The sequence below is a fragment of the Eleutherodactylus coqui genome, chromosome 1, assembly GCF_035609145.1.
Source record: "Eleutherodactylus coqui strain aEleCoq1 chromosome 1, aEleCoq1.hap1, whole genome shotgun sequence".
Taxonomy (NCBI): Eukaryota; Metazoa; Chordata; class Amphibia; order Anura; family Eleutherodactylidae; genus Eleutherodactylus; species Eleutherodactylus coqui.
Window position 1 is genome coordinate 311,293,434 of NC_089837.1, and position 144,179 is coordinate 311,437,612.

The 144,179-nt window shown below is 45.1% G+C and overlaps 1 protein-coding gene across 1 annotated transcript; it reads right to left on the bottom strand.

Moving 5' to 3' along the window:
* Positions 1-28,952: 28,952 nt before the first annotated feature.
* Positions 28,953-84,661, bottom strand: STK40 (serine/threonine kinase 40). The gene is made up of 11 exons (XM_066574948.1): positions 84,512-84,661; positions 62,897-63,015; positions 61,153-61,238; positions 59,769-59,912; positions 57,991-58,218; positions 57,740-57,792; positions 47,258-47,373; positions 45,448-45,592; positions 40,764-40,883; positions 34,850-34,931; positions 28,953-31,341 (listed from the first exon to the last, which is right to left on the bottom strand). Exons 2-11 carry the CDS (start codon positions 63,006-63,008, stop codon positions 31,096-31,098), a joined length of 1,332 nt encoding a protein of 443 aa, XP_066431045.1. The 5' UTR covers positions 63,009-63,015; positions 84,512-84,661; the 3' UTR covers positions 28,953-31,095.
* Positions 84,662-144,179: the final 59,518 nt, after the last annotated feature.

Below are 144,179 nucleotides of genomic sequence, written 5' to 3' on the forward strand. Positions count from 1 at the left end.
TATTTATCGCCTTTGAGCTAGGAGTGCCCCAAATAAGTCTGTGTGCAAAGACAGAGACTGAAATAGCGGAGGTAGAGGATTTGCTTTTTTACCGTCATCCAGTAATTTCTCCTTTATGTGGAAGAAGTGAACATGGGCCAGAACATTACTTGGTACACAATCTTCCAAGCGTTTAGGGCGAGGGAGTCTGTGTGGCCTATCAATTATAAACACATGTACTGGACACTCTGGTAACAATGCTTGCACAAGGCTCTGTGGCTATTAGATAAGCTAGGGGGCAGACGCAGTTCCTGAAATCCCTTGGAATTTCATGTTGTTGCGGTGTGACCTGTCCTCTAAGTCATCCACCTTGGCTCTAATACAGTCAAGCTCTGACTTAAGTTTATAATGTGCATCAATGAGGGAGTTATGTGATATTGCAAAGTCTGCCATCTTTGTCTCCACATGGTCGATTCTAAGTTCTGCCACTGTAATAGTGGAATTGATTGGTTGGATAAGCTGAACAAAATTAGATTATATAGAGATTTGTAGAGAATTTTATAAAACTTTCAAGGTGTTATCCATGATTCATGTGTCAGTCACTGGGATATCTTCAAAGATGCCTGCTAAGGAGGAGGATGTAGTAGTGGTGTGTGATGAATCACTCACCTTTGCGTCAGATGTTCTCCCAGAGTGTCCAGTCTCTGCCTCTGTTTTTCTTGGTCAGCTGGAGAAGAAAAGGCTGCAGCCGCCATGTGGTCAATTGATTTATGATGATGTAGCTGATATAGAACTTTCACTTGGTGTCCACGGGACCGCTCTCTGGCTTGTTGTGTGCAGGAGTGTTCGGAACAGCGTGGTTGGAGAGGAAAGCCTTGCTGTTCAAGGGTTTGAAGTTATTTTCTCACTGCTGCTCTACAGAATCCACACACACTCAGACAAGAGCTCACAGGCTCTGAAGTAGAAGAGCTGACTAGTGAACTTCCTGCCGCGCCATCTTGGGCTCACTCAAGGGACTGGGAAAATAAATCAATGGGCTTGCCTGGATTAATGGCCAACCACTTCCCCCTCCACTGTTCACTGCATTTCCTATCTCTGTTTCATGGACGAGACATAGGACATGTTTATGCATGTGAATGAGCTGTGTCCATTTCTTAACACAGACCATGTGCCATCCGATGTAAGTTATGCTCAAGTCCAGGGTTGAACTGGGACTAAAACTTAGCCCCGGCACACAAACACTACCAGCTTACATATAAAATCTCTCCATCACCGAAAAATAACAGCACTCTATGCTTGCTTCAGTAAATTCTGCTTTACTTGCTCATGCTCCTTCTAACATTCTGAAAGGGGTTTCTCCCCTTTATCATTTTCACATATGTGTTGGAATTAACAACGTCTTATAGTGCTATTTCCAGCACATTTTTGTGAAAATAATGAAGTAGACAACCTAGTTAAACATACTATCAATACTATCAATACCAGAAGGGAAATATTAGTGGAACATATCATATCTTATCACAATGTCAGGGACAGCTGCGCATGCTTTTTTGAGTCAGAGACAAGTGTACGTTGCCATTATACAAGTACCAATATAAGCCAAATACCAACATACAGTGAACATAAAGTAGTCAGATATCTACATGTAGTTAATAAACAAAGGACAATATTACAAGTATACAATGCTCAAATAATACTACCACACCATGACCACTCCATAGCTGAATATACTGCTACTAAAATAAAAACACTACACCAAGACCACTATTACCCCACACAATTACTATATAGTGGTAGATATCAACTCTTTACAGATGCTCTGTATACCATATATGTGATTGCAGTATAGTTCTATTTAGGGACTCTCAGATGATTTCCTTGAACTGGAATAATTCGCTTTTCAATTTTTTTTCTATCTGGTACAGACTAGAGATGACCAAGCACCCAAATGTTTGGGTCCACGTTATTCGAGTCAAGCTTTCTGTAAAATTCGAAAAGAGCTCTACTCGAGTAACGAACCCTATTGACTACAATGGGAGACTCAAGCATTTTTGCATGTGGGACGCCGGGTCTCTCTCTCTCTGCCTGCCCAAAAATTTGCCATTGATGCGCGCGCTGCGTCACGGCGGGGAGGGGCCAAAACAGGCACGTCACAGCAGGGAGGAGCCAAAAACTGGGGCGGGGTCGAACGTGGCGTGATGCTCCCCCCCCCCCCCACACACACACACACATTAAAACTTGCCAGCTTTCTTCACCCACCTCGTCTCCTATTACGCTTGGACGAGAGCTGATCAGAAACAAAGGGTCACAATGCTAGTATTTCTGTTTGTTAATTTTTGTGACTGGTCTCAGTATCCAGACACTACCGATCAAAACTTTTAACATATCAAACATTTTTCTGATATGCAGTCTTTAAGGTTCTGACCAGTTTTGCACATCAAAATCTAGAAGTCTTATCTGTGACTACAGAATATTTATGATAGTTTATTATAAGGCCCCCTGCACACGGGCGGAAATTCCGCGGTTAGAAAACACAATCCAATGCAGACAGCCACGATTTGTCCGCGCGAAAAAACAGATCGTGGCATGCTCTATTTCTATGCGGGGCTCACAGAGCCCCGCACAGAAATGTCACTCCCCAGCTGCCGGCTCCGCTCTGCGCATGCGCCAGGTGGGCGACAGCCAGCACATCACAGAGCCGGAGCCGCGGGAGCAGGTGAGTGTCGCGCTGGTCCCTGCAGGGGCTCGGGTCGGGTCCCGCTGTGAGAATTCTCGCAGCGGGATCCAACCTGGCCGTTTGCAGGTGGCCTAAATGTTGCTAGTGGATCTTGTATAGGGCTTAAAAGTTAAAGAGTTAAAAAGTGCTTTCACATCTGCGTTGCAACCTCCAGTTGCAGGTTCCACCGCAGATCCAGCCCAAAACAGCAGAAGAAAAACAGTTTTTTCTTCCAGCTAAAAGCCAGGTGGCTGAGCGGAAAGCGGACAGACTCCATTATAGTCAATGGAGTCTGGCGCTGTTCGGTTCCATCCTAAGATGCAGCAGTTCAGCTGCGGGGATTCCCCTTTCCTACTACCCGAGTGGAGCTGGAAAGAGGAACCCCGATGCACATGTGAAACCGCCCTTAGAGGAATAATAAAAACATCCATATAAGATTCAGAGGAATCTCATGCAGCTTTAATACAGTTTTTTGAGCCAAAACCAGAATTATATGTGCTTCCTTTATACATTTTCAATTCCTTTGGAATTCACTTCTGGCATTGGCTCCAAAAACTGCACATGTGATTCTAGCCCTATGTCAGTGTTCTGTTCTGTTAGAGAACCACTCTGGGCAAAACTGATACATCATATTATGCAATGTGCATGACATGAGGAGCAGGGCATTATACAGAACACAAAGAAAGTCATGCACTATGCCCTCATGCCCATAACTGTACAGAACCATTACATACAGTGCCCATGCGCTTACATGGGCCAAAACTATACTGCCTTATGGAGATTTAACAGGAAATAGAAACGTTGCAATAATCTCCATAGCACACTGTAGTACAAAGGTATTTAGTGGTAAAAGAGAATTGTGCAGATTTACTAATACAGTCTAATTAGACATTGCAAGCTTACATTAGACAGTCTTAAAATGCTCCAGATCTGCCAGTGACTTACGGTGGATGTCAAATATGGCGTATTTTTAGACTGTCTATTCTAAGTTCAAACCACCTATTAGTTGACTTAGTTTATGCCAGATTTTAACTCAAAACTGATTCAATTTTTGGTGCATTTAGGCTTTTAGAGACATGTCAAAAATGTGCCTGAAATTGTCTAAAACACGTCAATGTGATGGAAGACATGCGAGACAGTTTCCAGGTAAAATTTGGTGTTGAAAAACCTATAAAACCTGTCCCAATATGTTTGTTATATGGCAGCACACAAAGTGCCTGGCTATTTGACATGTGCATGAGTCCTAATAGTGTACACATTTTGCGGGAATCACTCCTTTGACAGAGACCCCAATTACAGTAGCGGGTCACTTTGCTAGGTGCCGTACTTTTCAGAAAATCAGTCTTTCTGTGCTGCAGGGTCCAGCATGTAGGCTATCTTATGCCATGATCACACGGTGTATTTCACGATGCTCATGAGCTGTGGCTGCCACCCTTCCCAGATTAGCAGTTTTCTTCCTATGCACAGAATTTTATGATAATAACTGCATCTATCACAGAAAATGACTTGGTGCTGCTATCAGGGTCTCTGTGACTCGTTTACGGGAACAGATTTAATATTAGTTTCAAGTAGTTACATTTCTAAATGAGTATTGTCCTCCAGGCAACCAGCAACTTAAATGTTAGCACGTAAAGTACTGAAAATCTACAGACAAAATCCAGGCTTTGCATTCCTTCTGCATGGCATAAGTACGTCACATACCAATAATGTTCCAAGAATCGCAGCAGATGAAATGTATGCATACATGTCTGAAAAGTGCAAGAACTTAAAGGGATATTCCCTACTCGGGAAACCCATTCCAATGTGCTGCAAATCTGAAAATAAAGCACTCACTAAATACATGTGTCTCACAAATGCCCCCATTATCTTTAAAAGCCTCATTCTTTATTGAAAATGTTTACTGCTTGCTGCTAAGTGAATCGACCACCACTATGGAGCAGAGATGGCTGGCACTTGCGCACTTCTAACTTCTAAGTGTGTGACGATCTGCTGGGTGGCCATGATCTCTGAAGTGCAATAGATCCTGACCTCGCCAGTAGCTACCAATGCTCTCTGCTATTTCTTTGCAAAGAAAGATTTTTGAGCAGCATGAAGAAGTCTTCATTGTTCGCAGGTCACACCATTCAAAGGAACTCTCCAGAATGCTCCTCGAACCAATCTATTTGGCCTCGATGGCACAGTGCAGTATCCTGATGAAGTATCCCATGGCTTTATGGGGTCTGAGCCACACACAAACTCTACTATTAGCCTGAAACAATTGGTACTGTGACTCATTGGACCATGCCAGATGTTACTAGTCCTCTATGGTCCAGTTAGCAACCTCATGACCCCAAGTGAGGAGCCGTGTCTGGTGTCATTATACTCTGGTGGGTCTTCTGCTCCCATATCCCATGGAAGCTATATAATACTGCATTGACCTGGATGATATGTATGTAGGGCATCCTTGATTGAATTTTAACCAGACGTTCCTGATCATGATCATTTAGCACCAAGTGAGTGGCCACTGCGTGACACTGGAGTCAAGGCATGTTAAATGCCTTCATGGCTTCGGAAATGGAATATCTTATCCTTCTGGCACCCATTTTCATGCCTCATTTGAACTCACATTGCCTTGCCATGAGCATGCTGGCTAGTATTCAACCTCACAATTTATACTGGCATGAGCGTTCCCAGGCCGTCACCCAATGATGACCCATCTACTTAGCTAGACGGGTCAACAGGCCCTCCACACCACATTACCTGCGAAAGAAAAACCAAGCTCAACTTTTGCAGGGGCTCAGATGGGCCAGACAGAACTTCCTTTTGACAGGAAAACCTTTTACAGAAATCTGTGAAAGAGCTCTAAAGTGCAGAGTTTTGAGAGGAGAGGCAGTGTAGAGGAATGGATGCAGGTCTCAGCAACATCTTTACCATATAACTTACTTTACCAGCAACAAAACTATTTGGTTTTATTGTCTGGAACAACTTTTCATCCAGTGGAAAATTGGGTACAGGAGATGGAGCATACTCTTTCTGGTACCGCTTTTCATGAAATATCAGTACAGACTTCTTGACCTACAGTTTTTCTTATTCATGGCCCATTTTCTGGGCTGACAAGAGACTATCTCTGTGGGTGCAGCTCAAAATGTGCTACATCACACCTTAGCGGTATCTAATATAGAATCTGCTTCCACGCCCCTTCACTACTCTTACTACCACCTCCAGAAAGGGTGTACTTCCACTCAGACAAAACATGTTCACAACTTTTAAAGCGAAATTGCATGAAAGTTTTAAATGACCATAAAAACATAATAAACTGACGTCACCCCTCTTGCAAAATCTTGGAGACATTGTGCAGCCAAGAGAATAAACGCCTGAAAGGGCTCGAGTTGGAGGTGTGGAGAATAGGCTAGAGATGGATGGAGGAGACAGCTTGTGGATGGCCATATATATTGTATAAAAAATTGTAAGTACTTTAGATTGTGTTAATGGGTATCCTGTGAAGGAACTGGCAGAGAGTGGTCACAGTCCACAGCTGGAAAACACTGATAAAACTGCTTAAAAATCAGTATGGAAACAAATTTGGACAACACCATCCTGACTTTGTTTGTACAGTATAAGCGGCAGCTATGAGGCACTTAAAACACTGATATTGCAGAGCAAAGCACCTCTTCTGCTATAGCTGCCAGCTACTTTCGATACTTGATGCATTATGAATAGAGATGAGCGAGCACCAAAATGCTCGGGTGTTCGTTACTCGGGACGAAATTTTCGCGATGCTCGAGGGTTCGTTTCGAGTAACGAACCCCATTGAAGTCAATGGGCGACCCGAGCATTTTTGTATATCGCCGATGCTCGCTAAGGTTTCCATTTGTGAAAATCGGGGCAATTCAAGAAAGTGATGGGAACGACACAGCAACGGATAGGGCAGGCGAGGGGCTACATCTTGGGCTGCATCTCAAGTTCCCAGGTCCCACTATTAAGCGACAATAGCGGCAAGAGTGCCCCTGCCCCCCCTCCCAACAATTTTTACTTCTGAAAAGCCCTTATTAGCAATGCATACCTTAGCTAAGCACCACACTACCTCCAACAAAGCACAATCACTGCCTGCATGACACTCTGCTGCCACTTCTCCTGGGTTACATGCTGCCCAACCCCCCCCCCCCTCCCCCGCACGACCCAGTGTCCACAGCGCACACCAAAATGTCCCTGCGCAGCCTTCAGCTGCCCTCATGCCACACCACCCTCATGACTATTTATAAGTGCGTCTGCCATGAGGAGGAACCGCAGGCACACACTGCAGAGGGTTGGCATGGCTAGGCAGCGACCCTCTTTAAAAGGGGCGGGGCGATAGCCCACAATGCTGTACAGAAGCAATGAGAAATATAATCCTGTGCCACTGCCATCAGGAGCTGCACACGTGGGCATAGCAATGGGGAACCTATATGCCACGCACTATTCATTCTGTCAAGGTGTCTGCATGCCCCAGTCAGACCGTGGTTTTTTATAAATAGTCACAGGCAGGTACAACTCCGCCATGGGAATTCCGTGTGCACCCACAGCATGGGTGGCTCCCTGGAACCAACCGGCTGTACATAAATGTATCCCATTGCAGTGCCTGGACAGCAGAGCTAACGTCAGACTAAATGCAGGTGGGCTTCGCCCCACACTGCATGCCCCAACCTGACCGGGTTTTTAATTCATAGTCACAGGCAGGTACAACTCCGCAATGGGAATTCCGTGTGCACCCACAGCATGGGTGGCTCCCTGGAACCCACCGGCGGTACATAAATATATCCCATTGCAGTGCCCATCACAGCTGAGGTAATGTCATGTTTAATGCAGGTGGGCTTCGGCCCACACTGCATGCCCCAGTCAGACTGGGGTTCTTTAGAAGTGGACACATGCAGTTACAACTCCGTGTGGACCGACAGCATGCGTGGCTCCCTGGAACCCACCGACGGTACATAAATATATCCCATTGCAGTGCCGAGCACAGCTGAGGTAATGTCATGTTTAATGCAGGTGGGCTTCGGCCCAAACTGCATGCCCCAGTCAGACTGGGGTTCTTTAAAAGTGGACACATGCAGTTACAACTCCGTGTGGACCCACAGCATGGGTGGGTGCCAGGAAGCCACCGGCGGTACATAAATATATCCCATTGCATTGCCCATCACAGCTGAGGTAATGTCATGTTTAATGCAGGTGAGCTTCGGCCCACACTGCATGCCCCAGTCAGACTGGGGTTCTTTAGAAGTGGACACATGCAGTTACAACTCCGTGTGGACTGACAGCATGGGGGGGTGCCAGGAAGCCACCGGCGGTACATAAATATATCCCATTGCATTGCCCATCACAGCTGAGGTAATGTCATGTTTAATGCAGGTGGGCTTCGCCCACACTGCATGCCCCAGTCAGACTGGGGTTCTTTAGAAGTGGACACATGCAGTTACAACTCCGTGTGGACCGACAGCATGGGTGGGTGCCAGGAAGCCACCGTCGGTACATAAATATATCCCATTACATTGCCCATCACAGCTGAGGTAATGTCATGTTTAATGCAGGTGGGCTTCGCCCACACTGCATGCCCCAGTCAGACTGGGGTTCTTTAGAAGTGGACACATGCAGTTACAACTCCGTGTGGACCGACAGCATGGCTGGGTGCCAGGAAGCCACCGGCGGTACATAAATATATCCCATTGCATTGCCCATCACAGCTGAGGTAATGTCATGTTTAATGCAGGTGGGCTTTGGCCCACACTGCATGCCCCAGTCAGACTGGGGTTCTTTAGAAGTGGACACATGCAGTTACAACTCCGTGTGGACCGACAGCATGGGTGGGTGCCAGGAAGCCACCGGCGGTACATAAATATATCCCATTACATTGCCCATCACAGCTGAGGTAATGTCATGTTTAATGCAGGTGGGCTTCGCCCACACTGCATGCCCCAGTCAGACTGGGGTTCTTTAGAAGTGGACACATGCAGTTACAACTCCGTGTGGACCGACAGCATGGGAGGGTGCCAGGAAGCCACCGGCGGTACATAAATATATCCCATTGCATTGCCCATCACAGCTGAGGTAATGTCATGTTTAATGCAGGTGGGCTTCGGCCCACACTGCATGCCCCAGTCTGACTGGGGTTCTTTAGAAGTGGACACATGCAGTTACAACACCGTGTGGACCGACAGCATGGGTGGCTCCCTGGAACCCACCGGCGGTACATAAATATATCCCATTGCAGTGCCCAGCACAGCTGATGTGACATCAGCTTTAATGCAGGTGGGCAAAAAATTAATTGGATTACACTGTAGGCGAGGGCCCCAAAAAATTGGTGTACCAAAAGTACTAATGTACGTCAGAAAAATTGCCCATGCCCAACCAAGAGGGCAGGTGAAACCCATTAATCGCTTTGGTTAATGTGGCTTAATTTGTAACTAGGCCTGGAGGCAGCCCAGTTAAAATAAAAATTGGTTCAGGTGCAAGTTTCAACACTTTAATGAGCATTGAAATGTATAAAAATTGTTTACAAAAATTATATGACTGAGCCTTGTGGGCCTAAGAAAAATTGCCCGTTCGGCGTGATTACGTCAGGTTTCAGGAGGAGGAGCAGGAGGAGGAGGATGAATATTATACACAGATTGATGAAGCTAAAAGGTCCACGTTTTTGATGGTGATAGAGAACAATGCTTCCATCCGCGGGTGCAGCCTACGTATTGTTTAGGTATCGCTGCTGTCCGCTGGTGGAGAAGAGAAGTCTGGGGAAATCCAGGCTTTGTTCATCTTGATGAGTGTAAGCCTGTCGGCACTGTCGGTTGACAGGCAGGTACGCTTATCTGTGATGATTCCCCCAGCCGCACTAAACACCCTCTCTGACAAGACGCTAGCCGCAGGATAAGCAAGCACCTCCAGGGCATACAGCGCGAGTTCAGGCCACGTGTCCAGCTTCGACACCCAGTAGTTGTAGGGGGCAGAGGCATCACGGAGGACGGTCGTGCGATCAGCTACGTACTCCCTCACCATCCTTTTACAGTGCTCCCGCCGACTCAGCCTTGACTGGGGAGCTGTGACACAGTCTTGCTGGGGAGCCAGAAAGCTGTCAAAGGCCTTAGACAGTGTTCCCCTGCCTGTGCTTTACATGCTGCCTGATCTCCGCGCCTCCCCTGCTACCTGGCCCTCGGAACTGCGCCTTCGGCCACTAGCGCTGTCGGATGGGAATTTTACCATCAGTTTGTCCGCCAGGGTCCTGTGGTATAGCATCACTCTCGAACCCCTTTCCTCTTCGGGTATGAGAGTGGAAAGGTTCTCCTTATACCGTGGGTCGAGCAGTGTGTACACCCAGTAATCCGTAGTGGCCAGAATGCGTGTAACGCGAGGGTCACGAGAAAGGCATCCTAACATGAAGTCAGCCATGTGTGCCAGGGTACCTGTACGCAACACATGGCTGTCCTCACTAGGAAGATCACTTTCAGGATCCTCCTCCTCCTCCTCCTCAGGCCATACACGCTGAAAGGATGACAGGCAAGCAGCATGGGTACCCTCAGCAGTGGGCCAAGCTGTCTCTTCCCCCTCCTCCTCATCCTCCTCCCCCTCCTCCTCCTCCTCAACGCGCTGAGATATAGACAGGAGGGTGCTCTGACTATCCAGCGACATACTGTCTTCCCCCGGCTCTGTTTCCGAGCGCAAAGCGTCTGCCTTTATGCTTTGCAGGGAACTTCTCAAGAGGCATAGCAGAGGAATGGTGACGCTAATGATTGCAGCATCGCCGCTCACCATCTGGGTAGACTCCTCAAAGTTTCCAAGGACCTGGCAGATGTCTGCCAACCAGGCCCACTCTTCTGTAAAGAATTGAGGAGGTTGACTCCCACTGCGCCGCCCATGTTGGAGTTGGTATTCCACTATAGCTCTACGCTGCTCATAGAGCCTGGCCAACATGTGGAGCGCAGAGTTCCACCGTGTGGGCACGTCGCACAGCAGCCGGTGCACTGGCAGATGAAACCGATGTTGCAGGGTGCGCAGGGTGGCAGCGTCCGTGTGGGACTTGCGGAAATGTGCGCAGAGCCGGCGCACCTTTCCGAGCAGGTCTGACAAGCGTGGGTAGCTTTTCAGAAAGCGCTGAACCACCAAATTAAAGACGTGGGCCAGGCATGGCACGTGCGTGAGGCTGCCGAGCTGCAGAGCCGCCACCAGGTTACGGCCATTGTCACACACGACCATGCCCGGTTGGAGGCTCAGCGGCGCAAGCCAGCGGTCGGTCTGCTCTGTCAGACCCTGCAGCAGTTTGTGGGCCGTGTGCCTCTTCTCTCCTAAGCTGAGTCGTTTCAGCACGGCCTGCTGACGCTTGCCCACCGCTGTGCTGCCACGTCGAGCGACACCGACTGCTGGCGACGTGCTGCTGCTGACACATCTTGATTGCGAGACAGAGGTTGCGTAGGAGGAGGAGGGTGGTTTAGTGGAGGAAGCATACACCGCCGCAGATACCACCACTGAGCTGGGGCCCGCAATTCTGGGGGTGGGTAGGACGTGAGCGGTCCCAGGCTCTGACTCTGTCCCAGCCTCCACTAAATTCACCCAATGTGCCGTCAGGGAGATATAGTGGCCCTGCCCGCCTGTGCTTGTCCACGTGTCCGTTGTTAAGTGGACCTTGGCAGTAACCGCGTTGGTGAGGGCGCGTACAATGTTGCGGGAGACGTGGTCGTGCAGGGCTGGGGCGGCACATCGGGAAAAGTAGTGGCAACTGAGTAGCGCGGGGCCGCCGCCGCCATCATACCTTTGAAAGACTCCGTTTCCACAACCCTATACGGCAGCATCTCCAGGCTGATAAATTTGGCTATGTGCACGTTTAACGCTTGAGCGTGCGGGTGCGTGGCGGCGTACTTGCGCTTGCGCTCCAACACCTGCACTAGCGACGGCTGGACGGTGCGCTGAGAGACATTGGTGGATGGCGCCGAGGTCAGCGGAGTTGAGGGTGTGGGTGCAGGCCAGGAGACGGTAGTGCCTGTGTCCTGACGGGGGGTTGGATCTCAGTGGCATGTTGAGGCACAGGGGGAGAGGCAGCGGTGCAAACCGTAGGGTGGGGTGCTTGGCCATCATATGTCTGCGCATGCTGGTGGTGGTGAGGCTGGTGGTGGTGGCTCCCCGGCTGATCTTGGCGCGACAAAGGTTGCACACCACTGTTCGTCGGTCATCTGCACTCTCAGTGAAAAACTGCCAGACCTTTGAGCACCTCGGCCTCTTCAGGGTGGCATGGCGCGAGGGGGCGCTTTGGGAAACAGTTGGTGGATTATTCGGTCTGGCCCTGCCTCTACCCCTGGCCACTGCACTTCCTCTTCCAACCTGCCCTGCTGCTGCACTTGCCTCCCCCTCTGAAGACCTGTCCTCAGTAGGCGTAGCAAACCAGGTGGGGTCAGTCACCTCATCGTCCTGCTGCTCTTCCTCCGAATCCTCTGTGCGCTCCTCCCTCGGACTTACTCCAATTACTACTACCTGAGTGATAGACAACTGTGTCTCATCGTCATCGTCCTCCTCACCCACTGAAAGCTCTTGAGACAGTTGCCGGAAGTCCCCAGCCTCATCCCCCGGACCCCAGGAACTTTCCAAAGGTTGGGCATCGGTCACGACAAACTCCTCCAGTGGGAGAGGATTCGGAACCATTGCTGCCCATTCTGGGCAGGGGCCTGAGAACAGTTCCTGGGAGTCTGCCTGCTCCTCAGAATGTGTCATTGTAATGGAGTGAGGAGGCTGGGAGGAAGGAGGAGCAGCAGCCAGAGGATTCAGAGTTGCAGCAGTGGACGGCGCAGAATTCTGGGTGGTCGATAGATTGCTGGATGCACTTTCTGCCATCCATGACAGGACCTGCTCACACTGCTCATTTTCTAATAAAGGTCTACCGCGTGGACCCATTAATTGTGAGATGAATGTGGGTACGCCAGAAACGTGCCTCTCTCCTAATCCCGCAGCAGTCGGCTGCGATACACCTGGATCAGGAGCTCGGCCTGTGCCCACACCCTGACTTGGGCCTCCGCATCCTCGCCTGCGTCCACGTCCTCTAGGCCTACCCCTACCCCTCAGCATGCTGTATTACTAGTAGTGCAGAAACAGAACGCTGTAATTAAATATGACGCTTATTGGCCTGTGGTTGGAGGCTGACTTCGCTTACGGAACGCACAGCAGAGGCAGGAAAGAATTTTGCGCAAGCCTGCTGTAACACTTAGCTGGCTGCGTATGAATTAGGACAACTACCCCTAGCAGAGACGCAGTACAGTCAGGACGGTCACAGGTAGCCCAAATAGATTTTTTTCCCCAAATTTTTTTGGAAAAGCCCACTGCATATATAGACTGGATATGTCTTTCACTGTCCCTGCCTCACCAGCACTACTGGCCGTGGACTATGTAAAATTACTGCAGACTGTTTCACTCTGGCCAGGATGACAGTGGTGATGTAAGAGGCAACGCAGAGACAGGAAAGAATTTTGCGCAAACCTGCTGTAACACGTAGCTGGCTGTGTATGAATTAGGACAACTACCCCCAGCAGAGACGCAGTACAGTCAGGACGGTCACAGGCAGCCCAAATAGATTTTTTTTCCCAAATTTTTTTGGAAAACCCCACTGCATATATAGACTGTATACGTCTTTCGCTGTCCCTGCCTCACCAGCACTACTGGCCGTGGACTATGTAAAATTACTGCAGACTGTTTCACTCTGGACAGGATGACAGCGGTGATGTAAGAGGCAACGCAGAGGCAGGAAAGAATTTTGCGCAAGCCTGCTGTAACACTTAGCTGGCTGCGTATGAATTAGGACAACTACCCCCAGCAGAGACGCAGTACAGTCAGGACGGTCACAGGCAGCCCAAATAGATTTTGTTTCCCAAATTTTTTTGGAAAAGCCCACTGCATATATAGACTGTATACGTCTTTCACTGTCCCTGCCTCACCAGCACTACTGGCCGTGGACTATGTAAAATTACTGCAGACTGTTTCACTCTGGACAGGATGACAGCGGTGATGTAAGAGGCAACGCAGAGGCAGGAAAGAATTTTGCACAAGCCTGCTGTAACACTTAGCTGGCTGCGTATGAATAAGGACAACTACCCCCAGCAGAGACGCAGTACAGTCAGGACGGTCACAGGCAGCCCAAATAGATTTTGTTTCCCAAATTTTTTTGGAAAAGCCCACTGCGTATGTAGACTGAATATGTCTTTCACTGTCCCTGCCTCACCACCACTACTGGCCGTGGACTATGTAAAATTACTGCAGGACGCAATGCTCTGCACGGCCGATATACAAAAAAAAAAAGTGCAACACTGCAAAAAGCAGCCTTAACAGTACTGCACACGGTCAGATGTGGCCCTAAGAAGGACCGTTGGGGTTCTTGAAGTCTAAAATCACTCCTAACGCTCTCCCTATAGCAGCTCCGGCATCAGCAGCACTTTCCCTCATCTCTGTCAGAAAGCATCTGTGGCGAGTCGCGGGAGGGGCCGATTTATATACTCGGGTGACACCTGATCTCGCCAGCCACTCACTGCAGGGGGGTGGTATAGGGCTTGAACGTCGCAGGGGGAAGTTGTAATGCCTTCCCTGTCTTTCTATTGGCCAGAAAAGCGCGCTAACGTCTCAGAGATGAAAGTGAAAGTAACTCGAACATCGCGTGGTGCTCGTTACGAGTAACGAGCATCTCGAACACGCTAATACTCGAACGAGTATCAAGCTCGGACGAGTACGTTCGCTCATCTCTAATTAGAAATCATAGATATACCATCATATTGAAAAGTAAATTTCTACGTTTCAAAAATACAAAAACAGTAAACAAAACCCTGTAGGAACCTTTCATATAGTTACATACATATAACCATGTTACTCTTTGTAAAAATGCTGCAAAAGCTGTGAGCCACAACATAGAAGCTGGGCAGGTATACTTTCTCATCATAAAATAATCACAGTTCTACCAATGTGTGGCGCAACAATCAATAAGCAGAAGTTATGAACAGTAACTGATGCCATCTAGTGGCATAATTTAAAGCTTCAACACTATAACTACTCTGCTCCAATTTTTTGGTAATTGGATAAAGGGTTTGTATCTAGAATATATTGGAATATCCTTGTGCATTATGACCTACAAAGGATAGACAAGCTGCATGAGTAAACAGTATTAGAAAATACAATGTCCATAGAATCATAGAATGGTAGAGTTGGAAGGGATCTCCAGAGTCTTCGGGTCCAACCCCCTGCTTAATGCAGGATTCACTAAATCATCCCAGACAGATATTTGTCCAGTCTTTGTTTGAAAACTTACATTGAAGGAGAACTCACCACCTCCCGTGGTAACCTCTTCCACTCATTGTTCACCCTCACTGTCAGAAAGTTTTTTCTAATATCTAATCTGTCTCCTCCCTTTCAGTTTCATCCCATTGCTTCTAGTTTTTCCTTGTGCAAATGAGAATAGGGCTGATCCCTCTGCACTGTGACAGCCCTTCAGATATTTGTAGACCGCTATTAAGTCTCCTCTCAGCCTTCTTTTTTGCAAGCTAAACATTCCTAGATCCCTTAATCGTTCCTCATAGGACATAATTTGCAGACCGCTTACCATCTTGGTAACTCTTCTCTGAACTTGCTCCAGTTTGTCTATGTCTTTTTAAAGTGGGGTGCCCAGAACTGGATACAGTATTCCAGATGAGGTCTCACTAAGGAAGAGTAGAGGGCGATAATGACCTTACGTGATCTAGACTCTATGCTTCTCTTAATACATCCCAGAATTGTGTTTGCCTTTTTGGCTGCTGCATCACATTGTTGACTCATGTTTAGTCTATGATCTATTAGTATACCCAAGTCTTTTTCACATGTGCTGCTTAGCCCAATTCCTCCCATTCTGTATGTGCTTTCTTCATTTTTCTTGCCCAGATGTAGAACTTTGCATTTCTCCTTGTTAAATACCATTCTGTTAGTCGCTGCCCACTGTGCAAGCTTTTCTAGATCTTTATAAATACTCTCACTTCCCTAATGTTAGCTATCCCTCCTAGCTTTGTGTCGTCAGCAAATTTGATCAGTTTCCCATCAATTCCCTCCTCCAGATCATTTATAAAAATGTTGAACAACACTGGGCCTAGGACAGAGCCTTGTGGTACCCCCACTTGATATATTCTTCCACTTGGATGTGCAGCCATTTATGACCACTCTTTGAGTACGATCACTCGGCCAGTTGTGAATCCACCTAACACTTGCCTTGTCGATCCCATATTTGGTCATTTTTTCACTAAGTATGGTATGAGATACTTTTTCAAATGCTTTACTACAGTCAAGATATACTATTTATCAATAGCAATATGCCCCGAAAATGTAAGCTATATAAAAGGCTTTACCATCTCTTTGAGCTGAGCCAAATCCTCTAGCAAGAGTATCTCTGGAGCACTATCTCCTTTTTTATTAAAGGGGTTGTCCCGCGCCGAAACGTTTTTTTTTTTTTTTCAATAGCCCCCCCATTCGGCGCGAGACAAACCCGATGCAGGGGTTTAAAAAAAAAAAACGGATAGTACTTACCCGAATCCCCGCGCTCCGGTGACTTCTTACTTACCTTGCGAAGATGGCCGCCGGGATCTTCACCCACGGTGGACCGCAGGTCTTCTCCCATGGTGCACCGTGGGCTCTGTGCGTTCCATTGCCGATTCCAGCCTCCTGATTGGCTGGAATCAGCACACGTGACGGGGCGGAGCTACGAGTAGCAGCTCTCCGGCACGAGCGCCCCATTCAGAAGGGAGAAGACCGGACTGCGCAAGCGCGTCTAATCGGGAGATTAGACGCTGAAATTAGACGGCACCATGGAGACGAGGACGCTAGCAACGGAGCAGGTAAGTGAATAACTTCTGTTTGGCTCATATTTAATGCACGATGTATATTACAAAGTGCATTAATATGGCCATACAGAAGTGTATACCCCCACTTGCTTTCACGGGACAACCCCTTTAATTCCTGTAACAAAGGACCAAATGGCAGTAAAATCAAAACAATGATGAACTCACCCATAGTGTTGAGGATGAACAAAAGGATTTGAGACCAAAAGAACATTTACTTCACTGAAAGGGGAGGCAACGACCAATATTAATGCAGGTACACTTTTAATACCACCTAAATGAAAGCTCAATCCAATGGAGATGGCATTAATCCAAAAGGTTGGTACACCGGCAAGGACATCAGATGCAACGTGTTTCGGAAGTAATTGGCACAAAAAGTGCCTTAACGAGACAACAAAACATGTAAAATAGAGGTAGGTAAAGGTAGAGTCCACTGGTGTGGATGTTTTCTTGGCAGACTGTTTTTGTGGGTGGTTTGCAATAGCTGTTAGGGACATGTGAATAAAAAGAATAAGCCTTTCCAAAGCTATGCATAGCTCACCAATCATCAAAAAGTTCTTCTTTCCCCCATATATCAGTCAGGGATTGGGCATGCCTATACAGTTTAGAGGTCATATGTATGCTAATGTCTGCAAATCCATTGAAGTCTCTACAAATAAGTCTGGCTTGTTTTAGTTTGGAAAGGATCTGTAGAATTTGGTGAGTAAACCTCCTCTGGCGTCATGGCGTACCTTCCTTGTGAGTCTAGTTCCACTTTAAGAAGCTGAAATGCTACGTCATTTTTGTAATTAACACTCGTTTAGATTTAGAGTTGTAATGGGATTGAAATATGTTAGGGTAGATTCTTTATATGAGAGGAATCCTTTGATATGATGGGCATCTCCTGTGCACAAAAAAATATTTGGAGACAGTGACTTCACATTTTCCCACATGTATGCCTCTTTTGAGGGCCATTTAGCTCTTTAACATTTAGTGATACAAGCATAATCACCATGTTGAAAAAGCATAGTTTCATAGCAATTCATATGGTCAAAGTTGTGGAAGGTTAGTTGCTTAGGAGAGTCCTCCATATGCTGGATGAGCCAACATGTGTACCTGTAATATAATGCGGGGGGAAAAAATGTATATATAACGACCAAAGACTCACTGTACTGTTAGTGAGGAAATATAACGGCACCTTCAAGCTGTAAAGCTTGCTTGGAGGTATAAGTTCTCAAATGTTTCCTGGTTTGTTCATCTACAGCTCACCAACAGGGCATAGAAAACAGTTAACAGTAATTGCTTATGGGATTTAACGATGCACAAATCACCCAATAGATATTGAGGATTTGATTAGGGTGTTTGGCAGGTAAGAAAATGTTCCAAGTTTTATCGATCTTCCAAGGATTTGCCGACAAAAGTGTTTTTCTTAATGAGCAAATGCCGTTCAGGAAAACCCCATCTGTACAGGATCTTAGGATGCCTGAGTGTTGCTGTAACAGGGAGAAATTTTGAGCTTTGAGCCAGGGTTGCCGCAGATAAGTCTGTGTACAAAGACAAGATTGAAATGGTGCAGGTAGATATCAACCAGTAATTTTAAACTGCTAACAACCACTTGTCTGTTTTTGTGTGAGTGCTTCTAATGCTCCACCCCTGTTAACGTCATCGAAGGTCCTACAACATATATAAAACACAGAGTGTGACCGACAGAAGAACAACATAGTTAGTAAAATTCGCACATAGAGTGCGGCCCCATTGAAAGCAATGGGAGAGGATCACTATCCACTGCTGTGGCTGTGACAGCTGCAGCAGGAGATTCCTTGGATGTGAAACCCATGGATGCTGTCACATTCAGGGGTTTCACCTTGTTATCAATGTTCAGGTTTGACACTGTGTGACGTCCTGCAGTCAAACCAGTTTTGACTGCAGTCCTCATTTGTGAATAGATCACTTCCTGGTCACAGGATTCATAAGTCCCACCTCCAGGAAGCGATGGCTCTGATTGGCTGAGTAGCGCTGGATGAGCCAGTCAATGCAGCGGTTGATGAACCAATGCGTGGGCTGTACTTGAAGAACCAAATCAATGCTAAGCTGGATGAACGAGCCTGCCGCTGGCCCCATTGAAAACATAGGGAGAAGATCGCGTTCCTCTGCCACAGCTGTGACAGGGGTAGCTTTATCCCCATGGGGACTCCCCTCATCATTGAGTACTGTCAGTGTTCAGTAATGAAGGAGTTCCCTGCCAGAGCTGTGGCAGAGGAGTGCAATGCTATTTCAATGCGTACGGTGCTTGAAATATAAGCCCTGCCCTGAAAAGGAGCCCTAGCTGCAAGAAACAAATAATACATCACCTATAAGCACTGTCCAGTTCCCAGCTTCTCCTCCTCTTAATGTTTTGCTGGCCAGGGATTGCAAAATCCCCACCTCCTGGAAGCACTGTCTCTGATTGGCTGAAAGCATTCAGCCAATCACAGCCAAACAGCCCTTTATTATTCTCTCACCTAAACTGATGCATTGTAACAAACCTTTGGAAACATTAACCCCTTAGTGACAGAGCTTTTTTGCTTTTTTTCCATTTTTGTTTTTTCCTACTCCCTTTTAAAAAATTGTAGCTCCTTTATTTATCCATCGACTTAGCTGGATGTGGGCTTGTTTTTTGTGGGATGAGCTGTATTTTTCAATGGCACTATTTATTGTACCATATAATTTACTGAAAAACATTTGAAAAATTCTAAGCGGAGAGAAATGGGGAAAAAAAACGACATTCCACCATCTTTCAGTGCGTCCTGTTTCTACGGCGCACAAACTGCAACAAAAACGACCTGATATTTTTATTCTATGGGTCACAATGATACCAAACTTATATAGTATTTTTTTTTTAAGAGATTTAATTTTTTTCAATTATTTTCTGCAGTCATTTTGTACGCGCGATAACTTTTATTTTTCTGTCGACGTAGTTGAGCAGGGGCTCATTTTTTGCGGGATGTCCTGAAGTTTCCGATAGTACCAATTTGGAATACATACGACTTTTTGATCGCTTTTTATTGCGTTTTTCTGGGAGACAGGGTAACTAAAAAAGTGTATTTCTGGCGTTCTTTATTTTTTTTTTTCGGACGACATTCACCGTGCAGGAAAAATAATGTGCTACTTTGATAGTTCGGACTTTTACGGACGCGGTGATACCAAATACATATTTTTAGTTTACGATTTAGATTTTTTAATAATAGATATAGCAAAAGGGGGGTGATTTAAACTTTTATAACTTTTTTTTTAACAATTAAAAAAAATTTAATTTTTCTTTTTTACTTTGAAGTCCCCCTAGGGGACTTTAACATGCAATCCTTTGATCGCTCCTGCAGTATGACATAATGCTATAGTATTACTTCATACTGCTTTTTGACAGGCAGTCTATCAAGCCACCCTGTGTGGATGGCTTGATAGGCAGTCTGTTAAGGCAGCCCTGGGGCCGTGCGGGGCCCCCGAACAGCATTCGGGGGATTTAAATGCCATTGTCAGAATTGACAGCGGCACTTAAAGGGATAATAGCCGCGCTCGGCCGAACGGCCGAGTGTGGCTACTGCCCGCGGGTGTCAGCTGTAATAAACAGCTGACGCCCGCGCTGTATGGAGATAGCGCAGTTACCTCCCTCCATACACGTCCTGCAACAGCAGGACGTAGTTTTACTATAGCTTCGTCACTAAGGGGTTAATTTTGTGTTCAGTACCGAACAGATTTGTGCAACTGTATTTCTAGGATTGCCTAGACCAGCCATGACCTCATGGGTTTCTGGCCAGCTAATGAGTGGCTGGTTACCGGACTAATTAGCGCACTCTATTTGAGTTTCCCATCTGTCTTTTCCTTAGAACTTGGTGCCTTTAGGCCACCTGCACACGGGCGGATTTGCATTACAGAATCCAGAGCAGGTGTCCGCCTCCGGATTTCACAGCAAATTAAACCCATAGCATGCTATAGCAATCATGATTTAATCTCCACAAGCAGAAATAGATTGCAATTTTTGCCTTGCTGAGAAATCGCAGCATGCTGCGATTCTGTGCGGACCCCACACAGACAGCTTCCATTGAAGTCAGGGGAAGTTGTCCGATCTGCGGCCCTTCCCCAATGACATTGCGGAAAGATTGCAGATTCCACGTCATCGCCTAGCAGGGATTTAAAAAAATAAATAAAAATTTTTAAATCTGTACTGCGCCTGTCTGACGGCTTGCGGTGCAGACCATCCGCAGTGAAGCAAAATTACTTCCGCGTAGACGTCGGCCGAGCACAGGGTTGGATTCTGCATGCAGAATCAGACTGGCTCTTATACAGGTGGCCTACTGTTATGGCCCTTTGTCTACCAGTGTAAGTCATTTAAATGACTGCACTAGCGCTGACTCAACAAAAATCATACAAGGGCAGCGTGGATGGTGTGAACGACGTCAAGTGCAATGCATTTTATTTCTCCTTGACATACAGACAGCAACATTTCGACTTTACAATTAGGTCTGTCTCTTTATTGTAAAGTCTATAGCAATTTTCTAATGCTATGTTGCAAGAACAAAAAAAAATAAAACCAAAATAATATGCATCTCACGAACTAGTGATTTTTGTGAGAGGCGATTCATTTCCCTACCTGTAAAATAAGCCCTAGCTACATTCCCTGGGGGTCAGGGGAGAATACTTACCTAGCAGGCTCAGTCCGGGTCCTCCTGCTGCTGTCTGGAGCTCTGCCGTGCGTCCTGCAGGCCTCATTTTCCCACAGATGATCACTTCCTGGTCGCGGGATTCATAAATCCCACCTCCAGGAAGGATTGGCTCTGATTGGTTCATCCAGTGTTACTCAGCCAATCGATGCAGCGCTTGATGAACCAATGCAAGGGCTGTGGTTGGTTCTTCAAACTCTGCTCAGCCAAATCACGTTGTGGAAGTGGGATTTATGAATTAGCCAATCAATGCCACCGCCAATTCACAAATCCCACCTCCACAACGTGATTAGTTCTTCAAACTCTGCTCAGCCAGTCAATGCTACCCAGAGTCCCCCCCAACAAGATACAGCTTACAGGAAAAGATCAGAACTTCGTAGAAAAGGTGGAGCATTGCTTCAACGGATAACCCGTGCAGTTTTGAGAATAACTATTAGCAAGTTATTTAAAAAGTCATTTAAAAAAAACTTTGCATCTACACAGGTCTTAAAAAGGCTTTAAAGTCTGATCAAGTGCAGTGCTTTAATATACAGTGTGGCTCAACCCCATTTGTTGTGTTTCAAAGAGGTCTGTACCCACCAAGAGGTTGGAGACCCAAGTCCTAGAATGTTGCATTCTAAACACTCAGTCAAAAACAAAAATGGACAAGACAGGCGTTTCCAGCCTCGTGCTTGTGAAGAACATTTTACATTCAAAAAGTTAATACTCCTAAGCAAAAAACACAAAACACCACACTATGAAAAAGACGACCACAACTGATTTGTTGATCTGTGCCAGTTTATTTTAGGAGCAGTAAAGAAGGTGGTAACAAACAAACATTCTGAAAGTCATTTCAAAACTTGGCACATTTTAGGCACGGGCCAGCTCGATAATTACAATGGAAGTCAAGTAACTAAAACTATAGCTAAAACATTAGACATACAGAACATCTTGTGTATTTCGGCAAATGTGAAATAATGTAATAGTGCAACTAATTGAGCGAATTAGAAAATACTAGGTTATTTTGCAGTATGGTTAATTAGCCATGATTCAATCTATGGTAATATATTGCAGTTGTACCATGAAGGTCACCCCACTGCATGCTTTGCATAAAATATCTATTGAATTTAAGAAGAGCCGTAAAGAGGCTTCAATAACCAAATAAGGGAGCCTTGGAAACCGTGCGCAACTCCAAAATATCCCCCGATTTATGCAGCGTGCAGCAGTATATATGCTTTCCAGTCGAGAAAGAATGGCTTATTAACCAAACTGGTAAAGAAAAAAAAAATAATAATGAACGTGGCAAGTCCCAAGGTTAAGTTTTTTTCTATTGAGGCAGGTGGTACACCAAGTATATTTGTGTGGACCTTAATTAGACACTAACAGACATTTTTATTGCCTGTATTACATACGATCTTTTACTTCTCAGACCTTCCATTGTAGTCAGATTTCATCAGATAATATTGTAATGCCCACTCCACAGTTGTTACTGCGCAACAGCTTATGCATTGTAACTGGTTCAGGACAGATACTAGCATGTATTTAGCATTATCAAATCTGCAATTTCAAGTTCTCTTAAAGGCAGGGAAGACTACACAGTTAAATATCTTGAGAATTTTCTGGGCTTCTGATTGTTTTGTATATATTTTTTTTCTTTTTAACACAAATCAAGAAATGGGGCGGCTCATTAAAAGTAATTTTCTTGTTCCCACCACTGTGCTGACTAGGCCACAGCGATGAAGTATATGAATACTGATCGATAGCATTAATGGGTACAATGTAACTGTGGCACACAGGAACAAGCAAGGTGATGGGGTGACGATGGTATGATAAATATATTGTAAATTAGCTTTAAACTTTTAGGTTTCAAAGGGGATTTGTCAAAAACTGCTAATTCTGGAATACTTTATTTATTGGCGGCTATTGAAGAAACTGCTTCTCCTCCAGTCTAGTCAGTGGTCATCCATCAGGGTTACCTTCACTAGCACATACTTGGGAACTTATTCTACATGCATAAATGCATTCCATGAGCTGTAATGAGAGTATGCATAAACCTACGCTGGGCACAACACACAAGTGCAAGACCTCAGTTCCATAATGTCTTCTGTTGGCTGCCAATTAAGAACTAGGAGGAGCTTAAGCATATTTAAAGCCAAATAAAATATATAAAATATCCATGCAAACCCCTCTTAACGAGAAATTGCAAATTAAAAATAAGGGTTAATATGGAGAAATTGAACTTGCATGGAAGCCAGAAGCAGGGGGAGGAAGGCCACATCCTGTTTATTGTGCACATCACTGCTTAGCCACTCAGAGGTTTTAGCGGCCATAGAAGAATCACCAAAGCCTGCGAGTGGCTGAGCAGTGACATGCACAATGAATGACCACCTGCCCCTTTTTCATAGTTCCATAAAGATGGGGAGCCGCTAGAATAGTGGAGATTTCCATTTTAACCCTTTATAATGTTTTTTTTAATTAACCCTGAAAAAACCTTTTAAGGCTCTGATCAGACTACTATTAACTCCCATACACCCCAGAGTTCCATTTGAATCCCTGAAAACAGGATTCAGATGAAACCATGAGCTTTTATATTAGTCAAAACAGGGGCCAATAAAAGGTTTTCATTTCTTTCCAGCATTAATGCCAGACTGAATGGCCTACTCAACTAGGTTGTCTGACTGACAGAAGTCATTTGGAACCTTGAGGAGGAAACCATAGACTTTCGTTTTCAGACAGAATCCCCTGAGGTAAGGGTTTACATGGTCTGAATACCGCCTGAAATCGGTCTAGAACTTTTTATAGCTAGGAAAGAGGCAACTATAAGTTTTATTTTTAGTATACACCATTGAATGTAGCCAACAATCTATGTACTTGAGAGAACTAGATGACCAAGCACAATGGAAATAAGATGTATATAAACATGGTAGGTACCATTTTCATTAATTAACTAAATGACTTTATTCATTGAGCAAAGAGAAACTCTACCCCAGAAACACTTTGATGCATTTGCTCAGCATGACAGTTATTAGATTACAAGTGATTCCTAAAGCAGAATGTATCAAACACTCATCTCATGATCCTGGCATCCAGGTCTATGATGCGTTTCAGCAAACGCCAATATCTAGCTGATCCAAGATAAAGGATTCCCGATTGACATTCCAATTCTTCATGGTAGAAGGGAACTAACAACGAAGACATTTTCTGTGATGGCAATGCTAGTTGTTACGTCTCCTCTACCATGAAGAACGTAGCATTGGGCAGCAGTGCAGATAGTATAAATATGACCAAGTATCCTTGTTGTCTTAATACTGGCATTAGATACGACCTAAGCTTCAAACATTCTACCTACAGTTGTCTTATGTGTAATGTACACGTCAGAAGCCGTTGCCTGGGAGGTACATTTTCAGACAAATTGCTTTTAGCCTAATTCCACAGACATTAAAAAGAAACACAAATCAGAACATTTCAAGGGATATTGTATTGCAAATCTTCCCACATAAAACTCAACACCATCATAGGACTATGTTAAGGTCATTACATTGTACATAGGTTGAAGTAGGCATGCAAGCCATAAAAATACATGATTTGTTTTTACATTGGTGGTGTGCGTTTTTCTTTTGAATAAACTATACTCTGAACACTGTACATATGCTTATATATTAAAAGTTAGATGCAATCCCTTGCCACTATTGCTCAATACATAACAAAAAAATCCTGAAAGGAAAATACAAAAAAATTACTGTACAGAGTCGTAGATCATGATATGGCATATACTCCACGCTCACGTTTCCAGTATCATTTTCAGACCTGCATGCCACAACGGTAGTTTTTAAACCCATTTTCTAGTGACTAAGTTCGATTAATAGACAAGGATTTAAGCGAGAGATTAAAGAACATGAACACTGTACCTAACAAAATGGCTCATCCAATGCTAGTCAGGCCTTTACAGCAAAAAAATGATGCAGTATTCTCAATATACAATAAAACTTTAGTCACTGGAAAGTTCCATGCAACAAAGCAGCAACTTTCAGAAGGTGCCTGCCATGGGGATATTGCTTTGGACTCAGAACAAATGTAGTGACTGAACCAGATTTCTTTTTCTGCAGTAAAGTAAATCATTAATGCTCACACAAAAGAAAAAAAAAAAAAAGAAAAAACACACAACACGCGGCTCAGCGATGAACCTTCTAGCTTCCAGAGGGACATATTTGCATGACCTCAATATTCTACTTAACAAAAAATACAAAATGAAATGTTAGACATGACTGAAAACAAGTGGTAAATGTAATATACAGAATTATTAGAGACAGTAGCACTCATGTGGCGGTGCCAGGTCACGTATGCAAAGTGGTAGGAATACAAAACACATCTGGGATAGAGAATATGTCGTGGCAAGAAAATGGCATTGGTGATGGCTCAGTTATGGACAAGGTTTCTTTCAGTTTCCTAAACTTTGACTAGCTATATCAACTGCAGACTGCAAACTATTCATATATAAGGGGAAAAAAATGAGAAAGTTTAAGAAAAAAAAAAAGAAGACTAAGGCAAAAGTTCTCACCTTAATACATATTGGTCAGAAAACCATGAGCTCCATACAGGTATTTCCATGCTACCATAAGGAGGAACTAAAGCAGTGCTAAAGTAGAAACCCTACAAGCGCTCCACTTCATTACGCAGAATAGACATACCTTTATCAGAGTAAGCAATCAGCTGCAGATACTCTACAGGGGATACTCCACACTTCCAGACCAGTTTCTGCACATTCACACATGTATCTGAAGAAATCACCCCAACCAGTCTTAACAGGTTTGCTGCACATTTTCTATCCAAATTTGTGGAAGGAAAATGTGGTCAATTCTAGTTCAATACACGCAGTGGAGAATTCCCTAATTGAGATTTGCTGTGCATTTAAAAATTTGTGCAGCAGAGCAATCAATTTCTGCTGTGGATTTTCACCCCTTTCAATGTAGGGGGCTGAAATCCACAGCATAATCTGGATCTGCCATGGATTTGTAGCAGAAAAATCCACTGTGTGTTCAGCTACCGGACGTCTAATTCATATAAAAGGGCTTTGGATCCGCTACCTCAGGGTTAGGCTAGATATTAGGCTTGTGCAGCGTACCCATGGATGCCAGGGATTTGTGTCATACACACCTCCTATCACTTGAGTACAATTGCAAACCTCAGAAAGATTTGGCAAGTGTTTCCCACTGTTTTCAATGGGAAACCCTGTATAGCACACTGGCAATGTATTTTTCAACCCTATTGAGGACAATGGGCGAGGCGTTTCGAGGGAACGCCCATGTATATGATCCCATTCAAAATGGGATTGATAGTCGTGCATCTCAATGCACAATTCTCATGGCTGTGTGAAACCGGCTTTTCTCTCTCACTAAACCCTACCAACCCTCGTCAGTAGGAACTTGAAGCCTGCAAGTGGAAAAACGGGCAAGAAGAAGAAGAAAAAAAAAGCTTAAACAAAATACACACAACTGCCATTCCTGTATGGGCAAAACTTATCAAAAAGGGACTGGAATTTCTAGTTTTTAAAATTGGCGCTTACATTTTTGGAGACAGACTTAAAAAAAGGTTAACCCTCAGGTCAAACAGAAAAACTGATTGGATTTGTCTGGTAGTCTGATTGGTGGAAGCATATTTAATTCTCCAGATCAGAGGGTTGTTTTAAAGAATGTAAATGGTGCCTAATGAAGTGTCCTTCAACCACGTAAAGCCAATTGAAAACTTATGCTTGCCATCACAAAATGAAAACATTGAGGCTGGTCTCAAACGAACAGATTTGAATTTTTGGGTTCTGCGATCACGGCCCACACGTATGATTCACGGGCATTGAAATGCATTGACTTTTGCTGGTTCGCTCACATTTGCGGGTACGAATTTCCGAAGAAAAATCGATACTTTCTCTATTTTACCGTGGATTCTGCGTGCATGAGCTCCATTGATCTCTAGGAATGCGGTCAATCCACAGTGCATACACAATTAACATTACATATGGATGTGGATTCATAGGCATGTTGCTAGGAGACCAGATAACAAGTGTTATAAAAAAAACAGGAATTTGTGGGCCAATCACGCAGGATGGAGTCTGGGAAGCAACACCCCCATCCAGACTGCTGTCTGCAGCCTAAGCTTGTTCTTCTGGGGTCTTCCTCCACAAGAAGTAGTCTTTTTGTTTAAAGTGGTTTATATTACTTCCAAAATAAGTAGTATAAACCAGCCAGGCCTGGAGAGCAGTATCCCGTTCTGAAGGCTCTCATAATTGCTCTCACCACGACAGCACAAGAAAATGTCGCCTGGGCGGTCGGCTGAGCGGTAGAAGGGCATTGGGCAACCATTTGATGTCATTCCCTGCTGGCATTCATTCTTTTGTGCGGATGATATACGGTCTTTAAATATACATCCACACAAAAACCCGCACACATATACAAGCATACATAATTTGCTTCCGTGATCATATGCAGGGTCCTCGCTGTGGATATCTGCTTGTGGAATTCGACCCATTCGTGTGAGCTCGGCCTTAAGGTACATCCACATGGCACAGGAAAATCCACTACAAAATGTGCATACATGCAACATATGGATCTTCCTACTGATGTTACCCCTCTGCATTGGAAGGGGTGATCGCTCATGAAAATCAACAGGAAGAAATGGACTGGGAGATTTTTAAAGTCAGCAATGCACTCCTGTGTTGAAAACAATTCTACACCTTGTGGATGATATTTGCAGCTTTTCTAGCACAAGTATCCCACAGCACAAGCTAAACACCCCCTGACTATGTTCTGCTCACACAGGTGCTCAGAGGCTGAAAAAAAAAAAAGCTTCCATTCACTCAACACAAGCTAAGATCCTTTTATATGGGGAGGAGGTTTAATCACAATGTACATTAGCAAGGGGCATGTTCATTAATGAACAGAATTTACATATGAACATCCATTTAGGCTATTTTCACACGGGTTTTTTGAGCTAAACCCAGCAGTGGATCCAGCAGGGAGGAGAAGAAATCCTCCTGTTATATTTTCTAAAATTTTTGATTCCACTCCTGGCTCAAAAAAAAAAAAAAAAAAAAAAAAAAAACTGAGAAACTACCCTCAATGATGTTCAGTATACACGTAAAATAAAATTTTAATTTTGTTATTAAAGTGAAACTAAATCCGAGGGGAGGAAGATAGCAAACTTTTGACTTGTCATTAGTTTTGTTTCATCTATAACAGGGTGGATGCAGAGACCCCCACCAACTACTAAACTAAAGGCCCAATTACATGCAACGATTATTGCTCAAAATTTGTTCAGACGACTACAAATGAGTGATAATTGTTACATGTAAGTGCGGCCATCATGCACTTTTTGTCCGAACGATGATTTTAAGGTGAGCTTAAAATCAATTGTTCAGCTTAAGAGAGATAAAGAATCTCACAAGCTGTGTTCTCTGCGGGAGTCAAGAGATTGCATTGTATTCTGCTGGCAGCCCGACGAGAACAATGCAGCTGTTTGCACATCAGATTAGTCACATGCTGGACTCTGCAAATGGCTACTGGAGGCCCATTTACATGCAAATGATGATAAAGTGTTAATGGACATTAGTGTCCATTAACACTTTGTGCAAAATGATCGCTAAAACTTGCAATCATTTGCAAGATCCTTGCTTATAAATGGGCCTATAGAGGCTAAAGCACGTATCCGAGAAGAGACCATCAGCAGTAAAGACTACGCTCACAGTAAGTGCTTTTGCTCTTAGATACAGAGATCCGTGGGGGGGGGGGGGGGGGGGTCTCCGAACACACACCAAAATTTGTGACATCACTAATCAGGTTTTAGTTATGCTCAAATGCTCTAGCCAGCCTCATGTCACACTAATATGATCCAGGATGTGGAAATATGACATATGCCCATTTGTGGCATGAAGAGGAGGTAAAAAGAAAAAAAATTGTCATCTGCAAAAATGCCAGATTACATGAAAGTTTTTGGGTTTTTTCCCCCCTCTTTAAACCCTGGAGCGCCATCAACGACCAAATTATCACTTTAACAGGCAAGAATATGCACTGCAGGCAACTCTAATGCGAGATCATCAATACACAGCTCCTCATACAACCCACTTCCTGGACTTGTGTGATCAGACATTGAGGGTAGAAAACTACACGCCTTGGGTTTAAAATATAGTCTGCAATAACCGATTGACGGCTTTTAAAGGGGTATAGCCAGAATGACAACTTATGTATGCACAGTACCGAGTTATGTCTAGCAGACTTTAAGTTTGGCTACCACTCCATTGTTATCATCGGCGGTGGTCTCACTGGTCCAAACCCTACTTACCAGGCACTTTTCATCTATTCTGTGGATAGGTGATCAGTTGGCATTCTAAAAATATCTTTGACTGAACTCTTAAAAGTTTTTTTTTTAGTCAAATACTATTGATGATCTATCGGGATAGGGCATCAATAGTTGAGCAGCCGGGGTCCACCGCTCGGGACCCCGACCAATCAGCTGAGCATGCTGTCAGCGTCGCAACAACAGAGGTTGGAGCGGAAGCCTAAGAATAGGTCATCATCAGTATTTGACTGGAAAACTCCTTTAAGCTAGCTCAGCAAGTTAAATTGTGTGTTCTATGCCCCCGGACAAATAAACTGCTCCTCACATGGTTTCCTGAAGCCAGTCATCAAGGGCCAAATTTCAAGTCTGTATCCAATAAGGTGATGCAGAACTAACTGTCAGCGATTTAAGCCATACATATGTAGAATCAGAGACCATTAGGTTTAGTATAGCTAAAGAAAACTGGAGCCATTTTAGTCATATAGAGCACTTCCGAGCCTACTGAATACATATTTGTATAGGATCCTCAGCATTATCTTAGTTACCCAAATACTTACTGGGTCATAGGAAAGATCTTTTCAGCACTCCTTCAGAGGACTATAGAATGGAGAGACATTGCGATATTGTCATACATAAACGTGACAAGAGCAGAAACTATCGTTTCTTTGAAATCATCTTGATAATCACTCCAGACTGTACTGAACCCATAGATGTATTCTTATGCCCACAGGACAGATAGTATGTTCTTCTCCATCCATCTAGTCGGTCAAGTAGGACAAGCACGCAGAAGAAATCATACTGTGCTTTCAAATGGAACCACGGCACAAAAACTAATAAATATGGAAATCCAAATGAAAGGGGAAAAAGAAAAAAAAAAAACATGTCTGCTTACGGGGAAGGAGGATATGGGATGTTATAAGCCTGACGGTTATAACACAGCTTATTCTTTCTACATAGATATTGCAATCCAGCAGATATTCAATATCAAATATATATCTCTATATAAGGATATATATATTTATGTACACAATATTTAGATTACAGCACCCCATTATTTAGAAGGGTGGGCTGACTTTATGAATAGCAAATAAAAGACAAATCTGTTCCACAGCAGACTCCTTCTAATGCTGCATTTATCACTTTTGCAGAACCCTACTAAATTAAAAAAAAAAAAAAGGAGGTAGATTTAATGTCTATGTATAGATCTATATGTATATAAAAAGCTGATTGCAAAAGAATCTCTTTCTAGAAGCTGCTAGGATTCAAAATGGGGATTAAAACACACCGGGAAAAAACTGACAGTTATTGACGCTTAATGCTGCGGCACAGTGCCTGCTCGTATGCAGCCAAGAACATCCAAAAAATAAACCCTGTCAAACAGAAGATTGCTACATTAGTTGAGATTTCTTGTGCTGGAAAGTATTGCTATAGGATTATGGGGAGGGAATAATAGGACTTATGTGCAGTGTTATTTTTCAAACTGAATAAGAAGGAGCAAAAGGGAAGGAAGGGCATGGGGTTAGCACCATGTGGCCTTTCACAACTGAAAGCGTTTATCCACTTGTAAGTTTGTTCTCTCTTCCCAAAAAAAGTGTTAGTGAGCATTGGGAAGGGATAGATGCGCTGGAGGAAGGTATCGCTGGGCCAAAATTGCAGCGTCCAAAGGGCTCATTGGCTGGGCATCATACCCCAGTCTTCTAATTGGGGGGAAATTGCCAAAATGCCGTTTTTGAGGAAAGTTTTTGGCCTCATGGATTGTGTTCTTCTCTTCTGCCAAAAGAAGCTGCTGTCGCATGTAGTTTTCAAACTCGTACTGCGAGGACTCCTCCATCACTTTTGCCTAAGGGCGAAAGAAGTGCAAGTTATTGTCAAGCCAAGATAGAAGGACCAGACTAACTGAAACAATCTATATGGAGATCAGAAAAGTTTTTTTTTTTTTTTTTTAATTCCATCTAGTGAGCTCCCGCAAGTGGGTGTACTGCTTATTGGTCACTTAATTGGATGCAAATTCTTGTAACTATCCTGCTTTTCTGACATATACTTGCCCTATTTGTATTGGGTAAAGCCTCCAGTGCTCATATTTTCAGATGTGTGTTAGGTTTATAAAACCTTGCATATGACATCTAAGGGCTCTTCCACACTGGCAATAGATTTTCCTGTGATGCAAGAGTGAACGAAAACACATAATTTTGGAACCAATGGTTTAATTCTCATTTGTGATGTTTTCACTCACTCCAAGTTGCGATAAAAAAAGAAAAATCTGCAATATCGCCCATCGTCATCTATGGGGCTGGCGGCAGCAGTGCTGGCTCCATTGAAATCAATGAGAGATCGCAAAAGAGCTTTGGAATCCCCCATAATGAGAAAAAAGGGGTGAAGCTAAAGGGGATCTCTTACATATCTCCACATATTTGGATAGGGGGCGTGGTTAGAGGGCTTACCCGAGAGCGAGGCTACAGAGAGGCATGGCTAGAGAACGGATCCCTCTAGCCCTGTCCCCTCTCGTGGTTAGAGAAGAATCACTATGATAACCCCTCTAGCCTTGCCCCCTGGCAAAGGCCTCTTATTCCCGCCCCCCTTTTCCAAATATGGGAAGATATGCCAGAGATCCCCTGAAACTCCACCCCCCGCTCCCCTCACTATGGAGGATTCCAAAGCTCTTGTGATCTTCTCCAGTTGATTTTAATAGGGCCAGCACTGCTGCTGCCAGTCCCATTGAAAACAATGAGTGATATCAGATTATTTTTGTTTACAACTTGGGAGTCAGTAAAACATCGCAAATGAGAATGAAACCATTAAAAATCATTGGTTTCAAAATCATGCATTTTCACTCACTTTTGCATCGCAGGAAAGTTTATGGCCAGTGTGGAAGAGCCCTTAATGGGTTGTCCAGTTGTAAACTATTAACGGCCGATCTGCAGAATAGGTCATCAAGAGTAAATCAAAAGGGAGTCTGCCACCTGGGACCAATGCTAATCAGCTGTTTATAGAGCCAGTGTGCTTGTGTACTGAGCAGATTTCTACAGGAAGACAGCTCCATTCCCATTGCAGTGGCCAGGCTTGGTATTACAGGCACAATTCCCAGTAAAGTAAATGTGAACTTTGCCTACAATATCAAGTCTGGGCACTGCAGTAGGAATGGAGTTATCTCCTTCCAACAGAAATCAGCTCAATGCACAAGCACAATGGCCTGATGAACAACTGATTGGTGAAGCTCCTGAGTCGAAGACCCCCTTCGATCTACTATTGGTGGCATATCCTGCAGATAATGGTTTAAAACTAGACAACCCCTTTAACTAGCAATTTTTTTGCTATCACTTTACCCCGTACTTCTTAGAGCAAGGACTATGCAGCAAAACATGTTGGGGAGGAAGGGCTGAATGTTATTGTTCCAATTGAACACCCATTAGTGCATGGATAATGCAGTATATATATACTCTGACTGTGGGATTAATTTAACATTGAATATTAAGCAATAACCTTGTTTTTAATTCTTCACTGCTTCAGTTAGGCAGTATAATATACCGTATATACCGGCGTATAAGGCGACGGGGCGTATAAGACGACCCCCCAACTGTCACCTTATACGCCGGTATTCAGTGGAGAAAAAAAAAAAAATTCATTACTCACCTGCCCCGGCGTTCTGTCGCGCTCCGGCAGGATGTCGCTCGCTCCGGCAGGCTGTCGCTCGCTCCTCGTCCCCGGCGCAGCATAGCTTTCTGAATGCGGGGCTTGAAATCCCCGCTTCCAGAAAGCTAATACACACGCCGGCAGCCATGACAGCATTGAATGGCTGTGATTGGCTGAAGGCGCACGTGTTAGCAATCACACTATTCAATGATGTCATTGAATAGTGTGATTGGCTGAAGCCACGTGTGCTTTAGCCAATCACAGCCATTCAATGATGTCATGGCTGCCGGCGTGTGTATTAGCTTTCTGGAAGCGGGGATTTCAAGCCCCGCATTCAGAAAGCTATGCTGCGCCGGGGACGAGGAGCGAGCGACAGCCTGCCGGAGCGAGCGACATCCTGCCGGAGCGCGACAGAACGCCGGGGCAGGTGAGTAATGAATTTTTTTTTTTTACACTTTTTTTTTTTTTGAATTACCGGCGTATAAGACGACCCCCGACTGCAGAGCAGATTTTTCGGGGTTCAAAAGTCGTCTTATACGCCGGTATATACGGTAGATTATGCAGATATTGGGCTTTGTCGTCAACTGCTAATCTATCTATGCATCTATCAGGTGAAAGGACTGACTGACTCGATACTAATTCTTTAACTTCCCGATGTCGTACAAACATGCAATTTGGGATGATCATTATTTAGGTCCTAAATAGGAAAAATAAAGGGGGGGGGGGGGGGGTCACAACTCAAAAATGCAATGCTTGATTATTCAATGCTAAAGATGTGTCAGCAGCACTCAAAAACCTTGATTATTCAATGCTAATTGCAGAAGTATTGGCACCCCTATGTAATGTAATTTCCAGATGCCCTGCAAACTTGAAATTCGGCACCAGCATTCTTTAGGTCCTATATAGGTAATGTAGGGGTCACAACTCTATTATTCAATGCTAAGTGCAAAAGTATTGGCAACCCTATGTAATGTACCAAATCTAGTTTTCCAACTTCCCGCTGTCGTAAAAACATGAAATTTGCCATGCCCATTCTTTAGGTTCTAAATAGGAAAAACAAAAGGGGATCACAACTCGATTATTCAATTCTAATTCCAAAAGTAAATGCACCCTTATGTAATGTAACTTCTCAGTGTCGTACATGCGTGAAATGTGGCGCAAGTTTTCTTCAGGTCCTAAATGAGGAGAGTGGGAGGGGTGGCACATTCTGCAGAGGGACATTGGTACATGCAGCCTGAGGAGAATCTAATGCTCCTCTATGTGTATACATATTTTATTCGTCACTTACTCTAAAGTAACCTTCACTTGATAAAATTGCCTGTGCAAACAACGTGTAAATACCTGTAACAAATCAACTCAGGTGAGACCGGGTATACTGGCTAGTTTGTTAAAATATTTTAACTAGTATTTCTTAGCACTTCAACAGTGTGGCTGCAAATTTAAATAGAAAGCAATCATCTTTGTATTTCTCAGTCTGCAAGTAACAAATCTACATTCTTAAGTTGCATTCATGGGATATAGCTTAAATGTAGATTTGTTACTATGGCTCAGTATGAGAAAGGGTACTTTGTCTGCAGTAAACAGGTAGGTAGCCATTGAAAAGATCAGTCAATAATATAGAAGATTAAGCAGGATCCTTAATCCCAGACTGCACGGTATAGATGCAATTTGACAACCAAGCCAAGGATAAAAGATTAAAATTCTCCACAAGCTCTTACCTCTTGTGAGTTCTCAGGACTGGTAACATGATCAATGTCAGGTACAACTTGCAGTGGGCCACTCAGAGAGGACATAGATTGCCTATAGGTAAACATATACTTTGTTAGGAAACATTAAATTCACAACTAAAATTTTCTATTTATTTCTGGACATGCCCAGGTGGAAGTTCTGCTAAAGTGGGCTGTGGTTGGGTTTACACAGATTACAGCCTGCAACAGAACAATACATAGACGTCAAACAATTTATATATTATGTTCCCTTAAAGTGGTGCAAATAAAAATAATTCTTATAACCTGTTCTGCAAAAAGCAAAAAGCCCCCATACAGCTGTCAGAAATATAAAACATAAGGGTCAATGAATGTGGGGACAGAAAAATAATTATACATTTCCCATAAAATGACTTTACTCAGCAGAACTGCTAAAGCCAGATAAAGCTTAACATAAAAATATTCCTGTATTTTTGGACTATAGCCCCTGCAGTTCCTTAGACCACAAGGAAAGTTGTTTTAATTGGTCCATAAGGTCTTTCCTATGTTCTGCTGTCTAAACCTGCAGTGCATCCTAAGTTCACTAATTTTGGCAATTTCACTGCACTAATAGCAGCTAGTGTGCACTACACTGAGGACAGCAGTCCGTACTCTCCTCAGTACGGACACTCCACAGCCGCATCTTCTAGTGCATCCTCTCCAGTTGTCTGCTCAATGTACCTGGGGGCATCAGCCTCCTCCCCTCACTCAAGGCTGCAGAATCCAGACCTGCGGAGTCATCCCATTGTGTACAGTTTGAGACATACTGGCTTTAAGGGAGGCGAGAATCACCAGAAAGCTCCAAGCTTTCATGAGGATCAAGTAGGCTGAAGCCTGGAGAGCAGGCTGGAGAAGCCCAAGTATGAAGGTGGCTCAGTGAAGCCTTACCTTAGTGCAGCAAGATCACCAGCAAACCAATCAAGCAGGCTGGAAATGCTTTTTCTTGCTAAAAAAAAAAAAGTGCATACTATAGTCTGAAAAAATATGCTAAAATCAATGAAATAAAAACGTAATATTATGCACTTTGATGGACAGAATCCTCAATTAGAATATTGTATTGGCTGTTGTGTTATCCAGGTCTTCAGAAGAGAAGGATTTAGGGGTTTTGATTTCTGATAGCATCAAAATGAGCCCAGTGTGGCCAGGCAGCAGGGAAAGCAAGTAGGATGCTGGGCTGTATAGCCACAGGTATAACCAGTAGAAAGGGGGAGATTGTGGTTTGACCAGAGATCTATACAGTGAATCACAAAGAAAGACATTGATAAAATACAGTAGAACGAGTCCAAAGATTAGTTACAAGGATGGTGGAAAGTCATAACCATAGGACTTACCAGGACAGACTTTGCTTGGCCACCTTATGATAGACAGTAGATAATAGGTATGTAATCAGCAACTTACTAATAAAGATGTTAGGTAGTTCCACACAGTTTTCTCATTCTCTCAAGCCACACACGTTATCATCCAAGTCGTTTTGACCAACAGCATGATGTGACCCCATCCATCAGTGCTTCCCATTGATGCTCCACGCCAGTTTCCCATTAGCTCATATTGCAAGTTTCCCTCTGGGACACAGGTGTGAAGAAACAGGAAACTGGTGCAGAGTGTGAATGGGAAGTGCTGGTGCAAGGGGTCACTTCACATGCTCCTTCATTTGCAGCTTTTTGTAGGATGGAGCAATGGCACTAAAGAGCAAGACGACTTGGACTAGTGAAGGGCTGTGGCTTGAGAAAACAGGGTAGAACTACTGAGAACATAATATTAGTAAGGAGCCAATACACACCTCATCCACCGTCCTATATTCAGAAGATGGCCAACCTCTAAAGAGCTTTTGGGACAGATTTACTATTGAGAATTTGACAGCTTTCTGGCGCAAAGTGTGTAATCCCATTCTACATCCAGAAAAAAAGCAAACAAAAAGCTAAAAAAACAAAACTAACATACCTTACACCACATTATGCGTTTTAGTCACTTTCAGACAAAGGGGTGTGGCTTTGCAGGAGGGGCATGGCCTAACTGGCAAATTCTGACAAAAATTGCACAAACATTTTTTGGCGCAAACTATGACAACTAATTGCTGTATCTGTAGGCTGTCTAGTCTAACTCTATACCAGCTAATTTATCATTTAGCAGAGCCACTGTGATGAATTAATAAATCTGGCATAATTAGAGACTGTCTAGTCTAGTTTGCGCTGTCTAATAGTAAACCATTACTACTTCTCAGTACCTCTGCTCACTCTGGCTTTGGAGTCTTGTGGGCAGGCCTATTAGTGATTGACAGTTATCAGAGTATGCACACTGATATATTGGCAACCTTTCCAGCATCAGTATTAACCCCTTAAGGACCGGACACTTTTGGGATTTTACCCATGTGGTGGTTTTACCGCCCTATTTTTTTCCTTTAGCTATCAAAATTATTTTTGGTATGTTTTTTTTTCCCGTGACATATAGGGCTATTTTTAAAAAAAATAAATTTTCACTGACTTTTTTCCCCCGTCTCTTAGTTTTATTGGGGGGTAAAAGGCTAAAAAAAAAATTTACATTTCTAGTTATATTTTTTTAATTAGTATATTTACACTAAAATTAAGTATGGGAACAGGTTACTCATTTTGTTTTGGACGTTTTGATAATATGTATGGTTTTGGATTACAGGGCGCTTATAGCGACGGTTTTGGATTATTTTCTCTCTTATGTTTAGATTGCCGTTTTATTCTGCAATTTTGTTTTACTGATGTATGTAATTATGTTTTGTTTTTTTACTATCCATGTCCCCCATGACGTCATAACACCTCTGGGGGACATTCATGTTTTTTTTTGTTTCTTTTTATTTGACACTTTCCCACTGTAGCTGGGGCATCTATAGGAGCCCCAGTAACAGGGAAAACATACCCCTCTAGTGACATTATTTACTGGCAGAGGTGATCAGGGTCTTCTGGGACCCTGCAGCTCTGCTGTAGCAGGGAGTCCAGGCGGTCACGTGACCCCCGGGCTCCCACAGTGGAAGTTACACTTCCACTTTTCAGTACACAGTGCTCATTGAGCAGTGTGTACTCCGGAAAGGAAAAAGCAGAAAGGGTTAAAACCCATCCTGCCTTTTCCTCCGGGTTATCAGCTGTAATTATACTATCGGCTGGGCTTTAAGCCCGTGACCAGGTGCTGTATATTTACTGTGCCTGGTCCTATCGGACAAAATCGCATCCTTCCTGACATCCCTGGCCTCAATCCCAATGTTTCTGAGATGGGAGGATGTCTTGCCGTGTTCCAGGAGACCAGGCTTGCGGTCTCCTGGTTTGGGAGTTCATCTCCTCGGGCTACACCATAGAATTTTCTGCTCTTCAGATCCAAAATTCCAGGGTTTCCTTCAAAAGGCAATAATTTGGCACAGACTATACAGGCACTATCCTCTGTGGGTATAATAGTCCCTGCTCCTCTCTAGGCTAGTATGACCCTGCATCTCTGCTGTAGTAGGGAAACCCAGTGGTCACATGACCCCCCCCCCCCCCCCGCTCCGCTCCCGTAGTTGAAGTTACACTTCTGCTTTCACTTTCTAGTACACAGCGCTCATTGAGCACTGTGTACTCGGGAAGGGAAAAGGCAGAAAGGGTTAAAAACCACTCCTGCCTTCTACTCCGGGTTATCATCTATCACTAACAGCTGATAACCCGACCTGCCTATAATAGATTGCAGAGAGGCAGGAGGCTTAAAGCCCCACTGTAATTTCACTATCGGCTAGGCTTTAACCCTTTCCAATCCACCGTCTGGAGTCTAAGGACATTCTGATTGAAGGCTGTACAGCTCCGATGTCGGAAGACGTCCGGCAGGGTATTCTTACTGTAGATTACTGGCCGCTCTGTTGTTGGGTGGGGGGTGGGGGGGCCTCTCCAGCATGTCCCATACCGCAGTACTTGCTCTAGCCAGCAGACAGCGCCATTGTATAATGGGAGAAAGAGAAAGCCCCCTAGGAAACCCTGAATCCAAAATTGGATTGCAGAGGGTTAAGCCCAGGACGAGGCATCGTAAATTTACAGTGCTTGGTCCTTAACGGATTAATCACTCGTTAGGACCTCCCAGTGAACTATTAAGCATAGAATCAATTAAAGAAATAAATAAATTTAAACAATGCTGAATCTTTTTCCTAACAAATATATCAATCTGCTCAGCTACTACTGCTTTATAAAACTTTGTGCAGATCGCATGGCGTTTCTAGTGCGACAATTTCCTTTTCGGAATCGAGGATTATACACACACAATACTCTGTCTATTCTCTGTTATTGTTCCTGTAATAAGGGCCATTTGTCCTATTGCTGGCAAATTTTTGCATGCTATTACATTCACAGCATGTTTAACCCCTTCATGACATGGCCTATTTTGGGCTTAAGGACGCAACAATTTTTGGCGGATTTTTTTCTCCGTTTATCAAAAGCCATAACTTTTTTACTTTTCCGTCGACGCGGCCGTATGAGGGCTTGTTTTTTGCGTGGCGAACTGTAGTTTTTATCGGCATCATTTTTGGGTACATTGACTATATTGTAAAACTTTTTTTTTTATGATAGCAGGGAGAGAAAACGCATCAATTTTGCCAGATTTTTTTTTTTTTTTTTAAGGCGTTAATCATGCAGCATAAATGAGACATTTCATTTTTTCTGCGGGTCGGTACGATTACAATGATACCAAAATTCTTACATTTTTGTTTAGGTTTTCCCACTTTTCTGCAATAAAAACACTTTTTTTTGGAAATCTTTTTTCTTTTCTAAATTGCTGCATTCAAAGTCCTGTAACTTATTTTCTGATGTACGGCGCTCTGAGGGCTTATTTTTTGCGAGACGAGCTGTAGTTTTTACTGGTACCATTTTGGGGTACATATGGCTTTTTTGATCACTTTTATTGCGTTTTTAGTGAGGCAAAATGCTAAAAATTAGCATTTTGCTTCAGTTTTTTTAGCATTTTTTCCGTGCACAGTCAAAATCATGTGCATCTTATTGTACGCGTCGTTACGGACACGACAATACCAAATATGTGGGGTTTTAATTTTTTTTTACCTTTTTTTGGCTAATCTGAGAAAAAGCATAAAAAGTTTTTTTTTTACTCTTATTTTTTTTAAATTCATTTTTTAAATCTTTGTTTTTTTTTTTACAATATTTGTGTCCCCCTGGGGGACTTTGACCACTGCCCTGATGATCGCTGTCATAAGGCATGGCAGAGCTACTGCCCTGCCATGTCTTATCGCTTATACAGTGTCTGGCGTCCTGTTACCATGGCGAAAGGCCGGGCTCTCGCGATGTTATTGCGAGGGCCGGCCGGAGCGCACTCCCTCAGTGAACTCTTTCCCTGCCGCGATCTGCTTAGATCGCGGCAGGGGAGTGGTTAACAGCGGGGGTCGCATCGCCGATGCCCACCCGCTGTTGCAGCGGGACGCCGGCTGTGACTGACAGCCGGATCCCGCTGCGGGATAGCGCGGGATCATATGTGAAGTACCCCGCTCCCAGGACGTAAACTTACGCCCTGCAGCGGGAATGGGTTAACAAACACAACTAAAATACTTTGCCCTTTCTTTAAAGGGAACCTGTCACTTAAGCTTAGCTTATTAAAGCTAAAAGTATGGGCTGAAAAGTAGGTGATCCGAGTCCGTAAGACTCATACTTACCTGATCCTCTGTGAGCAATGAAAGCCATCGCAAAGTAGTCTTACAATTCAGATCTTATAACGGGAGGACTACTTTGTCGTTCCCTTAGTGTGAGCGTTAGAGGAAAGCAAATATAACACTTACATCCCCAGACTCAGCGGGTCACCTCCTCTCAGCACATAAGCTTAGCTCATGGGGCTGAAAGTAGGAGACAGTGAGATAAAACGGTGTAAACTCATCTGTAGTATTAGAAGATGAGTAACTAACCATGAGGAAATGATGCCACCAAGAGACTCTAAAACTTCTGATGCAGTCAAACGCTGTTGTGGGTCCAAAACCAACAACTTTCTAATAAGGCACACTGTGCTCTCCGACACTCTGCCATCTCTGGGAACAAAAATACAGAATTTTTATTAAAAATCAATAAGCCATCAGTAAAAAGAAAACAGATCATACACATGAGAGATCATACTGTTTTAATGCAGTCATTTATTTATTTATTTAAAAACACACAATTAAAATCTCTCTTCAATGCCCCGCTGATCGAGCACAGATGCTCTGGCAGTCCATACTCATGCCAATCTTTGGCTGCAGTGATCACGTGTTGGCAGCTGGTCTCAACAGTTACATGTCAGACACCCTCAGGCATGATTTCAGCAAGTATGGCACGTTATCACTGAGGCCCCCCGACTGGCTGCAGCGTCAGCACTGCAAGGAGAGATTGAACAGGCGAGTAGGTTAATTTTAATTTAATATAAAAGTACTTTCTCCAGAAACCAAATAACCGCTTAAATATTGCAGTATAGAAGGGCTTCATTTGATTATAAGTAGCTATAATTTCATCAATAGAAGAGAATCATACACCAAAACAAAACGTTTACATGGATATTGATGCGAACCGCTTCAGGCCAATGTCCTGATATAGACCTTTGATCTGGTATCAGAAAATTCTGGGAATAGTTAAACAGAATCTAGAGCTTATATTAAGTGAAAAAAATTATATGCTATACTGTATGTCTCTCACACAGATTTTCTGTGCTTTAAGATCCAAGAAAATTACTTTTGTTTTTTTGTTTTTTTTTAAATACTGGGTTAAAAAAAAAAAAAAAAAAAAAAAAGGAGATTGATTGTATCAACAGGTACAAATTTTGTTGCATTATAAAGTTTAGAACCGTTCTCTATAAAGTCTCAGGACTCCAGACTAAAGCTATCTGCTAAATTCACACACATAACCCCTAACTAAGGCTGCCTTCACATGGCCGAGAAAAACAGAGCTAGATTGGGCCATACATGAGGCATGTCCCATCTGTGTGCTTTCCTTTGCATCGCAAATTGCTTTCAATGGGGCTGAAAAAAGCATGGCACGGCGTGCTAGGTACACACGAGCCCGCTGCAAGGTTTCCCATCAAGAACAATGGGAAACACTAAAAGCTGTGGCGGAGGGTCAATACTCCCCAAAGTGATGCGAGGTGTTTTTGACACAAACACCTCGCATTCGCGGGGACACTGTAATTGGAGAGCACGATATTGGGTTTCACGACCAGATATCGCACTTGCCCATGTGCAATTAGCCTTAAGTACCTTTTTTTTCATTTTCAATTTTTCCATCCTACTTTCAAAAATCATAACTCTTATTTATCCAGTGACGTAGATGTCTGAGAGCTTGTTTTTGGCAGGACAAATTGTATTTCTCAATGGTACCTTATAATGTACTGACAAGCTTTAGAAATTGTTAAGTGGAGTGAGATGGTGGAAAATAAACAAAAACCCACTCAAAAACACAATTCCAGCATCCTTGGGGGTGTTTTGTTTTCATGGTGTACATACAGCGGCAAAACCTAAAAACGTTATACTGTGGGTCAGTATGATTAAGACAATACCAAACTTTATATTTTTTTGCTGTACTACTTTTTAAAAACAAACAAAAAAATTTTTTAAATCTTCTGCCGCCATAACTTTTCCCATCAACAAAGTTGTGCAAGGGGTCATTTTTTGTGGGATGTCCTGTAGTTTCTATTGGTACCATTTTGGAGTACACCTACAACTTTTTGATAGTTTATTATATTTTTTTCTTGGAGAGGGGGGTTGCGTTTAAAAAAAAATTTTTGACAGTGTTCACTATCCGCAACAAATAATGCGTTACTTGGTAGATGTTTTGCAGATGAAGCAATACCAAAATGTTTTTTTTTTTTGTTTGCATTATAAAAAAAAAAAAAATATAGGAAAAGGGTTCAAAACTTTTTCATCCGTGTTTTTTTTTTTTTGGTTTGTTATTTTAGTCCTTACAGGGCACTTGAGCTTGCAATTGTTTGATCACTCATGCAGTACAATGTAATTCCATATTACATTATACGATGATCCAACAGGCAACCTATCAAGCAAAACTACAGACATAGCTTCAATGACAATTAGCCATAGAAGCGCTGCCATCACAAATCGAAGGACACCTTGCAACCTCGCCCCCAAATTCCGATCCGGGCATTTAAATACCGCAGTCAGACCGGTCTGCGACCGGTCATGCTGTTGCCAACAGGTGTCAGCTGTAAGAAGCAGCTGACACCCACATTGTATGGAAAGGGATCGGCTGCCGATTCCCCTCCAAGCAAACCCCAATTTACAATATGCAGCTGTACATCCTGTGTTATCAAGAATTTAAAGAGGTTGTGAGGAAAAGAAAGCTGTTTAATGGCCGGGAAGGGAATAAAATAAAAAACAAAGAAAACACTAACCTGACTTTGGCTCTCTGGTACCCAGCTGACCGACTCCCATTGCCCAGTGCGAGTCCTCTGCCGCAAGTCAAGAGACCGCTGGGGCCAATCAGAAGCCACAGCGACCCTGTCCTGAACTCATGGCATCATGGTGGTCTAGATATAAGCTGATGCCAGAAGTTCAAAAGGTGACACCGTGGCCTACGATTGGTTACCACCAGTCACCTGTCTTCCAGCAGTGGAGGACAGACGAGGCAGCGAGAAGCAGTCAAGCTGGGTCCCAGGCGGCAGGAGACAGAAGTTTTTTTTTTTATCATGATCATCTGCCTGGGTGTTAAAGTTTTTGTTTTTCTCACACAACCCTTTTAAAACAGTTTGTCACTGTGCAAATATTTTCTTTGGACCAAAGTGTATATCCAATTTTCATAATTTAGCCTTTGCAGGCCCCTATAATGGAACAAACAAAGCCATCAACACTAGTAAAAAGAGGACACATTTGGCTTAACTTCCGAGAGCTTTAAAAAATAATTAAATTTATTAGCCTTTTTAGAATTTCAGTCTTTTTCTGACTAAAATGCACCACTCATTTGATTTGCCTGTCACACTTTGGAGGTCTCCTATTTATTTACACTTCCATGTAGTGCGTTCTCCTGTCTGATACTTATCAGGCACCATCTTCTGTCTGAGACTTCTCCCTGAACTCTCATTATTCTGTGTTATCAATCCAGTTATACACTAGTACAGCATCACATGACCATCTAAGGCCCATCCGTACGCAACAATTAAATCGCTCAAAATTCGGTCAAAGAACAGCAGATTAGCGATTTTCGTTGCGTGTAAACGCTGCCATCGTTTACTTTCTGGCTGAACGATATTTTAAAGTGAGCTTAAAAATCAATCGTTCAGCCGAAGATGATAACAGGGACTGCACATGGTTCTCCATGGGAGTTGGAAATTACATTGTATTCTGCCCACATGCTGAGCTCTGCAAACAGCTCTCGGAGGCTCATTTACACCCAAATGAAGCTGATCAAGTGTTAATGGACATGAGTGTCCATTAACACTTTATGAAAAATGATCGCTAAAACTGTTAGGCCCGCTCCGGATTCTCCATGGAGAATCCGTAGCAGGTCCCTCCTGCCCCGCGGACATGAGCGCTGAAAATGAGAATAAATAAGAATAAACTTACCTCCAGCCCGCTCCGGATCTTTTTTTCGCCGCGGCGTCATCTTCTCTCCGTCGCGCCCGGATCTTCTTTCTTCGGCTCGGCGGATGCGCAGGATGACGTCGGTGACGTGCCCTGCGCATGCGCCAGCCCGAAGAAAAAAAGATCCGGCCGCGACGTAGAGAAGATGGCGCCGCGGCGAAGAGAAGAACCGGAGCGGGTGAGTAAATCCCGATTTTTGTCTCCCGCGGATCCGGACGGCTTCCATAGAAGCCCGCGGGAGACCTGCACGAAAATGGAGCATGGTCCAGATTTTTTCATGCTCCATTTTTTTTTTAAATCACTTTTATTGACCATCCGCGGGTATTTATCTACCCGCGGGTGGTCAATGCATCCCTATGGGATGTGGATCCGCGTGCAGGAGAAGAGTTAAAATCCGATGCGGATTTTAATTCTTCTTTTGCCCGTGGACATGAGGCCTAAATCTTTCAATCATTTGAAAGATTGTCTTTGCGTGTAAATGGGCTTTAAGAACCAGTACCACCTCTATCTGCAACTGGGACACTACCATTACCCTTTGTATTTCTATATTCACCAAATAAGTTAGGAGGATGAGCTGTGATCTCTTCTATTATGACAGGACCTGTGTGAACATATTCAGTGAACTGTGATAGGAGTATCTACGTCTTCATCTAAGGAGCCTGTGCAGTAGGGTCCATCATAGTGAAATTACGCTGAATTAAAAACTGACCAATTTTAGACAACCCAAGTAAATCTTAGCTAGTCAGAATGGAGATTAAATGACCCACCTGAGGAGAAGGCCAGGAGTTGCAGATCGAAAGGAACAACTACAAGTAATTCTAGACGACTTATGCATACTGGGGGACTAGTTATATAATGTAGGAAAAGAAGAATTTCACTTGAGTGGCTCTAAACTGAACCATGCCTAGCATGCTTTAAAAACATAATGAGAAGAAAAAAAAAAGAAAACAAGTTATCAAATATGTAAACCTAAGTGGGGTTTTCCCCCTTCTAAGGTTCATTTTATACAAATTGTAGGAATATTGTAACCACTCACTCTGGGATAGAATATTCGGCCGCCTTAATTTTGCGAAAGAGCTCCTGAGGTATGCTGTCATAGAAGGGGAACTGGCCATACAACATGGTAAAAAGAACCACTCCAAGGGCCCACATGTCGCTTGGCTTTCCACGATAAGGACGACCTTGATACAATGAAAACAGCAATTAAAGCAAGCACATGACAACAAGTCTAACCCTGAATCGAGCTCTTCATGTCTAGTTCACTCATAAAGAGGGATGTTAAGGTTAGTTGATTTAGACCAGAGGACCCCCAGTCCTCAGGGACCACCAACAGGTCTTGTTTTCAGGATATCCTATGGTAAGAACACCTGTGCAATGTCTGAGGCACTGACAATAATTACATCACCTGTGCAATACTGAGGAAATCCTGAAAACATGACCTGTTGGCAGTCCCTGAGGACTGGAGTTGGGGGAATACTGATTTAGACCACTTACACATTTTTGGGAAGTTATTTTCCACTGATGGAAACTAATAGCATAAACAATAGGGTGGATAGATTTCACATCATCTCTGTTTTTGTCTTACAAAACACTAATGCAAGTTACTGACCAAACTAAAGGCCCATTTACACGCAAAGATAATCATTCAAAGGTTTGAGAGATTTTGCATAAACTGTTTATGGACACTAATGGCCATTAGCAGCTTATCACCTTCATTTGCATGTAAATAAGCCTGTAGGAGCTGTATACAGAGAACAGCAGGTGGTCTGTTCTCTGCATTGAGCCCCTTTGTTCTGCCATGGGCTTTCTGCTGAATTTAATGTAATCAAAGCTCCCGTGGAGAATACAGCATCATGGACAGCAAACAGCATATGATCTGTGTTATATTCTCTCCGGCTGAACGATTGATTTTATGCTCACCTAAAAATCATCGTTCAGCCGAAGAGTGAAAGATGGGAGAATTCACACATAAAGATCATCACTCCAACGATGGCTGTTGAGCGATAATCGTTGTGTGTGAATGGGCCTTTAGCAAGTGTGAAAATTGAGTTATCTTAAGTGTGAACAGACTTGAGATTACAGAGAACACTTACAATCTGCAGCATAAAATTCTGTTTCCATTTCATTCAGATAACAGGTCTGACGTACATTTTTATTGTTACATTTGAGACACATGCAACTATGGTAGCAGGCACATAATTGTCATAGCACTAATTCACTTGCTTTCTCCTAGCTATGGATCCGTACAGAAATCTGTGTGCATTTAGAGGTTTATAATGAAAAACTATGTTCATTACAAACTAGGCCCAACAGTTCAAAAATCCCTAATGTACCACCAGCTTACAATCAAAACTATTACGATACATGAATGCCTGAGGAATCCCAATTTATTGCCTGCAGATTAACCCTTTCCAATCCACTGTCTGACGTCTAAAGACATTATGCTTTAAGGCTGTACAGCTCCGATGTTGGAAGACATCCGTTGGGGTTCTCTTACTGTATATTGCCAGCCTCTCTGCTGTCGGAGACTATCCAACGTGTCACCTCATGCAGTACTGGCTTTAGCCAGCATATAGTGCCGTTGTATAACGGCAGAAAAAGAATAAGCCCCCTAGGAAAACCAGGATACAAATTGGATTGGAATGGGTTAAAAGGAATCAGCAAAAACTACATTTTCACTGCAAGAATGAACTGCAAAGTGAAGGTCATAGTATTTCAAAGTTAGTAAAAAGATAAGCAAGAAGAATGTGTTTAGATCATCCTAGTAAAAGTTAAGCTTATACTAGGATACTCCTTTAATTCTGAATGAATGGTGCAGCCATCAGCCAAGCAAGATCAGCTCTTACCACTAAGTACATCAGGACTGATATACGCTGGACTTCCTCTCTGATCCTTCAGCAGATCGTCTTCACTCACTAAGTGCTTACCCAGGCAAAAGTTAGTGATGGTTATTCGGTGTGTCCTGAAAAAAACAAAAGCAGAGAAAATATATTTACATACACCCCTACCTCCATCTGTTAGGGTCCGTTTAAAACAGGGGAACGACGTCAGCATTCACTTTGGAAGCTAGATATATCACTGGCTTGTTCAAACAAGAAGCCGTTCAGTCGTTCACATCCATTGCATAAGTGACCGTGAACAACTGAACGATCGGGATTTAAGTTCAATGATTTTAGGTCCTGCATAAAACGGAAGAACGAAAAGTGAACAAATAGTGGTTGTTAGAATGAACGATTATTGTTCATTTTTGCGCAATAACACTGTGCAACACTTTTTTGTAACAGATGAGCAGATAGGCGGCTTATAGTAATCTTAGAGCGCTGAATTCAAATGGGATATCTTTTTTCTGCCACGTAAGAGTTTTCCAGTTATGGGGAACAATGTAATCCAATTGTTGTTGTGCTGTATTTTTGGGGAATCTGCCCATACAATTAATCCAGTGGGCTCGCCATTAACCTTGCTTAATAAAAACAAAAGTGATTGTGCAACTATCTCGCAATCACTGTTGTACACCGCGCGCTGACTGAACACTATAAGGGTAGGTTTATGTAACATATAGGGTATGTTGCCACGTGGCGTAAACACTGCGGATCATCCACCAGTAAGTTATAATTAAAGAACTGTGTTTTTACAGGTCATTGGTTGGACTAGGACTATTTTTCAAACTCTGATAACAATATGGCTGAGCAGCGTGGATGTCTGAACAACTCAGGCAATTTCTGCCATGTCTGTGGACAGTTCACAACAAAGACACAGCAGAGGAAAATAACATCCTTGGTAAAGAGTGCCTATCACAAGTATTTGGGAATAAAGCTTGGTGATCAAGATAAAAAGTGGCACCGCACATCACTTGTGTGTCATGTAACCCTCATCGCACACAGGGGCTGAACGGAAAGAGTAGACTGCCATTCACCATTACGAATGTATGGCGAGTACTAAGAGACCACAATACTGACTGGTATTTCTTCATGACAAATACCAAAGGTTTCTCCAGTAAACAAAAAGATAAACTTCTGTTTCCAGATATACCTTCTGCAATTATACCTGTGCTTCATGATGCCTGATTACCTATTCCTAATCCAATGGGAGGGTTGCTATTGGCCTCTGGCTGGGCAGCATCCCGGGACTACTATAGTGGCCACTATTACTACTCTGGCTAATATAGGAATACTTCTTACTGAGGCCATTGTGGGGGACACTGTTAGTACTGGGGCCAATGTTACTACTGAGGCCACTGTGGAGGACACTTACTACTGGCGCCACTGTGGGGTAAGTATTACTACTGGGGCTACTGTAGGAGTCACTATTGGGGGCTCATTCCCATGGACATAAGTATATTTGCACGACCCAAGGGGAAAAAAAAAAAAAAAAAATCACGCCTGCGTTTTTCCCCTGCTCTGGCGTGTTTTAGGTGCACAAATACACATGTAAAAAAAGAACATAGACAGGCTCATTGAAATGGCTTAATGCAGTGTGTAATACGCCCCAACACGGTCATGCTGTGTATTTTGTCATGCAATTGTACATTGTGTGAAAAAAAAAAATACGCTCATGTGAACAAACCCATTGAAATCAATGGGTTCTATCTTCATATTATGCCCACAGGACATCTCAGTCATTGAAGACAGTTACAAAGGGAAGTACAATCCAAATATGATGGGCGACTTTTGCTGATTCTTACAGAAGGAAAGTAATGTTTCTTACAGGAGGAAGTCAAGATCCTGGCATCATTTTCCACTAAAAACAGTTAAATACTAATATTACGGCACGTCCAAAGTGTTATCATTGTAAACAAAGGGAGGAAATGGTTCATAACTTGTAAGTGAGACGCGCTGCTAGCATTCAATGTTACCGGTGGGATCAGCAGGCTTTAATTTTATAGAAACATGTCAATTACTCTGTTATGAACATTTTAAAAAAATTGTTGCAGTGTAATTGTTCCGTGTAAAAGGGCCTTTATAGTGGACTAAGTTGACTTTGCTCACTTATCCAGTGGAAACAGAATAACCAAAAGGAACTCATTGCAAGCAACAACTTTTAGTCCCTTTGAAGGAAGAAAAATAAATTAAAAAGGCGACCACTAGACCTTATGGAACTTTTCCATTATAGGCGACATTAAGCTGCTGCCATACTTCCATCACCATGAATTAAGTCTAACAATTCCACATTACCTGGACAAAGCAATGAGTAATCCCAAAACACAACTCACTAGCAGAAGGTGTAATATATAAAGCCGACCACACATCAGTTAAATGGAATCTTCTCAAAAATATTAGTTTTTAGCTCCCATAAGACAATTCTGATTCAGCTTTCTATTAATTTCTAGGAGGATGGGCACAACGCAGAGTTCTATGAACTGACAACTGGCTGTTACTGGTTGGTCCCTACAAAATCTGACTCAGCCCTGATTGGATAATGACTGGGTAGGGACTCACCCCAACTGCTAACAGCTATACCTGCCATGGTCAAGGGGAATGGCAACACCCAGCTGTCCGGTAATTCAAGCATTTCTAAGAGGAATAATAATTCTAAGAGTTGAACAAAAATGATCTCATGAGAAATACAAGTATTTACTAAAATAGTCACGTCACTAGGGGGCGACATTCCTTTAAATCACACTGTAAACGATCTGCATGTACATTACAAAAAAAAAAGGGAAACAAAAAATAAAGTCTTAGTGATATCGCAAGAACCACCCAGCAAAAAAAAAAAAATCAATCAAACAAAAAAAAAATTTTTTTATCCTTGCCCCCCTCAAATCGATTGACTGTCACACTCCTGAGATCTCCGGGTATCACAGTAAATTCCCTGCAGTGCAGCCCTGTCTAATGCATACCAGAAACCACATTGAAGTTATATTTCCAGCAAACCCAAGAGCATTAGCATACCATCACATGACCAACTACAGCTTGTATCAATCTTTGCAACACTGCCATTACATCTGTATGCTATATTCACCTAAATAAGCTACGCATTATAAGTATTACAGTCAGGATGAGCTGTGGTCTCCTCTATTATAACTGTATGACAGGAGCTGTGCAATCATCACCAATAACTGTGATAGGAGGCAGTTTCCGTGCTATGGGCGCCAGATATTCTATCAATCCCCTCATGTAACAGCATGACACAGACTGCGTAACAGATTAGAGACTTTATACACAGATCTGTGCTGGTCAGAACCGAGAAAACATGACCATCTGAGGAGAAAGTTTTGGAAAGAAAGGAATTGACTACCCCAGGTAACACTAGCCCACTTACTATATACTGGGAGATAGCTACTTAATGCATGGGAAAAAATAGCCCCTTTAAAAGGAAACAAAACAATATTGTATGGAGCATTTTACAATGTACTGTCAGTATATGTATTATATGACATTTTATCTTGTAAGCTTCAATAAACAGAACTCCGTGCCCAAATAGGTACAAATGGTTCTTGCCTAGTAGAACCTAACCAAAACATCCATAGAATAATATTTAGTCCAATAAGAACCCTTTCACACAGACATATATAGATGCTGTCACACATCAGAATAATCTGCAAGATGCTGCAGAACCTCTTGATGTCTGCAAGAATGAAATAAAGCAGGCGCCACTTAATATTTAATGGGAGGTGCAGCTCCTGTGTCAAAACAATGCCAACTGCAAGAGTGAGTGACACAGCATGTTACATGCACACGCCATAGGATGCCCAAATGCGGAGTGTGATGCACAACTGCCAGCAGATTTAAGCCACTGCAAACCCCCCAGCATATTGCTGAATATTCCGGTGGTGTACTCATTGCCTGCACAACACATACTTTTACTTGAATTACTCTTGCTTCTCCAGCCAGCACTACACACACAAAAAAGTGAAAAAAAATACAATATATAATAATGCCCCCCATATTTATATTATCTCCCCATCTACAAAGAATGTCAATTAATATACTCGACACTACATTCCAGAGACTGCAAATCATTTAAAATTAAGTTTCAGGATCCATAAAAAAATAAATAAATAAAAAATATTATAATTTATTGTTTTCCATTGTAGCAAAAAGGCAGAACTCTTAACCCCTTCATGACCAGCCTATCGCGTTTTTACATCCTGTAGCGTAAGGATGTGCATGAAGGGTGATCTCCCTCCATACAATGCAGGGGCTGGCTGTTTCTTACAGCCGACACCTGCCATCAACAGCTCCGATTAGCCGCGTGGCTGATCGGAGCCATTAACCCTTTAAATGCGGTTGTCAATTATGACGTGCCCTCCCCCCCTCCGATGAGAGCGCAGGAAGCCGTGTGGGTCTCATGGCAGCCGGGGGCCTTCTGAAAGGCCCCAGGGCTATCATGGCAGAATGCCTATCAAGTCATTCCCATGGGGTTGCTTAACCCCTTAATGACATGGCCTATTTTGGCGTTGAGGACCAAGCGATTTTTTGGTATTTTTCCATCTCCATTTTTCAAAAGCCATAACTTTTTTATTTTTCCGTGGACGCGGCCGTATAAGGGCTTGTTTTTTGCGTGGCGATCTGTAGTTTTTATCGGTGCCACTTTTGGGTATATAGACAATATCGTAAATTTTTTTTAATGATAACAGGGAGAGAAAACGCATCAATTCTGCCATAGGTTTTTTTTTTGTTTTTTTTTTACAGCGTTAATCATGCAGCATAAATGACACACTAAATGTTTTCTGCGGATCGGTACGGTAACAACGATACCAAAATTGTTATATTTTTTTTAGGTTTTTACACTTTTTTGCAATAAAACCCCCTTTTTTTGGAAATCTTTTTTTTTCTCTATAGCTGCATTCAAAGTCATGTAACTTTTTTATTTTTCTATGTACGGAGCTCTTTAAGGGCTTATTTTTGCGAGACGAGCTGTAGTTTTTATTGCTACCATTTTGGGAAATGTACAGCTTTTTTAATCACTTTTATTGCATTTTTGGTGAGGCAAAATGCTAAAAATTAGCATTTTGCCTCTGTTTTTTAGCGTTTTTTTTTACGCTTTTTGTCGTACAAAATAAAAAGCATGTTCAACTTTTTGTACACGTCGTTACGGACGCGTCAATACCCAATATGTGGGGTTTTAGTTTTTTTTCCCTTTTTTTATGCTAATATTAGAAAAAGCATAAAAAAGGGGTTTTTTACATTTTTTTTTTACACTTTTTTCTTTTCTTTTTTTTATACTATTTGAGTCCCTCTGAGGGACTTACATCACTGTGCCTATGATCGCTGTCATAAGGCATGGCAAAGCTACTGCTCTGCCATGCCTTATCGCTTGTACAGCGATTATAGGCACAGGCAATACAGGACGCCAGTGTCTGGCGTCCTGTTGCCATGGTGACAGGCCGGGCTCTCGCGATAACATCGCGAGTTCCGGCCGGAGACACACAGGGATCGCGATCCCTCTGTGAACTCTTTCCCTGCCGCGATCTACTTAGATCGCGGCAGGGAAGGGGTTAACAGCGGCAGGTGCATCTCCGATGTCCCCCCGCTGTTGGAGCGGGACGCCGGCTGTGACTGACAGCCGGCTCCCGCTGCGGGATAGCGCGGGATCTTATGTGATCCCGTGCTATCTCCAGGACGTACCAGGTACGTCATGTTGCGGGAAGTACCAGGCTGCCATGACGTACCAGGTACGTCCAGGAGCGGGAAGGGGTTAAAGGGGTTGTCTCGCAGCAAACCTCAAAATTTTACCTTACCCCATTCCCCCTGTCACCCCCCTGGCATAAAATAGCAAAGTAAAGCGGTTTTTAAGCCGCTTGCTACTTACCGATCCGACGAAATAAAGACTTTAAAAAAATCTTCTCCCAAGGTGGCCGCCGGTCCTTTCCCAGGGATGCACTGCGGTTTTCTCCCATAGTGCACCGCGGGCCTTCTCCCATGGTGCACCATGGGCTCTGTGCGTTCCATTGCCGATTCCAGCCTCCTGATTGGCTGGAATCGGCCCACGTGACGGGGCGGAGCTACGCGATGACGCGTAGAAGGGGGCGAGCCAGAACGCCGCTCGTGCCTGGACCGAGCAGATGGGGAGAAGACCGCACAGCGCAAGCTCGTCTAAAAAAGCAAGAAGACATCAGAATTAGACGGATCCATGGCGACGGGGACGCCAGCAACGGAGCAGGTAAGTGAATAACTTCTGTATGGCTCATATTTAATGCACGATGTATATTACAAAGTGCATTAATATGGCCATACAGAAGTGTATAGACCCACTTGCTGCCGTGAGACAACCCCTTTAGGCCTCATGTCCACGGGGAAAATAAGAATTAAAATCCGCAGCGGATTTTAACTCTTCTCCCGCGCGCGGATTCGCACCCCATAGGGATGCACTGACCACCCGCGGGGTAGATAAATACCTGCGGATCGTCAATAAAAGTGATTTAAAAAAAAAAAAATGGAGCATGAAAAAATCTGGACCATGCTCCATTTTCATGCAGGTCTCCCGCGGGGACGGCTCCCGCGGGCTTCTATTGAAGCCTATGGAAGCCGTCCGGATCCGCGGGACACAAAAATCATATTTTACTTACACGCTCCGGTTCTTCTCTTCGGCGCCGCGCCATCCTCTCTGTCGCGGCCGGATCATTTTGCTTCGGCCCGGCGCATGCGCGGGGCACGTCACCGACGTCATCATGCACATCCGCCGAGCCGAAGAATGAAGTTCCGGCCGCGACGAGAGATGACGCCGCCGCGAAGAGAAGAAACGGAGCGGATGGGAGGTGAGTTTATTCTCATTTATTTGTATTTTCAGCGCTCATGTCCGCGGGGCAGGAGGGACCCGCTGCAGATTCTACATGTAGAATCCGTAGCGGGCCCGATTTTCCCCGTGGACATGAGGCCTTAATAGAATGCCTGCCCGATCACAGTATGATGTAATGCTTTTGCTTTACATTATACTGCAGGAGCGATCAAAGCATTGCAAGTTGTTGTCCCCTTTGGGGGCTTAAAAAAATAAATAAATAAAAATTAGATCAATAAAAGCTTTACTATTTAAAAAAAAACAAAAAACAAACAAAAAAACACCTTTTGCCACATTGTGAAAAGAACTTAAATAAAACAAAATTACATATTTGATATCGCTGCGTCCGTAAAAGTCCGATCTATCAAAGTAACGCATTATTTACCGCCGCATGATTATCAGCAAAAAAACCACAACTGAATTTTGTCACCTTGTCTCCAAGAAAAGAATGCAATACACAGCGTTCAAAAAGTCGTATGTATTCCAAAATGGTACCAACGCAAACTATAGGATTTCCCACAAAAAATGAGCCCTCGCACAACTAGGTCAACGGAAAAATAAAAAGCTATTGTGCGCAGAAGATAGCAGCAAATAAATAAATTAAATATCTTTGAAAAAATACAAGTAGTGCAGCAAAAAAGCAAGCCAAAGAAAAGTTATGAGTTTGGTATTGTAGTAATCGTACTGACCCATAGAATAAAGTGATGTCATTTTTGTTGCAGTTTGTGCGCCGTAGCAACAAGACAACTAAAGAAAGCAGAATTTAATTTTTCTCCCCATTTTTCTCCACTTGAAGTTTTTCAGTACATTATATGGTACATAAAATAGTACCATTAAAAACTACAACTCGTCCCGCTAAAAACAAGCCCTGATACAGCTAGACTGATGGATAAATAAAAGTTGCAATTTTTTTAAAGGAGGGGGGGGGGGGGGGGGGGGAAACAAAAGCTTGGTCACTAAGCGGTTAATGAACAAGATTCTGCTAAATGTACTTTTAATAAAGCCTTCTGTGTACATGTATGTGGGTGATGTACTAGACTGAGTATTATAGTCACACAGGAATCTCCATTACCTGAGACGGAACACGTTGTACTCTGGGAGATGAATCATCCTCATTAAGCCAATAGTTTTATACACAAGCCCACGCTAATCTACAGGGGAACACTGCTAAGTGCCACAAACACGTTCTTTTTCAATGCTTTTCAGCTGTCCACTACACGTGTTGTGAAGGATATAATACACCCGGGTATTTAAGAAAGCAAGGAAAATATATGCAATATAAAAGGGCAAATACACAAAGTAGTAATGTCTACACAGCAGAGGAATACTAAGTCTGTGGGTGCAAAGTAAGGTTTGTCCTATAGAAAGCCAAATGGTGAAGCAATCCATGCAAACAGAAAACCACAGCACGTGTTAGATGTCTTTCAGAAGCCAGGAAGGAGGCGAAAAGGAAAAAAATGTGGCATGCTCCATAATATAGTAAGTTACAAAAGCCCAATAAAACGTCCATGGAATGCTGTAGTAGCGCTGTATTACCCATATGATGAGCTCCTTGTACCTTACAAAGACAAGCAAGCATATATTTGACAGCTGCCTTGCTACAGCCATCAGGAGAGCTTTAAACTAGAACCATTTTAAGCATTCCAAGGGAGGAGCAGGGACTATTACACCCACAGAGGATAGTACCTGTATAGTCGGTGTCAAAACATTGGCTTTTGAAGGAAACCCTGGAATTTTGGATCTGAAGAGCAGGAAATTCTATGGTGTAGCCCGTTGAGATGAACTCCCAAATCAGGGGGAAAATCGCAAGATAGGTCTCCTGGAACACGGCAAGACGCCCTCCCATCCCGGAAAGATTGGGTGGAGGGGGGCGCTCTTCATGCTGAGGATTTGGTGGATTCAGACTTGGAAGAGTGAGGCCAGGGATGTCAGGAAGGGTGTGATTTAAGAGAGGGCTTTCAGTTTAGGTCCAGTAAAGATTTCTTGTTAGCCAAGGTCCTGGGGCTAGAGCAGTGAAAGGAATGAAACGCAGGCCTTTTCTTTTGCGTAGATTTAGCACGACTGGATTTGTTTCGTGGTAAATGAGAACGCTCCCCCGTGGCTTCAGAAATAATCTTATCCAGTCTGATGCCAAAGAGGCCAACACAAGAAAGGAGTGTTAATGACTACTTAGAAGATGCGTCTGCAGCCCAGAACCAAAGATGCTGTCGTGTGAGCCAATCTGGCTGTATCTAGGGAAGCATCAAGGATAAAAAAAAAGGGTTCTGCCTAGTCTATCTGCTGCACAATGTCTGCCAAGTCTTCTAGAGGAGACAGAAAGAATGCCGCAAGATAGCTGCTTACCCCATTAAGTAGTGGCCCTACTGGCCAAGGTAGAGGCAAACACAGGTCCAAGTGCTGAACTCACTGCCTCAAAGGGAAACTTTGGCTAGGGATTCAAATTTTTTGTCCCGTGTGTCCATATCGGATGAGGCATAAGCCATAGGCAGGGTGTGTGGTTTGACAAACAGGATACTGGGGGTTCCCAAACTGGTAAAAGGGGACCATTTTTTAACCAAGTCTTTTGAGAAAGGGTACATGATATCTAAACTCCTGGCATCAGCAATCACATCCTAGGCACCATGATTAGAGATGAGCTAATATACTCGCTAAGGCACATTACTCGAGCGAGTAGTGCCTTAGCAGAGTATCTCCCCGCTCGTCTCTAAAGATTCGGAGGCCGGCGGGGGAGAGCGGGGAGGAACGGAGGGGAGATCTCCCTCTCTCCCGCCCGCAACTCACCTGTCACCCGCGCCGGCCCCCGAATCTTTAGAGACGAGCGGGGAGATACTCGGCTAAGGCACTACTCGATTGAGTAATGTGCCTTAGTGAGTATACTCGCTCATCTCTAACCATGATGCCAGGAGTTCAGATGTCATGTACCCTATGTGGATGTTTTGAAGCAACCCATTAACACCCCACAATTGTGTCACTGAGAGGGTTGCAATTGGATCTCTTTAACCCCTTAACGCTTCATGACATAATTATGTCACACATATTCAGGGTTTGTATGGAGCGGGATCAGGGGTCGGTACTGCTCCATACAATGCAGATGTCGCCAGTCTTTCACAGCTCTTAACCCTTCAAATACGCTCGACAATTGTGACCATGGCATACCAATGCCCCAATCAGAATTTGGGGGTTCTAAAAATTCATATCCAGCAGATGTCACCTACAAAAGCATTCTAAAATCCAGATTTGAGTTAATCCCACTGTATCAAATTAGCCTTATAGGAAATCTTCAATATAAAAAAGGTCGTCAATATGTGCAAGTACTATCTTTTTGCTTTAAAAACAGTTACTATCTTTAATGCACTTTCTATAATGGAAATCTATGAATAGTCCAAAGGGCAATATATTGAACTCAGATAAGCAAAAAGTACCTATGGGGTTTTGAGCCCAATATAGCGGATATCATACAATAGGGTTGCTCTATAAAAACCCAACAACAGTCCACTTGCACATATCACTCACACTGCTAAAATACAGAATAAATCCAAGCCAAAAAAAAAAAAAGAACAATAAAGGGGACCCTGTTGCCCATGCAACATACTGGGCACACGGAACCTTACCTTTTGTTCAGCACCATGTTACCCAGCTTTAAGTCTCTGTGCACGATGTTCTTCTGCAGAAATTAAAAAAAGCATTTTTTTACTGCAGTCCATAAAATATCAAGTTGCTAGCTGTACACAACACAGCTGCTCAAGTAACAGCTGATAAAGATGTGGATATTATACTATATACAGGAACTTTAATGTCAGAACAGGATCAAATGGAGACATTTCTTTACATGTTTTAACTGAGACCAGCATTTATTTAGTACCTTGTGTAAAGCTTCCACTACTCGGACAACATCGTAGAATATGACCACCGTTTCTCTCTCCCCTAGCCTCTTCTCCTTTATAACGTAATGCTGTAGATTAATTAAGTCTGCAGTCTTGTCACTAAAGTCATGGGCGCAGAGGCAATCCAGGACAAGGCATATGCGCTTCCGCATTTTCCTTACTAACTTATTGGCATCCATGTCTTCAGCAATTTCACATGTTCGATCCTAAGGAGATAAGAGGTCAGAAAAAGGGAAACATTGTAACAACTTGTGAGGATTCAAATCCAAGACAGAACAGTTCCAGCACTACTAAGGCCTCATGTTCACGGGCGGATCGGATTCTGCATGTGGAAGGCCGCAGCAGAATCTGATGCTGCCCGCGGGACAAGGACACTGCTTACTCGTCCGGGGTTTTTTTTGTTTTTTTTAAACACTCCTGCCTTTGCGTGGAATCCTTGGCCCGTCTGCAATTCAATTGCAGACAGGCTGCGGGTTGAACGGATGGAAGCCTTCCGTGTGGGAACCGCCCTGAAATGGAGCATGCTGCGATTTGTTTTGCAAATAAAAAAGGTCCGCAAAACAAATCTGCATGCTTTAATTCAGCTGCAAATGCCCATGTTTCTCTATGGGCGGCTTGAACTGCGTGATTGTGCCCCGTGAGGATTATACAATTGAATTCTGCCCGCAGACATTGGGCCTAAGGAGTGTAAGAGGATGGAATCAGTCCATACAGATTGTGCTCCCTGAAAAGACAGACAATTCAACCAGAGCTCACATGAACACCAACACATTTAGGGCATCAGTAAGATACACACAACCACCAGATATAACTGGAAGATTATAAATGTCAACCCAGAGGAAAGGCAATTCCAACTTGTATCTGACTGGTCATTAAACCTCCTAAAAAGTGATACCGCTCAACATGCTTACAATTTTAGCGTCCTTTGTTTTAAGAATTTTTTTTGTTTTTGCTTTTCTTTTTATTTAAAAAAAAAAACAATCCTCTCCATAAAAAATTATTAACAAGTGGACAAGTTTCATCGGCAGTAGTAGGTTTATCCTGCAGTGTCACCCCCTTCTGCTAATCATGAAGCACAGAGCTCTTCAGACATGTACTGTCATTCCATTCTGATGTTTGCAGTGGAAGCTCAGCTCCAAGCAGCAAGGGTTTTGCAAGAGGCAAAATAAAAAAATCCAGAAATCTACCTTAGCCTTGATATTTAGCGGTGTCTGTATTTTAAAAGGGCAAATTTAAATTTTTTTCTTTTCTTTTTGACAAAACCCCTTTAACTGCAGCTTCTCTAATGCATAAAAAATCCCATCTTCTTTACACTCGTATGAAAGCTCATGTCTAAATGAATTTTAAAAAGCATCCATCTAATGTTACAATATGACACCAGGAATGGAGAGGTGCCACTACATTCTGGCTGGTATAGTTGCAGAGGCAGCCATACGATGCCCAATGAGTATTATGCATGGGTCCTATTAATTACAACAGAACCTGAGCACAAAGCTTGCTGGGCGAGGTACTGTTGACTCTGCAACTGAACAATTTACGAAGCAGTGGAGTCTCTCCGCACCCAATATCAGATCAGGTGGAGGAGTATAATCGAAGAGACATATTAAAAACCAGTTGTCTTGTCAAGACCAATGCAGCTGTGGAGTCTCAGGATTTCTGATGGTGGACACACAAGTCAATTGATCATCAGGCCACTTCAATTTAAAAAAGAGAACAGTCATAAAGGGCACATAAGATACTGTGAGATTCACAATACCTGAAAAAGACCATGATGATGGACCACTCCATCCTGATTGTGTAGTAGAGATAAGAGGGAATATTCCGTATGTAGCAACATTTTGCCTTGTCTCTCCTCCTGAGTCTCTCCCGATTTGTCTGGCCGGTCTTCCAAACTTAGTATCTAAAAGGATCAAGGAAGAGGAGGAAATGAAGTCAGGTGACAATTTACAGAAGGGATAAGCTAACTGTGCTGAGATCTGCACAATTCAAGGGTTATTCTTGAAAACCTGGTAGGCTTATGAAGGTCCTCACTATTCTTTGCTTTGGGGAAGAGTTTCATGTTTTAGTAATGAAAAAGAAAAAGTTAGTTAGCAGCTTTTTCACCATTCAGGGATGGTGAAGTCAGATAATCACAAGGTTACTCCAAACAGCTAAGCTACACTTCAGACTTTAGCTGCGAAGACACTGACAAATTACACAAACTCAATAGTCTCAAGAAATAGGCACTATACCATGTCAATTAGTATACAGCATGTAACATATATGTAAGGCCAAATGAAGACAATGTCCATCTAGCCTGTGGCAGAGCCAGAAACACTGTACTTGTTGGATGTAATACATTGACATTTCAAACAACTTGGGCTTATATGATAGTAGTGATCGTTTAGCCTCTCAGATAACACAGTCAAGGCTGTCTAGGTGACAGATTTCCTTTCAGTGTCATACTTTTAGCACTATAGGCTAAGCTAATTGACTGAAGTAGGTGACCTGTGGAGTCCGGGAACGCAAGTGCTAGGCCTACCTCCTAACTTTCAGCCCCGACATCAGTGTAGGGTGTGGGGGAGACAATGACAGGAAAGGCAAGTATAACACTTACATCCCTGGACTCCGAGGGTCACCTACTTCCAGCCCGTAAGCTTAGCTCATAGGAATAAAAGTGAGCGACATATTTTCCTGTAAAAACAGTTAAAAAGGGGATCTAACACAAAAAAGGGACTTCGGTTTTCCCGACTTTAATGCATCTATTGGAGGGGAGGGTTAAAACATAATTTGCATGGAATTCACATGCTCTATGAGCGTGTCCCACCAATACTACAGTATCCTCCTACTACTCTTCAATATACTATTAAAAGGGAATATGTTATTAGAAAAAGACACATAAAAAAAAACAAAAAAAAAAACACATTTTTGTGGTAAACATATTTAAGAATTTTTGGTGATTTTTCTTAAAATTTCGGTCTCAATCTGTATTTAAGAACTAATAATCCTCAAATGCTGCATTTGTCGCACTGACCACACAGCCCAACAATAGTCTGTCACTTCCTGATCTTTAGAGAAAACTTGGCAGCAGTCATCTCACCAACATCACAGGCAGGATTACACTGATAGGTAACACCAACAGAAGAGGAATATGCACTTACCTTAAGCTGATAGAAGTCATCTGTGCCATCCTTCCGTGCCAAGCACTGCACAATGCTGGGCACAGGAGAGTTGCCTAATCGTGGACCTTAAAAAGAAAAAGTAAACACATGAACTACACTGAACTCTCCCACAAGAGCAGCCTTGATCTCGAGAGGATTTCTATGATGGATGTTCAGTTTTTCTACACTTTTTGTAGGTTATCCTCTGAGGGGGCTAGCTCTGTAGAGGACGTCAACCTCTAGTAGAGTGCACAGAACCCCAGAAGACAGACCTTTTTGTAGTCTTAGCCCAGTGCAAAGTATTAAAACACAAAGCTTCTCAAGCAAGTTGACGACCTGCTTGGGGCTTGTTCACATCAGCACTAGGGGTCTAGGGAAAAACAGCAACTTATGGCTCCAGTGAGCTGGAGGGAGAGCGGAGACGTCTCTGCCTGTGACTGGATGCATCTTAAGTGGGGGAAGCCTTTGTCTCCAAATTATTATACATAACATGGCTGTATTATAAATTATATTCTTGTAAACCGGGTTGGGAATATATGAGTTATATTCTTGCATGAAGCAGGGCGGTATTACAACGCAGCTATTATAACTAATATTAGCAGTAAGGGTACATTCAGATGAAGCAGATTTTGGAGTGGATTTGGACTTGAATTTTGGTGCAGGTTTTCCGCTGTGGAAAATGTACAAAATTCCACAACTTGTGAATGTACCCTTAGGGCTCACACCCACTGGCGATATGACTTCCCTGCGAAGCAAGAGGGAGTGAAAATGCATGATTTTCAATGGTTTCATTCTCATTAGCAATGTTTTCACTGTAACCTTGCATCGCAAAGAATGTGCAATATCGCCCATTATTTTCAATGGGGCCGGCAGCAGCAGCACTGGCCCCATTGAAATCAATAGGAGAAGATCGCAAAGTAGCCTAGGAATCCCCCCGAGAGAGGAGAGGTGGAAGGGGGTGGGGGGCGCGGAGCTACAGGGGGATCACATAAGGACACATCTCCCCATATTTGGAGAAATCAGGGACGGGGCTAGTGGTTTTCCCCAAGAGTGGAGTGGGGAGAGGGACGGGGAGGGGGCTAGAGAGGTTATCATAGTGATCCCTCTCTAGCCAAGGGGGCGAGGCTAGCGGGTTCCACCCACTAACCACGCCTTCACAATTATTACTATAATAACCCCTCTAGCCCTGCCCCCTCTCCAAATATAGGGAGATATGTCAAATATATCTTGGGGAGATTTTTAGCCTGCAGTGCAATTTTCTCCTATTGATTTCAATAGGGCTGGTGCTGCTGCTGCCCCATTGAAAATAATGGGCGATATCGCACATTCTTCTTTGCAATGCGAGGTTAGAGAGAAAACATCGCTAATGAGAAGGAAACCATTGAAAATCATTGGTTTCATTATCATGCTTTTTCACTTGCATCGCAAGGATAACGAATCGCCAGTGGGTAAGAGCCCTTAGAAACATAAAAGTGGGAATCAGATGGAGGGGGAGGGTACGTCTCTCTATATAATTAAATCCTATTTACTGTAACATTTATTGTGCATGTATTAAAATCTGGTGACTAAATATTTTTGGGTTTTTCAGTTTAGCATCCAGGTAAATTTCTTTAGCCTAGAGCCCCGCTATTGATCCAAATCCAGTCGTAGTCATTGGAGTACCCGAGCGCCCATCACTATGGCTAGTCCTGCTGTACAGGTCTGAATAAACCTTGGCTTTTACAACAACGTTCCTCGCACTCACCCAGGATGAACGGGCCAGCCCTCTTGGCATTACTTCCAGAGATACTGCTGCAGAGCGCCTTGGACCTGGCAGATGTCTCCCCAGAATCCCTTTCAGATGCTCTTCTCTTCATCCTCTATCTAGACAGGAAAGCATGAAGAACGGTTACAGGAGGTGATCAGCTGCTGCTCTTACTCATCTGCATGCCTTTTCCTGCCGCTTCTCCTCTCTCCTCCTACTGATTTTACAGTCCTGAGCAGACATTGCTCCATCTGCCTTCACAGGGAAATGAGCAGGTCATCCACATCCAACAGATGACCAGGCTTAATTACTGTTATGGGGTAACTAACGAGGTCTACAAACTGCAGCCCACCTGCTACCATGAAACCCCAAACCACGTGTCTATACTAGTTCCATTACTCCATCACCAGGAGGAATGCCGTATGTCACCACAGACCATGCAAGAACGCTGGTCCCTATAGTTACTATGATGACATTATTACATAACGTCCCACAGAGGACATCCAGATGCCAGCAGCCACATGTTGCATCAGTAGGAGCGCAGCAGTCACATCCTCACACGTCCCCAAGGGCACCATCCTGTAATTCTAGTCACAATTACACCACTAGTGACAATGCCCTGCCAGCGTGTGCCATGTGTCCAGAACACCGTTACTGTCCATTAGCCTGCGTTGTATAATGTCATTCTCTAACATAACACCCTGACTAGGCCGCCTGCACACGGGCAAGACGGATTCCGCATGAAGGACCAGCAGCACAATGCGGCTCTGATTACGGCTGGGGACCTGCGTACCTTTTCCGTATTGCGGATGACTGCGGACGCAATATATGTTTTTCACTGCAGGTACCCGCAGTATCAACTGCGGATGGATTGCGGGTTGGATGACTTCCAATTGACTTCAATAACAGAACAAAAATAGAACATGCTGCTATTTTAAATCTACTTGCAGAAATCGCAATCGTTATCTGCTCGTCTGAGCGGACATGTGAATGTTTCATTTTTTTTTTTTTTTTTTTTATATATAAAAGGTGTGGAATACCGTGGATCGTCTGCACGGGTGACTATCACAGCTTCCGCAATTGAAAGCACCGGCCTTACAGATTTTAGACAGCAGTAAAGTTTAAAAAAAAATAGAAGTGAAACAGCTCCACAGACAGTTGTGGTTCTGCTTCAGGGGCAGAATTTATAGGCTAAGGTTCCAATTTAAAGGGTTTGTACCAAGATATCACCTATCCATAAAGGTCTATTTACACGCAAAAATTATGGCTCAAACGATGTTGTTTTGAACAATAATTGTTGCAAGTACATGCTACCATAGTTTACTTTTCGACCGAGCGATGGTTTTTAGGAGAGCATAAAATCCATTGTTTGGCCAGAGAGCTGATAGCAGGGACCGCACGCCGTGCTCTCCACAGGAGCGCCAATTACTTTGTAATCAGCTTGCAGCCCCGTGGCAAAACAAAGGAAATGTATGCAGAGAACAGACCACCTGCTGTTCTCTGCATACAGCTCCAGAGGCTTGTTTACATGCAAATGAAGGGACTAAGCTGCTAGTAGGCATTAGTGCCCATTAGCAGCTTAGGCAAAACGATCGCTAAAACTGTCACTCTATCTTTCAAACGAGTTTTGAGCGATCACCTTTGCGTGTAAATGGGCCTTAAGGTAGAAGACTGATGGGATCTCCTGTGGATACGAGTTAAGTTGAAATCTTGCTACAACCCCTTTACGGCTGTATTCTTGTGCTGTAAGGTGTCCACTTTTCTGTGCTTCCAAAATGGAGGGTAAAAATGAATTTGAAGGAGGAAGAATCAAAACCAAAACCCATGCATTTAACCGTTTGTGTGACGTGGGTAAGGGCTGCATATTTTCAGAGGTGAATAACGTAACAAGTTTTTCCTGTAAAAACTATGCAGCCAATAAAGTAAATCAGCAACATGTTTCACTGCATTTCAAAAGGCAAAAAAAGGGAAGACATAAGCAGCACAAAGCATAAACCCTGCCGAGCGAAAGTAAACGGGCTCACACAAGTGTGTGGCAAAACGCTGTGCGAGCTGGCGCCCTGCTGCGTATGGCAGCAATTTATCACTGCATCTCACGCACGCTGTCATGCACAGTCTTGATTTTAACTTCCCGCTTTCACCTGGCAACGTTGTGTATAATAAATGCAGCACATATGCCATGTAATTGTGTATTATGTAGTTTATTACGCGCCTACATGCAGCGTTCTTTAGGAGTATATTATACACAAGTGTGAATGGATCAATGAACATCAATATACTTTCACTGACTCCATTCACCGTACATAGATCGCAAGCATAATATGCAATGAAATTCCGCTCTAACTTGGAAAGTGTCGAACTTCGCTGCACTCCACTACATTCTGGATGAGCGTGGAGCAACACAGGAGGTTTGGTGCAAGGCAGCATCTGCAATGCATACAGTGCACTCCAATATTGAAAGGAACAGCCTGCGACAATGTTGGTAAAATTAAGGGGGTTGTTGGAACTTTTGTACATTTGACAGGTCCTTCAGCTGCCCACCATTTCTCCCATACTGATCTACGCTGCCATGTGCCATCAACAGGTGACATCTCTACAGTCTCTAAAGACAATATCTGAAGACCCAAAAGGCCAATTCACAAGGCAGTATGCGGTCTGAATTCTATGGACAGCACACAGCCCCATTACATGAGGCTAGTCATAAGAAGCGTTTTTCCGTGTGGGGTGGGATTTCACGGACAAGAAAAGAACATGCAGTATCCTTGGATATCAGCGCACAGACGAGTGTCCTTGTCCCGTCTCAGGCACAACTTGCCTACTGCTGAAGACTTGAAATAACAGAGAAGTCAATTATAAAGGAATCGGCGTGGAGACTGTGCAATTCTATGTACATAGTGAGGAACCTAACCCCGTCTACACAATATGCAGCCAGTTTGTATACTATTCTACGGTCTCGTTTCCAATCTTAGAATCTGCATTACTACTACAGCAGTGAAGATGTTAACGATGCACCAACCAGCGTACTCACTGCCTTCCTAATGAATGAACAAATGTGTGTGGAAAGCCAAGCCAGTCTGTGTTTGTAGGAGCATTAATTGTAGAACAAAGCTCCTTTTTACATTTTTTCAGAGAGGTGCGTGGGAACACTTCTTCCATGCAAGCCGAATTCCAGGCAGGGTTGAGGCAGAATGCCTAGATCTGCCTAGAATACTGTAATCCGGAGGATGCAAACATTTGTAGTAGGCTATTGGAAGTGTTATCATTCTCACACACGGGTTACAGTCTCAAGACTTCTTCGCACTTCTTTTATAAGTCTCTTCCATTTTCTTAGAAGTTACATGTACATTCAAGGGTAAAATGCTCAGTCCCCTCTTATCATAAGCTATGAACCCCCAAACCAATAAAGGTGCCCGCTACATCAGTGTTCTCCTTTCACCACAAATTGGACTTGAATCTCCCCCATTTGGCTTATCAGTCACTGGGCAGAACTATCTTGTATGGAATTATTAGACAAGTATTTTACATAAAGTTTAAAGTTAAATCCATGAAGAGCATAGACTGGCTTTCCTCAGCTTCAACGGGTCAAGGGCATCCAAAACAAACTGGTCAGCTATCAATATAGGATATAACACTATCTCAGAGCCTGGAGACTCCAGAATAAGTTGCCATCGCAAAGAGAAGTGCCTTTTAGTGCTACGTACCTGTTCTATAAGATTCTCCTGGATGTGGCACATGGGCCCACATACTTTGATCAAAAAAGTGCAAAGAACCTTGCTTTTTTTGCAGTTAGTATAAACAATTGTGCAATTGTATTAAAATATTAAAGATGTACGAGTAGTTACATTGTATACAGTGTCTAAAGACACTATATAGGCCACCTGCAAAATGGGTAGATTTGCATTGCGGAATCCAGAGCGGCTGTCCGCCTCTGGATTCCGCAGCAAATACCACCCATAGCATGCTATGACAAAATGTGATTTCCTCTACACAAGGGGAAATAGATTGCAATTTTCTGCTTGTGGGGAACAGGGAGGCAAACATTAAAGCCCCAGATGGCTTCCACTGAAGTGAATGGAAGCAGTCCAATCCGTTGTTCTTCGAAAAGCAGGCATTTGAATCTTACAAACATAGGGGCAACCCAACTAATCCAAAACATGAGGAGAGAGAAGAATCAGACATTTTAGATTTCATCATGCCCAAACCTTCCTCCCCTAGGAGGCCAGAACAGTCAGGTGTCTGGTACAGCTTATAGCTAAACTCCTAATGCAATAAATCTACATGCTTGGCCGATCACAGCGGTTCTGTGGGGAGGCTGGAAGTGAAGTTGTGTGTAATTTATATATATATATATATAATATCTCTCTATCTCAAAAGACCGTTCATTAGGCAAATCAAGAACAAAAAAAGAAGAACCCTGAGGCTGGGTTCACACAGGGTGGATTTGCTGCGGAATTTCGCCTGCGGCCGTTAACCCCAGCATTAGCTAGCCATGTGGACAATATTTGTCAAAAATCTAGACCACACAGGGTGGGCAAGCCGTCACGGACTCCCGGGTCACAGCATGTCATTTTTTATTTTTTTTTTATTTCCGTTGAAGCCTCACTCCTCTCTATGGGAGAACCGGCCGCAACGGAAAAGCATGTGTCGAAGCTGCTCCAAAACCCGCAGTTAAGTGCTGCAGGTTCTGAAGCTGCGCTTATCCCATGAAAGGTTGGAAAGCTCACTATAACATGTATTTGTTAGCCATTAACCCCTTCATGACATGGCCTATTTTGGGCTTAAGGACGCAACAATTTTTGGCAGATTTTCTTCTCCGTTTATCAAAAGCCATTCCTTTTTTTTCCGTCGACGCGGCCGTATAAGGGCTTGTTTTTGCGTGGCGAACTGTAGTTTTTAATCGGCGTCATTTTTGGGTACATTAACTATATTGTAAAACTTATTTTTTTATGATAGCAGGGAGAGAAAACGCATCAATTCTGCCATGGATTTTTTTAATTTTTTTTTACAGCGTTAATCATGCAGCATAAATGAGACATTCCATTTTTTCTGCAGACCGGTACGGTTACAACGATACCAAAATTCTTACATTTTTTTTTTATTTTTTTCCACTTTTCTGCAATAAAAACCCTTTTTTTGAAAATCTTTTTTTTTTTTCTAAATCGCTGCATTCAAAGTCCTGTAACTTATTTTTTGATGTACGGAGCTCTATGAGCGCTTATTTTTTGTGAGACGAGCTGTAGTTTTTACTGGTACCATTTCGGGGTACATACGGCTTTTTTGATTACTTTTATTGCGTTTTTAGTGAAGCAAAATGCTAAAAATTAGCATTTTGCCTCATTTTTTTTTTTTTAGTTTTTTTCCGTGCACAGTCAAAAGCATGTGCATCTTATTGTACGCGTCGTTATGGACGCGACAATACCAAGTATGTGGGGTTTTATTTTTTTTTTATGCTAATCTGAGAAAAAGCATTAAAAAAATGTTGTTTTTTTTTAAGAGTCCGCTCCCTCTGTGAACTCTTTCCCTGCCGCGATCTACTTAGATCGCGGCAGTGAAGGGGTTAACAGCGGGGGCGCATCTCCGATGCCCCCCCCCCCCCCGGTGTTGCAGCGGGACGCCGGCTGTGACTGACAGCCGGCTCCCGCTGCGGGATCACATATGATCCCGCGCTATCTCCAGGACGTAAGTTTACGTCCTGTTGCGGGAAGTACCCTGCTGCCAGGACGTAAACTTACGCCCTGCAGCGAGAATGGGTTAAAAGGTATATCTACAAGATTACATGGTTTCCCTTGCTGGGAACAATCACAGGAGACAGTTCTTAATAGGTATGTTTGGACTTTACATTCCCAACGCAACTTTCTGAAATCTCAAGTAGTTTACTGACAAACTATCTGAACTCTTCAGTTATTGCATACTGGATTACTAAAATTGTACTGTATGCTCATGGTAACAGCCAAAAAGCTCCATGTCCACAGTTCAGGTGTTCTTCCACAATATCAGCACTAAACTCTCATTTGGATACAAGTTATACCAAGAGTTGTCCATCGAAGATCCTAGTTTTCATTATAAAACTGAACTTCACTAAAACTTCTCTATTCCAGTTAGAGCGGCTCATAGGAGGCAGGCCGACGCCACCCACATACTCCGCTGTAAGATCGAAACCAAAAATCACTATATTTATAGTGCAGATGAGTAAACATAGGAAGTCGGACTGTCACCACACACTAACCCACCAAGTCAAGTCAGCACCTACAGAACAAATGCGTAATTGATTCCCATGAGAAAACTACATACTGATAAACTGGCTGCATAGCTTCACGATGACTAATAATGTGGCACTCAAAAATGGAGAACTTTTTAAAAAGTTATATTGTTACTTATAAGTTACTTTTTTTAACTAACTACTTTAAATAGACAGTAACTTTTCACACAATCTGTTATTACGATAGCCAATGTGAGAATTAGCAAGACTGAATACATGCTGAAATGGCCTTCTAAATAGAGTCAAGTACCAGGGGTCTCCCCTTCTAATTTGCTGTTCGCTGCTGTTATCCAGTAAGGTCCATCTCAAGTATGAGAGAAGATTGATAAAGGGAAGCAGAGCAAGGTGATGACTCATGCTCCCCATAGAAGTCTATGCAGAGGAGGCAGAAGGAGGGAGACAAATAGAGACTCCCACAGATGTGACTGCTGGAACTAATGGAGAACAATTTACTGTGTTACAGATATCGGGCCGTGATTCACTAGGAAACAGCATCGTTTGCAGGGCTGAAGGAAACCCTGCTGCAGCTGTCACAGCCGTGGCAGGAGATAGCGATCTTCTCCCATTGATTTCAAATGGCCTGGCACTGCTATCACCGTCCCTATTGAAAACACGTGGAAACTCCTGGATGTGAGAAGTTTTCATTTGAAGACAGCCTCGCATCACTGTGTGGGTTCCCTTCATCGCCGCCGTGGCTGTGACAGAGCCGCGCACGAGATCCCTATGTTCCACCATTGTTTTCAATGGGACAGGCAGCAGCATCCATCCTATTGAAATCAATGGAAGAAGATCGTTGAAGGAATCCCCTGCTGCAGCTGTCACAGCAGCAGGGGATCGTGATGCTCTCTCCCATTGGTTTCAATGGGGCCGGTTCTACTGATGCCAACCCTATTGAAAATAATGGTCGATATCGCCAAAAGAAAGAACATGCTGCGATTCGTTTTCTGCATCGCAATGCGGTGCAATGTAGGAAGACAGCACAAACGTGAATGAACCCATTCAAGAATGGGTTTCATATTTGTGCACAAAGCAAATCTCGCACAATTTTATCACTAGTATGAAAGAGCCCTAAGGCAGATTTCACACAGCCGTGAAAAAAAAAAAAAAAAATATTATATATATATATATATATATATATATATATATATATATATATATATATATATATATATATATATATATATATATATATATATATATATATATATATATAACACGAGATTTGTGCGTTATGAAAAACACAAATATGAACTCCATTGTTTGGAATGGTGCCATATACATGTGTTTTCCTGCACCATGATGTGGAGGGAAAAAATAAAATTGCGCCACGTTTTCTAATTCTGTTGTCAATGGGACAGGAAAACATATTGCATGGCGTTATGCAAGGTTTTCCTTTGGAAACAGTTGCCAATCCTTCGACACAGCACGTCCCTGAGCGAGATATCGGACAGAGTTTCACGTCCCCATATTACGCTCGGCTGTGTGTGGGTAGCCTAAAACTCACATCTACACTGCTCAGTACTTTTCTACTGTCCTCCATAATGCAATCATGTCTGCGTGTTACAGGCAGGAAACAGAATCTGCAGTTGTCTCCATATGCAGTGCGAAAACATAACAGAAGGCTCTTCCCAAAACTACAGATATAGCCTGCCGAGGAGAAAAATGGTGACGAATGCAGGCTTGTTTTATTGGTACCATTTTTGTGCACATAAGGTGTGCTGTAAAACTTATAAAAAGGGAAAGAACACATCAATTTGGGGTTTTCTTGTTTTATTAAACAGCATTAATCATGCAGCAAAAGTGACATGCTATTTTTTATTTTTTTTTATGTAAGTTGATACGATGACAATACCAAATTATTTTTTTAGGTTTTTTTTTTTCACATCGCTGCATTCAAAGTCTAACTTTTATTTCTCTATGGACAGCGCACAGCAAGGGTTTTTATTGGTACCATTTTGGGGTGTAAACAGCTTTTTTGAGGACTTCTATTGCGTTTTTTGGGAGGCAAAATGAACAAAATAAGCATTTTGCCTCAGTTTTTTAGTTTGTTTTTTTTGCCATGCAGGATAAATAGTGTGCTCAATTTGTTGTACACACCATTATAGAGTCGAAGATACCAATTACGTGAAACTTTTTATACAAACATGGGAGAGTGAAAAAAAAAAAAAGTTTTTTTATATTACATGTTTATTTTAATTTTTTATGTCCCTGTATGGAACGTGAAGCATAAAAGCTATGACCATTATGATAATGTACTCCCGAACTGCAATGCCTTACCAATGGTGATCACAGGCCATGGCAGGCTCAGACACCAGGGTCTGGAGTCCGGCTGCCATGTCAACCCATCAGCCCTCCACGATTACATTGCAGGAGGCCGATGGTGTCAGACAGGGAGCGCTCTTCCCCTGTGAACCCTGTACATGCCGCAATGTACACTGATTGACGTATGTAGAGGAATCAACAGTTCTCACCGACCACCACAGTTTTCACTAAAAACAATGGGAAACACTTGCTGATCGCTACTTCCCTGAAGTGATGAGGCGTTTGACACAAAGCTGCCTCGCATCCGCTGGGAAACCGCATGTTTCACGTCCTGATATCGCGCTCATTGGTGTGAAGTGAGCCATAAGGTGTTAACAGCCATCTTGTCTGAGGCATCCATTAATATGTACATTCAGCGGAGCTTACATGTTTATTTAAATGGGGAAGAGCAGCTGCTGCCAATAACATGGCATCACCCAGGCGACAAAGCATCACTTAGATTGAATTTCAGCATACTTAAATCTTTTGGACAGGCAGCCCCCATACCGATGACATCATCAGCTAATCACACTAAAGTAATCAAAGGGTGGTGGGGGGGGGGGGGGGGGGGGACGACTATAGTTTCAGCATGTTACGCAATATTACCCCTCACGGTATTGCAGTATATTGTAGCAAAGAAGTACGCAGTCTGCAGCAATTTACATACATAGGGTTAAAGCCTCACTGTTTATGGAAGGAAACATTTCTATAAGGGTGCTGACACGCTCTCACATCTGTGTCGGGGGTTCAGGAAAGGAGAATCCCCTTGCCAAATGCCTTAGTCTTACAACAAATCCAAACATTGCTCAACGGACTCCGTTAATATAATGGGGTCCGTTCGGTTTCCACTCCTCTGCACAGCATTTTACCGAGAAAAAAAGTGCTACATGCAGCTCTACTTCTTCTGGTATTTTGCACCGATCCTTCCTCCATCCCTGTTTTGGCTGTGATATTGTGTAATGCATCAAAAAGATGCAGTAAGTCACACAGATGACTGTAGTCTAGAACCAAGACGCCATGTTATGATGCACGTAGCAACCAATCAGATAACCTCTTCCGTGCTGCCACCAGCACTAGAACGCACCCAATAGCAATGCCCCGCTAAGGCCCCCTGTCCACAGCAGTGATTTCACCAGCGGTAAACCACCGGCGAATCACGCTGCCTGAAGCTTTCCATAGCGCTGCTATGGAAAGCGCTGGCCACCTGCCCACGAGGAGAGAATCATTGCGATTCTCCACTCGCGGACGGCAATTCACAGCATGCTGCGAATTGCCCCGATTCTCCGCGGTCAGCCTGTCAGATGGCGAGCATTTTCAATGCTGTCAAACGCATAGAACCCAGCAATCTATGCCAATGGGAGAGAAACTGAAAGTGGTGACGTCATTGTTTCTCTGCCAGCGCAGTAACCACGCAGGGAAACGCTGACACTGAATCAATGGTGAATTGGTTAAGAATGATGTTGAGAAGGCCGAACTTTTAAAATTCTATTTTGTATCGGTTTTCTCTCAGAAAGTAGATGTAACATCAACTGATCTTCCCTGTGCTATTGGAGGAATAAAATAATGCAGGCTATCTATAAGCAGAGAGATGGTGAGGGAACACTTAACTAACAAATTCAACTCTCCAGGTCCAGATGAATTACATCCTAGGATACTAAAGGAGGCAGCAGAATTAATTGCTGAACCACTCGCCATAATCTTTGACAATTCCTGGAGAACAGGAGAAGTCCCAGAAGATTGGAAAAAGGCAAATGTTGTCCATCTTCAAAAAAAGGGAAGAAGGTGGATCCAGGAAACTACAGACCTGTGAGTCTGACTTCTATACCTGGAAAGTTATTTGAACAAATTATTAAACAGCATGTATGCAAGTACTTGGATGAAAATGGAGTAATTAATTAGAGCCAGCATGGGTTTGTAACAAACAAGTCATGCCAGACTAATCTAATTTCATTCTATGACAGAATCACCGACTGGGTTGATCAGGGAAATGCGGTGGATATAGTATATCTTGACTTTAGTAAAGCATTTGACAGAGTATCTCATACCATACTTATTGAAAGAAAATGACCAAATATGGGATTGACAAGGCAAGTGTTAGGTGGATTCACAACTGGCTGAGTGATCATACTCAAAGAGTGGTCATAAATGACTGGACATACAAATGGAAGAATGTATCAATTGGGGTACCACAAGGCTCTGTCCCAGGCCCAGTGTTGTTCAACATTTTTATAAATGATCTGGAGGAGGAAATTAATGGAAAACCAATCAAATTTGCTGAGGACACAAAGCTAGGAGGGATAGCTAACACTAGGGAAGAGAGGGAGTATTCAAAAAGATCTAGAAAAGCTTGAACTGTTGGCGGCAAGTAACAGAATGGTATTTAACAAGGAGAAATGCAAAGTCCTACATCTAGGCAATAAAAATGAAGAAAGCACATACAGAATGGGAGGAATTGGGCTAACAGCAGCACATGTGAAAAAGACTTGGGTATACTAATAGAGCATAGACTGAACACGAGTGAACAATGTGATGCAGCAACCAAAAAGGCAAACAATTCCAGGATGTATTAAGAAAAGAATAGAGTCTAGATCATGTGAGGTAATTAATCACCTGTACTCTTCCTTAGTCAGACCTCATCTGGAATACAGTTTCCATTTCTGGACACCCCACTTTAAAAAAGACAGACAAACTGGAGCAAGTTTAGAGAAGAGTTACCAAGATGGTGAGCAGTCTGCAAATCATGTCCTATGAGGAACGGTTAAAGGATCTGGGAATGTTTAGCTTGCAAAAAAGAAGGCTGAGAGGAGACTTAATAGCTGTCTACAAATATCTGAAGGGCCGTCAGTGCAGAGGGATCAGCCCTATTCTTATCTGCACAAGGAAAGACTAGAAGCAATGGGATGAAACTGAAAGGGAGGAGACACAGATTGGGTATTAGGAAAAGCTTTCTGACAGTGAGGGTGATCAATAAATAGAACAGGTTACCACGGGAGGTGGTGAGTTCTCCTTTAATGAAAGTGTTCAAACAAAGGCTGGACAAATATCTGTCTGGGATGTCTTAGTGAATCCTGTACTGAGCAGGGGGTTGGATGACCCTGGAGGTCCCTTCCAACTCTACCATTCTATAAATACTGTACAAAGTAGCTCTGCCCTAGTGAAATAGCAGTGTTTTTACCAACACCTATGTGAGAGGGGACTAAGTTCCCCAGTACATGCATTACTGCGACATGTATGAACTTATATCTGGTCATCTATCCACAGACACAAACCTAAGAGGGTCATACAGAAAGATCCACACCAAAACTCTTTCTACAACTTAATCACCTAGACACACAACTGATCAAACCACGTTACTGACTCTGTTCAGGGGTCTTCTTAGAGTTTACACTAAAAATCCCCAAAATGACACCCCTAGACAGAACCTATTTTAGCCATTAATAAAGACCAGGATGTCTCTGTTTCACCAGATCTAGCATTTTGTGTTAGAATTAATAGTCCACCACATTCTCCAGCACAAAATGCTAGAATACAATGCTTGCAGAAATACCATATACTGCGGTATATGGTATAAGTGATCAAACAATCACAAGTTCAAGTACCATTAGGCTGCCTGTCCACGGGCGTTGCGGTATCTCACGGCGGATCTCTGCCGCGGAAGCCGCCGCCCAGGAGCAGGCAGACGGATAGGCTGACCGCGGAGAAACACGGCAAGTCGCAGCATGCTGCGATTTGCCGGCCGAGAGCGGAGAATCGCAATAATTCTCCGCTCGGGGACAGGGCGGAAGCGCACATGGACAGGCAGCCTAAGGCCTAATTCCCACGGGCGGATTTCCTCTGTGTATAACGTGGCGGAAAGCCGCGGCGTTGCCCTACAGCTATTAGGTTCTATTGAACCTAATAGAGCAATGCTCACGGTGCGGAATTCCACCGTGGAATTCCGCCCGTGAAATAACCCGTAATCACCCGCGGCATGCTCTATTTGTGGCGAAAGTACGCGCAGACTGCTTCCGTTATAGTCAATGGAAGCAGTCCGTAACACTATCTTCCGCTGTAGCACAGCGGAAGTTAGCGTGAAAACGCTTCCCCACCCACCGATGCACGTCAAGTGACACGGCAGGCGCGTGATGCGCTGTACTGCACATACACACCGGCACAGGATGCGGGACATCGGGCAGCGGCTCTGGAGGCGAGTATGGAGTCTCTGGGGGGTGGGGGGGCGCCATGACGGACTCCGCTGCGGAATTCCGCTTGCGGAGCCCGTCACAGCCGTGGGCACTAGGCCTTAGGTCGCCTGCAGACGGCCGGGTCAGATCCGGCTGCGAGAACTGTCCCGAGCCCCTGCAGAGACCAGCGCAGCACTCACCTGCTCCCGCGGCTCCGGCTTTCTGATGTTCCGGCTGCCGCGCAGACCGGAGCCGGCAGCCGGGGAGTGACATTTCTGTGCGGCACTCTGTGATTTTGTGCAGACAAATGGCGGCCGTCTGCCTAGGATTGCGTTTTGTAACACAATCGTATGGCAGCTTCCACGGGCGGAAATTCTGCGGGAAATCCCGCCAGGGGAATTTCCGCCCGTGTGCAGGGAGCCTTAGGCCGGCTGCACACGGCCGTGACGGGCTCCGCTGCGAAATTCCGCGGCGGAGACCGTCACGGCACCCCCCAGGAGACCCCATACTTACGTGCGGATCCGGCGTCCTCGCTCCCCCATGACGCTTCCCCGCCCACCTCTGCAGCGTCAAGTGACACGCCCACCGCATCACATGACGGGGCCGGCCGTGCCATATGACGCGGTGGGCGGAGAAGCGTTTTCACGCCATCATCCGTTGTGCTACAGCAGAAGATAGCGTGACGGACGGCTTCCATTGACTACAATGAAAGCCGTCCGCGCGTACACCCGCGGCAAATAGAGCATGCCGCGGGTGAGGACGGGAGATTTCAATAGAACCTAATAGCTGCGGGCAACGCAGCGGATTTCCGCCAAAGGAGGCCTAAGGGCTCATGTCCACGGGGAAAAGAAGAATTAAAATCCGCAGCGGATTTTAACTCTTCTCCCGCGCGCGGATCCGCACCCCATAGGGATGCATTGACCACCCGCGGGTAGATAAATACCCGCGGATCGTCAATAAAAGTGATTTTTAAAAAAATGGAGCATGAAAAAATCTGGACCATGCTCCATTTTCATGCGGGTCTCCCGCGGGGACAGCTCCCGCGGGCTTCTATTGAAGCCTATGGAAGCCGTCCGGATCCGCGGGACACAAAAACCACATTTTACTTACCCGCTCCGGTTCTTCTCTTCAGCGCCGCGCCATCCTCTCTCAGCCGCGGCCGGATCATTTTGCTTCGGCCCGGCGCATGCGCGGGGCACGTCACCGACGTCATCGTGCACATCCGCCGAGCCGAAGAATGAAGATCCGGCCGCGACGAGAGAAGATGACGCCGCCGCGAAGAGAAGAAACGGAGCGGATGGGAGGTGAGTTTATTGTCATTTATTTGTATTTTCAGCGCTCACGTCCGCGGGGCAGGAGGGACCCGCTGCAGATTCTACATGTAGAATCCGTAGCGGGCCCGATTTTCCCCGTGGACATGAGGCCTTAGGGCTCATGTCCACGGGCAAAATATGATTTAGGATCCGCAGCGGATCTCCCGCGCGCGGATCCGCACCCCATAGGGATGCATTGACCATCGTCAATAAAAGGCATTTTAAAAAAAAATGGAGCATGAAAAAATCTGGACCATGCTCCATTTTCGTGCGGGTCTCCCGCGGGGTCGGCTCCCGCGGGCTTCTATTGAAGCCTATGGAAGCCGTCCGGATCCGCGGGAGACCAAAAATAGGAATTTAAAAGAATTTACTCACCCGGAGCGGGCGCTGAAGGTCTTCTCTTCCTCACGGCCGCATCTCCCTTGCTTCGGCTCGGCGGATGTGCCCGGCGCATGCGCGCGGCACGTCGGCGACGTGCCGGCGACGTGCCGCCGGCGTCAGGAATTCATCCGCCGGCCGAAAATGAAGATCCGGCCGTGAGGAAGAGCAGAGCTTCGCCGCCCGCTACGGATAGGTAAATTCTTTTAAATTCTTATTTTCAGCGCTCATGTCCGCGGGGCAGGAGGGACCCGCTGCAGATTCTCCATGTAGAATCTGCAGCGGATCTGATTTTCCCCGTGGACATGAGGCCTTAGGGTAACACATTTTGAAATCGCTGTGTCTGTAAAAGTCAACTCAAAAGAATGCATTGTTTATTCCACACCGTGAATATTGTCAGGAAAAAAATAAACAAAGCCACGACTGCAGTTTCAGTCACCTCATTTCCAAGAAAAAGTTTACAAAAAAGGGTCAAGAAGGCGTGCGTACTGCCAAATGGTACCAATATATACCACAAGCTATCCTGCTAAAAACGAGCCCTCGTGCAACCCCAGCATCGAAAAGATTAATTAAAAATGTTATCTATATATATATAAAATTGAATGTATGTCTGTGTGCGTGCGTGCGTGTTTGTCCTTTATGCGCTACTACACCATTCATCCGATCGCCATGAAACTTTGGGAAGTTGTTGAGTACACTCCTGGGAAGATTATAGGCATAGTACAAATATCCTACGATAAATGGCGCGCGTGCGAGCGTCGTCGAAAGTTACGCCCCCCCCCCACGTAGATCGAATAAGTAAGCCACCTGCTATTGTGATGTCATCACTGATGTCATCAACATCGGACGCCCTTGAACATGCCCCAACATGTTCTATAAAGCTGCATTGTGATGTCATTAAGGCTCTATTATGACACGTACAGCTTGGAACCACTAGAGCACGCCAGCCAATTACCATTGGAGTTGGAAGTGGGTAAACAAGTACTAGGATATCTTCCTAAGAAGCCACAGCAGCCGGATAAATTGTATGTTCCACCCAACGGCTATTTTATTCAGCCCGCAAGGGGGAAGCAGCGGCCTACAAAATCTCATTCAGGTAGGTAGGTTCAGTTCTTGGAGGTTGGGGAATGCTTATGGGCAAGGCCTTATGTCTCATCCCAACTCGATTATTCAATTCTAAGCGCAAAAGAATTAGCGTCCAAATTTTATGTACGGAATTTAATTTTCTCACTTCCCAATGTCATAGAAACTTGAAATTTGGCTCGAGCATTGATTATGTCATAAATAGGAAAAGTTAATGGGTCCCAACTCGATTATTCAATTCAAAGCGCCAAAGAATTAGCGTTCAAATTTTACGTACGGAACCTAATTCTCTCATTTCCTGATGTCATAGATAGATAGATAGATAGATAGATAGATAGATAGATAGATAGATAGATAGATAGATAGATAGATAGATAGATAGATAGATAGATAGATAGATAGATAGATAGACTGTATGCAATAACCTAGATAGATAGATAGATAGATAGATAGATAGATAGATAGATAGATAGATAGATAGATAGATAGATAGATAGATAGATAGATAGATAGATAGATAGATAGATAGATAGATAGATAGATAGATAGGACAGACTGTATGCAATGACACGTACAGCTTGGAACCATAAATACTAGAGCACGCCAGCCATTTACAGTCAGTCTCCATTGGAGTTGGAAGTGGGCAAACATGTACTAGGCTATCTTCCCAAGAAGCCACAGCAGCCGGATAAATTGGATGTTCCACCCAACGGCTATTTTATTCAGCCTGCAAGGGGGAAGCAGCGGCCTACAAAACCTCAGTGGTCGCTGCTGCCGTCATCTAGATATATAAAAACGAAGTATGTATGTCTGTCTTCGCAGCAACGCGCGACGGGTACGCTAGTCTATATATATAAAATTGAATGTATGTCTGTGTGCGTGTCTGTTTGTCCTTTATGCGCTACTACACCATTCATCCGATCGCCATGAAACTTTGGGAAGTTGTTGAGTACACTCCTAGGAAGATTATAGGCATAGTACAAATATCCTACGATAAATGGCGCGCGAGCGTCGTCGAAAGTTACGCCCCCCCCACGTAGATCGAATAAGTAAGCCACCTGCTATTGTGATGTCATCACTGATGTCATCAACATCGGACGCCCTTGAACATGCCCCAACATGTTCTATAAAGCTGCATTGTGAGACCTCCTGCTCATATACTAATATATTAAACAGACGACCGCCTCCTCATATACTAATATATTACACAAGGCGACCTCCTCCTCATATACTAATTCTATGCGCAAAAGAATTAGCGTCCAAATTTTACGTACGGAATCGAATTCTCTCGCTTCGCGATGTAATAGAAACTTGATATTTGGCACGGGCATTGAATATGTCATAAATAGGAAAAGCTAATGGGTCCCAACTCGATTATTCAATTCTAGGCGCAAAAGAATTGGCGTCCAAATTTTACGAACGGAATGTAATTTTCTCACATAGAAACTTGAAATTTGGCACGGGCATTGAATATGTCATAAATAGGAAACGCTAATGGGTCCCAACTCGATTATTCAATTCTAGGCGCAAAAGAATTGGCGTCCAAATTTTACGTACGGAATGTAATTTTCTCACATAGAAACTTGAAATTTGGCACGGGCATTGAATATGTCATAAATAGGAAAAGCTAATGGGTCCCAACTCGATTATTCAATTCTAGGCGCAAAAGAATTGGCGTCCAAATTTTACGTACGGAATGTAATTTTCTCACATAGAAACTTGAAATTTGGCACGGGCATTGAATATGTCATAAATAGGAAACGCTAATGGGTCCCAACTCGATTATTCAATTCTATGCGCAAAAGAATTAGCGTCCAACATGTTCTATAAAGCTGCATTGTGATGTCATTAAGGCTCTATTATGACACGTACAGCTTGGAACCACTAGAGCACGCCAGCCAATTACCATTGGAGTTGGAAGTGGGTAAACAAGTACTAGGATATCTTCCTAAGAAGCCACAGCAGCCGGATAAATTGTATGTTCCACCCAACGGCTATTTTATTCAGCCCGCAAGGGGGAAGCAGCGGCCTACAAAATCTCATTCAGGTAGGTAGGTTCAGTTCTTGGAGGTTGGGGAATGCTTATGGGCAAGGCCTTATGTCTCATCCCAACTCGATTATTCAATTCTAAGCGCAAAAGAATTAGCGTCCAAATTTTATGTACGGAATTTAATTCTCTCACTTCCCAATGTCATAGAAACTTGAAATTTGGCTCGAGCATTGATTATGTCATAAATAGGAAAAGTTAATGGGTCCCAACTCGATTATTCAATTCAAAGCGCCAAAGAATTAGCGTTCAAATTTTACATACGGAATCTAATTCTCTCATTTCCTGATGTCATAGATAGATAGACTGTATGCAATAACCCAGATAGATAGATAGATAGATAGATAGATAGATAGATAGACTGTATGCAATAACCCAGATAGATAGATAGATAGATAGATAGATAGATAGATAGATAGATAGATAGATAGATAGATAGATAGACTGTATGCAATAACCCAGATAGATAGATAGACAGATAGACTGTATGCAATAACCCTGATAGATAGACTGTATGCAATAACCCTGATAGATAGACTGTATGCAATAACCCTGATAGATAGACTGTATGCAATAACCCTGATAGATAGACTGTATGCAATAACCCTGATAGATAGACTGAATGCAATAACCCTGATAGATAGACTGAATGCAATAACCCAGATAGATAGATAGATAGATAGATAGATAGATAGATAGATAGATAGATAGATAGATAGATAGATAGATAGATAGATAGATAGACTGTATGCAATGACACGTACAGCTTGAAACCATAAATACTAGAGCACGCCAGCCATTTACAGTCAGTCTCCATTGGAGTTGGAAGTGGGCAAACATGTACTAGGCTATCTTCCCAAGAAGCCACAGCAGCCGGATAAATTGGATGTTCCACACAACGGCTATTTTAATCAGCCTGCAAGGGGGAAGCAGCGGCCTACAAAATCTCAGTGGTCGCTGCTGCCGTCATCTAGATATATAAAAACAAATGTATGTATGTATGTCTTCGCAGCAACGCGCGACGGGTACGCTAGTAATATATATAAAATTTACCCCCTTGACGCAACTTTGTTCTGTGGGTCCATATGATTAAGATACCAAATTTAGTTTTTCTGCACTAATTTAAATATCTTAAAGTTATAGAGGCAGAATATATATATTTTTTTCATTTTATGTCATTTTTGCCATAATGTGTATGCCATATCAAAAGGCCCAGAAGATTGTGCTATTGCGTTTTACCCCATTTCATGCCACTTTAAAAAAATATATTTACATTTTTTAGTACATTAATTAGTAACATTGAAAAATGCACTATGTCCTGCAAAAAAAAACCCAAAAAACAACTAGGCCACATTATAGAAAAGGGCTAGTGTCCATGGGCGGGATTGATTTGCAGCACCCGCACAAAGATGTGCAAATCAAGCCACCCATAGGGAAACATGAGCGTCCCCAAATGAATTAGAGCATGCGGATTTGATTTGTGGATCTTTGGATGCCGAAATCAAATTGCAGCATGCTCCATTTCAGTGCGAATCCCGCATGGACAGCTTCTATCGAAGTCAATGGAAGCTGCTGGATCCGCGGCCCATCCGCAATTGAATTGCGGACAGGCTGCGGATTCCACGAGAAAGCAGGAGTTAAAAAAACAACAAAAAAAAAAACACTGTGCATGCACGCTTGCCGGGGCTTCCACACACATCCACAGACCAGAAAATAGAAGACCTGGACAGGTAAGCAGTGTCCCGGGACGCAGACAGGGTCAGATTCCGCTGCTAGCTCTCGCATGTGGATTCCGAATCACCCGTAGACATCGGGCCTAAAGGTTTTGTCCGAGTTGTAGAATTACTGTAACTCCAGCTCCGCATGCTAGGTTTACCCTACTCCTGGATGTCAGCGATCACTGTAGCCAGCATTAATAAATGCAGAAGTCGGTGGTCCTACATGATGGCGTCCTCGCTGTACTAGGTAGGCTACCTGCGCAGGCACTACCCTGGAGAAGACAGCACAGATCTGCATCTTATACACGATACACACAGGAGGAAAGTCAGATGAATGCAGCAATTCTCACAGGTTCCGCTGACCATTTTATCTGTATGGCGGTGTGCCATTTCTCCCCGATGGACGATGAATGACAACATGTCCAGTCCCTTGTTCTCACAGGGGGACAAGCTGGTGCCGGAAGGTGCCTGCCAACGACTCCCCTGGCAGGCACGTGCGAGGGGAAGGCAAATGGAACAGCTTTCGACAGTCTTCGTCTGCCGGTTGCTGAAGCTGTACAGCTACCTGTAGGGCCTTTTTACACGTGACTGTTATAGTTCAGATAATCGCTGACCCCGCTGAAAGATCAGCACTCACTTTTGCACAAGCCAATGATTGATTCGCTCACTTCTAGTTCCTTCTGTCAATGCAGACATACAAACCTGCTGATAAGCAGCCTGTGTAAACAGGCAGTCGCTCATCTACGATTGACTGCCTGTTTCCTCTGCACTGAAAGATCTCCCGCCCGCTCTGCCTTCACTGAGCCATTACTATTGCTTCGGTGTGATGATCTGTCGGACAGCTGTCGGTGCTTAAGCACTCAATAGTCGCGCCGTGGGAAAAGACCCTTAGACACAATGGGGCAGATTTACTAATCCTGACAGTGTAAACTATAGCCTGAAAACAAGCCAACACAGTGACCCCTACTGGATGATAAGTCTGGTGCATCTTTTATACACCTGGGTCTACCTTCATACCACCTATTGGTTGGCTTCCTTCACACCAATGTTTCGGTACACGTCGCTGCATCGCACGCCAGTTGGCAGCCCGAGTCAGCGACTGACAGCCATCCCTGTATAAGTGTACAGATAGGACCGCCCACTGGACCTCTAAGCTCGGTACGGGAAGAGATTTAGACCAATCTGCTCCATAACTCACTATCTGCAGTCTGGAGGGTATTCGAGCTGATGGCTTGTCATTTAAGTGTCTGAGTGGTCAGCTGATCACCGCCAGTCCACCTTCTCTAGTCAGTTTAGTAACACATGGGCCCCCGCTTGCCTATATGTATCACACCCAAATAAACTGCATACGGTGATAAAGCAGAACTTATTAATGGAGTTGCACAGCTTTAATCTACTGATCCTCAGAATAAGCCACCAATAGTTTAAAGTTGGCCAATTATACTTTGCCAAACTGGGGGCGGGGATAAACCCCTACGGCTCTACCGTGCCCAATGCATATATCTATATTACACTCAAGTTCGGCACAAACAACCAATGGGGTTGAATCAGACAAGCCAAACAACCAATGAGGTTGCTGGAATTGTGAATCAGAACCAATGAGGTTGCTGGAATTGCTCCATAGTGCCGAACTTGAGGGTAATATAGATATGTGTGCCCAGTATAATAAAGGGAGATGACGTACAAGTATAAGGTTGTAGCACCAACAGATGTACAGCGCTCCGTCGCTGTTGGCGATTCCCATTTCCTGCTCGGGGAGCAGCAGAGGGGAATCCCTGCGGCTGAACGGTTCCAAGCCCCTTTGGCTATAGTGGAGTCCACCCGCTTTTAGATAGAAGCATGCAGGGTTTTTCTTTCTTGGTATTTTGAGCTGGACCTCCGACAACGCAGGTGTGAGGCCGGCCTTAGAGAGGCAGCAGCACCTGCAGCGACCGGACAACTGGCTGCAAACAGCGGGCAGCGCGGACTAAGCAGCGGCACCCACCGACGTTTGCATGGCATTTCTATGGAGCTTTTCATGCCCATGTAAATTAAACATCAAAAAGTGCGCTGCCAACCGCCTGCACTTGGCGCGGGTCTACATGCATATAACACTGCCTATTACGGATGTGTGCCTGCAGTCCTCCCTGCAGGGTGCCCCGAGCAGCACAGCAGGCTGCCAGTTCAAGGTGGCCATTGGCACAGCACTGGCCTTCACCCAACAACCACCGAGCGGGGCATCCTGCAGGGGGCAGTGCTGCACCGATAACCCGCACACAGCCGCGCTATGTATGTGTGTGCAGACAGACCAGCGCCGGCCTCGTCCCGGCATGCGAGCAGCCCCACTAGCCTCCTACTCCCGCCCCGCTCTCACCTGCCGCCGCCCGGGCACTGCCCTCACCCGGTACACAACACTCGCTCCACCTCACACCGGACTCATGCCCAGCGAGATACACGGAAAGCGGGACGCTCAGGCAGGCCTCCGCTGACCATCAAGCCCGGCTCTCCATCGCTGCGCACTTGACAACGGATATTACGCACTACTTTCAGCAACCAATCAGGTAGTTTCTAACATCCTCCAGTCCGCCGCTTGTACAAGAGAGAGCCGCGCCTATTGGTCCCTGCCGCTACCTGCTGTTGGCCATGGAGGCCACACCCACAGCCTCTAGAGTAATGACGTCATGCCGAGCGGCGTTGTTTTGTGTTGTGAGAGGCCGTGGATGTGATTGGCTGCTGGCAGCTCGTGCATGAGCCCGGAGTGTGCGTCCTGCGGGGGGCGCTGTATAGTCTGCCGGGAAAGAGGAGGCTAATGCAAGACAGAGGCGTGTACACTAGATATACCTGCATTTAACCCCTTCAGGGAATGGCCATTATTTCTTCTTTCATTTGTTTTTTTTTTCCCCTCCACCGTTAGAGAAGTTCAGGTTTTTTTAAATATTTTTTGTTGACATGGCCGTAAGCGTTCGTGTATTTGTGCAGGTCGCATTGCAGTTTTCCTTGGCTACATATAACTTACTCCGTAATGCACTGGAAAACTTTTTAAAAAATTCTAAGTGAGGGGAAGTGGGAAAAAATGCAATTGCACCATTCTGGATGGGGATTGTTTCTACAGTGTATGCGGTACAGCAAAAACTACACGTTCGCCTTGTTCTGTCGGTTAGTATGATTATACCGGTAGCAATAACACATTTTATGTAGTGTTTTTTTTGTACTAGATGTAAAATATGGACTTTTTAAAAGAAAAAAAAAACTTTTAATAAATATATCTTTGAAAAAGTGCACTTCATTGTTTTAGGAGGACAGAGAGTTTCATAACCGCCAATCTGATGGGTGAAAGTGGGCAGGACAACTGTAATTGGAAGCAGCCTAATTTCCGCCCGTGCCCGCCTTCATAGGATTGCATTACAAAACACAATTCGATGCACACAGCCGCGATTTGTCCACGTGAAAACAAATAGCGGCATGTCCCGAGACCCGCACAGAAATGTCAGTAGTGACGGGCCGGCTCCACTCTGTGGACAGGCACCCTAAGTTGGAGTCATACGGCCAGAGGATTCCCCATTCCTGCTTCCACTCTTATTTCACGTTTTATTGTATAAGGCCGTATGCGCACGGGCGGGTTAGATTCCGCATGCGGAATCCCTCAGTGGAACATAGCCCTGGCAGCTGCGGCGTCCGCACGTACCTGCCTTTTTCTATTTTCTGTACCGTGGATAGTCTGCACGGCTCGCCGTCGGACATGCGCAGTACAGATTTTTTTTTTAAACTCCTGCTTTTCCCGCAACTTTTTCGCACTGTCAACCGCATAAGGGCCGTGGATCGGGCGGCTTCTATTGACTGGAATCCGCTCAAGAATGAAGCATGCTGCAATTTTTCATTTGCGAGTGGAAACCACAATTAGTTTCCCCTCGTGTGCAGGAAGAATCACTTTTCCATAGCATGCTATGGGCGGTATCTGCTGCAGAATCCAGAGGCGGACACAAATCCGCCCCTGTGCATGCACCCTTAGGGTGCCTGCACACGAATGGAATTTCCAGCGCGTTATTTTAGGCACATTATCTGCTCCAGACCGCAGCCAATATACTCCTATGAGGATCCGCAGTTGTCCCCAGACGGACGGATTTGTATCGCGTTTTTTCACGCGCGTGAAAAAATCTGCGACCTGTTCTAATTTGGGTCGGATTCTGCGCGTGAAGCCTCCAATACAAGTGAATGGGTGCGTTTTTTCACGCAGTACATCCGCAGTGCAGCTGCAGATGGAGTCACTGGTTGCTATGACTACAGGAAGTAGGCATGGTAGGAGGCGTCCCAACACACAGCACAGAGCTTCACAGGCAAATTTGTAGAGGGAGATAGGAAGTATTTCTTGCCAATGCAGGATCTAAGAATGCAAAATCTGTAGTAATGAATTCGGCCGCCTGCAGACGAGCGGGTCGGATCCGGCGGCGAGAATTCTCGCCGCGGGACCCGACCCGAGAGCCTGCAGGGACAAGCGCGTACTCACCCGCGCCTGGCGGCCCCGGCTCTTTCATGCGCAGACCGTAGCCGGCGGCCGGGTCAGTGCGAGCCCCGCACAAAAATAGGACATGCCGCGGTTTGTTTGCCGCGCGAGATTTCGCGCGGCCAAACCGCGGTCGTCTGCATAGGAGTGCGTATTGTAATGCACTTCTATGCAGACTTTCAGCAGCGTAAATCCCGCGGGAAATACCGCCGCGGGATTTCCGCCCGTCTGCAGGCGGCCTTCCTCTTGTGAATTTTTTTTGCAGTGACTGTAATAAAGTCACGCTGGAGAAGCGCCTGAAAAAAGTTACATGGATCAACCATGCCCACAAAGACATCTGCTCACCGGGTGAAAGCATGTTGCTAGAATAATTTAACGGTGCTCACACAAGCAAGAGGGACAAAACAGAGTCTGGGTGTTGGTTTTTAAGCTGTTTTCCAAGGAATGGGCAGTTCTCTAGGGGTTGGGTTTACAATAAGGGGTGTCTGCTGGTTTTTCTGCGCGTTTTTTTCCGCAACACATCCGCGTATATCCGCGCGTGATTTTTCACGCATCCGCACCTATCCGCAAGCACATTTAGGTACCATACGCGCGTGAAAATCCGCTAGCGGAATCCGGAACGCTCGTGTGCAGGCGGCCTTACTCTGAGAAACCCAAATAAAGGTGTCTGGCTCAGAGATTCCAAGATGTTACCATCACTGTGCAGCAAGGGTTTATCTAGTGATGTTTGTGTGTGGGCTGGATTGTGATAGTGTCACCAGGGACAACACCCAGCATGAGTCAGCCCACATCAAACATCTGCAGGCCAAACTGAGTTAGAGGAGGGCCGGGGGCTGGCGTCTAGCTGCTGGCATTCATAGCAGGTCTAACTACTGGTTGACAAACATTCTAAAAGGCTTCATTACACATGTTGTATAGTAACATTGTAGAGTATTTCTGCTGTACTTCCTAGAAAGATGGTAATAGATTTTCTAATGCTACTTGGGGGGGGGGTTCGCTCACGCTTGCAGAATTGCAGATTCTGTGAGTGGAAGAAAAATTGCAACATGCTCTATATTACTGCTGATTCTGCGCGTATGAGCTCTATTAATCTCTATGGATGCGTTCTATCTGCAATGCATACACAATTAACATTACGTATGGGCACGGATATATACACATGTTGCTAGGAGACCATATAACAAGTGGTATAAAGAAAGCAGGAATTTGTGGGCAGACAATGCAGGACAGAGTCTGGGGAGCAACACACCATCCAGACTGATGTTTGCATCCTCCACTTGTTCTTCTGGGCTCTTCCTCCACAAGAAGTGGTTGTTTGTTTTTTTTAAAGTGGTTTATACTACTTCCAAAGTAAGTAGTATAAACCAGCCGAGCCTGAAGACCAGTATCCCGTTCTGAAGCCGCTTAGAACAGCTCTCACCATGACAGCACAAGGTAATGTTGCCTGAGTGGTCATTAGAGCGATAGAAGGGTGTTTCCAGGGGATTGGGCTACTTTCTGATGCAACCATCCAGCTTCTCACATTCCAATAATGTGCCCCCTCTCAAACTCTGCTTACTAGGCAAAATCACTTCAATTGCATCATAGAGGCGTCTAGTGGTCAAACACAAGCTGAAAAGGAGGTCCCCTTCACACAAGTAGCTTCTGAGAGCCTCTTTATAGGCTAAGGGTGGGACCACATTTATGGCCTCAGGTGACAAGACCATTCATCTAATCACACCACAACTAATTATATTGGCATATCTGCTCGAGATGTAACTGCATGCCGAGTTTTGTAGCAAAATGATAACTTCTTCTAGGTGCTCGATTTTTATTTTTTTTTGGACAAAGAGTGTCTAGACCAGAGATGTCAAGTCACCCGGATATCCTGGGAGACACCTGCATTTATGGCTCGCTCTGCCACTGATTGAATGCTGAGCAATAATTTGTTTGCCTATTGTTCTTAGAAACCTTCGGACTGTAAGATTCAGGGACTTGTTAGTATTTTGTGACAAATATATGATAGGGAATGTGGTTTTTGAACTAAATATGCAGCACAGAGCCAGAATACTTAATTACAAAAAAACCCATAGGGCCTTAGACTGGATTCACACGAACGTATATCGGCTCGGTTTTCACGCCGAGCCGATATACGGTGTGCTTATCTGCAGGGAGAAGAAGATAGAAGAGCCAGGAGCAGGAACTGAGCTCCCACCCCCTCTCTGCCTCCTCTCCACCCCCTCTCCGCCCCTCTGCACTATTTACAATGAAAGGAGGTGGGACGAGGGTGGGGCTAAGTGTTCGAATTAGCCCCACCCCCGTCCCGCCTCTCCCCATTGCAAATAGTGCAGAGGGACGGAGAGGAGGCAGAGAGGGGACGGGAGCTCAGAGCACTGCTCCTGGCTCTTCCAGGCTCCCCCCCTGCAGAGAGAGACAATGTATATCAGCTCGGCGTGAAAACCCAGCCGATATACGGTCGTGTGAATCCAGCCTTAGGTTGTTTTTACACAAGAGCGATAAAATTGCGCAATGCGAGAGTGAGTAAAAGCGCAGAATTATTAAACCAAGGATTTTCGATGGCTTCCTTCACATTGGCATTGTTTTCAGTCATAGGATGTTACGAGAAAATAAAATTGTGGCGTGTCCTATCGTTCTAGGATTTGCGATTTCATTATCCCTCACGTTTCCCTATGGAGCCTCCTTTTTATCACAACATTAGAAAGTCCTATTGACCTTCGCGCTAAAAAAATCACGTGATTTTATCGCGAACGGTAGTGATGCAAGATTATTCTAAAAAAAAAAAGCATTGCTGATGCTCAATAGAAAAAACAAATCACAGGAACAAAGACATGATTTTGCCGTTTTATTCTCACGGCAAAATCGCCCGTGTGAAATTAGCATTAACGTGAAGTGAACAGTGAAGTCAAGAGAGCAGGCTAAAGCATTAAAACTTGAAAAGTAAAGAAATAATAATTTCAGCTATCTTATTATGAGGGCTTATGTAGACGACCGTATATCAGCCGCGTATTCACGCCGGCCGATATACGGCGTCCCTTTCTGCAGGGGGAGGAGGCTGGAAGAGCCAGGGGCAGTGCTCTGAGCTCCCGCCCCCTCTCTGCCTCCTCTCCACCCCCAGCGGATTTAGCCCCGCCCCCAGCCCAACTACTCTCATTGCAAGTAGTGCAGAGGAGTGGAGAGGAGGCAGAGAGGGGGCGGGAGCTCAGAGCACTGCTCCTGGCTCTTCCAGCCTCCTCCCCCTGCAGAGAGAGACGACGTATATCGGCCGGGTGTGAAAACCCAGCCGATATACGTTCGTCTGAATCCAGCCTAAATCTGAGGATACCTACCTGGAATGTATTTATCTAGCTCAATAGCAATGGGCTCCAGGCTCCAATCACACATGTTGTTTATACCAAAGCCAGGAGTGGATTCAAAAAGAAAGGGAAATCTAAGAGGAATGACTTCTTCTGCCGGATGCACTTCTGGCTTTGGCTCAATAAATGTTGCTGTTGCTAATTTAATTACTGACTGCAAAAACATGCAGAGGAAGACCAAGATGAGACTCTGGTAGTAATAGCCTTCACCCTACACTAGTGGTCTGCAATGTGCGGCTATCCAGCTGCAGTTGAACTACATCGACCAGCATGCTCGCTATAGGTTGGAGCCTACTGCTGTGTATACCCACTGAAAAAAAATATTTCTCCCTGCCGGATTTTTAACTGTCTCCTTGTTTATAAGGATCAGCTTTCCTCTCTGAGCCATGTGCAATTACTTTCCCAGGCACTTCGGAGGTTATGCGTCACAGCTCTCTCCTCTGTGTGGTATTTGTGAGCGCTGACGTGGCCTGGACTGCAAGTCAGCAGATGAGTCACCCTGCAAACACAATGCGGCTTGTTACCTACAGGGCTGCTGTCAGTGTGCGCTGAGCCTGACAACACAATATCCTTTCATCTTTATTGGCCTAGATGCACCGATAGCAGACCCAAAGCTCAGGCGCACACGGCCCAAATGTCGTTACCTCGAACGTAAAGACGTAGCAGAGTTGGAGATTATTTAGGGTTCAAAATGTATTTATTAGTTTTTTACATTTGTATAAAGCATGTATCAACCAGGGCCTACAATCCAGGCCAACTTGTAACAACATAATATTCCTAAATTGTAGACAATAAACTGCCTAACACTATTCTATGTTTGGTTCTTGAATTCTGTCCAGTGTCGAACTCGTATCCTGTGAACCTTTTCTAACAGTCAAAGTAAAATGAAGAGTTAAATGAAAGTTGCTATTTCCCTTTAGCAGGGACACAAGGTGTAAAGCAAAGGAAAGAAGAGGAGCTAAAGATAGAAAATTAGTAAAGCTTGGATTAGGGAGTGATAGGGGGCGGACCTACCTGCCTGGTCCTGTAGATCTCGTGCGCCCTATCCGCATTTTATTATATTAGAGTGGCGTAACTCCGCAGGGGTGGAAAGGAACCTGTCTGCACTAGAGATGAGCGAGTATACTCGGTGAAGGCAATTGCTGGAGCGAGCATTGCCTTTAGCGAGTACCTGCCCGCTCAAGATGAAAGGTTCAGGTGCCGGCGGCGCGGGGGAGCGGTGAGTAGAGGGAGCGGGGGGGGGGAGAGAGAGATCTCCCCTCAGTTCCGCTCTGCTCTTCCCCGCAGCTCCCTGCCCGCCACCGGCACCCGAACCTTTCATCTCGAGCGGACAGGTACTCGCTAAAGGCAATGCTCGCTCGAGCAATTGCCTTTAGCGAGTATACTCGCTCATCTCCAGTCTGCACCCATTTGGATAATTCCGTTGTCTCTCGCTGTGATGTCCAAGCTCTCCACACCTTTAGGTGTTCATTATGTGGCATTTTGTCTCTGGCGCATAATTCCTCCAAGTAACCTATCTGGTCCAGCGTTTCTAGCCTCAAGGGGGTTGACTGTGTTTTCCATTTCCTTGGGATCACTTGACGTGTCGCTAGTATGAAAAATTTTAATAGCGATTTTTTGGACCTCGACAGGGACCCGGGAAACATCGAAAGCAGGGCCATCTCCGGTGTTAACTGAATGGGCACCCCACTAACCCAGGTATACAGGGCTCCTATCAGTTGGAGATTATTTAATCTTTGGATCAACTTTATTTCTGCACTGTAATAACACAGCAGTCCTATGTAAAACCACAGATTGGAATAGAATGAATGACAAACTTATTTTCTGTTAAAGGGACAATTAAATCATAAAAGTTACCAAGTCCCCTTTTACGCATCTTTATTTACTCCTTCAGCCCTACATCTTTGGAAACAATTATGTGCCTTAAGGTCTCTATGAGTCAAACAAGTCTTCCTCCGGCGTACACCCAACCAGTAGACTATATATTTTATAATATATATTACGGCTCACTCGGGCGTACGTAGCCTGCGTATTTGTTACATGTGTAAATTACGCAGTAGAAAACATGCATGTATAACAAAACACACAGGTGAGTAGCCTAATAGAAATCAATGGGATTTTAGCACCGCGTATTATGCACGTGACATAGGCCTGTGTGAGTGAGCCCCAAGAAGGGAGAGCACATAGAAAGGTAACAACATCCTTCATCACCCACATCTATCGGCCTCTCACTAGTCAAGCCAGAAACCTGCTGCACACTGATGAGGGGCAATCACCCTGAAACAGCTGTCTGTGTATGGTTATCCTGGCTTTGGCTCACAATTCCCAGTCATTGTTGCAGAGACAGCTTAAGAAAGTCCTCACGGCCAAAACGTTGCTATCTCTGCAGGTTTGAGGTAGTGACAAAATCCATTGCGGTATCCTGGGGGATGATATTAAAAGGCCATTAGCACAATGAAGAGTATAGGTGGTGTTAAAGTAATTTGGAAGAGCGCATAAAAAGTACTCCGATATGAGGTTTGCTCTGTCGTCCGAATTAAACAATTTTTACCTGTCACCTGCTAAAAGCACCATAAACTCAATTAGGCCACGCTCACACATGGCATTGGCAAATTGCAGCATTTTGTCGTGATTTTACCGCCGTTTTCAGACACAGGTTACTGCCACCAACAGCGGGTTCTAACGCACCTTATGATTAGGCGCGTTAAACACGGCAAAATAGAGCAGAGATCACTCAAAAATCACATTGTTAGAAAGCGCCACGTTCAGGTTCATGTCTGCAAGTCCCTATTGAAAACAACGGGAGCAATATACCGCAGCGCTCAAAACGTCACAGTAATCACAGTAAAATGGGCTTGCGTAAGATTGGCCTTACTGTGCTGTTAGAGGAGGTGACAGGAAGCCACGTGGCTGTATTCTTCATACCCGGTTCCTGTGGTACCGAAAAGCTCACTCTCTTTAGGTCCCCCTGTCCACAGGTGAAGCGGAATATCGCTAGCAATATTCTGCCACCGGGGAGATAACTGACAGTTCTCTGCCGTGAGCCTGACAGGCTCACCGCGGAGAATTGCGGCATGCCGCAACTGGAGTCCTGTGAGCGGAGAATCGCTCTGATTCTCTGCTCGTGGGCAGAGGGCTACACTCTCCAAAGCAACGCTATGGAAAGCATGCACTGTGTTACTCGCGGCCAGATTATCGCCACGAGTAACGCAATGCAAGATTGCCCGTGGACAGGCAGCCCTTAGAGTCCCGTGTGCGGGTTCTCTCCTATACAAATCTGTGGGAGAGCGCACGCATGAGACTCTGAAAAGGAGAAGTAAGCAGCTTGATGGTTCATGTCTGACTATGGAGGTTATTCTCAATCTCCGTTATTAGCTCTGCTGCCTGACAATCTTGGCATTGTAGGTTTAGCTCTGACCAAGGGCGATGCCTCTACTGGCTTATGTTCATTCTTCTTCCCCTTCTATTTCTCGGGCAACAAAAGCACAAGCATGGTGGCTCAGTCATTAGCACTGCTGGAGTTGTAGGTTCAAATCTGACCAGGGGTGATGGCTGTATGGAGGCTTTTTAAAGTTGATATTGCTCTTGATGAGCTTTGAGCCTAGGACTCCAGCATTGCAAGGCAACAGTGCCAACCACTGAGCCACATTCACTGAAGAGCTGGCACCGCCACTGAAAAGCACATTGTCTTCAAGTTCCATCCACCACCCAGTGAATAGAGTGCAATAAAAAAAAAGAATCCATCTGTATTCCATTTCCAAAACTGGAAATAAAAGTACAGCAGTCTGCGCTTTTGATCCAGTGTAAAAAGGGGCATGGAACGGAAAAATACAGAAATGGATTGAAACTGAAAGCCTTCTGCTTCAAAACATTTCCATGGCCTTGAAAATGGAAACGTTTTCTTTAAGTTTTGCTGTGATGGAAAAGCAAAACTGAGATTAAAATTCTAGTGTGAACGAGCCCTAATTTGCATTTGGTGAAAATCTCCCACCAATTCCTTGGTATGTGGACTCGGTGTAAGGCCGATCTCACACGACCGGATTTCCATTTTGAAATCCACAGCAAAAGGCATGCATTGACGGGAATGTAAAAATCCCTTTTTTCTTCTTGTGGAAACGAATTGTAATTTCCGCGAGTGGTGGGAGAAAAAAAAAAAAAAAGAAATCGCAGCATGCTCTGTTTTGCTCTGGACTCCGCACGGACGGCCTCCATTGAAGCCAATAGAAGCCATCCAACCTGCAGCCCATCCGCAATTGACATTGCAGATAGGCCGTGGATACCCACGTCATGGCCTAGCAACGGTGCGGGAAAGGCAAACATTTGAAAAATAAAATCTGTACAGCGCATGACAGATAGCGAGAATTCGTAATACAGAAGAAACAGGTACGCAGGGTCGCCGGCAGAGATCAGAGCCAGATTCCACTGCGGGCTCCCAGTTCACCCGTGTGAGACCAGCCTAAGGCCTCATGTGCACTCGAAAAATACAATCCGCGCAGAATCTGCTGCGGATTCCGCACGGATTTGCTTTAAATGGTATTTTTTTTGCATGCAGATATCGGCACACATTGCTATCAATGTGATAGCAATGCTGCTGATCCGCGGTAAAATGGAGCATGCTGCATTTGTTCTCCCGCGCGTGAAAAACGCAATTCTTTTAAAATGCCATCCGCGGGTGCAAAAATCAATTTAATGTACCGTGGATGGCCATTGATTCCCTATGGGCAAAATCCGCTGCGGATTCCGCAATTCCATTTAGCTGGTGGACATGAGGCCTAAGGGCTCTTTCGGATGCCAGTATTTTGCATCATTATATTTTTAAAACAAATGCACTGGGGGCTGCTGGGGGGTGTCTCTAATGCACTGGGGGCCTCTGGGGGGTGGGGGGTCACTATTACCGCTGGGGCCGCTGTGGGGTGTCCCTAATGCACTGGGGGCCGCTGGGGGGTGGGGGGGTCACTATTATCTCTGGGGCCGCTGTGGAGTGGGGGTCACTATTACCTCTGGGGCCGTTGTGGGGTGTCCCTAATGCACTGGGGGCCACTGTGGGGTGGGGGTGGGGGTCACTATTATCTCTGGGGCCGCTGTGGGGTGGGGGTCACTATTACCTCTGGGGCCGCTGTGGGGTGGGGGTCACTATTATCTCTGGGGCTGCTGTGGGGTGGGGGTCACTATTATCACTGTGGGGGGTCACTAATACCGCTGGGGCCGCTGTGGGGTGCGGGTCACTATTACCGCTGGGGCTGCTGGGGGGGTGTCACTATTACCGCTGGGGTATGTTTACATGTGGCGGAAATGGGCAGGGCTGTTTCAAAATAGACCAGGTGCAGATTTTGACTACTTTTTGGATGCGGAAATGCTGCAGAATTTTCCACAGAAATTTCCGCTGAGGACATTCTGCAGTATTTCTGCATCCAAAAAGCAGTCAAAATCTGCACCCTGTCTATTTTGAAGCGGCCCTGTCCTTTTTAGAACGACGGGGGTAAAATCATACGTTGTGATAAGCCCCGCCCCCTGACGTGTTGGCACTTTGCAATAAATAAGTGGGTTTTAGGTTGCAGTTTGGGCACTCGGTCTCTAAAAGGTTTGCCATCACGGTCTAGATTCTGCTCCAAATATTGGTTTACAAATACTGAAACTAAATACTGATCAAAATATACTGCCAAGATCATTTAGAATCACCAGAAAAGTGCCATAAGCTCAGTAAGGTTGTAGTTATATAAAAACATAGCACAGAAGTTACTGTAAACTGATCAGATGACACCTTGTCAAATTGCTTCCAATTATAAAAAGCAAGTATGTTGTGTAAAATACGGAGCGACAGGTCAAGGCCAACCAGAGCGTGGTCTAAATAGGCAGGAGCTGGCAGGCCACTCAGAAAGCATTGCACAACGCTGCATTCTTGCCAAAACCTTGTGCCACAATGGAATAAAACAAGGGTGAAGTCAGAGGTTCTAATTGAAGCTGGCAAACATCCCTGTTTACAGTACAGAGAGTTCTCACAAAGAGGAAGGTCCACTGATCTCGCTCCATCAGATACAACCTTAGATGACCCAAATACAGCCATGCTATGGAGGAAATCACACCATTTCTGCAAGAACTTAAAATAGAGAAACGAAAACCTTATTTGGAATATTGATAATACCCATCAAACCTGATGGATGAAACTATGCTTATATTGAAGTCTGAGTGAAGCTACACAGCTTTAAAAACTACACCACACACCGCCACTCACCCCAACACTAGCAGTGCATCAACCATAGTGCAAGAAACATAGTATGCAAGGCTGAAAAAAGAAAAATGTCCATCCAGTTCATCCTGTTTCCACTCCCGTCTTCCTTGTTGATCCAGAGTAAGACAAAAAACCCCAATGAGGTAGTAGCCAACTTAGCCCATTTTGTAGGGGGGGGGGGTAATTCTATTGATTTTGCCATCACCACGTCCTCAGGCAGAGAGTTCCACAGTGTCACTGCTCTTATAGTAAAGAACCCTCTTCTATGTTGGTGATGAAAGCTTCTTTCCTCTAGACGTAGAGGATGCCCTCTTGTTACCGTCACAGTCCTGGATATAAACAGATCGTGGGAGAGATCCTTGTATTGTCCCCTAATGTTTTTATACATGATTATTTGGTCGCCCCTTAACAGTCTTTTCTAGGTTGAATAATCCCAATTTTGATAGCCTCTCTGGGTATTCCAGTCCTCTCATTATGTTTATCAATTTAGTCACCCATCTTTGTGATACATAGACATACAACAAAACTTTAAAGCGACCCTCCAATCTTGGACAAAGATGGCCGAAGCACTTCTCTGACTGCCAGATGTACACTGTATTAGTATGCATCGGTAGTCTAAGATACTACATGCTGCTCTGACTGGCCAATGCTGCTCACGTGGGCAACATTTCTGCAAGGTACCTAGATATATCAAAAGCATACTTACATTTACAATTCTCATACAGGTAACAGTAACAACGAAGGCAAGACCTCCAACATACCAAGGACCTGAATTCACAACAGAACTGACATTTCATTCAATAACAATTTTATTCATGAGAAATCATTGGGCATTTCTAGGCCAAACGCATTGAGAAGGCACAGGAACAAGCCCAAACCCAAACGAGCTTCCATAGGGAAGAAGTGGCAATTCTTCAACAGAATTGCCCAAAAATAGTACATTTTGCAGTATTTTTCTCACACCGGTTCTTTTTGCAGCACTGCAAGACAAAAATCGCACACGTGATTGCACCTATTTAGGCTACTTGGAAACGGACGTTTTTTCCGTCCAATTAATTTCAATGGGTTGTGCACATGGGCTTATTTTTACTCAGACTGACATTCCTAATAAAAAAATTTTAAAATGCAGGATGTCTTCTTGTTCGATTTCAGACAAAAACACGTCAATGTGCGGTGTTCAACACATCGGACAGCACACAGAGACAATGGCCAAGTGTTGTCCGATGTGAGTTGTGCTGGTCAATCTCAGGCGCAACTTTTAAATCACCCATGTGCAAGTAGCCTTAGGGTGAATTTACATGGGCAGATCTGAATTGCGGAATCCGGAGCGGGCGACCACCTCTGAATTCCGCAGTATATACCGCCCATAGCATGCAATGCAAAAATGATTCTTCATGCACACAAGCGGATTCCGCACGGACGGCTTCCATTGAAGTCAATGGAAGCCTTCCGACCCACAGCCCGTCCGCAATTGACATTGCAGATTCCGTAGGAAAAGCAGGAGTTTAAAAAATATTTATCCAAATGTCAACGGGACTTTCTAATGTTAAATTTGCATCACACAAAAAACGCAAGTTTGCATTTTTGCGTTTTTGTGCAATGCAAATTCAACATTAGAAAGTCCCACTGACATCTGGAGAAAAAAAAAACACAGCAAATTCGCAGCGAAAAAAACCCACAAGTGGGTAAAAGCCTTTACCCAGTCATCCCCGCTGTTCACCCAGCACCCACTCCCATGTTCCCACGCTGTCCATCGGTGAAGTCCACGCACAGTCAAGAAAATCTAACTCTCTTCCTACAGCTCTCCTTCAGACCTCTAAGGGAGTGCGTGCAAGGAGGGAGACTCCCTCTCTACCCATGCGCTGCCGGTGCTTCACCCCAGGAGCCTAGCTGCTTCTCCATCTTCGCCGCCCCCTGGACCTCAGGACTATTTCTGCGGTCACTATCACTCAGCATAGGGAAGTTGCCCACACTGCAGCCCCTCTGTACTGGCCATCGCCACGATGCTCTGGCTCTGCCTGTGTCACGCTGCATCTGCCTGCCTCTGTCCTCTGTGCTGCGCCACTGACATCAGTCATACAGCTCCTTTTCCTTTTGTATTCACTTCCTTGGATCCTAAAAACTTCTCCGGAGCTTCGGAGATGGGTCGGGCCTAACCCCCATTATTCCCCATCAGTGGCGCAGTCTGTCAGAAGTAACAGGCTAGCTGGAGGAACAGAGCCTCCTTCACCCTTACATGAGGCTTCTCCAAAATGGTTCCGTGCGTCCTCTACACTTCCCCATACCCTACCGCACTGCCTGGTAGAGGTGCGGGGATTTGGACTGACGCTGCACGTATCTGCGCTCTCCCCTTCCCCGCTGTGTCACTGGGCTGGCAGGGGGGAACACACACAGCGCTCTTCCCAGCAGGCCTAACAGGTCCCTTCTCCCAGCCACATCTCAGACCAGGAGGGGGAGGGACTTAGTTTGGCCCCCTTACAATAGCGCTGTCTGCGGTGCTTTTTTCCGCTAAGAAAAAGGAAGCAAACAAAAAGGATCCTTCCTGTTTTTTGTATTATAATCAACGAGTGATGGAACTCAACGGAAAGGTTGTTTCCTGTTTGTTTCCATCTTTGCTGTTTGTTTAATGGATCCACTTTCAAATGATCATGTGCAGAAGGCAAAAAAACCAAAACGGATCAGTTTAGGGGCTTCTTCAGACAGATGTATTTGGAATGAATGGAATGAACCTCGGAGGGGACTTTTTGCATTATTGGAGAATATGAGAAATCTGGAGCAGAGATAACACGCTGATTTGGTGACCCCCTAACACCAATTTAGAGACCATAAAACTTTCACATCCCTTATCAGTGGGCTAATTAAGTATTTACCTCTCTACTCATCCTGTTCTGGTATTTTTTTATGTACAAATTAATCACACCATTTCTATGCCTTTGCATATGTATATATGCCTCTTCAGATCTATTTCATTGAGTCTGAGGAAGGACCCTGAGTAGGTTTGAAAGCTCACTTTAACATCATGCATTTTTGTTAGCCATTAAAACGAATCATGTCCCGGACGGTATTTTTTCTGTCAGGCCAGTGCCAGTATTTTTTTTCACCAGCCCTATTAGAGGCCGGCATTTTCAGAGCCTGCACTGCCCCCTAGCGCCGATTAACCCTCCTCCGGCAGTCCTAAAATCAGGTGAAACACAGACCTGAGAGCCAGCAGCTTCCAGGACCTCCAATGATGTCACGTCATGTGATACCCTGTGTGGGAGGAGTGAGGGATCACATAACAATGGGGAGCTCAGTAAATGTAAGATTCTGCAGGTGTGTCTGTCTGTCTGTGTCTTGGAGCTGTGTGTGGGGGTCAGGATGATGTAGCAGAGCTGTGTGTGTGATGTCTGGGGGTCAGGATGGATATAGAGGCGTCATGTGTGTGTGTGATGTGTGGGGATCAGGATGGATGTAGTAGAGCTGTGTGTGTGATGTGTGTGGATCAGGATGGATATAGAGGTGTCGTGTGTGTGATGTGTGGGGATCAGGATGGATGTAGCAAAGCTGTGAGTGTGTTGTCTGGGGATCAGGATGGATGTAGCGGAGCTGTGTGTGTGATGTCTGGGGGTCAGGATGGATGTAGTAGAGCTGTGTGTGTGATGTCTGGGGGTCAGGATGGATGTAGCAAAGCTATGTGTGTGATGTGTGTAGGTCAGGATGGATGTAGTAGAGCTGTGTGTGATGTGTGGGGGTCAGGTTGGATGTAGTAGAGCTGTGTGTGTGATGTCTGGGGATCAGGATGGATGTAGCGGAGCTGTGTGTGTGATGTCTGGGGATTAGGATGGATGTAGTGGAGTTGTGTGTGTGATGTCTGGGGATTAGGATAGATGTAGCGCAGTTGTGTGTGTGATGCCTGGGGATCAGGACGGATGTAGCGAAGCTGTGTGTGTGATGTCTGGGGATTAGGATGGATGTAGCAGAGTTGTGTGTGATGTGTGGGGGTCAGGATGGATGTCCGGCCGGCCCTGCAGTGACAGTGTTGGGACCCAAGGAGGAGAGCGGAGGAGCAGTTCATGCGGTACGAGTTATGTACCATGTACTTCATGTAATCTTGTATGTTTAGATGGTATACGTTATACCATCTGTACATATAATTATGTACAGGGTATATCCAGGTTACATCAGCATCACTATATACAGGGAAAGTATATCTCCTGTATATAGTGATATGGACCATGATGGGGTAACCTGGGTATCTCATGTATATAATTATATATGTGTAAATTGTATGCGAGCATCTGCAGCATGTTCTCGCGAGTAGATGACGTGTCATTCATACTAAACGTCATCTACTCGCGATAACACGCTGACCTGGATCCCGTGCATGCGCACAAACGCTGGACCAGGAGATAAAGTAGGAAAAAAATGCTGCAATAAGCCACGCCCCTTTTTTTTACCATGGCCGGTATTTTTTCGTGACAAAGGTGGCAACCCTATTTCTAAGTCAGGAGTATCGTTTGTTTTGGGAAGTACAAAATAGTAGTACTGGACTTTGGATTGGTGCATTTAGATGTGCAATGTTTTTTGTTTCTTTTAACACAAGTAAAAAAAATTGCAGCACGTCTTATTTTGATCCGTATTTACAGACCAAAATTGCACATTCAAATCTATAGAAGTGTAAAAACACTGCACTACGGCTGACACATGCGTATTCACTGCGTTTACGCTAGAAGTCAGTGTGAAGAAAACGTGATATCAGTTGGGACTTTTTCTTGGGTGAGTGAAAAGAATTACATGAATTACATGAAAATGCATGAATGACACACAGGCCAAAATTGCATCCACTCATGTGAATGAGTCCTAAAGCTGAGATCTCACGGTGGGAGTTATGAAATGCAAGAGGAAAAGATCTGAAAAAACAGATTTAAAACATGTTTTTTTATTACATACGTGCGTTGTACAAGTTTAACCAGTGCTAATAATCAGCATTGATAATATATATAAAACACATGAAAAATGCGCTGTGTGAGGCCAACCCACCTAGAGTCCTTGGATTATCATCATTTCCATATATATTTATTATTATTGTAATGGAGTGATATGGGCCCTTTAATTTACTTCTTGTGAGACCAGACATAGCAGTTATCCTCTGTGTAGTGCAGTGAAGTGGGCGGAGCCTGAAGTGGGCGGAGCTTCCAGAAGGAAAAGCGGAAGTTGGTCAGTCAGACGCCATCTTGAAGCCAGATGAGGACTGTTGCTGACAAGACTTTAACCCAACTGGATTGGATTTTGCCAGGAACAGCTGGAAAAGCCAGAAGAGGAGAAATGGCGAGAGTGGCAGATAAAGAAGAAAGAAGAGGCAACAGCAAGTCCATTGGAGAGTCCAAGGAGATCTATCCTGTAGTAAAGTCCAGGCAGACAAAGAGCAGTGGAGACCCATCTAGGGGCCAAATACGTTGGATTGTATTATTACCTGATGGAACCAGTGATCTGCAGCTGTCAGCGGGAAGCCATTGTCAGCTGCAGCGTCAGCCTCAAGGAGCGCCAGCGAGGGGGTCACCTGGAGTCGTAAGCAACCAAGTCACACAAAGATTAGCAGTCATTTCATTAACAGTTTAATGGTGTGGATTTTGTCTTGGATTTTGAGTGGATTTGCCACAGATTTCACCCTTTCGATTCAAAATGGTGAAATCTGCAGCACATGGTTAATGATCAGATACCAGCTGCTGAACTTAAAATGTCACACTCAATGCTGAATGTGGCATCTAAGCCGTTAGAGGGAATCCTTCCATCCCTTCCAACAACATAGGATGCTTATGGGTTACTATGGCAACCCAAGGCATTAATGCTTCTGGGACTGTTGTGTCTTAAGGCCTTTTAAGTCTCAGCAGGGCTTGGTTTTTGGCGAGGCAAAATGTAGTTTTCATTGCTACAATTTTTGGGTATATATACTATGTTTTGTAAATCTTTTATCAATTTTTTTTATGAGCAGCAAGAGAAAGCACATCGATTCTGCCACAGTTTTTTTTACAGTATTGGTCATGCAACATAACTGACTTGAGTCATTTGTTCAGTTCAAATATGACGATACCAAAATTCTTATTTTTAAAAAAAAATTTTTCCCAAAAAATATTTTTTTCTACATCGCTGCATTCAAACTCTATAGCTTTTATTTATACATCTTCGGAGTTCTGTGAGGGCTTGTTTTTTTACATGACGAGCTGTAGTTTTTATTGGTACTATTTTGGTTTACATACGACGTTTTGATCATTTTTATTGCATTTTTGGAGGCAAAAAAAGTAAGCATTTTTTAGGGTTTTTAAAAATGTTTTTTTGTGCAGGATAAATAGTGTGTTCAATTTATTATAAATATATGGATACGACAATATGAAATGTGGAATTTAAAAAGGGTTTTTTTATACAAAAAGGGGAATGAGCGCAAAAAAAGGGTTTTGTGTTTTTTTTTACACACTATTTTTATCTTTTTTTTAACACTTTTGTATATTGCTAAGAGCGCCTTCACACTGGCATTAAAATCAGGTGATTTTCTCGCGATGCGAGAATGAGTGAAAACGCATGATTATTAAACCACTGACTTTCAATGGTTGCATTCTCATTTGCAATGTTTTCATTCCTGCGATGCTGCGTGAAAACAAAATCACAGCATCGCAGGAATGCGATATCGCCCATTGATTCCAACGGGGCCGGCCGCATCAGCGCTGCCCTCATTGAAAGCAATGGGAAGACATCGTGATCCCCTGCCGTGTCTGTGACAGAAGTGGCTGGGGATTCCTTCATTCCCGCTGGGAGTCCCCTCATCACTGAATACTGTGACAGCTGCAGCAGTGGATTCGTTCAGTCAAATCCAGGGGTTTCACCTCGTTCTCAAAAATAAAGTGGGAACATCGCGTTCCTCTGCCGCTTCTGTGAGATCAGCGGTTGTGGATTCCTTCATCCCCGCGGAGAGTCCCCTCATCACTAAATACTGTCACAGCAGTGGCAGAGGATCGCAATGTCCTTCCATTGCTTTCAATGGGGCTGAAGCTGCTGCTGCCCCATTGAAAGTAATGGGATGAAAGGGTTCCCCCTGCAGTGATGCGAGGCTGTTTTCACATGAAAATGCCTTGCATCCAGGGGTTTCCCATGTATTGGGAACCAGCGTGGGTCTCCTCCGTGCTGGCTGGATCTTCTTTCAGCAGCACAGAGCATGCATCTGGGAGCGTTGCCCAACGTGCTCGGCTCATGTACAGTGCTGTCTTTTTGTTTTAAAATCTCCTGCTTTTCCGCGGATCCACGGCATGTCCACAGTGAGAGCTGCGGGTGTGCCGTGGATCGGACGGCTTCCATTGACTTCAATGCAAGCCGTCCCTGTGGGATCTGCAGGAAAATGAAGCATGCTGCAGTTTCTTCCACGCCAGAAGAAAATTTAAAAAATCACATCCGCATGTTTTTTACTGTTCAGCGGACACTAATGCATCCCTATGGGTGGCTTGATTTGCAGATCCTCTGCACAGGTCCACAAATCAAATACACCCGTGGACATTGGGCCTTAAGCCCTTAGTGACGGCCCCATCGGGAAACTACGTCCTGCCTGAGTGGGCTTTAATCCTAGAGGACGTAGAATTATTCGTCCTTTTAGGATTAATGCCCCCCAGGCTCTGGACGTGACAGCTCCATGCTGTCGGTGCCCGCAGGTAGCCGACAGCATGGAGCTGTCATCCCGGGCTGCGGGCAGTCCCCCCCCGGCAATGCGATCGGCGCTATCCAATTGATAGCGCCGATCGCATAAAAGTTTTAAAAAAAGTTTTAAAAAAGTGAAAGATTCAGCTGCCCTCATGGATTGGATCCCATTGTGCTCCATGGTCATGGATATACCCGCAGCCCATACGCAACTACATTGTGTACGGGCTGCGGGTACCCCCGTCATCGCTAGGCGACGGTGCGGGAAATACTAAAAAAAGGTGTACCGCGCATGACCGACCGTGTAAGTACGCAGTTATGCGCAGTACATTACGCGGCTGTACGAAGGGTCACAGCCGGGCTCACAGCTTGGATCCGCTGCGGGCCTCCGCCAGCGGATTCCACCTATGGCTGCATGAGCCCGGCGTTATTCAGACCGCTACCTGTAATACGTATTTTACAAGAAGCCCCGGGAATGCTCGCCTTCATGCAGTTCCAGGAGCAGCTTGTTGAGCTTCTGTGTGAGACCGCCGCCCCTCCGCAAGCTTACGAAGGCTCACGGAACGCCACTTTTTACACCCCATACCCGCCACTGAGGTCAAGAAATGACCCCCAAAAAGCATGAGAGGAGGAGGGGATACCCGGTTTTATGGCTCCATGGGCCCATTCCAACCAGCCTCCGTAATTACCCGTCTTTGGAAATACCACACAGTTCACATTATTACTTTTATCTAAGATTTGCGAACGCCAAAAAGGGCGTGGAGTGTGTGTGGGCGGGGGGGGGGGATTTTTAGGGAGTCAATTTTTATTCCGTACAAATAAGCAATGGGGCCTGGGATTTATTCAGTTGTGCCCTGCAATCCAACGGGTGTTCCCTCCTTTAAAGGCCTTGCCATGGGTCCTGTAAGTAAATTACAGCCACAATGGGTATGTTTCTGAACACAGGACAAACGGGGGGATCCATTTTGGGGTGACCATCTTCATTCCTATGTGCACTGTACAAAAACTGTTTTTAAATTTAAAAATTTGCCAAAAAAATTGAAAATCGTAATTTTTTCCTTCTGCTTTCCTTAGATTTATTCAAATACTGTGGGGTCAAAATACGCAGTACACCCCTAGATGAATTCGTTAAGGGGTCTAGTTTTTAAAATGGGGTCATTTGAGGGGGTTACTTATCGTTTTGGCCGCTCAATGGCTCTACAAGTGGGCAATGGGGCCTGAAATTTATTCCGTTGTACCCTGAAATCCAACGGGTGTTCCTTTCATTGTAGGCCTAGCCATGTGTCCTGTAAGTAGATGAGAATTTAAAAGAATCAAATTGTCCATCACTCAAGTACAAATTGTCTCAGCCACTGACCTGCGGGTGCCAAGGAGTCTTCACTATGACACTTGGTGAGATATGAAAGAACCTGAGATTTAAAAATATATATATTTTTATTTTGATTGGCTGGAGCTCATGTGTTACATATAAGGCCGGGCTCACACCAACAGGGCGAATTCCTCATGCAGGAGGCCTGCAGCAGATTCTGGCTGTGAGCTCGGCTGGTGACCCTGCGTACCTCACTAAGCTGTATTGTGGATGACCATGGAGGCACGCTGGTGGTCATGCGCAGTATATCTTTTTTGTTTGTTTATATTTTCTGCGCCAGCGCTTTCTGATAACTTGGGTACCCGCAGCCCATACGCAACTTAAAATAGAATATGCTGCGATTTTTCTTCTGCAAGTTGGAATACGCAGTTCGTATCCGCAAATGTGAAGGAGAATTCGAAAAATACATGCCTTTCAATGCCAGAGTTTTACTGCGGATTGTCTGCACGAACGCCGATCATGGAATCAGCAAATTAAATCGCTAATCACAGTAAAAAGCGGGCTGTGTGAGAGCCTAAGAGTCGCCTCATGATTCAGGTTTGGGCTCTTGTCGGTGACAAAGGATGGCCATACACATTCAATTGTCAGCACACAGCTGTTCCTCCTGACTCGCACATACACACGCCTGCTTGGCCAAGCGAGCTGGTCATACACATTAGATGTACGTATGCTGAACCCACTTAGTTCAGTGAGACAGGCCAACCTTCTAATATCAAGCATCCAAAAACAAAACCGCTCACCTGAACTTCACACCCCAAGCTAAAAGGCACGCACGGACCGCAATCCAAGTGCAGGTTCAAATCCCAAGCAGCTTACATAGAGTCCGGCGCCCGCAGTTGCTTTGGTGAAAACTCCATCTTTATTCCAAGTGTCTAAAATGCATACATGCTGTAAAAATAAGTAACAGGAGACAATATGGGATGCGTTTCGGGAAAAAATATCCTTTATGGCATAAAGCCATATACAACGGAATAATTTAAATACCTGCAACTCAAGAATAACATGATAGAAACATACGAGTATTGAATACACAAATGTATCTTAAACATCACGACTTTGATAGAAGTTATCATACCAAAAGATACTTGAATCACAATATAACAAACCCTGAATTATACTGAGCGGAGATGGAATTGTCGTGTGCAGTAAACAAATCCACTTTGCTTCTCTGCTGTTCTGCCGTTGGTGATGGTTACCGGCCCTTCGTGGTCCATTAACTATCAACACCCTGAAAGGCAAAGACAGATATATTACCAACATGACAATGAAAAAAGTGTTTAGACACCACAGTAAGATCAGTAGCATTGGGTTGTTGGCACTCGCCATATGTTCTCTATAGCCCACGCATGGCATTTTTGGGGCAGCAAACACATAGGAGCAGATTTATACCGAAAGTAAACATTATGCTGAGTGGTGCCCTCTTCTTAATACATTTAGCATCTTTTCAGGTTGTCCATGTGCCAAAAACGGATTGTCGTCAATTTCTGGTATAAATTACCAAACAGGTATGCATGGACACCGGCCGGGCACAGGGTCAGATTGCTCCGCAGGCTCCCACAAGTAGTGGGGCCAATAGAAGAGACCAAAAAGGTCACATATTTTGGCACACAAGGTGTGCTAAAATATCTGCACAAAACCCCTGCGGAAATTGACAGGCGGTGCAGAATCTAAATACAGAGTATGTCAATTTTATCACCATTTACATTGTGGAATTCACCTCTTCTCAATGAGGGGGTGAATTCCTCACCAAAATCCATGTTAAAAACCACGGCAGTTTGCACCATATGGTGCCAGTTTTGATGCAGACAAAAGTCCTGCAATGCCTTATCATAGCGATCACAGGTGCTCCACAGGGACACAAACAGTGCAAGTAAAAAAAGTTTTAAAAAAACAACTCTTTTTTTTGCTTTTTCCCATATTCACATAAATGTTTTTTTTTGTTTTGTTTTTTTAAATAAAATCCCACATATTTGGTATTGTTGTATCTGTAACGACATGTACAATAAATTGGACACACTTTTTGTTCTGCACGGCAAAAAGCGTAAACAAACCTCTAAACAATGCTTATTTTTTTTCATTTTGCCTCCGAAAAAATGCAATAAGTGATCAAAAAAGCCGTATGTACCCCAGAATGTTACCGATAAAATCTACAGCTTGTCTCACAAAAAATAAGCCCCTACAGAGCTCTGTCCATGGAAAAATAAAAAAGTTATAGGACTTTGAAAGCAGCAATATAGAAATGCACTGATGCAAAGTAATGCAATGTATGTACACAGTGACTCCACTTGCACTGGAGATAGGAGCTGACATTATGACATCACTATAGGTGGAGTTATATGTTCTCTGCTCTCTATACGGAGCCCCTATAGTTCCTGCAGCAGGTGACACTGTGTCTTTGGGGGATGATACATTATATGTAGGATAAGTCTACTTCTGGAATATTCCGATCATGGTTGCTGTGTAAGGAGAAATCCATATATATATTAATAATAATGCAATTTCATTAAAAGAGCAATAAATAACATTGTAATTAGGCACACAAAGACAATCAGCACCAAGTCTCAGAGTAAGGCCTCTTTCACACATGCAACAGCGATATTGCCACAAGAAAATCGCAATGATATCACAGCTGTGTTCCCGCGATTTCAGGCCTCTGCCCTACCCCCTGGCTTCAGGCCTCCGCCTTAAACACTCCTTTTTCTGTGAGTTATGTCTTTGAGCATTTTTTCTCACCTCTGTGATTTTATGTAGTTAATTGTGAGATAGCGTAGGTTCTGGTATACGTGGCGCGCCAGCCTACGTGTTTTGGGCCTAAAATACTGACACACGCATTTATCAGTGTGTGTTTTTTATGCATGCGGTTTGCTATAAATGCTGGAGGAGCCCAGAATGGCATGCCAATGTGGCACACTTTTTTAGTACAGGACAATCCACTGCTTAGTCAGTGTGGGTTGTACACCTGTATGTGTGGTGCACCCATCTATGGCGGTCATCTTGGTATAATTTCATATTACGCAGACAGGGTGTGTTAGCAGTCACCCCTCCCCTACCCTGGGTTGAGTGGAGTGGCTGCTCAATCAGTCTGCACATAAACATTTTTGTTCCTCTATATTGCAGTCTGTCTAACTGCATGCTACCAGGTTAAACGGCAATTAGGCCTTTTCTGTAGTATATATCCTGTATCAGCCCAGTTTTCCAGGAACCCAAACCCCTCCAGCTTAAACAAACTCTGGAGCCACTGATTTACCTCCATATTCTCCTGCTGCCTTTTTTCTGTGGCTCGTGATACAGGTATTATTTCTGAGAAAACTACCTTGGAGTACCTTTCCCTGAGCTTATCTCCTAGATCCCTGAAATCATTTTTAAGGGTCCTCCATCGACCTCTGACTTTGTCAGTGCCAATGTGTACCATGATCATGCTGGATCCTCACCAGCCCCTCCTAGTAATTTGTCAACCCAATCCGTGTGGTGTCAAACTCAAGCGTCAGGAAGGCAACACACCAGTCGACAATCTCGTCTTTGTGGCAGATTGCCCTGTCTGACCCCCTAATAAAGGTGTCCCCCACCACCAGGACCTGTCTAGCCTGCCCTGCACTCCCTTACCCCTTCTTCCTTAACGAAGATGCTAAAGGAGGTGTTTCCACAGCCATCCACTTTATGGCAATTGCTTTTCGGACTAGAAATATGACTTTTTTAGAAATATTTGAGTTAAATGGAATACCACTACATCTGACCATTCTTTGAATATCAATGAGGGCATAAGGGATTGTCATTGATCTTGAATAGAAAGTACATTATAATTAACCTTAGATAATGGCAGGTGTGTGTAGAGTATTGATATTAAGCCTTTTAGGTCCCTCGGATTAAAGTATACCCTATCATGGGATATTTCGAAATTTGGGTCGAGGCGGGAGCGGGGGGGGGAGCGCTGAGCATTTAGAACATGGCACAGTTGGAGGCATCTAAACAATTGGAGTTGAGGTGTCTGTAAGTCCTGACATAGCTCAGTGAATGAGACAAGCATGTTATGTTGGTCAGCATCTTTCAGTGCAGCTACTCCCAGCACAACCCAATATTGATAATCTGGTATGAATTGTAGAGAGGGCAAGGGTAGGATCGCCCCATAACAGGAGATCTGACAGGGCAGATGGAGTTAGTTTATGTGATAGGAATATATTGAAAGATTTGACACATTCTGGGTGTTCTAAAAAAAAACTTAATAGATTGTTGCCGTCCATCATCCCTGCTAAATAATGGTCTGTACTGGGCAGTTCCTCATGTAGGAACCATGGTCATATATTCCTCAGCTGGTCTGCCAGGAAATTAAGCTAAAAGTCTGGCAGAGCCATCCTAGCCTGGTTTTTAGGTCTTTACAAGGTGGAAAGTTTTAATGTAGAGCATGATGAGCTCCAGATAAATGTATTAAGGAGAGAATTCAACGATTTAACAAAAAATATGTGTTGGGACTTTTACAAGCAAAGTGTAAAGACATTTAGGCTGTATAACCATTTTGACTAAAGTTTATCATCCTGCTACTAAAAGGGTCAATTTAGACTATAATTCAAATTTCATTTTGATAAGTTCCTGTAATCGCACTTTCAGGGTCATGTGGGAGATGACAGAAAAGTTCTTTATTTTGTATGTATGTTTTCATATAAGGCCATATTGGCCATAAATAAATGAATGAGTGAGAGGAATTGTATTCTTCTACAATTAGGTTTAAATTTCAGTCTAAAGGCTCTCTTACACAGGACGAGTGTTGGGCAAACGATACCCAACATTTGTCCCCGTGTATACGCGCTGCTTAACGGTTACACAGGAGCGAATAATCGCTGGATCGCTCACAGCAAGGCCAACAGAGAGGAGCAGCGGCTGGGCAGAGTTCTCACCCCGCCCTACTCCATTCACTGTAAACAGCAGTCGTTCAGGACGGTTTACACTGAACAGCTACCAACGATAATCGTCACGTGTAAAAGGACTTAATCTGCTTATGTCAGTAAGATTTTGATCTCCGCTTTTCAAAAGCCATAACTTTTTTTATTTTTTCGTTGACTTGGCTCTAAGAGAGCTTGTTTTTTGCAAGGCAAAAAGTAGTTATTACTACAATTTTAGGGTACATATGCGATATTTTGCAAATGTTTTATTAATTGTTTATGAGAGCAGGGAGTGAAAACATCAATTCTGCCATTGTTTTTACAGCGTTAATCATAAATGACATGATACATTTTTTCAGTATAATTATGACAACACTAAAGTTCTTATTTTTTTAGTTTTTTTTCACTACTCCACAATAAAAATCCCTTTTTTTGAATTTTGTTTTTCTACATCGCTGCATTCAAAGTCTATAACTTTTATTTTTCCATGTTCTGAACTCTTTGAGGGTTTGTTTTATGCGCGACAAGCTGTAGTTTTTATTGGTAACATTTTGGGGAACATACGGCTTTTTTTGACCACTTACATTATTATTTTCCTCCGTTTTTATGGGGGGGGTGGGTTACATTTTTTGTCCAACAGGATAAATAGTGTTTTCAATTTATTCTACAATTACAGATGCAATATGAAATGTGGAATTTAAAAAAATGTTAATACAAAAATGGGAAAGAGCACAAAAAAAGTAGTTTTTTTTGTAGTTTTTGTTTTACAACCCATTGGCCCTCCACGATTACATTGTGGGTGTCTGATACCATCACAGAGGGAGCGTCATCCCTCTGTGACTCCTTTACATGATGCGATCTACATAGATCCCTACCTGGACAGGACAAAATACTGGGTGGTGGAGGATTGGGAGGAGATATCTATGGGCATACTGTGAATATGGCAGAGTGAAAGAATTTGCAAAGTGACAGGGGAATTAAAGGATGCATCCCCTGCGTGTCACCTACGCGGGGTAGACCGGCCGGGGGGCCCTGCGCGGGACAGACCGGCCGGGGGGCCCTGTGCGGGACAGAGATGGACCCTCTTGCATTGTATTTTTAGCGTGTGGAAAATTCATCGGAATATGCACTAAACGTGCACTAAAAAGGCATAAAAACACTGCATTTTTCACGGAGCAAGATTGCATTTGTCTTTGTGATTAAACCCTACGTGATCCTTCTGCAGGCGCATGAGGAGAGTTGCAACCACGCCAGAACATCATTTTTTCTGGTAATTAAAAGTACAGGTAAAATATTCCCCACACCGGCCTTCAGATGTAATTATTGCCCAGGCCGGTCATTTAATGGCAGGGTGGCAACCCTAGTAATGAATGTGATACATGGGGAGATGAGGGGACAGTAATGAATGTGATACATGGGGAGATGAGGGGACAGTAATGAATGTGACACATGAGCAGATGAGGGGACAGTAATGAATGTGACACATGGGGACATGAGAGGACAGTAATAAATGTGACACATGGGGAGATGAGGGGACAGTAATGAATGTGATACATGGATAGATGAGGGGACAGTAATGAATGTGACACATGAGCAGATGAGGGGACAGTAATGAATGTGACACATGGGGACATGAGAGGACAGTAATAAATGTGACACATGGGGAGATGAAGGGACAGTAATGAATGTGACACATGAGCAGATGAGGGGACAGTAATGAATGTGATACATGGATAGATGAGGGGACAATAAGGATATGTTCACACGGCGGATTCCGCCTGGAATTCTATTCTGCTGTAGTTTTTGCCATAGATCCACATGCGGATTTAGCCGTCAATTGGCAAAAATTTGGAAGCTAATTTTCCGACGTGTACCCAAGAAAAGAAGTTGCATATTACTCGTTCATGTGGTTCCATACAAAAACGCATTGGAAATTCAGCATGCAGATTTTGCCCATTAACAGAGCTAAATCCACATACTGATTCAGAGCAAAAGCCGCGCAGAACAGCTGCAGGTTTACAGGCAGAATCCGTCATGTGAACATTTCCTAATAAATGTGTCACACATGGAGATGAGAGGGCAGTAGTATATGTGACACACATAGAGATGAGAGGAAGCTGATGAATGTGACACGTGAATGTGACGTAAATAGTATAAGATAGAGAGTGCCCCCATTGTGCCAGGCAGGGAATGCCCTCATAAATAGTATCAGATGGAATGCCCTCATAATGACACAGAGAGCGCCCCCATAAATAGTGTGAGATAGCGAGTGTCACCCTGGTGCTAGACAGAGTGCCCTAATAAATAGTAACAGATAGAGAGCGTCCCCACAAATAGTGCCAGATAGTGCCCACGTAAACACATGCTAAATAGAGAGTGCTCCTATAAATAGTGTTAAATATAGAGTTTCCCCATAGATAGGGCCAGATATATAGTGCCAGACTGTGTTCACATAATTACTGAAAATGGATAATGCTCCCATGCATAGTGCCAGACAGAGTGCCCCATAAATAGTGCTAGGTAGAGTGCCCCCATAAATGCCATCAATGACATTATGTGTAGGGTAGGATTATCCCTTTAAATGCAGTTTAATAAGCAGACACCAGAGGGAGGCACTGAGCCAACACAGTTACTACATACACGATATAGCTTTGCCATCTATAGACATCAATGTCCTCTTCGTCTGCATTTTTGCTTTGTGGCATATGTGGACAAAAGGGATTATCATCCACATGTAAAGAGACTTTCCTTAAAGGGGTTTCTTAACTGACCTTTTTTCGGTTTTTACACTTTGGTTTTTTACTCCACATTTTCAAAAAAACAACTTACTTATTTGCCCGTCAACATAACCATCTGAGGGCTTGCATTTTTGTAGGACGAGTTGTTTCAATTGTATCACTTAAATGTACCATATAATGTACTGAAAAACTTCTGAAAATTTCTAAGTGGGCTGAAGTAGAAAAAAACCTTCAATTTCGCCATTTTTCTTGGGGGATGGGGGGTGGTCTTGTTTTTACACTAAACGCCTTGCAACAAAAATGACATGTTGACTTTATTCTATCAGTATAATTACAACAATACCAAATGTACCCAGTTTCCACGAAAATAAGACCTACCCCAATTTTTTAGGATTTTGGGGGAGGCTTGAATTATAAGCCCTACTCTGAAAATAAGCCCTAGTTGCATTAAATTTTTTAAAAAGGAACACATTACTTAGCAGATGCGGTCCAGGCTCCTCACGCTGCTCCCCGGAGCTCTGACGGACTTCTTGCAGTCCTCAGATCATTTCTTGGTTATGGGATACATAAATCCCACCTCCAAGTCTCAATGGCTCTGATTAGCTGAGCAGCGCTCGAGAACCAATCAAAGCAGTGCTGGTGAAGGAATGCAATGGCTGTGATTGGTTCTTCAATCGCCGCTCAGACAATCAATGCAGCGCTTGATGAACCAATCACAGCCATCGCATTGTGGAGACGGGATTTATGAATTGGCCAATCAATGCCGCTGCTCAGCGCATCGGAGCTCTGGAGAGCCGCGGGAGGGACCTGGACCGAGCCTGCTAGAGAAGTATAGCACATCTCCTGAAAATAAGACCGTGTGTCTCTTTTGGGGCAAAAATCAATAAAAAACAGGGTGTTATTTTCAGGGAAACACGGTATGTAGTTTTTTTTGTTGGACTACTTTTAAAAAATAAAATATATATTTTTATAAAGGAAACTGCTTTCTGTCACCATCTCCTGACCCCCATCCCTTTTTTATTTTTGTATAGATTCGGTGTGAAGCCTGTAGTTTCTATTGACACCATTGCAGTATGTACGGATTTTTAATTGCTATCTATAACATTTTTTCTAGGACATAAGATGACAAAAAGAGGCACTTTTGGTATGTTGTTTTTTTTTCCAATGGTTTTCACCATGTGGGATGAATAATACACTCTTTGTAAAAAAAATCAAACACCTACAATTAATTCAACGAAAAGCAGCAATGCAGGACAGCAGAGTCTGGTGCAAAAAATAGTATTATGACATCCAGAGATGTATCTTTATTCCTCAAATATCGTAAAAAGTGTTGACGTTTCGGCTACCACTGTAGCCTTTGTCAAGCTCACAAAGGTCCTGGGTGGAGAGGGCCACAGCGTGCTTGGAAGTAGGGAGCCAGCAGCGGCGTTAAGAAGCTTTATCGTTGTGGCCTAAAAAGGCCAGCACCCACCCCTGCTGCCGGGATGTAAGTAAGAAATCACCGGCAGCTTACCCATAACCCCCGTTCATACCCCGGCAGTGAGCAGGAAGCAAACACCAGTAGCGGAATAAACAATGGCAGCAAAGCAAACTACAGTAGGACAGGGGATCCCACAGCGCGCAGTACCCACAACCCCCCTTAACAGCGCGGGTGACAGTGGGGAGCACAGTACTGCTGCACAGGGGAATCACACAGCACCTTTATGTCACAGACAGCCGGTTAACAGGGGCCAGCACTGCTCCGGGGAACACACAGGGATTGCGCATCACAGACCTCGGCACCTTCTAGGACCTAGGGATCTTCTACCAATCAGGAGCTAGGGGTGTGCCAGGGGGATTCCTCCATGGAAGCCCTGTCAAACCCCTAGCTTTTGGGGGTGTCAAGATAAACTAACACCTAGACCTCCAATATAGAGGATCATCTAATGCTCGGCCACACACAGCAAGATTGTTATAGGAATGTCTCCACAACATTGCCACACTTCTGTGGCCTGGCGGTCACAAGATTTACCGCCAATAGAACACGTATGGCCCATCTGAGTTACCAACTTTGGCAGTGTACGGGTTTCCATGATCTAGAGCCTCAGATACAGCAAATGTGGACCAATATACTGCTGGATACCATAATGCACCTATATACCTCCATGTCCACCCATATCACATCTTGCATCCAAGCTAGAGGCTGTACAACAGGGTAACAAAGCCTCAATGCCTGCCCGTATCACTTCTTACATCCAAGCTAGAGGCAGTCTAACAGAGTACTAGCGCCTCCACGCTCATCTGTATCACATCTTACATCCAAGCTAGAGGCGGTACAACAGGGTACTAGAGCCTCCATGCCCACCCGTACCACATCTTGCATCCAAGCTAGAGGCTGTGCAACAGGGTAACAAAGCTTCAATGCCTGCCCATATCACTTCTTGCATCCAAGCTAGAGGTGGTACAACAGGGTAATAGAGCTTCCATGCCCGCCCATGTCACATCTTGTATCCAAGCTAGAGAGGGTACATTAGGGTACTAGAGCCTCCATGCCCACCCGTACCACATCTTGCATCCAAGCTAGAGGATGTGCAACAAGGTAACAAAGCTTCAATGCCTGCCCATATCACTTCTTGCATCCAAGCTAGAGGTGGTACAACAGGGTAATAGAGCTTCCATGCCCGCCCATGTCACATCTTGTATCCAAGCTAGAGAGGGTACATTAGGGTACTAGAGCCTCCATGCCCACCCGTACCACATCTTGCATCCAAGCTAGAGGCTGTGCAACAGGGTAACAAAGCTTCAATGCCTGCCCATATCACTTCTTGCATCCAAGCTAGAGGTGGTACAACAGGGTACTAGAGCTTCCATGCCCGCCCATGTCACATCTTGTATCCAAGCTAGAGAGGGTACATTAGCGTACTAGAGCCTCCATGCCCACCTGTACCACATCTTGTATCCAAGCTAGAGGTGGTACAACAGGGTACTAGAGCCTCCATGCCCGCCCGTATCACATCTTTTATCCAAGCTAGAGGCAGTACAACAGGGTCCTAGAGCCCTTCTGTCAGCCCGTATCACATCTTGTATCCAAGCTACAAGCGATACAACAGGGTACTAATGCCTCCATAACTGCCCGTATGACATCTTGTATGCAAGCTAGAAACAGTACAGCAGGGTACTGGAGCCTCCATGCTCACCTGTATTATATGTTACATCTACGCTAGAGGCGATGCAACAGGGTACTAGAGCCTCCATGCCCCCCATATCACATCTTGTATCCAAGCTAGAGACGGTACAGCAGGGTACTAGAGCCTCCATGCCCCCCATATCACATCTTACATCCAAGCTAGAGACGGTACAGCAGGGTACTAGAGCCTTCATGCCCCCCATATCACATCTTACATCCAAGATAGAGACGGTACAGCAGGGTACTAGAGCCTCCATGCCCCCCATATCACATCTTACATCCAAACTAGAGGCGGTACAACAGGGTCCTAGAGCCTTCCTGCAAGTGGTCAGTTTTCCACAATAAATGATCCTTTTGCTCTTATATTGTAATCACTTACTTATATCAATGTTACAATCACACAGAGAAACTTTCATTTGATTCCAACATTTTCTTCTAGGGATTTTTTTCACAATGAGTATATATTTATTTCATTTGCATGCTGCGAATTGCCCTGATTCTCCACAGCAAGCCTATCTAACAGATAGGGCTGACCGGCGGAGAATCGGCGGCGGCTCCCGCGGCGGAGATCTGCTTCGCCCGTGGACAGGGGGCCTAAGACTCCATTGAGAGGCTTTTTTAACCTTTGCTAAATGTTTCATCATAAGGCTATTTATACCTGATTGATCTTTGTGTAAAAAGTCAGAAACCCAACGGATGACACAATCGTAGATTGAAGTTGACGATGGTCAGCAAAAGGAAATGTGCATCACCATAGTAGGCCGGGAGCACCGAGATGAACAATACACATATCCTGCGTCATGCAGTAACTGCTCCACAATCCGCTGCTGGTCACATTATACGGAGTATATGGACAGATTACTGCAGCATTTATCAGCATTGCCCCAACACTTCATACTGCACCCCAACATTCAGAACCCTCCTATTTATTATGCATCTTCATCCACTTACCAAATCCCTGCCCGCAGCATCAGGACCTTCCCCCGTCTCCCCCCATATCCTTCACCTCTGCACACCAACATCCCACTCCAGGGACTACTGTGCATTCCTCTTAACACCTCAATGTTCATTAACTTCCCAGACTGTACCCCAATATCAAACCATAATACCCAATGTTTATTAATGCAGCATCCCACAGCAGAGATGTACCCCAATATTCAACACGCCATAGGTGCATCTTACACCGAGGGCAGTTTTCTGGTATTGCTGTATCCTCATCATCCAGCCCCTGCTCCCCAATATCCATGTGAAGTCGCTGTCTTGGTTTCGTGATCTTGATGACTGACATTACCTTTCATCCACATGCCTCATCACCTGGTCTAATGTCCATCAACGCGCACATCAAAGTGTCTCCAGCGCCCGCAGTAGCCCAATAATTGTTGCCACGGTCCATGTGATGAAAGAGGGGGTGTTCAGTTCCTGGTTAATATGATATTGCCACATATACGTCTCACCTGTCATGTCTCTATTGGTCCATGTATTACATGGTATTTTTATACTATTAAAATGTATTTTGTATTTTATCTTGATAGTTGAGAATTTTTAATCTCCCCCAGGGGTAGTGGGCTGTGTTATTACCACCATATATGTAGTTTCTAACCTCTATATTAATAAATAATAATCTTTATTATAGATTATATGATGTATCGATAGATAGAAACACAGACATTCATACACACTGTATGCTAATGATCCCAGCAGTCTGGCAGTTAAGACTACATTGTGATGTCATCAGTCTATTGTGACACGTGCAGTATAGAACTATAAGCTCCAGAGCTTGGCGGCCATCTTAAGGCAGTCTCTGCTGCAGATGGAAGTGGACAGATGTGTCCTCCTGTATCTCCCTCGAAAAGCCACAGGAGCTGAATAATTTTTATTCTTAAGAGATCGCCTTTTTAATTTGGCCCACAAGGGGGAGACAGCGGCCTACAAAAATCTAATTGGCTGGTGCTGTTGCATTTTAAAAAAAGGTAGGTTCAAGTCTTCCATGGAGAGGAATAGGCATGCAGGCAGGTAGGTTGGTTCAGTTCTTGTCAGTTGGGGAATGCTTATGGGAAGGCCTTATGCCTGGTGGTGCATGAAACGTCAGGAAGGCTCAGGCCAACCTTTAAAGATAGAGCAGCATTCGGGTTGCAAAAAAGTCCAATGCACGTTTCCTTTAAAAGGACGTATTTCTTCATTCAATCATTAGACATGACAATGTTTTGACCGCCATTTGCGGTCTTTATCAAGCGGACAGAACGGTGTTGTGTCTATAGATTGAATGAAGAAATATGTCCTTTTGAAGGAAACGTCCATTGGAGTTTTTTGACCCCGAATGGTGCTCCATCTCTAAAGGTTGGTCTGGATCTTCATTGATGAATACGCCACATCCTATGCGGAGCGTACATCTCAGCCCACATGCTGGGCTTCCCCTCTATTTCAGGGGCATCGTGGAGTGCTGCTATCAAATAAGGTATTTGTGCTGTATAGGAAGGCTTGGGCCTGTGTAATTGGGGGTCCCAGGATACGCTGTAACTGAACAGTGCAATGACGCTGTGCCTGACCAATGTTTCCATCTTGGCTAATAACACAGTCGTACAAAATATGGAGTGCAGTTGGCATATTAGCTGGTCTGCGGTTTTGCTTCCAACATTACCACACACACTCTGCCAGACGCAGCTGCCCAGTGGATGCTGAGCAATGGACTGCCGTCTACGGCACAAGCACAGGCAACCTTCTGACAGCATCCACAACACACTGCGGTGGATTTAAAATCTTTTGCATAGCATCGCCTTGTGAATCGCCCCAACCCTTATCCTTATTCCTCTTGCACCTGGCTCGCTCATGCATCCTAGGCTTGCAGCGCCTGCAGCACTCTTTTCCTTTTTTTTCTTTGCAGGATGGTTCAGCGGGTGAATACTTTACAATCACTAGTTTCCCTCTGAAGGTGCGTCTCTCCGAGGGATCTCTTTGGCTGGCCGCATTTTGAGTGGGGACGGACAGAGCTTTTTTCCTAAAACAAGGAAAATTGGCTTCGACCCCATGGGGGTTTATTGCCTACCCCTGGGTTGACATTAATAGCACTAGTAAAAATAGTGATAGATCATCATCATCATCACCCTCAACAAAGGCTGAAGAATTTAAACGTACAGCGGGCCTTTTTTTCAACCATACATAACTATAGATATGAATTATATATATATAAATAAATTGTGCTATTGTATAGCGCCAATTTATTTTGCAGCGCTTTCAAGTAATTTATCACCCCACACCCCAGCAAGCAGGGTGCTCACTGTATCAACCTTGGAAGGATAAAAGGCCATAGATTATAGATATGGATTATATTTAGATTGTATATATATATATATATATATATATATATATATACACACACACATATACTTATTATATATATTTAGTTTCTAACCTCTATATTGATTAATAATAATACTTTTTATGATAGATTATATAATATGATAGATAGATAGATAGATAGATAGATAGATAGATAGATAGATAGATAGATAGACACACAGACATGCAAATACACTGTAATCTAATGAGCCCAGCTGTCTGGCAGTTGAGACTACATTGTGATGTCATCAGTCTATTGTGATGTCATCAGTCTATTGTGACATGTGCAGTATAGAACTATAAATGTCAGAGCTTGGCGGCCATCTTAAGGCAGTCTCTGCTGCAGCTGGAAGTGGGCAGATGTGTCGTCCTGTATCTCCCCCGTGAAGCCACAGGAGCTGAATAATTTTTATTCTTAAGGGATCGCCTTTTTAATTTGGCCCACAAGGGGGAGACAGCAGCCTACAAAAATCTAATTGGCGGCTGCTTTTGCATTTAAAAAAAAGTTGGTTCAAGTCTTCCATGGAGAGGAATAGGTATGCAGGCAGGTAGGTTGGTTCAGTTCTTGTCAGTTGGGGAATGCTTATAGGCAAGGCCTTATGCCTGGTGGTGCATGAAACATCAGGAAGGCTCGGGCCAACTTTTAAAGATGGCGCAGCATTCGGGGTGCAAAAATGTCCAATTGACATTTTCTGTAAAAGAACATGTTCCTTTATTCAATCCATAGACATGACAGCGTTTCAACCGCTATTTGCAGTCTTTATCAAAAGTTTGAAACGTTGTTGTGTTTATGCATTAAATAAACAAATATATCCTTTTAAAGTAAACGTCCATTGGAGTTTGTTGCACCCCGAATGCTGCTCCAGTTCTAAAAGTTGGTGTGGATCTTCATGGATGATAGTCTCCATCCTATCTGGAGCATGAATCCCAACCCACTTGCTGTGCATCCACATTATTTCAGGGGCATTGTAGAGTGCTGCTGTCAAATAAGGTATTTATTACGCTGCTCCGTACCCGTTCTGCTCCATGGTGCTGATGCTGCCCACAGCATGGTGCTGAACACAGCGGCAGCCGTCCCATGCTGTCACAGCTAGGGGATTGCAGGGTGGCCGGCAGGGATGCCGCTTAAAGCTGAGAAAGGAGGGCATAGCACAGCCTCGACAGGAGCCCAGCCAATCAGCAGCTATAGGCGTACCCAATACCTCCCACAGCACAATCCCAGGTCTCCACCTAATTTTGTGGTGGAGAAAAGATACACCAGTACCCAAGAATATACCTACTCTAGTACTGCCCTCTATGCACAGGAATATAACTACTAGAATACTGCCCCCTATGTACAAGAATATAACTGCTGGTATACTGTCCTCTATGTACAAGAATATAACTACTAGTATACTGTCCTGTATGTACAGGAATATAACTACTAGAATACTGCCCCCTATGTACAAGAATATAACTGCTGGTAAACTGTCCTCTATATATAGGAATATAACTACTAGAATACTGTACCCCATGTACAAGAATAAAACTACTAAAATACTGTCTCCTATACACAAGAATATAACTACTATAATACTGTATCCTATGTACAAGAATATAACTACTAGAATACTGTCTCGTATAGGCAAAAATATAACTACAGTACTAGAATACTGCCACCTATGTACAAGAATATAACTAGATTATCTCTTACGTACAAGACTATAACTACTAGAATACTGCCCTCTATGTACAAGAATATAACTACTATAATACTGTCTCCTATGTACAATAATATAACTACTAGAATACTGTCCCCGTTTGTACAAAAATATAACTACTAGAATACTGCCCCCTATATACAAGACTATAACTACTAGAATACTGCCCACTATGTACAAGGATATAACTACTAGAATACTGCCGCCTATGTACAAAAATATAACTACTAGAATATTGCCCCTATGTACAAGAATACAACTACTAGAATACTGCCCCCTATGTACAAGAATATAACTACTAAAATACTGCCCCCTATGTACAAGAATATAACTATTAGAATACTGCCCCCTATGTAAAAGAATATAACTACTAGAATACTGCCCTCTATGTACAAGAATATAACTACTATAATACTGTCTCCTATGTACAAGAATATAACTACTAGAATACAGCCCTGTATGTAAAAGACTATAACTACTAGAATACTGCCCCGTATGTACAAGAATGTATCTACTAGAACACTGCCCCCTATGTACAAGAATATAACTACTAGAATACTGCCCCCTATGTACAAGAATAAAACTACTAGAAAACGGTCTCCCATGTACAAGAATATACCTGTTTTAGTACTGCCCCCTATGTACAGAAATATAACTACTTGAATACTGTATGTTACATACAAGGATATTAGTACTATAATACTGCCCCCTATGTACAAGAATATAACTACTATAATACTGTCCCCTATGTACAAAAATATAACTACTAGAATACTGCCCCCTATGTACAAGAATATAACTATTAGAATACTGCCCCCTATGTACAAGAATATAACTATTAGAATACTGCCCCCTATGTACAAGAATATAACTACTAGAATACTGCCCTCTATGTACAAGAATATAACTACTAGAATACTGCCCTGTATGTAAAAGACTATAACTACTAGAATACTGCCCCCTATGTACAAGAATGTAACTACTAGAATACTGCCCCCTATGTACAAGAATATAACTACTAGAATACTGCCCCCTATGTACAAGAATGTAACTACTAGAATACTGCCCCCTATGTACAAGAATATAACTACTAGAATACTGCCCCTATGTACAAGAATATAACTACTAGAATACTGCCCCCTATGTACAAAAATAACACTACTAGAAAACGGTCTCCTATGTACAAGAATATACCTGTTTTAGTACTGCCCCCTATGTACAGAAATATAACTACTTGAATACTGTATGTTACATACAAGGATATTAGTACTATAATACTATCTCCTATGCATAAGAATATAACTACATGAATACTGACCCTATGTACAATAATTTAACTACGAGAATACTGTCTCCTATATACAAGAATATAATTACTAGATTACGGTCCCCTATGTACAAGAATATAACTACTAGAATACTGCCCCCTATGTACAAGAATGTAACTACTATAATACTGTCCCATATGTATAAGAATATAACTACTATAATACTGTCCCATATGTATAAGAATATAACTACTATAATACTGTCCCCTATGTAAAAGAATATAACTACTAGAATACTGTCCCATATGTATAAGAATATAACTACTAGAAAACTGTCCCCTATGTACAGGAATATAACTACTATAATACTGCCCCCTATGTACAAGAATATAACTACTAGAATACTGTCCCATATGTATAAGAATATAACTACTAGAATACTGTCCCATATGTATAAAAATATAACTACTAGAAAGCTGTCCCATATGTATAATAATATAACTACTATAATACTGTCCCATATGTATAAGAATATAACTACTAGAATACTGTCCCCTATGTACAAGAATATAACTACTAGAATACTGCCCCCTATGTACAAGAATATAACTACTAGAATACTGTCCCCTATGTACAGGAATATAACTACTAGAATACTGCCCCCTATGTACAGGAATATAACTACTAGAATACTGCCCCCTATGTACAAGAATATAATTACTAGAATACTGCCCCCCTATGTACAAGAATATAACTACTAGAATACTGTCCCATATGTATAAGAATATAACTACTAGAATACTGTCCCCTATGTACAGGAATATAACTACTAGAATACTGCCCCCTATGTACAAGAATATAACTACTAGAATACTGTCCCCTATGTACAGGAATATAACTACTAGAATACTGCCCCCTATGTACAGGAATATACCTACTATACTACTGTCCCCTATGTACAAGAATATAACTACTATAATACTGTCTCCTATGTACAAGAATATAACTACTAGAATACTGCCCCCCTTTGTACAATAATATAACTACTAGAATACTGCCTCCCTATGTACAAGAATATAACTACTAGAATACTGTCTCCTATATACAAGAGTATTACTGCTATAGTACTGCCTCCTATGTACAGGAATATAACTGCTCAGATGATAATCATTATCGATGGAGCCTGAAGAAGGTAAACGTACAGTAGCTATTTTTTGCCTCAGATAACTAACTATATAGCTATATATGTATCTATATATAGCTAGATAATAAATATTATATGTATATACACATATACACAGTCTGTAACGAGTCATTTAGCGGACATGTGGCTACGCCGCACTGGGCCGCAGCGCAAGATATGGGCAGCCGGTACCAGAAGCTCCACCACAGATCCAGTCAGGAGCGAGGCTGATCCAGGGCAGCAACAGTAAGTACTGGATGAGAAGAGGCAGCGGATGCCAACAGAAGGTCAGGATATTAGCAGCCTAATTGCAGGATTATTAGTATCCCCTGGGGAACTCCTCTCAGGGATGTTTCTACCATGTCGGTGGTTAGCCCCCCACCCCTTCCCAATATTACAGTAATTTACCAAATCACACAGTCATTAACTATCCATTCAAAACTACAAAGAGCTGCATGTCGGTTAAGTTCTCTTATCAGAATATGTGAACCGGGTTTAAAACCCCATTCACACGGGCGTATTGTCAGCCCGTATATGTTATAGACATAAAGCAAACATATCACCCCATTGATTTGCATTGGTGTATTCAGACATGCAATGGTTTATGGTTTTGTTTTTTACACAATAAACAATTGCAGAACGTCTTATTTTGGTTCGTATTTACAGAACAAAACTGCACATTCAAATCTACAGAAACGTGAAAAGGTCCGCAGCGGCTGTTACATGTGTATTCACTGCGTTTATGAAAGAAGTCAGTGTGAGGAAAAGCGGACATCAGTTGGGCCTTGTTTTGCGTGAGTGAAAGAAAAGATCTGATAAAACAGATTTAAAACGTGTTTTTATAACATACGTGCATTGTACAAGTATAACCAGTGATAATCATCATTGATCATATGTATATGTGAGGCCAGCCGACCTAGAGTCCTCGGATCATCATTTACATTCCTAGATATAGTTTATATCTATACTAGCGTACCCGTCGCGCGTTGCTGCGAAGACAGACATACATACATACATTCGTTTTTATATATCTAGATGACGGCAGCAGCGACCACTGAGGTTTTGTAGGCCGCTGCTTCCCCCTTGCAGGCTGAATAAAATAGCCGTTGGGTGGAACATCCAATTTATCCGGCTGCTGTGGCTTCTTGGGAAGATAGCCTAGTACATGTTTGCCCACTTCCAACTCCAATGGAGACTGACTGTAAATGGCTGGCGTGCTCTAGTATTTATGGTTTCAAGCTGTACGTGTCATTGCATACAGTCTATCTATCTATCTATCTATCTATCTATCTATCTATCTATCTAGGTTATTGCATACAGTCTATCTATCTATCTATCTATCTATCTATCTATCTATCTATCTATCTATCTATGACATCCGGAAATGAGAGAATTAGATTCCGTACATAAAATTTGAACGCTAATTCTTTGGCGCTTTGAATTGAATAATCGAGTTGGGACCCATTAACTTTTCCTATTTATGACATAATCAATGCTCGTGCCAAATTTCAAGTTTCTATGACATTGGGAAGTGAGAGAATTAAATTCCGTACATAAAATTTGGACGCTAATTCTTTTGCGCTTAGAATTGAATAATCGAGTTGGGATGAGACATAAGGCCTTGCCCATAAGCATTCCCCAACCTCCAAGAACTGAACCTACCTACCTGAATGAGATTTTGTAGGCCGCTGCTTCCCCCTTGCGGGCTGAATAAAATAGCCGTTGGGTGGAACATACAATTTATCCGGCTGCTGTGGCTTCTTAGGAAGATATCCTAGTACTTGTTTACCCACTTCCAACTCCAATGGTAATTGGCTGGCGTGCTCTAGTGGTTCCAAGCTGTACGTGTCATAATACAGCCTTAATGACATCACAATGCAGCTTTATAGAACATGTTGGGGCATGTTCAAGGGCGTCCGATGTTGATGACATCAGTGATGACATCACAATAGCAGGTGGCTTACTTATTCGATCTACGTGGGGGGGGGGCGTAACTTTCGACGACGCTCGCGCGCCATTTATCGTAGGATATTTGTACTATGCCTATAATCTTCCCAGGAGTGTACTTAACAACTTCCCAAAGTTTCATGGCGATCGGATGAATGGTGTAGTAGCGCATAAAGGACAAACAGACACGCACGCACGCAGAAACGCACGCACGCACGCAGACAGACATACATTCAATTTTATATATATAGATTGTATTATTGTAATGGAGTGATATGGGCCCTTTAATTTACTTCTTGTGAGACCAGACATAACAGTTATCCTCTGTGTAGTGCAGCGAAGTGGGCGGAGCCTGAAGTGGGCGGAGCTTCCAGAAGGAAAAGCGGCAGTTGGTCAGTCAGACGCCATCTTGAAGCCAGATGAGAACTGCTGGTGCTGCTGACAAGAAGGTAACCCAACTGGATTAGATTTTTCCAGGAACAGCTGGAGAAGCCAGAAGAGGAGCAATGGTGACAGTGGCAGATGAAGAAGAAAGAAGAGGCAGCAGCAAGTCCATTGGAGAGTCCAAGGAGATCTATTCTGCAGCAAAGTCCAGGCAGACAAAGAGCAGCAGAGACCCATCTAGGGGCCAAATACGTTGGATTGGAGGACAGAAGGAACAGACATTAAGGATTGGATAATTACCTGATGGGACCAGTGATCTGCAGCTGTCCGCGGGGAAGCCAGTGCCGGCCGCAGCGTCAGCCTCAAGGAGCACCAGCGAGGGGGTCACCTGGAGTTGTAAGCAACCAAGTCACACAAAGATTAGCAGTCATTTAATTAATAGTTTAATGTTGTGGATTTTGTATTGCATTTTGGGTGGACTTGCCACAGATTTCACCCTTTGGATTCATAAAGGTGAAATCTGCAGCACATAGTTAACCTGCTGCGGATATAAAGTCCACAGCGTATCCCTCGGGGAGATCGTCTGCACTCCGTGGGGGAGATTTGTTAAACTCTCATCCACATGGCTTATATTGTAAATGCTGCTGACTCTCCTTGCATGAAGTCCACACCGAAAATCATTCTTGCCCCGTGTGATGTACCCTAATGCTCTAGGAGGAGTCGGATGATTATTCTACATGTTGTATATTGGTGTGACTATTATATACAGAACACTAATATATGTATACACACACACTGAATAGCCATTGAGATGTGAAGGAAGAGAGTTATAAGGGGTTTTTTGATTTGGTAAAATGTTTTGAAAACTGATAGATCAGTGGGGTCCTACTGCTGGGACCCCCATTAATTGCCAGAATAGGGGTCCTGAGGTTTCCCAAATAAATGGGGTGGTGGCTCAATGAACTTCAAATGGCCACCTTTAGCAGTCCTACTGCAATAAATGGAGCAGCAGCATTTATGTACGGCTCAATTTATTCTGCAAACTTCAGGACTACCATTCAGGCGATTGGCGGGGATGCCGGCAGTCGGACCCTCACCGATCTATCGGTTATCACCTATTCAGAATGCTGAAAGAAAAAACATGAAAAACGTCACCTAAGCAGAAAACCTTGAAATATAGAAATATGACATTGTTAGGTTTTCCTGAAATGGGCCGATACACGAGATACGATTTCCTACTGAGATATTTGGCCCATATGGTATTCATTGAGGACACTTATCTATTTCATGTTTATCTAAGGAAACGGTTCTGTTATTCTTCAATGACTGAAGCGCTTGTAGTGATGACATACGGGTTCATTGGGACTTTTTCATGGATATTGGTAAAAATTGCATCCCTGGAAATTACAAAACTAAAATGCTGATTATTTCATTAACCTCTTCATAACAAACGTTGTACATTTATAGGAGCCAAGCCTACTCCAAACACGGAGAGTGCCAAATGTGTTACATAGCAGACATCTACCTTCATCTTCGGGGAGCAGATGCCAGCTGCTTTATCTTAAATTTCACACTCAATGCTGAATGTGGCATCTAAGCAATTAGAGGAAATCCCTTCACCCCTCCCCTCCTCCCATGACCACTGGCGTAACTATATAGGGCATGCGGTTGCTCCCGGGCCCAGGAGCCTTAGGGGGCCATTAAGGCCTTTCTTTCCTATAGAGGGAGCCCAGTAAAATTAATAAACCATTATTGTTGGGGGCCCTGTTGCAGGTTTTGCATTGGGGCCCAGAAGCTTCAAATTACGCCTTTGCTAAGGGGTTAAGTTTGGGGGCCCGAAGATAAACTTTTGCACCTGGGTCCATCCCTCCCCTCCTCCCATGACCACTGGCATAACTATATAGGGCATGCGGTTGCTCCCGTGCCCCGGAGCCTTAGTGGTCCATAAAGGCCTCTCTTCTCTATAGAGGTTGTTCATATATTGTACATTCCTACATAGTATTTCAATGGAAGAAGTCCGAAGTAGAAAATGGCAAAAAATAAGGCAACCTGCCAAAATGATTCCTGTCTGGAATTCATGGCGCTGTATGTATAAGAATCACGTTATGTACTGATCCTTCCCATATGGTATGCAGAATACTGTGCCCTATTACAATAAACCTGTCAAGTCACCCAAATTCAGGGCTGCCAACAGTCCATAGAGTCATGTACAGTTCGCAATAACTTCTGACTTCTGTATTGTCCATAAAAAACATAGTTTATTAATTTAAGCTTTCATTTCTGAATTTGCACAGTGTGCATGTGCCAACATGGTTCCACTACTGCAGCCGCCAGGAGAGGAAGGAGCATGTGACAAGAGGGGGGAGGATCTCATTCACCGAATCCTCGTTGTCTTTAAGCCTCTAACGACATGTTTTGGGCACGAGGACGCAGCGATTTTTGGGAGATTTTCATCTCTGGTTTTTAAAAGCCATAACTTTATAATTTTTCAGTTGACTTGGCTGTATGAGGGCTTGTTTTTAATGAGGCGAAAGGTAGTTTTTATGGGTACAATTCCTGGGTACTTATACTACATTGTAGATCTTTTATTAATTATTTTTTGAGACAGAAAACACAGCAATTCTGCCATTGTTTTTACAGTGCTCATCATGCAGCATAAATGACATGATACATTTATCACTTTATCACTTGTTATAGCGATCATAGGCAACAGCAAGCTGGGACACCAATGTCTGACATTCTGTTGTCATTGCAACCCTCCGTGATTACATCATGAGTGTCCAATGATGTCACGAGGGAGCATCCTCCCTCTGTGAACTGTTTACATGCTGCCATCTACATAGATGGCAGCATGCAGATGGTTAAAAGCGCAGACCAATGTTCACTGATCTCGGATGTTACAGCAGGAGGCTGACTATCGGTAACAGCCAACTCCCGCTGCAAGACTGCATCAGCTCAGCTTCTAAACCCACGCCATCCACATGACGTTAAGTATACGTCCTGGTGCATTAAGAACCACGATGGCATGACGTAAACTTATGTCATAGAGCGTTAAGGGGTTAAAGTATAATAAAAGAACCGCCCCCAGGACACTGTCCTACACAAGTTGGAGAAGCATGTCATTACCTTGCTATATAGACAGGTCAGTATACTGCGTATTGTCTGGTCATAGTGAAGGATAGGGAGGAGTTATGTATGGGTATACTGTGAATATGGTGAAATTTAAAGGGGTTGTCTCGCGAAAGCAAGTGGGGTTATACACTTCTGTTTGGCCATATTAATGCACTTTGTAATATACATCGTGCATTAAATATGAGCCATACAGAAGTTATTCACTTACCTTCCCTGCGCTGGCGTCCCCGTCTCCATGGCTCCGTCTAACTTCAGCGTCTAATTGCCCGATTAGACGCGTTTGCGCAGAAGGGTCTGCTGCCTTCGGCTCGGTTCGGCAGCAGCTGCGTTCTGGCTCCACCCGCTTCTACGCGTCATCGCGTAGCTCCGCCCCGTCACGCGTGCCGGTTCCAGCCAATCAGGAGGCTGGAATCGGCACACGTGATAGAGTGGAGTTACGCGATGATGCGTAGAAGGGGGCGGAGCCAAAACGCCACTGCTACCGGGCAAACCCGAAGGCAGAAGACCCTTCTGCGCAAGCGCGTCTAATCGGGCAATTAGACGCTGAAGTTAGACGGAGCTATGGAGACGGGGACGCCAGCGCAGGGAAGGTAAGTGAATAACTTCTGTATGGCTCATATTTAATGCACGATGTATATTACAAAGTGCATTAATATGGCCATACAGAAGTGTATAACCCCACTTGCTTTCGCGAGACAACCCCTTTAAGGATTTGCCAAGTAACAGAAGAGTTATAGGACACCTTCACCTCTCACCTGCTATAAACCTTAACACCCACATCTTTTGTTCAAAAAAATCCGAGAGGCCCTACGCGGGACAGACCGGCCGGGAGGCCCTACGCGGGACAGACCGGCCGAGAGGCCCTACGCGGGACAGACCGGCCGAGAGGCCCTACGCGGGACAGACCGGCCGAGAGGCCCTACGCGGGACAGACCGGCCGAGAGGCCCTACGCGGGACAGACCGGCCGAGAGGCCCTACGCGGGACAGACCGGCCGAGAGGCCCTACGCGGGACAGACCGGCCGAGAGGCCCTACGCGGGACAGACCGGCCGAGAGGCCCTACGCGGGACAGACCGGCCGAGAGGCCCTACGCGGGACAGACCGGCCGAGAGGCCCTACGCGGGACAGACCGGCCGAGAGGCCCTACGCGGGACAGACCGGCCGAGAGGCCCTACGCGGGACAGACCGGCCGAGAGGCCCTACGCGGGACAGACCGGCCGAGAGGCCCTACGCGGGACAGACCGGCCGAGAGGCCCTACGCGGGACAGACCGGCCGAGAGGCCCTACGCGGGACAGACCGGCCGAGAGGCCCTACGCGGGACAGACCGGCCGAGAGGCCCTACGCGGGACAGACCGGCCGAGAGGCCCTACGCGGGACAGACCGGCCGAGAGGCCCTACGCGGGACAGACCGGCCGAGAGGCCCTACGCGGGACAGACCGGCCGAGAGGCCCTACGCGGGACAGACCGGCCGAGAGGCCCTACGCGGGACAGACCGGCCGAGAGGCCCTACGCGGGACAGACCGGCCGAGAGGCCCTACGCGGGACAGACCGGCCGAGAGGCCCTACGCGGGACAGACCGGCCGAGAGGCCCTACGCGGGACAGACCGGCCGAGAGGCCCTACGCGGGACAGACCGGCCGAGAGGCCCTACGCGGGACAGACCGGCCGAGAGGCCCTACGCGGGACAGACCGGCCGAGAGGCCCTACGCGGGACAGACCGGCCGAGAGGCCCTACGCGGGACAGACCGGCCGAGAGGCCCTACGCGGGACAGACCGGCCGAGAGGCCCTACGCGGGACAGACCGGCCGAGAGGCCCTACGCGGGACAGACCGGCCGAGAGGCCCTACGCGGGACAGACCGGCCGAGAGGCCCTACGCGGGACAGACCGGCCGAGAGGCCCTACGCGGGACAGACCGGCCGAGAGGCCCTACGCGGGACAGACCGGCCGAGAGGCCCTACGCGGGACAGACCGGCCGAGAGGCCCTACGCGGGACAGACCGGCCGAGAGGCCCTACGCGGGACAGACCGGCCGAGAGGCCCTACGCGGGACAGACCGGCCGAGAGGCCCTACGCGGGACAGACCGGCCGAGAGGCCCTACGCGGGACAGACCGGCCGAGAGGCCCTACGCGGGACAGACCGGCCGAGAGGCCCTACGCGGGACAGACCGGCCGAGAGGCCCTACGCGGGACAGACCGGCCGAGAGGCCCTACGCGGGACAGACCGGCCGAGAGGCCCTACGCGGGACAGACCGGCCGAGAGGCCCTACGCGGGACAGACCGGCCGAGAGGCCCTACGCGGGACAGACCGGCCGAGAGGCCCTACGCGGGACAGACCGGCCGAGAGGCCCTACGCGGGACAGACCGGCCGAGAGGCCCTACGCGGGACAGACCGGCCGAGAGGCCCTACGCGGGACAGACCGGCCGAGAGGCCCTACGCGGGACAGACCGGCCGAGAGGCCCTACGCGGGACAGACCGGCCGAGAGGCCCTACGCGGGACAGACCGGCCGAGAGGCCCTACGCGGGACAGACCGGCCGAGAGGCCCTACGCGGGACAGACCGGCCGAGAGGCCCTACGCGGGACAGACCGGCCGAGAGGCCCTACGCGGGACAGACCGGCCGAGAGGCCCTACGCGGGACAGACCGGCCGAGAGGCCCTACGCGGGACAGACCGGCCGAGAGGCCCTACGCGGGACAGACCGGCCGAGAGGCCCTACGCGGGACAGACCGGCCGAGAGGCCCTACGCGGGACAGAGCGGCCGAGAGGCCCTACGCGGGACAGACCGGCCGAGAGGCCCTACGCGGGACAGACCGGCCGAGAGGCCCTACGCGGGACAGACCGGCCGAGAGGCCCTACGCGGGACAGACCGGCCGAGAGGCCCTACGCGGGACAGACCGGCCGAGAGGCCCTACGCGGGACAGACCGGCCGAGAGGCCCTACGCGGGACAGACCGGCCGAGAGGCCCTACGCGGGACAGACCGGCCGAGAGGCCCTACGCGGGACAGACCGGCCGAGAGGCCCTACGCGGGACAGACCGGCCGAGAGGCCCTACGCGGGACAGACCGGCCGAGAGGCCCTACGCGGGACAGACCGGCCGAGAGGCCCTACGCGGGACAGACCGGCCGAGAGGCCCTACGCGGGACAGACCGGCCGAGAGGCCCTACGCGGGACAGACCGGCCGAGAGGCCCTACGCGGGACAGACCGGCCGAGAGGCCCTACGCGGGACAGACCGGCCGAGAGGCCCTACGCGGGACAGACCGGCCGAGAGGCCCTACGCGGGACAGACCGGCCGAGAGGCCCTACGCGGGACAGACCGGCCGAGAGGCCCTACGCGGGACAGACCGGCCGAGAGGCCCTACGCGGGACAGACCGGCCGAGAGGCCCTACGCGGGACAGACCGGCCGAGAGGCCCTACGCGGGACAGACCGGCCGAGAGGCCCTACGCGGGACAGACCGGCCGAGAGGCCCTACGCGGGACAGACCGGCCGAGAGGCCCTACGCGGGACAGACCGGCCGAGAGGCCCTACGCGGGACAGACCGGCCGAGAGGCCCTACGCGGGACAGACCGGCCGAGAGGCCCTACGCGGGACAGACCGGCCGAGAGGCCCTACGCGGGACAGACCGGCCGAGAGGCCCTACGCGGGACAGACCGGCCGAGAGGCCCTACGCGGGACAGACCGGCCGAGAGGCCCTACGCGGGACAGACCGGCCGAGAGGCCCTACGCGGGACAGACCGGCCGAGAGGCCCTACGCGGGACAGACCGGCCGAGAGGCCCTACGCGGGACAGACCGGCCGAGAGGCCCTACGCGGGACAGACCGGCCGAGAGGCCCTACGCGGGACAGACCGGCCGAGAGGCCCTACGCGGGACAGACCGGCCGAGAGGCCCTACGCGGGACAGACCGGCCGAGAGGCCCTACGCGGGACAGACCGGCCGAGAGGCCCTACGCGGGACAGACCGGCCGAGAGGCCCTACGCGGGACAGACCGGCCGAGAGGCCCTACGCGGGACAGACCGGCCGAGAGGCCCTACGCGGGACAGACCGGCCGAGAGGCCCTACGCGGGACAGACCGGCCGAGAGGCCCTACGCGGGACAGACCGGCCGAGAGGCCCTACGCGGGACAGACCGGCCGAGAGGCCCTACGCGGGACAGACCGGCCGAGAGGCCCTACGCGGGACAGACCGGCCGAGAGGCCCTACGCGGGACAGACCGGCCGAGAGGCCCTACGCGGGACAGACCGGCCGAGAGGCCCTACGCGGGACAGACCGGCCGAGAGGCCCTACGCGGGACAGACCGGCCGAGAGGCCCTACGCGGGACAGACCGGCCGAGAGGCCCTACGCGGGACAGACCGGCCGAGAGGCCCTACGCGGGACAGACCGGCCGAGAGGCCCTACGCGGGACACTTGTTTGAAAAATTGATCGCTCTATTCACTTATTTCTTTTTCTTTCCAGAGAGAGGATTGGCAGCCATACTCCGGCCAGGACAGAGACTCGTCCCGCTCCAGCCAGCGCAGAGGCCCTCCCCCGCTCCAGCCAGCGCAGAGGCCCTCCCCGCTCCAGCCAGCGCAGAGGCCCTCCCCGCTCCAGCCAGCGCAGAGGCCCTCCCTGCTCCAGCCAGCGCAGAGGCCCTCCCTGCTCCAGCCAGTGCAGAGGCCCTCCCCGCTCCAGCCAACGCAGAGGCCCTCCCCGCCCAAGCCAACGCAGAGGCCCTCCCCCGCCCAAGCCAATGCAGAGGCCCGCCCCACTCCAGCCAAGACAGAGGCCAACACAGGGGGCCGCCCCGCTCCAGCCAACACAGGGGGCCGCCCCGCTCCAGCCAACACAGGGGGCCGCCCCGCTCCAGCCAACACAGGGGGCCGCCCCGCTCCAGCCAACACAGGGGGCCGCCCCGCTCCAGCCAACACAAGGGGCCGCCCCGCTCCAGCCAACACAAGGGGCCGCCCCGCTCCAGCCAACACAGGGGGCCGCCCCGCTCCAGCCAACACAGGGGGCCGTCCCATACTTTAAGAGACTATTTTTTCTTACAAATGTTGGCAGGCAGAGACAGTGTTGTTTAGTGAAGCCAGCTTTGCCAAAATATTTGAAACTGTGCCAAGTTTTGTGAATCTATTGCTGATTTAGCTAACAAATAAATACCTGTTGTTTACTACAATGTATGCTGTTTTTAAGTCCACCTATACATACTTTCAGTAGTAGCCTATGACCTGGTTCTTACTTTCAACTAGGGGCCTACTAAGCTCTGAGCTGAGGACATACACTCTGGCAGGCCTCAAAGCAAGATTCTGCAAGATGAACAATGGTATGAAGGCATATTGTCATTCAGTGCTAGGCAAGTACTTAAAGGGGGAACCACTGCCATTGCTACCGTCCACCCGTCCACATCCTATAGGTTATGTCGAGAGTTCAGCACAGCGCTGTTTCCGTAGCTCTCATTGAAGAAAAGGGAAGCTACGGAAACAGCATAACACAGTCTACTATGCTGTTCCCTTAACTCCTAGAATATTTATAATAGTGTAGTGTACTGGGCTGTGCCGTTTCCTTAGCAGCCATTTATTTCAATGAGATCTACAAAAACAGCCCTGCACTCAGTTCTTTTTTTTGACCGGTGCTCAGAACAAAGCTTCTATGTTTTTGCATCTTGGCCATGCAAAGCACAGATGGGAATACCATTTTTTATTCAAAAATGTCTTTTATTAGAGACTTGTACAATACAAACTAGAGTGAAAGCATCAATCACAATGTTATTCCTCCCTGTCTTATATTCATTACAATATCCTGAGCAGCATTGGAATACCATTTTTTGAAAGCTGTTCAAAACTTTTACTATTGATGGCCTATCCACAGCGCTTCTTCTCAGCATGCGATCTGCATGCCAGGAAAACAATGATATCTGCAGGTATTTAAATACCTGCGGATGCCCAATGATAGTCAATAAGCATATTGAGCTGCGGATCATCCGTGCGGGTGACCCATGCGGATTCCGCAGTTCAATTATGCCCGTGGAGATGAGCCCTTAATCTTATTTGCGCACACAAAATAAAATGCAGTTGGGCCAATAGAAATGTCCTTTATACTTCTTTATATTTGCAATAATGGAGGTTTCCTGCATTCATTTCAATGGGCTCCTAGACTGCATAATGCGCACCAAGATAGGACATCAATGGGTTCTATTCACTGCGTGTGTACAAGCCCTTAGTCTGACAGATTTACTATATAGCTTACATTATGGTATGAATTTATATCTGCTCACAGGAAGTGTTTATATGACCTTCTGGATCCTGAACTGACACCTACATGAAGATTGGGAAATTTGTGCATCCATATAACAAGTTTCCTCCTTCTGTTTATGTGTCAGGCATAAGGAGACAGGACCCTGCAATCCGTTATCTCCAGGGGGAATGGCCACTCTGTACAGGCCCAAAATTCAGCAAGTTATTGTGCAGAGTGGCCATTTCTTCTGAAGTGGCCGCAATAGTAACAGTGCCCCCCCCTTAGTGGTCCCTATAGTAACAGTGCCCCCTTATTGGCCCCAATAGTAACAGTGCCCCCCTTATTGGCCCCAATAGTAACAGTGCCCCCCTGATTGGCCCCAATAGTAACAGTTCCCCCTGATTGGCCCCAATAGTAACAGTGCCCCCCTGATTGGCCCCAATAGTAACACTGCCCCCCTGATTGGCCCCAATAGTAACAGTGCCCCCCTGATTGGCCCCAATAGTAACAGTGCCCCCCTGATTGGCCCCAATAGTAACAGTGCCCCCCTGATTGGCCCCAATAGTAACAGTGCCCCCTTATTGGCCCCAATAGTAACAGTGCCCCCTTATTGGCCCCAATAGTAACAGTGCCCCCTTATTGGCCCCAATAGTAACAGTGCCCCCTTATTGGCCCCAATAGTAACATTTCCCCCTTATTAGCCCCAATAGTAACAGTGCCCCCCTGATTGGCCCCAATAGTAACAGTGCCCCCCTGATTGGCCCCAATAGTAACAGTGCCCCCCTGATTGGCCCCAATAGTAACAGTGCCCCCTTATTGGCCCCAATAGTAACAGTGCCCCCTTATTGGCCCCAATAGTAACAGTGCCCCCTTATTGGCCCCAATAGTAACAGTGCCCCCTTATTGGCCCCAATAGTAACATTTCCCCCTTATTAGCCCCAATAGTAACAGTGCCCCCCTGATTGGCCCCAATAGTAACAGTGCCCCCCTGATTGGCCCCAATAGTAACAGTGCCCCCCTGATTGGCCCCAATAGTAACAGTGCCCCCTTATTGGCCCCAATAGTAACAGTGCCCCCTTATTAGCCCCAATAGTAACAGTGCCCCCTTATTAGCCCCAATAGTAACAGTGCCCCCTTATTAGCCCCAATAGTAACAGTGCCCCCTTATTAGCCCCAATAGTAACAGTGCCCCCTTATTAGCCCCAATAGTAACAGTGCCCCCTTATTAGCCCCAATAGTAACAGTGCCCCCTTATTAGCTCCAATAGTAACAGTGCCCCCTTATTGGCCCCAATAGTAACAGTGCCCCCTTATTGGCCCCAATAGTAACAGTGCCCCCCTTAATGGCCCAAATAGTAACAGTCCCCCTCTTAATGGCCCTAATAGCCATAGTGCCCACTTATTGTTCCCAATAGTAACAGTGCCCCCCCTTAGTGGTCCCTATAGTAACAGTGACCCCTGCAGTGGCCCCAAAAGGTATAGTGCCCCCTTATTGGCCCCAATAGTTATAGTGCCCCCTTATTGGCCCCATAGTAATAGTGCCCCCACACCTCCTGAGTGATGTCTATCATCCACTGTCAGGACAGTCTGTATGTGCGCAGCACGCTCTCTTTCTGTAAAGCATCCACTTGCTCCCCCACCAACCGGCTTCTGTGGCAGACGGTTGTCTTGCACTAACAATGTGATGGAGCCTGGGGGTGGGGAGGGGTGATCTGATGCTTTAGGGTGCAATCACATTGATGACAGCGAGAATGTCAGATGCGACTTGCATTGCCCAGCACACGGACATTCCAGGACTGTATATGGGCACACGGGGGACCGCACATCTGCATATTCTATATTGTGGGAGACTGGCATGAACATGGACCATGTTGTGATTTATCATCACACAGCATCGCTGTGGAAGAAGAATCTCCCATATAAATACACCTATTACAAATAATAGACTGTATTTTCGTGTGAGTTTTGTGCGTCTTGTAATGCACACAACTCGCACGATTTTCATGTGAATGCAACCTAAAGCCGGTTTCACACGGCTGAGAAAATCGTGCGAGATTTGTGCGTTGCAAGACACAAATCTCATACAAATATGAACGTCATTGATTTGAATGGTGTCATACACACGAGTGATCTTTCCTGCAGGCAACACATCACAGCATGTTCTATCATCTTGTGATACTGAACATCTGCATCAACGGGGCCGGCGGCGGCAGCACCAGCCACAGCTTCATTGGAAGCAATGGGAGAACTCTGCGATCCCCTGCCGTGGCTGCGACAGCTGCGGTGGGGGATTCCCTTCATCACATGAAAACGCCTTGCATCACTGGGGCTTTCACATGGATGGCGAGGGCAATATGGCTCTCGCCCGTGTGAAACTATCCTAACAGAGAGACTATCAATAGGAAAAAGTCCCTCACCTTTACAACAGGTCGTGCCTGCTCCCGTCTTGTCTTTAGTTAGTATCCTCCTTTCAGCAGAGAGAAACCTTCCATCCAGTGCCACTCGATCCTGGAGGCTCCTTGGATCATAAACAGCATATAAGACAGGAGCTTGGATGTGTGAAAGTAACATTCTTCTGCTTTATTAAATTAGTGCTTCATACAACCAGGCTACCACATATTCCCGGAGGAGGCGTTTCGATCTCCCGGATCTTGATCACCTTACTCCCATAATGCAGTTCCCTTCCTTAAAAACAATTGCTATTAGGATATCACCTGTTGATTAACCCCTTCATTTTCAGAAAGAATGTGTGTTTGGCTCGGATCTCCTGCTCCCAAAAGAGACCCAGACCAAAAAACACCTTCCTGTGTTACTACAAAACATATAAGACAGCAAATATAAAATCGATGTTCATCATATGTATAACCCAACAGAATATTACATCAGCAACTCCACAATTCAATTATTCTTCAACTCATTTCTAGTTGCATACAATGCTTGCAGTAATTAGACACCTATACGGACAACACCTTGTCTGAACAGCCTATCCCATATATTTTTGGCCAGATGACATGGCTATCCAAACAAAAATATGCCTCCCACATCTTTGTAAATGTAATTACATTGCGTGGTCAGAGACCCTCTCCCTGGGTAAACACTTTGGATGCCATGATCGTCATAGTTTGCGGCATTTAGGGGGTTAAAAGCAGAGATAAATATTCTCGTTGATCTCAGGTGTTGCAGCGGCTGTAAGATGGCGTGGGCTCAGCTTCTGATCCCGCGCCGTCCACATGATGTAAGTTTATGTCCTGGTGCATTATATACCACACTGCCATGATGTCAATTTACGTCCTGTGCTGTTAAGGCCTCATGTCCACGGGTAAAAGAAGAATTAAAATCCGCAGCGGATCCGCACCCCATAGGGATGCATTGACCACCCGCGGGTAGATAAATACCCGTGGATGGTCAATAAAAGTGAATTAAAAAAAATATGGAGCATTAAAAAAAAATGGACATGCTCCATTTAGGTGCGGGTCTCCCGCAGGCTTCTATTGAAGCCTATGGAAGCCGTCTGGATCCGCGGGAGACCTAAAATAAGAATAAACTTACCCGTAGCGGACCGTGCAGATGCTCTCTTCTTCGCGGCCGGATCTTCTTTCTTCGGCCCGGCGGATGTGCCCGGCGCATGCGCGCAGCACGCCGAGCACATCCGCCGGCCGAAGAAAGAAGATCCGGCCGTGAAGAAGAGAAGATCTGCACGGTCCGCTGCGGGTAAGTTTATTCTTATTTTCAGCCCACATGTCCTTGGGGCAGGAGGGACCCACTACGGATTCTCCATGGAGAATCCGTAGCGGGCCTGATTTTCCCCGTAGATATGAGGCCTAAGGGTTTAAGAGAGCTAAATCCACCTACTGATCAAGAGCAAAAGCCGCAGCAAATCAGCTGCAGGTTTACAGGCGGAATCCATCCTGCGAACATATCCTAATAAATGTGTCACACATCGAGATGAGAGGGCAGTAATGAATGTGACACATGTAGAGATGAGAGGAAGCTGATGAATGTGACACCTGGAGAGATGAGGGGACAGTAAGAAATGTATCACACGAGGATATGAGGGGACTGAGTATTGCGGTGAGCATGCTGGTTGTTGTAGTATCTATGGAGCCTGAAGGAGACCATGAGCGGATTTTGAACTCAGTGCCCCCATAAATAGTGCCAGATGGAATGCCCGCATAGTGGCACATAGAGAGTGCCCCAATAAATAGTATCAGATAGAGTACCCCCATAAATAGTGCTAGAGTGCCTCTATAAATAGTATCAGATTGATACTATTTATAGAGGCACTCTATCTGATACTATTTATAGAGGCACTCTAGCACTATTTAAGGGGGGCACTCTGATACTATTTATAGAGGCACTCTGAGTGCCCCCCTTAAATAGTGCTAGATAAAGTGTTTCTATAAATAGTATCAGATAGAGTGTCTCTATAAATAATATCAGATAGAGTGCCTCTATAAATAGTATCAGATAGAGTGCCTCTATAAATAGTATCAGAGTGCCCCCCTTAAATAGTGCTAGAGTGTCTCTATAAATAGTATCAGATAGAGTGCCTCTATAAATAGTATCAGAGTGCCCCCCTTAAATAGTGCTAGAGTGTCTCTATAAATAGTATCAGATAGAGTGCCTCTATAAATAGTATCAGAGTGCCCCCCTTAAATAGTGCTAGAGTGTCTCTATAAATAGTATCAGATAGAGTGCCTCTATAAATAGTATCAGAGTGCACCCATAAACAGTGTCAAAATTCCCGTATAATGTAGACAGATCGCCAGTGTGCCCCTGAACAGTGTCCGCCAAAGAATGGCCCTGCAAACAGCAGCCCCATAACCAGTGCCTGACAGTGACCCTATAAAGACTTTTAGCCACAGGGTGCCAGTAAACAGTTCGAGCCCAACAGCATCCCCATTCACAATATCAGAGCTCTGCACAGTGCCAGCCACGGAAATAAACAACAACAAAAAAACAGGTGTAGTGTGCATGACCGCCTGCGTGAGTATGCGGTGATGCACTGTACAATTTCACCGCCATACGTAGCCATACGCAGGGTCACGGACGGGCTCACAGCTGTAAACCCCTGTACTGAAAAACTTTTAAACATGTAACCTTATTCTGTCGGTATAATTACAATACCGCATGTATCTAGTTTTTTTTTGTACTACTTTTTAAAAATATATACTTTTTAAAGAAGGAAATTGCTTTCTGCCACCATCTTCTGATCACCATCAGTTTTTTATTTTTCTATCAATGAGGTTGTGTTGAGGCTTTTTTTGGAGCAGGAGTTGCAGTTTCTTTTGACACCATTTTTGAGGTTGTTTGGATTTGAATCACTTTTTCTAACATTTTTTCTTGGAGATGAGGGTGCATTCAGATGACCGTATATCGGCCGGGTTTTCACGCCGAGCCGATATACGGCGTCTCTCTCTGCAGGGGGAGGAGGCTGGAAGAGCCGGGATCGGATCCATGAGGGAAGGTGACAATATTCACCCCGGGTCCTCCGCGATGTCCCAGTTTTCCGGGACCTGAAGTCCCCTTCTGCGAATGCGCACCTGACGTTAATCATCGGGCGCGTGCACAGAGGGGCTCAGGAAATTTAAAATCCCTCTGCTCCTGGCTGCCATGTGTAGCCAGGAGCAGAGAGATGTCACCTGGGATGTGATCACTGTTATAACAGTGATCATTTAAAGTTAAAAAAAGGTGTAAAAATAAAAAAGTTTAAAAAGCTTACGTTTCAATTTCCCTCACGGATCAAATCCGTTAGGGAGGATGAAATGACGTACCTAAGGCCCCCGGATTTATCCGCGGACCATACCCCAGCTTCTGCGCACGCGGCCGTCGCCAAAGCGGCAGACGAATGCGCAAAAGCTGTGGATTGCCAAGGTAATTTAAAATCTCCATGCTCTTGGCTACAAAACTTAGCCTAGAGCCTGGAAATTTCACGGGCGGCCGCATTGAGCGGTTCCTGATCACGTGTTCGCTGTTATCCAATGGATAATGGCGATTACATAAAAGTAAAAAAAAAAGGTGGAAGTTTCATCTTACCGATGCCGTCGATGAGAGGAAACATTTAACCGGAGGCGTTCCTCCTCCGTGGACCTTTCCGAAATTCTGTGCATGCGACCACCGGCAAAATGCACAGAATAACGGATTCCATATGCGTCTGATCTGCATAATACGCAAATCAATTGCATTGGATTACACAATTCCGCTCCATTAGCGGGTTGGAATTATGTAATCCACTCACAGAAAACAGAACACAGCAGGTTCTATTTTACCGTGGATATCCGCAGCATAGAGCCTATTGTACTCCAAGGTCGTGGATATACCCGCAGCCCATACGTAATTACATTGCGTACGGGCTGCGGGTACCCGGGTCATCGCTAAGCGACGGGGTGGGAAATACAAACAAAAAAAGGCGTGAGTAGGCAGTTATGCGCAGTACAGTACGGGTCCGTATGCAGCGCCACAGCCGGGCTCACAGCTGGGATCCGCTGCGGGCCTCCGCAAGCAGATTCCACGTACGGCCGTGTGAACCCGGCGTTATTCAGATCACTACCTGTAATCTGTCATTTACAAGAATCCCCGGGAACGCTCGCCTGCCTGCACTTCCAGGAGCAGCTTGTTGAACGCCTTCTGTGTGAGACCGCTGCGCCTCAGTGAGCTTACGGAGACTCACAGAGCGCCACTTTTTACACCCCATCCCTGCCGCTGACGTCAAGAAATATCCCTCAAAAAGGATGAGCGGAGGGGGGATACCAGATTTTATTGCCCCATGTACTCATCCCAACCAGGCACCCGTAATTACCCGTCTTCGAAAAAAACCACACAGTTTACATTATTACTTTTATCTAAGGTTTGGGGAAGGCCAAAAAGGGCGCAAAGTATGTGTGTGCGCGCGTGGGGGGGGGGGGGGGAATTATTTTTAGGGAGTCAATTTTTTTTTTTCCGCAAGTGAGCAATGGGGCCTGGAATTTATTCAGTTGTGCCCTGCAATCCAACGCATGTTCCCTCCATTATAGGCCTAGCCATGTGTCCTATAAGTAGATTAGTAGATTAGGGCCATAATGGGTATGTTTCTGAACACGGGACAAACAGGGGGATCCATTTTGGGGTGAACATCTTCATTCCTATGTACACTGTACAAAAACAGTTTTTAAATTGAGAAAAATTGCCAAAACAATGACGATTGTAATTTTTTCCTTCTGCTTTGCTTAGATTCATTCAAATACTGTGGGGTAAAAATATGCAGTACACCCCTAGATGAATTCAATGAGGGGTCTAGTTCATAAAATAGGATCATTTGTGGGGGTTCTCTATGGTTTTGGCCGCTCAAGGGCTCTACAAGTGGGCAATGGGGCCTAAATCTCCTTTATGCAAAATTTCTGTTCTGAAAGCCACCGACTACTCCTTTCATTTTGGGCCCCTTTGTGCTTCCATACATAAGATTAGGGCCACAATGGGTATGTCTCTGAACACGGGACAAACAGGGGTATCTATTTTGGGTTGCAAGTCATTCATATGTGTGCTGTTAAAAAAACTGTTTTTAAATTGTCAGAATTGCCAAAAAAACGAAAATCACAACTTTTTACTTCTGCTTTGCTTGAATTCAATCAAAAGCTGTGGGGTCAAAATGGGCAGTAAACCCCTAGATAAATTTGTTAAGGGGTCTAGTTTTCAAAATGGGGTCATTTGTGTGTGTGTGTGGGGGGGGGGGGGTGTTATGGTTTTGGCCACTAAAGAGCTCTACAAGTGTGCTATGGGGCCTAAAAGGCCGTTAACCCTTTCCAATCCACTGTCAGGGCTGTCCCGACATCATCATTTTCCTCTATATCTCCGATGTCGGGACAGACCCGACATGCTGTTTCTACACTGCCTCTTCCCCCGCTCTGCTGCCGGAGGCCACCCGACACACTTTTGTGAATAAGTGAGCTGGAAACAGCACTGAACAGCGCTGGATTCTTCATTCACTGAAAGCAAGATGCTTCTTCTCCTCTGCCCTGCTGCCCTGTATTCTCCGACAATACAGGAGGGGAGAAAGAACAAGAGTGCAGTCAGTAAATGAAGAGCCCAGCGCTTATCAGTGCTGATAGTAAATGCCCGAATGTACTTCCCTCTCCTGCTCTGCTGCCCGAGGACACCCGACACACTTTTATGTCTGTAAGTGAGCTGGACAGCGCTCCATTCTGCATTTACTGAATGCCCCCCCTGTTTTCAGCTCACTTACTGACATAAAAGTGTCGGGTGTCCTCCTGCAGCAGAGAGGGGGAGAAAGCACATTCGGGCATTCACTATCAGCACTGATAAGCGCTGGGCTCTTCATTTACTGACTGCACTCATGCTCTGTATTGTCGGAGAATACAGGGCAGAGGAGAATAAACATCTGGCTTTCAGTAAATGAAGAATCCAGCACTGTTCAGTGCTCTTTCCAGCTCACTTATTCAAATAATAGTGAGCAAAAGAAATGAGGAAGTGGGAAGGAGAGAAACCACCTTTTAGGCCGCCTGCACACAAGCGGAAATTCCGCGGAGGGATTTCCCGCTCAATTTCCGCCCCTTGAAGCTGCCATAGGAGTGCGTTAACAAATGCAATCCTATGCAGACAGCTGCGATTTGGCCGCGCAAAATCTTGTGCGGCAAACAAATCGTGGCATGCTGTTTTACTGTGCGGGGCCGGCACATGAAAGAGCTGGGGCCGCGGGAGACGTGAGTGCCCACGCTGCTCTCTGCAGGCGCTGGGGTCGGGTCCCGCTGCGAGAATTCTTGCAGCCGGATCCGACCCGGCCGTCTGCAGGTGGCCTTACTGTGAAACATGTACTAGGAAGCCTGGACTTCATCCTGCAATTTGTTTCAAAAAGTATCACACGCTAAAAAATTATAAGTCAAAATAAATAAAAACATTTTAATTTATCTAAAATTGCCAATAAAATCATTAGGTAATTTATTTGTGTGGTTTTCTATGTTGTTGTTCCAAGTAATCTACCAACCTCTTTCCCGCACAAA

Coding starts and splice junctions, on each gene's coding strand:
- STK40 (XM_066574948.1), bottom strand. CDS start 63,008: ATGAAGAGAAGAGCATCTGAAAGGGATTCTGGGGAGACATCTGCCAGG. Junction 61,239..62,896: donor GGCTGGCCCGTTCATCCTGG/GTGAGTGCGAGG, acceptor TTTCTTTTTAAG/GTCCACGATTAGGCAACTCT. Junction 45,593..47,257: donor CAGTCCTGATGTACTTAGTG/GTAAGAGCTGAT, acceptor CATTGTATCAAG/GTCGTCCTTATCGTGGAAAG.